The sequence below is a fragment of the Dermacentor albipictus genome, unplaced genomic scaffold (assembly GCF_038994185.2).
Source record: "Dermacentor albipictus isolate Rhodes 1998 colony unplaced genomic scaffold, USDA_Dalb.pri_finalv2 scaffold_13, whole genome shotgun sequence".
In the NCBI taxonomy this organism is placed as follows: domain Eukaryota; kingdom Metazoa; phylum Arthropoda; class Arachnida; order Ixodida; family Ixodidae; genus Dermacentor; species Dermacentor albipictus.
Genome location: NW_027225567.1, coordinates 8,969,302 through 9,107,951, shown reverse-complemented (window position 1 = coordinate 9,107,951; position 138,650 = coordinate 8,969,302). Strand labels below are relative to the sequence as shown.

The 138,650-nt window shown below is 47.8% G+C and overlaps 1 protein-coding gene across 1 annotated transcript; it reads left to right on the top strand.

Annotated features, from left to right (window-relative positions):
• Positions 1-40,502: 40,502 nt before the first annotated feature.
• On the top strand, positions 40,503-129,694 carry LOC135915885 (peroxiredoxin-6-like). Its single transcript, XM_065449079.1, has 6 exons — positions 40,503-40,690; positions 77,297-77,453; positions 89,140-89,283; positions 105,788-105,861; positions 128,699-128,771; positions 129,346-129,694. Exons 1-6 carry the CDS (start codon positions 40,599-40,601, stop codon positions 129,469-129,471), a joined length of 666 nt encoding a protein of 221 aa, XP_065305151.1. The 5' UTR covers positions 40,503-40,598; the 3' UTR covers positions 129,472-129,694.
• The last annotated feature ends 8,956 nt before the right edge of the window (positions 129,695-138,650 follow it).

Below are 138,650 nucleotides of genomic sequence, written 5' to 3'. Positions count from 1 at the left end.
GAACACTGCAATCACTTCTAATGGGCATTGAAGAAGCTTTATTATGAATTTCTGACAAGCAAACTCTTAATAATGTTTTTCTTTTTGTGGGCAGGTGGTTCGTGCGGTGAAAACAAGCGCCAGTGCTTGTAGGCGCGCCACGGGTGTCTTAATATACCGGACTAAATGAAATATGCGTGAAAGCTATATCGACACGCAAACATATATATACTGGCCCGAAAAAATGAGAGATAAGCCCAACAGAGACGCAACAAAGAGAACGAGTGTCCAGGTGTTTTTTTAACTTTATATTTATATAACTATAACTTTAACTATATATACATATATATATATATATATATATATATATATATATATATATATATATATATATATATGTGTGTGTGTGTGTGTGTGTGTGTGTGTGTGTGTGTGTGTGTGTGTGTGTGTGTGTGTGTGTGTGTGTGTGTGTGTGTCAAATCAATCATGCCCGAGCCCTCAGCATGCAGGAATTTCAACAGGGCTTGCCAAAATAGTTTAGTCGGTTGTTTTTAAGTGTTTCGTAGCACTTTAGGGCTGACTTTTTGGTCCTTATGCTACAGATTTGCCAGCTGACTAAGCAATTGGAATAACTGAAGCACAGCTTCGCGCAATAAAGAAAATGGTAACCATAGGATACATAGCAGCCATACTGCACAGTTGCACCCATCCCTGTTAATTTTTTTAAATGTGAGCTTCTAGTTATGATGTTGTTCGCCCTGCCCCCCAAAAAACAAAAAAAAACAAAAGAAGGAAAGAAAATTAGAGAGCGAGGCTGCCCTTACGGAGGACGGACCACAGCTCGGACAACAAGCAAGCAGCAAACATAGCCTCAACAAGAATACTCCAGCGAGATGCCCTGGGGTGTGCTTTCACACTCCAGTGAGCCAGCGATCACCAAGGCAGCCACACAGGAGCCGGTACGAGAACACGAACTGTTGTAGAACTGGCGGACGCCCGACGATGTACAGTATTCAATAAATGCCACGTGTAACGGACCAAACAGTCATTCGCTTCCCTTTGTGAGGTGCCTTCACAATCCGAGGCACTGAGCCCGGCCAACTGACGGGACGGTCGCGCATCTGATGCAGGTTGTGAGACCGGGCTAGCTGGTATTCCATACAGAAGTGACTAGCGCAAGAGTGGACACGGGACACTAAAGAGATGACAAGGACAAGCGCAAACTTCCAACTGGTGTTTATTACAAAAAGCATGTATATATACTCTCGCGCCCTTGATCACAATCACTTGCAATCATGCAAGACAACGTCGTCATCACAAATAAACAAGAGCGCACCATGGCCGGGCCAAGGCTTAAGGCGGCCTACAACATACAGACCCCAGGAATGCAAATTCTTTCGCAGCCAATGTTAGGGATTGTTTGCTAACACAGTTGCCTTCTGCGACGCTACCTCAATGATGCTGCCTGAGTGATGAGCCCGAGACTCCTCCGGAATATTGCGGAGGGGGTGAAGGCCCTACCCCCTCCCCGGCGATAATGAAGCCTACACTATTCCCTACCTAAAGTGTCATTGCCAGAGTTTTGTCGCCCACATCATCTCAGGTTTCTTTTGAGTTGCCTCGACCTTTTCACTTAAGATTTCATTGTGGCTATTACCTTACTGCTTCATTGATGACGCGGACGACACAGTTTTTCATTCATGCTTGCGCATTATTTCTACAGATTTGGACAATGAGAGGACAAGCGCATTAGAAGCATCAGCGGCGGCTGCCTCATCTGTATTTTCCCACTTCTTCATTGCTTTAAATTTCCGCTGTAAACATCATGCACAAATGTTTTAAATTTATATGTATGCACAGGATAAACGTTTTCATATTTTTGAAAGGGAAGAAGGTAGCCAATTAACAATTATACGTAAAGGGATGAATAGACTATACCTAGGGAATCAATATGTTGCTATATGTTCACCTCGTTTCAAATTGCTTTGCACGCGTTTTTGACCCTCAAGAAAGTCTGTAGATTTCAGTGACCACTTCTAATAACTTACAACATTTATTAGGGATGGAAACATCATTCCTTATATGCAAGCAGCGTGTCCCAATTATCTACTACGCACAATGATTTTTAAAAAAAGAGCAATAGGTTACTCGGAGAAAACCTAGTGCATATTGTTTCCAGTACAGTGGAGCAGCTGCCAGTAATTTTTTCCTTACTGATATTTAATTAGGTAACTAAATAATAGCCTAACGCGAGACGTACTATCCTAGTTATCAAAGTGTCACTGAGGCGTTTGTAGGCACAACCAAGGGACATCTAACCGCGGTGGTTTCACTGACGTACAAATTGCGTACCAATTTTCTCGACTGATGAATAAACCCCGCGAAATATTGAAAATACCACGTGACTGCGCTACTACCCGCATCATAAACCAGCACCCTCGCGCAGGCTCCCTCCGAGTTGGCTAGAATGAAATAAAGGAAATGAAGAAAAAACGTCGTGCTCGACCTCGTTCCTTATCTGCCGCGCCCCGGCTGAAGTAACACGTCGCCTTTGGTGTTAGTTGGAAACAAGCTGATAGCTGTTGTCTTAGCGTACATTCTTAAAGATAAAGGTCGACATTTTCACCATGTTACTAACATGTTACTAACATGTTACTTGTCCCAAAAAGCACTGCAGATTTGTAGTGCCTTTGTAAGGCAGGTGGTAAAATGATAATAATAATAATATTTGGGGTTTTACGTGCCAAGAAAATGATGGTTAATACTTTCACTACCTGCTGAAGCTAGCAAAATGCACTAACTTAGTACTAACTAAGCACTACCTTAGTAGTGAAGCTACTAACGCAATTGAAATATAATAACCAACAATACAGTGGGGCCTGTTCGATTTATAAGTGCCGCTTGCATTGGCATACGAAGTCGATGGTATTCTAAAAGCATAAAGGAAGCAAAGTAATAAATACATGTAAAAAAAACACCAGAACCGCATCCTTTCGCTAAATATTAAGGGATCAGTTAAGGCTATATATACGAAACGCTTACCAGGGGCATTAAGGGTAAGGTAAGGATGCACTACATACCTACAACAAGCAACGATACGCAAGAACCCAACTACAGAACGACAAAGGGGCGCATGCTGAAAGAGAAACTTCAAGAGTATTTATAGCCCTAGTTCGAGGGAGCACATGTGGTACCGGTGAGCACCTATGTATTTGGTTTAATAATCAGAGCTTTGTGCACAAATTTCTAAAGCCTGCTGTCTGCATATATGTGTTCTGCGACGTCACACATAACTGTGAGTCGAACATAATGAACAACACTACAGTTTATCTCAGTTTTGCATATGGCTGTCACAATGACAGCATAATAGGCCACGGGCAAATGAAGTAGTAGTGGCTTAGTAGTATGAAGGCAACCAAGCCTCCCTTCCGACGGTGATTCGTCGCGTTTGGGGTCATCGTCTGGGAAACAATATGATGTTTTGCACTACTAACGTCGCAGGAATGTCGCATGATTGTGTTGTGCTCCTTTCCTTGTATGAAGTTCACGATGCTAACACACAGCATGTTCACGTTTTTCCGTGCCATATATATGTCATTTGCATGACGACCGAGTTGAAAACGAGGCATATGTATGCGTTATTTGCGTTTGTGGGTTGTAAATTACTTTGTATTGTGGAAGTTCTGGCAGTCTTATTACGCAAGGAGTACGAACGGAAACATATAAACATATTTTTGCGTGTCTGAAATTTTTAATTACCCTTAATACTCTTTACGACTGGTAAGTGGGCCATATGGCCTGTGTGAGTCAGCAACCTTTTGTTGCGATGCTCTTCCATGTGACAGACTGATGCATGGTGCGCGTTTATTTCTGTACTGTTGTAAAACTCATTTGTTTATTGACTCAATACAAATGTACTGCTTCTTCGCCGCAATAAATTTTGGTTACGCGGTGAAGCATGCTAAAAGTGGGAGGGGGCCGCTATCACCCAGCATAGTATGTCCACTTAGGCGACCTGAGAGGTGGCGGGTGCGCTAGTGTATAATTAAAGAAATCTTATGTCCAGTGACAGTGGTCCCTTTCCACTTTTAGCATGCTTCAGCGCAGTACAATACTTAGGCTTCACCGCGACACATTGATATTGCGAGAAAGGTAAGCTTAAAGGGAAGCTGAAGAGCCTGTCGAATTCAATAAGATGCTCATATACGGATGCGGGAACCTTATAAACCATGTAGGTAAAATTTGGGTTTTTTTTTCAATTAGGAGCGACGTAATCATCGGTTGAAATTGCGCTGTAGCTCCGCCCCCCATCGAGTGAGCGAGCGGAGCGGAGACCGGAAACCGCTGTGTTGTGACGTCAACTCTAGTGTTTCGTTCCTTCGCAGCGTCCGCGACCATGCCTGACCGCGTTTGTTTCTGCGTGCGTGCCATCGTAATCTGCTTCGATCGACCCTGCATTCCTTTGTTGGTGCGTCTGCGTGTATGTAGAGTGGTAGTCAACGTGCGTGGTAGTCAACGTGAGTGGTAGTCAACAGATGAAGGTCACTACACGTACTGCATGAACCGGGAAGCTTTTCACGCGTTTAAGCCGTCTTTGTAGATCGCCGACAGCTTTGGACAGCGCACAAATGCCGACGATCGCATCCCCGCTTACGTTCCACGAGGAGGCATGCAGGAACACAACACTACAGTTGTTTGACCGGAAACGAGCTCACTAGATCGGCGAAAGATCGGCAAGATCACTAGATCGCTTTGCAAAAAACATACTCACCAAAGAGCATTTCCAACACGAGGAGATCGCAAGACTTTGCTTTCGTTCGCGTCGAAAGCACTGCTTGCACCAGCATCGCTTGCTTCTTCGAGAGGCCGGCTCTTCGCAATCGGCTCGTACATGTCGGGAGTAACGCCGAACTCCTCAGAAAAACGCAGTCTCTCTAAATTTTGCATTACCGTCTCAGAAAAACAGCACAAAACTACTTGGCACTGTGCTTCATGTGTAGCGGCAGCGGTCGGTTACTGGAGTTGACGTCACGAGGCGCACCGACCAATCACAGGCGGAAACGAGCCGCGCGAGCTGGGCGTGTCTGCTGCTGCACTTTTCGTCGAAATAAAATATATTTGCGCTTTCTTTCGCTCAATTTCGATACGATATTCGAATTCGGAGGGTTGAAAACCATTATGTACAGATGTTCACTCATTTTTTCTGGAAAACCTTTCAGCTTCCCTTTAAAAAGCCCAATTATGCAACGTTTCTGTTGTAGCTTGCTACACCGCAATGCAGGGGTGGAAATAAGCATCGTGCAGTAAAGCAAACCAAGAGCAGAAAGTGCACATTGGTTTACACTGTGCTCATTATTTTCACTTGTGACATAATTTGCAAGTGCATCTGTGCTCTTAATAAGCTTCATTGGCAATTATTTGTACATTACAAATTCATATTGCAGGAATGCTTGCTAAAGTACATTCGTCATTATGGAATGCGTTATTCACCTTCAATGCAGGAACACAATGCGGATTCATGCCCATGCTTTTGGCTGGACTACACATGCTCTTCGAGAATTGAGTCGTTGTTCATAGGTGAACTGGTACTTTACTCTAAACTAGAGGGCTGAAGTTGATATCAAAGTGCAGTTTTTATTAAGGGCGCAAGCTGTTGCCAAGATGGTTGCAGCACAGCTTTTCATTTTTTTCTTCCGGGCAGCTTTGCTACTAGAAGCTTCCATTGAAGTGTTTTGAGCCTCTTTGAGCCAGCACATAGTGTATATAAAAATTGAACACTGATTAGGAACTTGGGAATCGTGGGACACCACAAGGGTCTGTCCTATCTCCCATGTTATTTAATTTGACAATGTCAAAAGTGGCTCGAGGTCTCGCGCAGATTGAGGGTATCCACTTCGCAATATATGCAGATGATGTAACAATCTGGAGTGCCGAAGGTAATATGGGACAAACAGGAACCAAACTACAAGAAAGCATTTATGTGGTGGAAACAATACTTGAGGGTATGGGACTGAACTGCTCTGCTAAAAAATCGGAACTATTGGTACTAGAGAGCAGCAAGCATGGGCGCCAGCCGAACGGATATATCCCAGAGGAAGAACCCCGCATTGACATATACGCCAAGAATGGAGAACCAATCAGGCAGGTGGAGACTATTAGAGTGCTACGACTTCTCGTGCAAGCGAATGGATCTAATTGCAGGATGATACAACATATCTCTAACAAGTCAGAAGAAGTCATTATGCTTCTGCGTAGAATTACCAACAAGCATAAGGGGCTAGGAGAAGACAGTGTCATAAGATTGGTACATGCATTCGCATTTTGCCACTTCTCGTACGTGGCAGGCATGCTACAATGGACACAGGCTGATAAGAACAAGCTCAGACGACTTATAAAAACTGCACTAGGACTTCCCATCAGCACGGCCAATGATAGCTTATCGCGCCTAGGACTGCATAACACACTAGAAGAGATAACTGAGGCTCAACAGGTGGCCCACCAGGAGAGACTAATGGGGACACGACCTGGGAGGAAGCTACTGGAAGAAATTGGCGTAGAAATTAACAACCACACCAACGAAAAATTATTAACAGAATTGCAAGCGGGACTGCGAGAAACAATAGAGACGACCCCGTTCCCTAGGAACATGCACCCGACACATAACCTCGAGAGACGGAAGGCAAGGGCGAAGGCACTCCTTCAAGACATAGACCAACATACCTCCGTTGCTGCAGACACTCAAGGTAAAATGCGGGATGCCATCACCGTCTATACCAAGGACCCAACAGTAGCAGAACAAGTAGTAATCGCCTTAGCCATCCGGGCTAATCGGTGGCCACATATCTACAGCGACTCTAGAACAGCCATACGCAATTTTACTAACGGATATGTGACACCGATAGCAACAAGATTACTAGAGAAGGTTAACAGTGAGAGGATTGAAATCCGCTGGTTTCCTGCACATCTGGGGCTGGTGGACGGAGCTCGAAGAAACCTCAATGAGGTGGCAAATGAAGCAGCACGAGGAATTTCTAGCCATGCTCTTCAAGACCGAGCAACTCATACTTCACCCGGGGAACACAGGGATCGATTATGAACATATAACGAAATCACGAAGCACTATTATTTAAGCAGAAGGGAATATCCATTGCCACACGGTAAGCTTTGCAGAGCCCAAGCGGTCACATTACGTTCGCTACACACAAGAACATACCCAAGTCCAGATTTTATAAACAGGATCTATCCGGAGAGGGAAACTCAAACCAACTGTAATAAGTGCAATGACATCATTACTCTTGACCACATGCTTTGGCAGTGCCCCGCAGTCTTCACAGACTGTGACAAGGAACAAGAATGATGGCGGCAAATGCTACACAGTGAATCACTCTCGGCCCAATTACGGGCAGTCCAGAAGGCCCGCGATGTGGCTGAAGGGCTCGGCCTGACAGTCCCAACGTGGGAGCGGTTCGTGTCAACCTAGCGTTGACCTTCAGGACCCAATAAAGTTATTCGTACCATACCATACTGATTGGGAGCATCACCTATGTTCTCTGCAGTAAGCTGTGCACAGGAGAAGTTCATGCCTACCTATAGTAAAAAAAAAATGTAGCACGACCAGACAAAATAAAAGAAGGGGGTGGGCTGCAGCCCACCCCTTAAGTGTTAAATGGTGCTTTATCAGTGGATAGCCAGCTATCTTCAAGGGAGAACAATATTCATGACAACTCCAGACGGTGAAACAATGAACCACCCCGTCTATCGTGGAGTGCCTCAAGGAGGTGTATTGAGCCCAACTTTATTTAATATCGTTCTCATTGGACTGGTCAAAGAACACGCACACACAGTCTCGGTCTCTGTGTACGCAGACATCTGTATATGGACCACGAGCTTAACGCGCTTGCAAGTGCAAACGAAGCTGCAGCGCGCGGTGTCAATAACGTCGACATACCTAAACAGTCGCGGACTGCAGCTCTCACCGGAAAAAAGTGTAACCATGGCATTTACACGGAAGTCAATGGCCTGCTACCCCGTCATGATTAATGGGAAGATTATACCTTCAGTAACCCACATCAAGTTTCTCGGAGTCACCATCGACCGTGATTTATCTTGGTCGAAGCACCTCTCTGGATTAAGAAGAAAGCTGGACAGCTTTACTCAGATCATTCGACATATGTCTGGAAATTCATGGGGGCCATCCAAGTCATCTCTTCTGCAGCTCTACCAGGCACTTTTTGTTGGGTACTTCCGCTACAGTGCGCCTGTACTTTCTCGGCTTAGTACAACTGCTATACGCACGCTTGAAAGTGCTCAGGCTCGCGCACTGAGAATTTGCCTAGGTCTACCACGATGTGCGTCTACTTGGGGCACTATTGCAGAGGCACGTGCGTGCCCAGCTCGAGTTTATCTGCAACATGAGCCATTGCGAGTGCATCTAAGGCTACTGACTAGACACAGGCATCATCCACTCGCGAACATCACAAGGGTACGGCCTGTGTCCGCTTACTCAGAAGCCGTGTTGTCGCAGCAAGACTTATTGCCGTCGGACTTCGAACCGTATGACATACCCAAAGTTCCACCCTGGACGATGGCAAAGCCAACGGTGAGACTCTCAATCCCTGGAATAACGAAGAAGTCGAAAATGCCGCTTGCTGGTCTCAAGCATTTCGCGCTATCATACATTGCTTACATGTATGGACATTATGAACATGTTTTTACAGATGGTTCCGTGACACAGACCTCTTCCGCGGCTGCCTACACGGTGCCAGGAATGGGGATCGCACAACGGTTCAAGACAGGACACAGGACGTCATCTACAGCAGCTGAGTTGACCGGAATTCGAGAAGCAGTTCGCTGCATACTGCAACAGAGTCTCGAGAAGTGGACAGTGTTCTGTGATTCAAAACCAGCACTGCAACTCATCAGCAATTATATGAATGACACAACCGCATATAGTCCTCTCGTTTATGACATCATGTCTCTGCTTGCTGAGGCGTCTCATTCCGGGCACACCATCGTGCTGCAGTGGATTCCTGGCCATTGTGGAATAGCTGGAAATGAACAGGCTGACGCGGAAGCAAAAAAGGCGCACACTGACGGAACCATTGTAAAAATTCATTTTTCCCGGTATGACATTAACACCTTGCTCCATACCACCATTCAAACTTCTACAGCACGACATTGGGACAACCCCGAACATCGACAAGAGCGCCTATATAAACTTGACGCTGGATTACAATTCCGGCTTCCACTTCGGTTGCGGAGAAGCCAGGAAACACTCATTCATCGATTACGGCTGGGTGTGGCATACACCCACCGATACCTTCACAAGATTGGACAAGCACGGGACCCTGAATGTAGCGTCTGTCACACGCTCGAGACAATAGCTCACGTACTTTGCGTGTGCCCTCAATATGCGACCGAACGAAGAAAACTCAAATCTACTGTTGACAGCTTGGACACCCGCCCCTTTTCAGAAGAAAAGCTTTTGGGCGCGTGGAGGAGTGTTGACTGTGCCCAACGTGCCATAAAAGCACTTTTTAACTTTTTAAGTGAGACTGGTTTAGACGATCGCCTCTAGACGCTGTGCGAAAGCTGTGTGTGACGTGTAGTCAGTGCGAAATGTGTTTGCGCAAAAACTTTTTGTGGCAAGATTACTTTTTGCAAGGACAAGATTACTCATAGTGTAGTGCGTCTCCAGTGCGCATCCGCATATTGGACAACGTGTATATAGTATCTCATTGTACCATATCATAATCATCCGCCACCTACCTTTCCCTGTATTTCCCACTTCCCCATTCCCCAATGAGGAGTAGCAGGCTAGAGACACGCTCTCCAGGCCGACCTCTCCTCCTTTCTCTTCATTAAAATCGACTCCTCCTCCCTTTATCCTTTCCCTTGTGTTTTCTGTTTTTGTGCTTTTTATTGTGAATCCTCCACAGTAACCACGCGAGTGCTGAACTTGAGCTTGTTGGTTTCAGGTTCCGTGGTTGTTACTAACAGAATAGTGTGATAAACGAACAAGGGCTCGGAGGCATCTGGTCACCTTGCTTGTCTCATGGTGTCGCTTCATAAGCACCGTGAACCTCCAGATCAATTAGGAAGGGAGGTTTGTGGCAATCGCTTCTGAAATGTATTGCCACCAAACTAACAGTGCTCTCAATGACAACTTTTAGACAGTAGTATGCTTGCACCCAGCAAAGTCTAAGAAGGAAGCATTCAGGATGGTGCAAAGTGGGTCTTTTGAAGCTGGCAGCATTGCTGAAGGGGCTTTGCCAGTCTTCCCTCTTTATGGATACACAAAGATGATTTCCTCTTTGAGAGGTATTGTTTCAGAGGTCGTTACATGGCAACAGTGCTGGGTGTTTAGTAGCAGAGAAGCTTGTCGTTGCCCACTGTCAATAATCTGTTCCTTCTCCAGTGCCCCTGTGAAGTGCCTACTTTTTGGATGCAATGTGCTCTCTATGCAGGCATGTGTTTTTAGCTTGTAAACACGTCTATTACCCCTTGCCTCAAGCTGGTCCTTGTTGATGTCACCCAAGAAGACATTGAGGAGTATGGCGATGCACACTTGCAAAGCACTATTAATACCAGTGAAACCAGATTAATGGAGCTGCTGTTTTCGTCCACTCCATCATCGTTAGTTACAATGAGCAGTTCTTTGTCCGAACAGAAGGCATATGTAGTCGGTCGTGCATAGACTGCGCACTTAGACTTGTTGGCGTGTTATGACAGAGACGTGCCTGAGAACCTAAGCACAGTGTCTATATGTAAATAGCTTCTGATGTGTTGATGACTTCCTTCCCACTATCACACTTTGCCTGATGAAGCCAACAACTGGGTCAACCAGATGTTCAACAGGCTTCCCACTAGTTTTCCCAGCATCTCCTTTACCCAGGTGCTGCTCATAGATATCTGTTTTCTTGACCTTGCGCTGCACTTCAACCATGGCCACACCTGCTGAACCTATAGCATGCGACCAAAAAAGTGCTATACATCATGTTGCTCGAAACTCATTATATTTGCTACAAGGCCTTGAGGAACACCTTCATCTATTTACGCCCTCATCATACTGTATGAAGCTTCGCTTGATAAGTGCGACAAATAACATCCGCTGGTTTTTCAGTGTTATTCCTGTACAGCTTGTTGAAAGCTATTCTGAGTGTTTCAAACGCAAAATACTGCTGCCGGACAAGAAGTGCATAAAGCAAGGGTCGCTATAACCACATACGTCGCACAACATGAAGAAGGCCACTGAGTGTACAGGCGGTTTACTTCATATCCAACAAGCTTGGTTCTCCCTTTGCAAGTGAGTAAACTCAACTTGCCCCGAAGACACGGCCTGTGACAAACTGTATGCCAGATGCTGTGTCTCCTGCAAAGCTGAAGATGTGTACGAGATCCTGACACACCTGAGTGGCTCCTACACTGGGCAAACAGGCTACTACAATAACGACTGCCTTTACTAATATGCTAATAATATTGAAACGGGCAGAAATTTGGCTATTCATTGGGCCCAACTGCAGGTCCTAGCTACTCTTCTACCAGATGTGTGTTGTTCACAGGAACTGGAGTTATACAAGTGCAGAGAAAAAACTAGTAGAGTTGAACTATATTCTGCACAAGCAGTGCTACCTGCAGCGCTGGTACCGTATAGGCACAATTCATGGCTGTACCACCATGCAAAGGCACTTTTCTTGAATTAATAACTTCTATTTATTATATTTATGGTGGCCATATAATGCAAGTACATATCATCCACATTTCGTGCAATATCGTTAAATGATGTCAACCATGATAGCCATGCCTAATCTGAAATGGAACAAAAGAGCAAATATAGGCAACAAATTGTAATTCAAAAAGACAAAGACAACCAGTGCACAGGGTAAGTGACACACTTCCTTTTATTGAAAAAGAAATGTCACGTGTCATGCCACCAGCAGTGGGTAGCAATCTTTCAAGCTTGGATGACAGAGGCAAAACTTAGCAAACTGCTACAATCACCAACAAATGTAAAACGGCCTTGGACACAAAAAACAGACATCATATTGTACAGAATGAAAGGGCTAGACACCATCCAAGAACAATCTATGGCACCATATACTGTACATGGTGTAAAAAATGTGAACATGCCCTACCCACAACAAAGCAAAAAACACGGAAAACACGCCTTAAAATGCAATGTGAAGAGCCTGAACCCAAGAAAAAGCAACCCAAAAAAGGTTTCGCTAAGTCTTTCAATGATTAAAATTGTCAAACTGTCTAATCACTTCTTAATGAACCTGCACAGCTGAAAAGAAAGGAAAGAAAGCCCAGTTGGAGGGCCGCAGAAAATGTCCCCAAATAAATATACTTTGCATACCAAGGATACCTCTGGTTTAGTTGTGGTCTGACTTTGCACAATAATTGTGCATAAGCTTTTCTTGTTTAGAATGGTTTATCAGATACGGAAAAAATGACCGTAGGAGCAGCAGGTGTATGCATAGTCTACGCACAAAAAGCCACTGCTTTCTTTCATTTTTTTCTCTACTACTATTCACGAGTATTTCAGTGCCTTAATAGCACTGCCAACATCTTACTTAAAAACACAAAACTGGGCAGGTTGTGGCATAAAGAAAATTGCATTTCACTCATAATGCGAAACAATGATGCAGTAGCTGGTGAGATATGTGCAGGAAGCTTGCTTCATGCGGTGCTTGTCGAAGTGAACACTTACCAATGCAAGTCAGTAATCTCCTTTAAAGTAAAATAAGTACGAGTCGTATTTATTTGTAGGAGTTGTGCCTCCCAGTGTTGGAGTGGAAAGACTCGACTTTTCTTCCTCCTCTTTCATAACTGGACTTGGCCACTGATCTCGACCAAAACAACCCTTTAGCTTCTTACTGCTGAATTCGTTTTGGTTTTCTCAAATCTATATTTGGGCTACCCATTGCTAGGTCTCGCACTGTGCTTGAGGGAAACAAGACACCAACAGCCCCATCCAGTATATCTGAGAAGCCAAGTACAAGAAGAAGATGAATAAAACAAATGCACCCAGTCACTGTGATTATGTGCAAGAAGAAAATTTAACATAGGACTGCCTTCACAAGTCGGAAGGTGATGCGTCAGAACTTGGAGGCGTGAACGCCAGCTCTATATACAGTACGCAGACATTGAGCAGGTGTTATCCAATCATGGCAGCTGTTTGCTAGATTGCGCTTTCCAGGATCAGTAGTCACCATGACTGTACCTTCAGCAGAGTGGCTGAAATGTAGAATTGTGGACTGCCAATCTTTTGATCGTATGCTTGAATCCTCGCAGCACAATGAGAACTTTATTTTCAATATTCTAGCAAGAACTTTGGGACAAGAAATTCCAGTGACAACACCAGTGAACATCAGTACAACCACGGCAGTCAGCCCATAGCAGCTATTGCTGTAAAACAGAAGACTGGCATGAGCACAAGAATTGAGATGGGCACACTACATGCCTTTGTTCTGGTAGCGGTTCACTATTTTGGTACTACAGTTAATGATCCCGAATGAGTTTAACGAGCAAGAATTTAGCCAAGAAAAGATATTACGCTGAACAGCTGTATCTAGGTGTATCATTTTGCCTATGCAGCTTTATATAACCCTGTCCACACTTACCTACAGCACATAAGTGGCATCCTGAAAAAAAAAATGAGCTTTTGATATTGCTTTGGAGAAAATTCATCTGTTTCGGCCAAACAGTATATATACATACTGCACATACCCGCATTCGGTATACCTTATCAACTGTTAAGTCGCCTACTCATTTCATCAGTGAATCACTTCTGCAACTGGATGAAGGCACCAGTTGCCCATGCTAGGTAAGTGTACTGCCCTGCCCTTCTGGTTTGAATGGAGGGTATGGCAGTTGAGATAGTTGGTGTCATTTGTCAATTTGAGGTCTATGGTGTCTGCTTCATCAAGGTGGCAACCACTTGGCCCTACGTCTTTGCATCCCCAATGTGGGTGACGTGCATTGAGCTCATTTTGAGTATTCTGTGCTGGGGAAAGCGAATTTGCAGATATCAAGGCCTAGTGAAGTCGCCTCGGGTGTGGTGCCTGGTTTTGGGACAGAGGTAGACCAATGCCAAAAATGCTTCCTTTCACTGCCTTAGCCTACACCACACCCCCACAACTTTCTGATGAGACATATCTTTATTGAAGCTGTTCTTTCCTTGCCCTAATTAAATAATAGCCAATTTTAGGAGCTGTAAATCAAGCTGACTTCGGAAGACTGCTGATTTTTTAGCTACTTCTAGTAGCTTATTGCTTGGTTAGTTTTCTAGTTGGGCATGACATGCTTCGTGCTTAAAAACTCAACTGTTTAAAGAATTCTTGGAGTAATATTAGGGCAGGCAACTCTGAGTGATCATTGCTTTTGTCGCAAAATGTGGCAATGAGTTATGCAGATGCTGTCAGGACAGCGCAGTGTTTATTTGTATCAGTATAAAAGAAACAAAATTGGAGTTGTGAAGTTCAAAGCCCTATTTTTACAGCCTCTCTGACATTACAGAGCTTTAGATTAGTGGACGCAAGCAGCATGCGTAAACAGGAACCCTGTTTCGCTATTTCTGGGACCCATGTGGTTTGCATAACCAAGCAGCACACGAGTCGCTTGCATCCTCTTATCCAATACTATTATTTTCATTGTAAGGCAACAAATATCGCCGTAGGTCTGATCAACGTGCATCATTATGCTAGAAATGTTTAAGCACTTAAGGTGTGTTGGTTGAGTGTTTAAAGCACTTCAGCACACCCTTGGCCACTAGACTCGTGCTTTCCAGTATTACATACTGATCAACTCTTGAGGTGTTTACATTGTTTGTCTGTGCTGTAAGATTAGTTTGACACTCTTAATAAAATTGTTAAAGTGAAGGTCTGGACTGTTCTATTGACCATGTCATTCTAAAACTGCTAGGTCTGACACTGTCAAAGCATTTGGCAACTTTAATAAGCTTCATCTCACTATAAATGTATTGCGGTGGGACTATTCAGTATGTGACAATAACAATACCGGCAAATAGAGAGTTCGAGAGCACCTGAGATTATAGTAAAGCGGGCGGGGTAGTATCTTCAGGATAACGGTGACATCCAGTGGCGTAGCTAGGTCGTCTGGCAGCCGGGGCCCATAGGTCTTCTGTCACCCCCCTCCCCGGGTGTAGCCGGCGGAAAGAGGGGTGTTTTCAGGCGTATATGACACCCCCCCCCCCCTCACTGGCCCCTTGCACCCGGGGCCCACGGCCCCCTGGCCCCCCCTGTTGCTACGCCACTGGTGACATCAAAGCTGGAACTAGGGGACGAATCTTATAACGGTTCAGTTGGGGAACCGTTCCTTTGGCCGCACCTGATTGGCCAAAATTTCGATTACGTCACAGGTCATCAGAGCAGCGGGGCGGTATCGCAATTTTCGAATACGTCACGCATCTGTCAATCATCTTCAAAGCGAACCGGTCGTAGGAACCGGCGAGGGGGTAGTCCGCTTTGGGTTCCGTTGCTGTGGCTTGGCTGTTGGCTTGTGACCCTGGCCGCGCGCGCCGGTCGCGCGTCCCCGGAGACACGCGGGCCTCGCGCGCGCGTGCGTTCGTTGCTTCGGAGGCTATTACTTGCCTTCGTCGTCTGCTTGGCGTTGCTCTTTCGGTGTCGACCACGGCTGGAAATGCGATACGCTTTCAAAGAAGTGACGGATAATGAGTTGCATCGCCCTTGCTGGCTTTCTAAGTAGACCTTTAGCAGGCTACGCTATCAAATGGAGGAGACTCGGCTGCAAGCGTATGAGTGGCCATTCCACGCAGAGGAAGGAATATTGCGCGCTGCGGTTCATCGCCACCGGCCTGCAGCTCCCAGAGCTCAGTCGGACGCGAAGCATTCATCGGAATTGCCCAGATCTCTGCTGCCGGCATTGTCCACAAAGTTGCTCTCGCAATTACTGTGTTGGCCGGTTGAAGGGCTGGGTCAGCTTTGCCGTGACCGCAGTTTCAATGTCAATGCTAAGGAGATATTTGCATGGTGAGATCGAATTCCCAGTGCTATCGCCAGTGTGAATAGCTCACAGATTGCCGTTCAGCAATCAGAAGGGTTCAACCTAGGCTGGTTCAGCGCTTCCTTCGTTCGGCTGATAAAACTATACAGTCAGGACGGGAAGGTATTGATTGTGGAGCTCTCTTATTTGGCTTTCCTTTTTTCTCTAGTTCGGTAGTGCCATACTTTGTCTCTTCTCAATTTCACGGCACAGCGCGCACCGTCAGCACCACACTCTTCGATTTGACTTCGCGCAGACAATGCAGGGCCCGTATACCATAATGTTCGATTTAAGTTCCACTGCTTCTATCACGGCACGCGCCGTGGGGCAGATCGCAGGGATAGCGGCAGCGCGGCGGCGAGCGATTCATGTCCGAGCCGATGACGAAGGGCGAAAAAAGAAGGAAAATTGATATAGTCGGCTACTAAAGGTGTCCCTAAGAACCAGTTCACGGTTTTGTCGCGCTAGCTACTTGAGAAGTGCTGGCAGTGCGTTCCTGTTGCATGCATCGTGCGTGCTCCTGGTAGCAGACGACATAGCGCTGCGCTCTGCCAACTCCGTGGCCAACTCATCTGCGCTTACGATACCGCCTGTGGGCTGAGAATGAATAAGAATGACATTAATAAATTACTTCTGCATTGCGTAAACGCCCGGCACCACAAGTTTATACTTAAATACTTGGCGTATAATATTTAATTTATATTTTACATTTGTTTAGCAAGCAGAAACATTCTGCAATTCCTCGATTAGCTCGTCTTACAGTGACACCCTCTCATCTACTGGTCGCGTCCTCCCCTTCTTGCACCACCGGCTTGGGAGTGGCACATGAAGTGACGTAAGTGGCGAAGCGGACGGTTCGTATTCCGAACCGTTATAAGATTCGGCCCTGGGGCTACCATACATCCCGTCACCGTAATACACTGTTCGCTTCATCGCATTACACAATTGTGTTGCGGTGAAGTTATTGCAGACGCATAGACACATTCATTCGTCCCAACTTAGCACAGAACCCTGCGTCCCATTGCTAAAACTAAGAGCGCGAAAAACGGGCAGAGATGCAGCTGAACATTACAGGGTACGGTATCAAGCTCCACTGCACTGTCTTTATCGCGCCCTAAGTACAATAATATTAAACATCTGCTCTGCATTTTAGTTCGTGGAATTCTGGAAGACCATGTGATGTCACTAAAGCTCCGTTATGACACGATAATTGTCGTAAAGCCCACGTTAAAAATAAACCACATGAAGTCATGAATAGCGCACTAGTGCTGAACACGATTGAAAACATGCGCTGCCCCATTTCAAAAACGCGTGAACAGTTGTGAGCCAACATTACCTTAAGCATTATATTACTTACGTAAGGTAAGACGTGACGAAGAACACTGACAATACCTCCGCCTACGACGCCCGTCAAGTAAAGGTGCATGTGCGATGTGATGACGCCGCCGACAAGGACGAACATGGTGACGCTTGTGCAGAACGCCGGTTTGCAAATTACACTGCCGAGGCGCTACGCCACTTGAATATTTCGATCGTCAGCACCTCTGAATTCACCGAGAGTTCACCGAGACCAAAAGCCGACATGCCACACTACTACTACTGCACGACGTTTCGCAAACAAATACTGAAGCCACTGCGGAGACATCATACGACCAGCGGTCGGCGTGGGCCGGAGATTCAACGCGCCACATGGCGCCACGACATCACTTGGCGCCACCATCGCGCCTTCGCAAAAGTCCCTAAACGATCCTGTCCCTAGGCACCTAGTATCAGGTCACGTGAGGGATTTTTGCACGACATTTACACGCATGCTATTCCTACCCAAACGGCACAGTGCACAAGGCCTCGGCGAGCGGGAGTGGCGGCTTCAGAGGAGGTTGGCTTGCGAAGGCTAGCGGAATCACGTGACGCTCCCTCCTAGTTTTTTTCCTTCCTCCATGCTTGGATGGCCCTCGCTGCTGCTCGCTGGACGGTTCACCTTTCTCCAGTGCTGTGCTGTTCCGCGATGTTGTGCGCGCGCACGGTGGGGCAACTCCGAGTGAAAAAGTAGAGCGCTGGCTCCGCTTTCCTTTGAAATGTGGCTGCCTGTTCTCTTAGAAGAAAAACGATGTATTCTTTGCTCAGCGTGCGTGAGTGATACATCGCCATGTTCGGGGCCAGCCTCCTACAATTGAAGCAGAAGCTCACCCTACGTTTTGCTCTGTATTGCCGAAAGAGTAGAATGGGCATTCTACTCTCTCAGAAGGGCAAAGTGAAAAGCACATTTCACTCTCTCCTTGCTGGCGGAGGGAACAATGCATTTCACTGCGCTCAACATTTTGCGAGAGTAAAACAACGTGTTTGTTTTTTCGGCGCTAAAACCTTCTTCTGGAAACATGCACCAACTAGCCCCCCAACAAGTATTACGAAGTTATGTGGCAAGGGCGACACAAAGTGAGATGATAATTATCGCTGTCAGCAGCCCACTTAACTTAAACTGAAGAATTAACTTTTTGTTCACTGCAGTAAGTAGGTATGTTAGTAATGAAAAGTTAGAGGCAGTCGTGTTTCTACACAGTATCAGTTGGAAAAAGATTTTTGCGTGTCTGTGCACTGAGATACCGACCCCAAATTTTCATTGCCGTTCGCATGATTACGCATACAAGAGAGCGAGCATCGGCTCAAAGCTCCTCCCTGATGTGACGCGGCTCTTGTGTGCGGCGTTTAGTCTGACAACGGGGCGGATGCATGGGCAAAAATGATAACTGTTCCCCTTCCCCTCTCGGATGGCGAAGTCAAGATATGACAGCAAGGTGTGCCGTGCAGTTGTTGCTCTTGATTTCAATGAAACTTGCAATAGTTGGAAATCAGCAGTCACTTTATTTGCTTGCCCATGCAAGGACCATGCCCGCTTGTCCAGTCACCATTACGCACGCGCACTGCCCTGCGGCTTCTCCGCTCGGGCCATTATGCAGCTGCCGCCATCGTTACAGGCTGCGCGGTCGCGTTTCCGGATTCTTCGTTTTTTTTTTATTTCGCCAGCCTAAAGGGGAAGGGGGACAGTTATCATCTTTTCCAATGCCTCCGCCACGTTGTCAGACCAAACGCCGCATGCAACAGCCGCCTCACTTCAGGGAGGAGTTTGCGCCGATTAAAACTCTCTTGCATGCGTAATCATGCGAACGGCAATGAAAATCTGGCGTCGGTATCTCAGTGCACAGACACGCAAAAATTTTTTTCCAACTGATACTGTGTAGTAACACGACTGCCTGTAACTTTTCATTACTAACATGCTCATTTACTGCAGTCAAGAAAAAGTCAATCATTCAATTTTATTTAATTGGACTGCTGACCGCGATAATTACCATCTCCCTTTGTGTCCCCGTGGCCCCATAACTTTTTGCACAGGTGGTCTTCGTATGCCTTTCAGTGCCTAACTTTAAGAAAAACCATAAAGCTTAATTTTGAACACCCTGTACTTCAATACCATTTATTCAGGTTTTCGAGAAAAGCCACGTTACTAGTTGATGTTGGACCTCGCGTAAAGACCAAAACTGGGTGAAAAAATTGCGCCAATTTCGCAGACCCATAACGCGCCCCTCACTGTCGTATCTGTCAAGAGCAATGCTGCCAGCCCTTGAAGGCAGTTTTCCCCCAACTCGAATTTATAGAATTCCTTAAATTTCGCAAAGCTCTTGCACAATGTCGATCAATTTGTCAATGAGATTTCTTCTATGATAAAATTTTAATTGTTTTATGCCAATAGACTGCAAATTTTATAGTTTCAATTGACCTCTAAGGCCATTTGAATATATTAAAGAAATGAAGTCAATCCACTCAAGCTCAAATGATGTCACAGTGCAAATTGTTGTGTTGACAATGTAGCATACAATGCATGGTCACTGAAATCAGCTGAAACCCTTCTTCCAAAATAAAATAAGTTAAACGTGACTTGATGCGGCCTGACTTGGCTTCACCCATGCACGCTGCACACAGCAGCGAACACCAATATGTAGTTCGTATGCTAATGCGAAGTTCATTTTGCCATGACTGAAATCAAAACATGCAGTCACGTCAGCAGTTTCTCCACTTCAATGCCTTAGCACGAAATTTCCTTACATTTGGATTTTAATTGCATAAAGAATATGAATCCCTAGATCCAGGGAAATTTAGTCTGAGGCATATTACGATCCCACGACTCCAAGGTGTGTCAGGACTGCTCTGGTGTGTGAAAAAAGAAAAGCTAAAACATAAGTTGGAAAGTTTCAAGGTGTAGGCTTTCGAGAGACACCAAACACCAACACTACATTAATTTATATACTTATGAATTACTCTTTCAAAACCTCTATATCCATTGATTTAGTGCAGAGAAAGAGTACTAGAAACCGAGAAAATAAAGACGTGTACTTTTATTAAAAAGAATGCCTCTATAAGCGAAGCGTCCAAACGCTTGCGCACTTCCGAGTATGATTTTGTAAACCCCACTCGTTCAAATGCGCGATGACCCGCCGTGGTTGCTTAGAGGCGATGGTGTTGCGTTGCTAAGCACAAAGTCGCGGGAACGAATCCCGGCCACGACGGCTGCATTTCGATGGGGGCGAAATGCAAAAAGCATCCGCGTACCTCAATTTAGGTGCGTGTTAGGAACCCCAGGTGGTCAAAAACTTATCCGGAGTCCCCCACTACGGCGTGCCTCATAATCAATTCGTTGTTTGAGCACGTGAAACCCTGGGATTTATTTAAATTCACATTCGCGATTTTTTCATTTCGCATTTTTTGCCCTTTTTTTGCACAGTGATGCTATGAAGTGCGGTGGCGCGTGCGCTCACAATTATGTATATGGTTTGGTGGTCTGTTAATTACCCGTAGTTAGAAGCACTCGTCTTTTTCGATCTTTGTCTGCGCCTGTCCGCGCGATTGCGCTAAGTTACCGCGAAAACAATATACAGAAGTTCGTTTTGTATACGCCGAAACACGATATGTCAATGTGACGTCATTAATTTCAAAGTAATTTCTGAACGAGAAGAAAGGAAACCGAGGGCCGGATTTTTATTAGTCATATCATAAGAAGCCAACCAACAGACACCAAGGACCACATAGGGTAAAATACTTTTACTTATCAAATGAATTAAAGAAATGATAAACTAATGGAAACGACAGGTGGTTGGAAAAACAACTGACAGCAGGTGGGGCACGAACCCACGTCTTCACATTGCGCTTGTGATGCCCTTACCAAGTGAGAAATCACGGCGCTGTTTTCCCATCCATATCCTGGAGTATTCATGTTCATCTACTAGAACTAAACCTGTGAGTGTTAGCCAGCGCCGCTATTCAGTTGGTGCCCGAGTGGTGGCCGTTCGCTTGCTTCCTGTATTTGTTTTTGTTTTTTATGGCTGCTATTAATTACTGAAATATGTGTACGTTTGAAGTTATGCCACATTAACTGAATTCGGTTTATTTTTATTCTCAGTTTTACATAGTGTCCAAGATGGGGAACCAGAAAAGAGGAGCTGGCTCAGAGGTTACGGTTTGGCGCGATGCCAGAATGGTCCATAAAGTACACTTTACATGCAAGAAGAAAGCGTTAATGTGCCGCAATTCGACACTTGGAACGAATCCCTGACACAGGGTACGTGCCACAATTTCTGAGGTAGTCGTCGTCGTCGTCGTCGTCGTCGTCATCATCAAAAAACTATGGGGTCTTACGTGCCAAAACCACTTTCTGATTATGAGGCACGCCGTAGTGGAGGACTCCGGAAATTTCGACCACCTGGGGTTTAACGTGCACCTAAATCCAAGTACATGGGTGTTTTCGCAATTCGCCCCCATCGAAATGCAGCCGCCGTGGCCGGGATTCGATCCCGCGACTTCGTGCTCAGTAGCCCAACACCATAGCCACTGAGCAACCACGGCGGGTCATCATCATCATCATCAGCAGCAGCAGCAGCAGCATCGTCATCATCATATGGGCCTGTAAGCCGTGAGTGAAAGCGAGAACAAACCTGTCGTCAGAATCAGATGGGAAATATGTGCCATAGCTGCAAGAAAAAGAGGAATGGGTCGCCTTTTCGTTTCATGGTGAATTGCAGTATCGTCAATGCCTGGTGCTGCTAACCGCGTCGCACTGACCGTAGCGATCACTACGACAACGCCTGAGGTTGGTGGTATGGAGCAGGCACTGCAAAGAAACGCGGCGTTGACAGCGCCTATGCTGTTCTATAAACTATATCGTCCTGGTTTTCTTGTCTGTAGCCGAAGATTTGATATTTGATGAGAAAGAACGCCCTCAGAGGCACACAGAAAGCGGCAGTAAATGAGAATCATTTGTGCTAAAAGGCACTAGTCAGGTTGCGCCATGTTGCCTGGCATGGAGAGCTGCACTGCCGTGTTCATGATAGCAAGAGAAGAAACTGTCGATGTGAAGAACCATAACTTAGCGTGTGCTACATGACGCAACTCGTGAGACGACGCAAATAACCGGTTCCGGATCATTAGAATGAAAGTGTATCTCGCACTACTGATGGTTTACTTACTGGTGATACTGACATGTGAACGTCATTTTCTCACGCCAGCTTATTACGTACCACGACGTTAATCAAATGATAGCATTAAGTCCAGTCTGCAGCATACCAAAAAGAGACTAATATACAGTGTTGCCTAATGTATTTTTTTAAAAACCCACACGCTCTTACTGAAAGCACCCAACATTAGAGTACGCGGCCTTCGCCTTGATCCTGCGTTTGATCCCAGGCACCAACTTAATGTTAAAATGCTAACCTACTGGATTCAAAACAACATCAATGTTTATGATACATAACAGGCTGTCGTAACAAATCACCGCAGCCGCTAAATAATTAACAATGTGACCTTTTCTAATAAATGAAGCTCCTTGGAACCTACGTTGCATGAGCAATTATCGAGCCATCTTTCATGACTAAGCATCGCGCATTTCAGAACATGCGTTGAGCTTTGATGATGATGATGAAGCAACATTCACTGGGCCCGAAATAAATCGGTGGTGTACGCAGGTACCAGACGGGGTGGTTCCCTAGTTACAGGACCCACATGTTTCCAGCAGCTCCTGGCCCCTGTCCGTCAGTGCGAGCTGAATCGGTAGGCCAGGGCTGGATAACAAGGTCTCCCATCGCTCAAGGGGTTGGGGATTGGGGGTGTTGGTGGGAAGGGGAGGAGGGGGGGTCTTGAGTTCTGTGCACTCTGCCAAGACGTGCGGCAGGGTGCCCTTTTCTCTTCTGCAAAAAGGACAGAGCATATCGTATTTTGCAGGGTACATGCGGTTCATCAGTACGGGATGCGCAAGCGATCCCGCCTGCGCTCGACGCAGGATCGTCTGTTGTTGCCTGGTGAGTTTGGGGTGCGGTTCTGGCAGTCTGCACCTTTCCTCTCGGTACATCCGGGTAATGTCCCGAAAGCTGGTAACCGGGTGCGGTAGCTCTTCCGGCTCGTGCTCGGCCCGGATTGACATTTCTCGGGCATGGTAGTCGGCGATGGTGTTGCCTGCTACCTGCGAGTGAGCCGGGACCCACATGAGCTCTATGGCCCTTCCCGGAGGCTTGTGCTTGGCTAGAATGGCTCGGGTCGCGGAGGAGATTACCCCCCTGCGGAAGCTTCTGTAGGCTGTCTTTGAGTCGGTGACTACGGTGTCCACGCTCGGCTGTGCGAGTGCGAGGGCCACGGCCGCTTCTTCGGCAACTCGGGGTCTGTTGTCTTCAGTGACGCGCTGACGATCAGCCTCTCTTTTGAAGTAACCACCACGGCTGCACGGTCACTGTGTTTTCGGAGCGAGGCGTCTGCGTAGATGACCCTGGGGTTCTCTTCCAGCTTACGGGCTAGGGCTTTGGCTCGCGCGGTGCGCCTCTCGTCATCCTTGCCCCGCGTCATGTTCCGGGGAAGGGGTTTTGTCTGAATTATCGTTTTCCAGTCTTCCGGAAGGGCCGTCTTGATGGGTACTGGCTCAATCTGCCATCCTATCTTGCGTAGGACGGCTCGTCCGTGTTCCGTGTGACTGAGCCGGATTCTCTGATTAGAGAGGTGGGCTTCGATGAGCTCCTCCACCGTGTTGTGGGCGCCCATGTCTAACAGTTTTTGCGTGGACGAGTATATGGGCATGCCCAGTGCTTGTTTCGTTGCCTTACGAAGCATCGGGTTTAGGGTGTCCCTATTCGCCTTCGTCAGCTGGAGATACGGGGCGGAGTAGGTAACCCGCGACACGACGAACGCGCGTACCAGGCGCATGGCATCGTCCTCTTTAAGGCCTCGGTTTCTGTTTGATACCCTCCGAATCATACCAAGTATCTGTTCGGTTGTAGTCTTGTTCTTTGTGATGGCGTCCTGTGCCTTTCCGTCGCTCTGAAGTAGTAGGCCGAGAATCCTAATCTGCTGTGTTGGCTTGATGGTCGTTCCGGCGGTCGTGATAATCACGTTCGGCGGCAGCTCCTTTTTGGTTTTTCCCGGTTGGATCATGAGCAGCTCTGATTTCTGGGGAGCGCAGCTCAGTCCGCACGACTTTACGTACTCGTGCACGGTCGTTGCCGCCCGCTGCAATACTTCCTCCATCCAGGCATCGGATCCGGCTCGGGCCGTCCACACCGTAATATCGTCGGCGTAGAACGCGTGGTCCACGCCTTCGATTTGCTTGAGTAGGTCGGGCAGGGGCATCAGGGCCAGATTGAAGAGCAGGGGCGACAAGACCGATCCCTGAGGGGTGCCCCTATCGCCGAGCTCGACAGGGTCCGACTTCTCCTCCCCTATCCTGATGGTCGCCGTTCGGTTTGACAGAAAATCTTTTATGTAGCCGAATGTCTTTCTGCCACACCTGGTTTTGTTTAGATTCTGCAACACGCTCGCGTGGGACACGTTGTCAAACGCTCCCTTCAGGTCGAGGGCGAGTATCCCGCACGGCGCGTGCCTCGTTGCCGGCTTGACGACCAGTTCGTGGAGTTGGATCATCACGTCTTGGGTGCTGAGATGTTGCCTGAAGCCATACATCGTTTCTGGCATCTGATCCGTTTCTTCGAGGTGCTTCTGCAGCCGGCGAAGGACCATGCGCTCCATCACCTTCCCCACGCAGGATGTGAGGGAGATGGGCCGCATGTTGTCTATCGTGAGGGCTTTGCCGGGCTTTGGAATGAAGCGGACCTCGGCGTCCTTCCATTCCTTCGGCAACTGCGAGCTCTCCCAGGCTTCGTTAATGTGCTCTAGGAGGCTGCGGGCCGCTGTACCGCTCATGTTACTGAGTAATTTGTAAGTTATGGCGTCCCTTGTAACTATCATCTATCGCTGTCCACAGCTCCGTCATCGTAAACGGCCGGTCCAGTTCTTCGTTGTCGGGTCCTTCGTACCTCTCAGGCACCGGGTACTGGCACTTCTCTGTCTTTAGGTACTTGGCCTTCAGGTCTTCCAGGAGCCTGCGGCCGTCTGCCTTGTACGTGTTCAATACTTTGGTGAGGTTGCGATTGGTCGCAGTTTTGCTACTCAGCAGGTCGATCAGATGCCTCAAGAGACACCACGTCTTCCACGTCGAGAGCTTGCCCTGTAGGCCGTCGCAGCTCTTCAGCCAATTTTCCTTACATAGTTTGGCCGCGTACTCGGCGATCTGTTTGTTCAAGACTGCTATGCGCTTGGCCAGCCTTCTGTTGAGTCTGTGACGTTTCCACCACCGCGTCAACGAGTGTCGGGCCGCCCACATGTGGGTGAGTCTGGCGTGACCCACATGTGGGTCAAAATTTATCCAGAGCCTTCTGGTCCCTCGCCCAATCGGGGTAGGTCCTTTGTCTTTCAGCCTGTCCCGTTTCTTCCTCGGATGCCTCTTCTTGTTCTTGGGTAAACTTTCTCATCTTGTCCCAATCCGTGATACGCGCCGTCCCCAGTACAGCCCGATATCGGGAGCCTCGGATCGTGATACCGATCACGCTGTGGTCCGACCCCAGGTCCACTTCTTCGCTTCTCCAGGAGACGTCTAGCGTGCCCCATAGCCACGACAGGTCTGGTGTGGTGTCCCTAGCGCGCCACTGTTGCCTCTTCTGTTGGATACGTCCGGCTCGTTCAGGAGGGCCATCTCGTGATCCTCCATTGCTTTCGCCAATGCTTTTCCTCTCTTGGACTGAAACTTATAGCCCCACGTTGTGTGAGGGGCGTTAAAGTCGCCGAGGATCAGGAGCGGCCTGGTCCCCACCAACCCTTTCGCCTGGCTCACGATGCGGTCAAATTCGTACTGCCATTGTGACGGCCGGCAGTACGCGCTCATTACAAATAAATTGCCCGAGCTGCCAATTTCTCTAGCATGAATTTCGACCAGCGTGTGCTCGCACTCACCCTGCGACGTGACATGTTGAGTTGCCGCCACGTTGCTGCGGACGAGCACCGCCGTCCCGTTCTCCGTGGGGTCCGTGTAAGTGACGTACTCCGGGAGTCTTGGTTTCCCGTTTGTTTCTTGTAGAGCAATTACATCGGGCTTGTTTTCTTGCCCGTCAATGTGTAGTAATAGTTCCGCTTCTTTGTTGCGAATCCCTCGGCAGTTCCATAGGTAAATCACTGTGGTATCACCCCCGGTTTTCTTCTTGTGCTTCTTGCTTGGCTTCTGCATCATCCTTTCCGGACGTCTCGAGTCGATTGCGCCTTTTCGCGATCGCGCCTTTGATTTTTTCGGACCGCTCCTTTTTCAGGGACGCGAAGCGGTTCCTCCCCGGTGTCGAGACTACTTTTGGTGTTAGGCGCTTGTGCTTCACCGATCGCATCTGAGGCTGACTCTCGACAGCCTCGAGTCGGGCGTCCATTTTGCCTAGCCTTTCATTAATTTCGGAAATTGCGGCCAAAATGGCCGTCAGCTCTCCTTCTCGCGGGATCTGTGTCGTTTCCATGGTCGCGGTCTCTGCGGTCGCCGCTTCCTCTCCGCACGCGAGGCTCATTTCGGCGTCCATCGCCTCTTGATTACTTGATGCACTGTGCGTAACCCCAGCCTCTCCCGCCGCCCGCCCTAGGCGGGGCGAGGGGGGGTCCCTCCGCGACAATATGCGCAAGCCTGCTGCGTTGTTTACCGCCGTGTTGTTGTTTTGAGGGCTTGCATTTGCCGAGCGTCCGTTATTCGCCAGCGTTTCGATCTTATTCATAAGCGCCCGTATTTGGGCGTTCTGTTCCTGAATCTGAGCGTTTTGGCGCTCTATGATCCTCTTAAGTGCTATCACTTCGCTACTGTCCTTTTGCGGATTCGCTTGTTAGCTTTGATTTCACCAGCAGGGAAACTAGGATGGGAAAAACTGGAATATTTTTCTGTGTCAATGTTTAGAGAATCACAGTGGCAGAAATACACGCGGTCATTCCTTGCGTATGGTAATGGAGAGAATGGCCCAATAATTAAGTGATTATTAGCTGTTTATTTTGATCGGGCATAATATTTTTTTTTATTTCTTATTAAATCGAAGGTCACGTAGACAGTTCCAGCCAAACACAGCGAAAGACAATTTAAAATGGCAGTGTTCACGTTTTTAGCTCAAGTTTATCCTGCTTTCCTTGTTTTCAAATCACTGATGCTGGAGATGATTCTTTCAGTCGGAGCGCAAGAAGTGCGATAAATGTGCGATAAATGTGCGAAGTGCGATAAATAAATTAGGCAACAAGTGAGCAATATGCCTCGGAAATATAGACAGCTTCATTCTGGCCTCCATACTTGCAGCAACGATTACTGGTCCGTCCATAACAGAAAGCTGCTAGACGACAACAGTCCTTTCTGAGAACGACAGAAAGCTGAGCTAGTTGGTAAGGACTCATTATGCAAAATAAAAGTGAGGCGTGCAGACAGGACACAAGAGCAGAGAAGTGGACGTCTATTTTGCATAATGAGTCCTTTCTGAAGCTAGATGACGGTGGTGTCATAAATCAACTCGTAGCGAAGTCAAAATTCATGCACTCCAGCTTGCTTGCCAGCTTACCAGGAAGCTCGACCTCCAGACCTCCTACATAAATACATGGGAACGAAGAAGTCGTTTTGCTCACCATCCACTGCACAGAATTTGATGTAACTTGTGGCGCCTAAAGGAAGGTGTCAAAATCTACCGACTGCACAGAAGCTATTTTTTATTAAGGCCCACCATGGTTTGTGATGAAAGATGAAAATCGCAAAATGAACAAATATACTTCTGTAACTCGAAGTATCACTATTCTGCACGCTGCGCCTGCTAAAGAATATAAAAAGGACAAAATATGGGTGCTATACGCCACTCTGAAATATGCCACTGTTTTATGAGGGCGACTTTCGTAAAACCGTCGTAAACATTGTGACCTTTTCACGTAAGCCGAAAAATTCATACACCACACTTGTCGGCTTAATATGCTCTAGCAGATTCAGTTTACATAACAACGATGGATTGGGTAGTTATGGAGTGATGGATTCTACGCTTTGTGGTTCAATTTCTAACTTAGTCCGTGCTGCGTGGATTGCCTGGGCGGACAACCAAGTCGCAGTGACCGGTCGGATCAATGCACAAACACAAAGCCTTAGGTTGGTGGTGTGGAAAACCAACTGCCGAGAAACGCTGTGGTCCCAGCCCCTATGCGTTCTGTCAACTATATTACCCTGGTTTTCTTGCCCGTAGTTGAATATTTCATGTTTTACGATAAGCAACGACATCACAGACACACCGAAGGCAGCCGTAAATAAGAACCATTTGTGTTAAAAGGCGCTATACAGCTTCAGCAAAATGCCGGACATGGAGAACTGCACGGCGGTGATGAGGATAGGAAGAGAAGAAACTCTGTACTTGGGTAGAACCATAACTTAGCGAGTGATGTGTGATGCTGCTCGTGACACAACGCACAAGACCGGTTCCTGATCGTTAGAATGAAAGCGTATGCCGTACTACTGGATTTTTGACAATTTTTGCAAAAGCCATGAGGCCATAAATCAAGATTCTGCTTGCTACAGCCGTAGGAATTAAGATTTATCTCTTAGGTGCAACCGAGATTATTGGAATCGCTCGGTTGTTGATAGCGAATTTCTAAGTTTCACGTGTGCTTTAATAGAGAAATCGAAGTTGGCCTCGAGCTAAAGCTTCCTCTTATCGGACGACTCTCGGGTTATCACGATAAAGAATGAACATGATCTTGGTAAAATCGAGTAGCAACCACGGTTAACGCGCATCCAGCACATACAGTCCTCGAGCAAAAATGAACACATTCCAATAGCGACAAAGCTTGTCTGACGAGAGGACAAGTGTCACTTATGATTGTACAACGTTATACACAAGAATCATCTTCACCTATCGCATATTTTGAAGTACTTCAACCAAAATTACAGGTTCTCTTAAGATCTCTCATAACAGGTGAACTGCAAAAGCATACTCTTCCTCTTCGTATCATTCGCCTCTTTCCCTTTGCCTCTTCTCTTTCTCTTCTTTCTTTTAGTCATTACTGCTCACTACTAAGCATTTTTAGTCATTTGTAATAAATTGTGGTCATTACAAGCCGCCGTTAGACATGTTAATCATATATCCTAGTCATCAGTAGTCATTACAAGTCCTTTCAGTCATTATTAGTCATTACTGGTCATTACTAAGCAATTTTAGTCATTTCTGATCAACTGTAGTCGTTACAATCCATCGTTAGACATATTTGTCATTTCATAGTCATTACTAGGGATTACAAGTCATTTCAGCCATTATTAGTCATTACTGCTCACTAGTAAGCATATTCGTCATTTATAAAACTTGGTGCTGGGCTAGTTGGTGATGCATTCTTTAAAACTGATGGTAGCGCGATAGTAGCTATTGGCCGCAGGCTTCCCTTGTTCGGTCCTCGTAGCTGTCGCTGAAACCCTCCTCAAGAAATTTGGGCCCCGACGAATGAAGGCTGCACCTGAACGCGTGAAGACCAAACCTGAGGTGATGCCTTACATTCATAAGGTTCCACACAACTTCAAAAAGGTGGCCAGCAGGCACAACGTGCCGCTTGTTTTTTCTGCGCCAAACAAGTTGGCGAGGCTGTGCACCAGCATCTGCGGTGAAGGTCAGCGCGGTTGCAAAAAGCAGCATGAAGATGTCTTCGTCAGGTGTGCCCTAGGAGTGGTATACATTATTCCCCTGTCCTGCGGCAAGTGCTATATCGGGCAGATGGGGCGTTGCCTCAATGACCGCTTAAGGGAACACTCTCAAAACTTAACAAAACAAGACAAACTTGCGAATTTAGTTTCGCATGTGATGGTTTGCGAGTGCGTGCCACGGTTTAAAGAAGCAAAGGTTCTGGGCAGAAGTGCAAGTGCTAAAGCTAGAGTTTTGCTGGATGCTTTCCACATACAAAAAAAGGCGGGTCTGTGCATCAGCGATGCTTCAATAAATTTGTACTCGGCTGAGCACGCACTTCTGGGGAAATTTGAAAAACCGTAAGGGTATGGCTTTTCTTCAATTAGTCATGTGTTCACTTCTTGCTGCTCGGGTGTTTTATAATTTCACTTCGCGTGCATGTTTTCGATATTGCGATAAAGAAGGCTGGTGCAGTTCGGTTGTGCGCATGTGTTGTGATTCTTTTAAATATAGAACTTTTTCGAAAAATAAACCAGCTGTCAGTAGCGTTTCCTCGTCATCGTGTCGTCTTTTCATCGTGTGTCCGTCCTTTTTAGCACTACCATCAGTTTTACAGAATATTCGTCATTTGTAATCAGTTGTGGTCATTACAAGCCGTCGTTAGACACATTGGTCATTTCGTAGTCATTAGCAGTCATTACAAGTCATTAGCAGTAATTTTAGTCACTACTACTCATTACTAGACATTTCTAGTCATTTCTAATCAATTGTGGTCAGTACAAACCGTCGTTTGACATATTGGTCATTTCGCAATCATTAGTAGCCATTACAAGACATTAGTAGTCATTATTAGTCATTACTAGTCGTTATTAACCTCTACCAATCTCTATTATAACGTTATCATTCAATAACTTTCCCTGTGAATCATTTTTTCTTCTTTAATCTGTCTTATATGGCGTAATGACCCTTCGGCGGACGCTCCGGCGGTCAGGCCTGCTGACACAGGCTTCACCGGAAGCCTAGAAAGGCGTTCCCCTTAAAACAAGCCATCTACATACATACTGGCTGAACGTGGTATCCTTAGTTTCAGCTGGTATGATTCGCGAGATTGTGTGCGTTTCCTGGGTTTCCCAACAAAAATTACCAGAGCAGGGCAGAATACCTTACATTTCACTGAAAAATTGTCGGACCGCTCTAGGGCCCTACAAAGCTGAGAAAATACCGGAAATACTCTACTGTAAGGCAATTACACTACGGTTGGTAACAATGGTATTATCATCGTATACGCACACTGCAGAAGCAGAACGCGCGCTTTTAAAACTACCTTTTTGCTTACACAAGGCCGCAGTTCACAAGACATACTCTTCATGCGAGAAATGCAGTGGTTTATACTGTCAAATGTGGATTATGTATTTACCGATGCAATTCTGTCTCATCGCTTCCTGCAGAAGCCACGTATCCGTATGATTTCGGTATTTAGTAGGCTGTCCAAGTATGCTGCTGCGGTTGGTTTGCATCATGTTTTAGTTTTGTGTCACTGTAAGGTCGCTCTGATTGTTCGGGTTCTTAAGTCTCACGAATCGGCCTCGTGCTTTGTGTATAGAGAGGGGGTTCACTTCCCCCCATGTCAGCGGGGCGACAGTTGCTGTGTTATGTGGGGTCACAGGCAACGCGCAGGGTTGGGTGACGCGTCGCGGCAGGTGCCAGGCGGGCGAGTGCCGATTCCTGGAAGTCGGTATTGTGCGCACGATGTTGGCAGTCCGCCGACGGGTCACACAGACCAGCCTTGAAACGGACCGCTGTACAAGGTATTGTGGGTCTGGCGCCCGCGTGCCTGACTGATTGGAGGCGCCGCCGGGGTTGGGCATGACTTGGCGGCTCTGACCCCGTGCCGCATGCAGTGAGCATGGACCTAATCTGCTACGCGTCCGGAGCGTAATCGCCAGCCTTGTTGTTGGGTGCGACTGCCTGCGTGGTGTCGGGGGCCAGCTTACCGTGCGCGCTGTGGGGGTGCGGTGCACACGTGGAGAGTTCATTCGGACGACGGCGTCTTGGAGACACGCACTCGGAGAACTTTGTCTTGTGGACAATGGGTTTGGAGGACGGGGAGGGTCATCTATCTCCCACGCGGCCAGACTTTGAGTACGGCGGCACTTCGTGGTGCCGGTGCCCCTGCTTCCGAGACATTTGAGGCCTAGACGCCGTTGGGATTTGAGGCGGTCTAGCGATGACTTGTTGGGGCCTGGCGTGTTTTGCTGAGCCCGTCACTGGCTGCGGAGAGGTGAGAGGGCGGCGGAGTTTTGGCGAGGAAGGAAGAGAGCTTTGTTTTCCAATGTGTTTGTTTTTGAGAGTAAGCCCATCCCTGTGGGTTGTGGCTTAACAAACGGTTGACTCTGATTGGCAACTGAACCTGTGGGACGGGCCAACGGACCTACCGCCTTTTTTTTTCTTTGCATATTTGGGGCTATAAAAATCGGGACGACATGCTGTCCCTCAGACTTGGCTGAAATCAGGATTGCTGATAGCTCAGTGAGCCTCCGTACTATGTACGTTAAAACGAGTCTGGGCTCTAACAGTCATTGAGACAGTAGAAGAGTGAGACTTTGTTTCTCAATTGTTCAAGTTTGTAATGTATTTGTTTTACCTGCCATGTATATAGAAAAGTTCACGTATAAATATTTCTTGTACATCTGACCTCATCGTTTCCTGCCTGCGTTTGATCAACAACTGCCGATCATCATCCGAGAAGCTTCAAGTTCCAACGGTGAAGCGAGGACGGAGAACGAACGAAACTTTACTATCACTACGATAAATAATTTGCATTGGGGCTTTTGAATTTCAGCATTACTTATTGATGCACGAAGTTTCAACCTGTTTTCAATGCCACACGGCATGCTAACATTTCCAAGCATTATATATCAGAAGAGGGCTGAGTAATGACATCTTATAATGCGTACAAAAGCAACATAAGCTTTATTATTATTCAGGGCATGCTGCCGGAAAACGTGTAATGCCGGGACTTGCGAGAATTTGACTTCCCACACGACAAAATATGTGTTACGAGAACATCCATGGTTACAAGTTCTCGGTACATAGCTCCGGAGATTCACGCGAGTGCAAGTGCGCGCCGTTGTATTGAAATGGGATATCAATGGGGAGCACGGTGTCGTGTACACGGCTGCCCAACGCCGCCGGGCTCACGTAACGTCCGCAGCGCCGTCTTTCAGCAATTTCCACACGTCATATTTTTGATCCGTTGATCAAAACTGCGAACAAATCGACAAGCCCTCGCGTTCGGATGTGGGCCAAGCAGTCGCGAAAGTTCCCTTGAGAGAAGCCAACTTGTACTGCCTGCTGTGAGGGCAATCGCCTTCACCATAGGAACTTGCTATAGTGGAACATATTGATAGCAGCCGTAGCAGACAAGGAGAAATTTAGGTGCCGTTTAAGAAACACCACGTCTTCTGTGTACGCATAGATTGCGAGGCCTCTGTCTTCAATCCCTTGCCTTACTACTACTACAAGTACAGGGTCAAGCTAGCGTTCGTGGAACTGTTCACTGCGAACAACTCTGCAGGATACCTGTAGAGCCAATGCCGGCAATGTCGCACTTTAGGTTGCCACACGCAGGAGCCTAGTGCGCGTGCTGCCGATCACTTCGCGTTTTCGTACTCGTGCGTGCTGGCAGCATTGGAGCGGACATTTATAGCTACGCCCACGGATCTCCTTTCCTTATTGAAGGCATAAAGTACTCACCCTCTCAAGCAACGTCTGGGCTCGGCACGCTTTTATGCCAAGCCTTCACTCCGAAAGCGTGCCTGTAGCGGCAGCTGGCGATTCAGGGGGGAACAAAACGTTCGTAGAGCCACCGAAAAAAGTGAATTCATGAAAACTCCTACATTTCAGTGCTGATTATGCGAATGGGTGCCTCTCGAAAGTAATGTCGAACTTGTATTCGCAATTTGCTGACAAATATTTGATAGTTGTACACAGGAACACATAGATATACATCATCATCATCATATATTTATGTCCACTGTTAGGACGTAGATGTCACTCCCAGCGATCTCCAAATACCCGTGTCTTTAACTAGGTGATTTTAAATTGCGCCGGCTAATTTCTTAATTTCAAAACTCCACCTAATTTTCTGCCTTCCTCGACTGCGCTTCCATCCCTATAGGTACCCATTGTGTAACTCGACTGGTCCTCCTGTTATCTGCCTTACCCATTACATGACCTGCCCAGCTCCATTTTTTTCTATTAATGTCAACTAGAATATTCGCTATTCCTGTTTGCTCTCTGATCCACACCACCCTCTGCCTATATCTTAACTTTGTATAACGTCTACCATTTTTCGTTCCATCGCTCTCTGTGCGGTCCTTAACTTGTTTTCGAGCTTCTTTATTAACCTTCAAGTTTCTGCCCTATATGTTAGCATCGGTAAAATGCAATGATTGTACAATTTTCTTTTCAACGACACCGGTAAGCTCCTAGCGAGGACTTGGTGATGCCCGCTGTATGCTATCCAAGCCGTTTTTATTTTTCTGTAAACTTTCCTCTCATGATCGGGGTCCCCTGTGAGTAATTAACCTAAATAACGGTACTTCTACAAAGGTTCTAGAGGCTGACTGGCCTTCATGAATTCTTGTTCCCTGGTCAGGCTATTTAAGGTTACCTTTGTCTTTTTCATATTATTGTCATATACATATGTACTTGAGCCCGATTTCTGTCGCCTTAAACGAGACAGCGAATACGATGTTTTTCCCTAAGGAGGAGCGGTTGTAGTAAACTCTCTGCACAAGAGCTAGATTGACAAAAAACGAAAGTACCAGCTAAATTCTGTGGATCTTTCTTCGAAGGGATGCCAGAACGACATGATTGGAGAGCAGAGCTGTCAGACTTCTAGAAGCTAGAATGGAGTAGCCAACCCGATAATATCTGGGTCACCGTTTATAAAGCTTTATTAGTTTCGAAACAGCTCCTCCCAAAGCGGGCGCGTTTTGCGCCTAGGCACCGAGATGGCGCTGCGGTCGAAGATTGCGCTACGCTAGCCACGCTGCCGTGCAGCACGCTGCTGACGCTGCAGTAGCCGTAAGCATTCGCATCGCGTTTTCTTGTCGAGTGGTCCTGATTTTTTCCCCGGTAAGTGTGTGTGCATTATCGTGAGTAGTGCGCAAGTTGCGCTTCAGCAGCTTTCGGTGTATGGTATGGTGTGGTCGGTGTGGGCGCTAATGTTGCCTTTGGATCTGCAAGTACGCAAGTAGCGCGGGCTGCCGCTCTTGAACGCCGGATTTTTTTTTCATTTTTCGCTGTCAGAAGGTAGGTGGTGCGTGTGATTTATCTTCGTTACAATGTGTTAGGACTGGGCAACCAAATGCCAACATGTTTCGGGCCGGGATGTACCAGCGGGTACCGGCGCAACACAGAGAAGAGGCACTTCTCTCCGCCGAGCGATCCGCTTCTCCTTGTAAAGGGGGAGAGGGTGATACTCCACCCAGGCAAAGTGTTGAAGAAAACATCCGAAGTGTGCGACACCCACTTCCAAGAAGGGGACACCCCCCCCCTTGTGAAGTCGTATAAACATACAATCAACGGAAAAGTGATTGAAATCGAGCGCGGAGTATGGTCTCGCAGGAGTGATGCAGTTCTTACCATATTTTCCAATCTGCCGCAGTACTTATCCTCCAATCGTAAACGGAGAAAATCTCCGAAAAAGAGAGCAAGTGTCGCAACAAACGCAGGGGCAACTCAGAGCGACGCTGCAGAGGACATCGTACAAGAGCAAACGGAGTCCGTGCAAATCAGCTGTTTGAATGTTAATGAGTTGGTGGAGAAGAGCGCGTCTTTGCGGTTGCCTGGGAAGTGGAGATCGGCAGCTCTTGAAGACTAAATAGACAGCGATCACAGATTGTTTTTTACGTGGCAGGAATGGAGGGAGAGATATACACAATATTGTAGAGTGTCGTAGTTCGCAAAGGCATGAGCTACGTAGTATCTGCCCACGGAAAACTGGTGCCGACGTTGCCCATGGATATGGCAATCACTTAAAATCTCATAAAATGTTGAACGTGACATCCTGCATGAAGTGCAAAAGGGATACAATGGGTTCACAAGGCTTTCTACCTCCTGAAGCAATGCTTGTGATTGAACGCGAGTTTGTGACTGGCAGCCTTGCTTGTCCTTCAAGGAAACTGTTTAGCTGCGTAAAAAGCATAGAAGAGACCATTGTGCAAGCATCAAAAAAAGAAGCCTTTGGGGACTTTTCCTGGGGGGGGGGGGGGGGGGGGGGTTTAGAAGCCCTTGCCAAGACAGGGACAAACTGTATCGGTTGTCCAGAGCATAGCTTTGATTTTAAAGCACAGATTGTATACTTCTATTTGGTCAGACGAATGAGTTTTTTTCTCAAAAGAAGAGCCAGTAGAACGACAGTGCCAATGGAGCTCGAAGGGAATGTAAAGAAGCAAAGCTCGTGTGAATGGTAAATGAAGTGAAAAGAAAGGTCTCTGAAAGCGTGTGAAGAGTTTTAATAAACTATAATATAACTAATACAGTTCCACTAAAACCGACTGTTTAATGCTTTTATTTTATAACTATTTAGCAGAGGCAGTAGCATAGCGATGTCAGCATGATATCCATTTATCAGGTAGCCCTCTATATGTGCGTTGAAAACTAAGGAGTCGCTTTATGAAACCTCTCTAGACGACAGTTGATGTTCGCCTCGATGTCAGTGAGGGAAACTTGAAGATGTTGTGGATGTCACGAAGTCACATTACAGTAGGCAAGCCAGTGACGCTGATTGCAAAGGCGTGAATTGTTTATTAAGATAGAATAGGCAAGCGATAGAATGGAAAGTATTTACACGGACATCAACCTACGAGTCAAATGTTAGAATTTTGGTCTTCTTTCTTAGCCGAATCTCCACTGAATCCCCCTCCAACAGCCCTGCACGTACCTAGAAGCATCCCCAGTAACCCTCTCGCCCGATCGTTCGTCCAATCACACTGCGGTGCGCGCAGTGTGCACACAACGAGGCTCCAGGGTGACACTATCCGGAGTTCCTCTACGTCAAGGCCGTCGCCACACATCTTTCGCAGCGCAACGAGTCTCTTATCTCACAAACAAGCAGGGCACACTCCCCCCGTAGAAAAGACTTCCACGCCCCGTTGGGGCATCTGGTCCGTTGGCGGAGTGTCTCGGCATGGTGTGGTTCAGCGGCGAGGGGTTGCCTTCAAAGCCACGGCACTGATTCTGCGAACCGACCGGCGGAAGTCCCGACTCACAGTCTACTCGCTTAAGCGCTCTTCGTAAGCCGCGCCTCACCCACCCCCGATGGCTATAACTCTCCGCCGCCGTCTTGGTGTCGAACCATGCGTCTCTTCTGGTCACTCTGCGTGACCCTTAAGTGCAGCCGCCCGCACAAACAACGCTGAACTCCACTACGACCCTGGAGGGTGTATCTCGTCCTTAATAAAATATGGGGAAATGTTCAGGCTTCGTTGTTTCAATTTTTGTAAATACTGACTGGCGCGATTTCGCGTTCGGAAAGCCGGAATAAAAATTATTCGCGATCAGTCTGATTGATAAGGAGAGGTAGCGTCACCGTTCAAGCGGAAGTGTGAAGTAAGCTCCTCATTTCGCCATACAGATGCGTAAGGTATCAAACGCCAGCGCCGAGATGCACAGACGATTAGATTCACACGATTTATAACATTGTTTATAGATGTTTTGATCAATAAACGTTGATTCATACGTCATATGTGCGACAGTGTAGTTTTCTACAGCGGGTTTAAAGCGTTTAAACGCATTAAAAACCAAAAGCGTGAAATGCACACGCACGAAAGCGACTATTCCGAAAACGAAATGTAATCGCCAATGTCCACCTTTTTCTAAATCACTGATCATTCCTACGCATACGTGATCTAACTCCTAAAACTTGTACAGCGTAGATAATGGCGCCGTGAAGCGGGAGCAATACCTTCAAATAAGCGTCGTGCGAAGCCACAACGGAACGCTAGGCGCCTGTAGCAGACGACGCGCGCTTCCTTGGCGCAAACTTCGACAGCAGCGCCGCGGTGGCGGGTACGGAGGCGGGCCGCATACTCGCTGCGGTCGCGGCGAGGAGATGCGGAACTGAAAATGATCTATAAACGGTCATCTGTGTTGAGTCGGTCTGTCGGGTCGAAATTCGGTCAACCTGCGGTGTGGTTCAGTGGTTATCGCGTTGCGCTGCAGTCCACGAGGCCGTGGGATCAAATCCCGCTACACCGGCCGGATTTCGATGGGGGATAAGTGCAAAAACGCCGGTGTACCGTGCATCGGGTGCACAGTAAGGAACCCCAAAATGGTCAAAATTAATCCCGAGTGTATCCCACTACGGCGTGCCTCATAGTCAAATCGTGGTTTTGGCATGTAAAGCTGCACAATTCAATAAACTTTAAATCAAGTCATCCGGTTCCTGTAATCGCTAGCGGGTCCGGTAAAGCGAGCGCCGATGATAGTTCTGTCAATACATCGACCCATCGATCCTCGACCCATTCCAGGCAAGGGATGGGTCGACTCGCCCAATCCACTTGGCAAGATGCATCTATATGCTGTCGGATTGGGCTGATTGGGCTGGGTCAGATCTACTTCTGAATCAGCCCCCCCCCCCCCCACATCCAGTTCATGTAAACGAAGCTTAAGTAGGTGCTTCCAGAGAAAGGGATATGAAACGAAAAACACTATGCTTTCATTGCTGTGAAAGGAACTTTCAGTAATTTCATTTTTTTCGGTAATATGGCAGCAATGAGTCTGAACAAAGCACATTCTGTATTGAAAATTTGGCATGCGGTACGAGAGTCATACTTTCTCGATACAGATGAGTTGGTAATGGTGAGTAGGTGGCACCGGAATTTTAAAGAGCGCGCCTAATTAGACTTTATACCCATGTCACACGGGCAACTCGGATCTCCTTCAAACTTTTTTCCCTTAAAGGACCACAAGGGAGTTTCACCTCAAAGGAGTTAGCTCCGTGTCACACGGCCTATAAGCGAGCTTTTGAAAGCTGCCACTGGGGGCCCATTAGGCGCTGCTCACCTCGTACGCAGCCATGAAAGAAACACGTCATATATTGCTAAAAAGTCTTGGGAAAGACGTGACTCACTCATTCCGCATGCGCGAAACGTGCGATCGCGTTGACCAAAACAACAAAAAATGGCGCAATCAGGGCAAACGCAGCAGCCATTCCGAGAACGCCCGGTTCGAGAGTCAAATGTAGCTGCTCAATTCAAATATCTTTGTGAGTGCTCAAATACTCTATTATATGCAATAAAAACAGTTGTAATTGCTGGTAAAAGTGAAATTAATAAAAATGAGGGTGATTTCATGACTCGAAATTCAAGCACGCTGGGAGCAAGAGTACTCCCTTCAGTCTGCAAGGGAGATCTTCCATCTCCTTTAGCTAGGGCTGCCGTGTGACACGGCGCGCATCTCCCTCGAGATAAAGACGTCCTTGGTTGAAGGGAGTTAAAAGGACTTTAGCCGCGTCCGTGTGACAGGAGTATAACCCTTCCTTAACTTGCATCTTAAATGCAGAGAAGTGACCTTTCACTTAAAGCTCTTCCTGCTTTTGTCTTCTTGTGGTTTCATGACATTTACCACTGCAGTGTTGCTTCCTTTGTTAGCCTCACTTGGGCCTTTACACTTCGTTTTTCAAGGCTTACAATCTGCTTCCGACACGATAATATACGAGTCACGAGACGTTATGCAGATAATTAAAGGCAGAAGAAAAAAAAAGTAGTCAGCGAGAAACACCAATTATGACGCATCACGTGTGGTAGGAAGTGAAATAATGAGCCTCGGAGCTTCTCGGACCCCCAGTGAGAGGTGAGGTAGTTCTTCTAGCGGGCGATCGTAACTGCAGCAGCCCATGAAGTATGAGGTTTCGCCAACCAATTAAGCGACCTTTCAACGCCCCAGACAATGGCTACGCTGTTTACTACCTATCAACCAACTAACCGAAAAAGCCGCCACGTTCCATAACAAACCGTACGCTATAATAAACAAGCAAAGCTAATAAGACATTGAGACTGTAGCCAAAGCCTGGAGCCAGGTCTAAAAGGAGCAGAGAGCGGGATACACGGCCACCGTGAATTTCAATGCCACAGCGCGCAGACGAGCCTCCAGACGCTCGGCACATTGCCAATTCAAACCACGCGCTCTCTCTTTAATGGAGCACTGTCCCATTAAAGTTTACAATACACGACAGGACAAGCTGGTGCACAAGGGTAAGCGGCACTCCGCAGCTACGTTAACACCCGCATCTGTCACACAAGCCGAAGCTACCTCCTTTCACTTCTCTTGCTACGCATTTTTCTCCTCCCTCTCAAATTCCTCTGGAGAGGAGCCCGCTACTACAAGCGTTCTCCTCGACTGCGCAAGCGCGCGGCGAGGCGAGGGCCAAACGGGAATGCAAACTGCGCGTGCGCGGCGCGGGGAGTGCAAGAAAAGGGCGTCTGCACCGGCGCCCGAAGCTAGTTGAGCAGCCTCATTCGCCGCGCCTCCCCTCGTCTCTCTGCATTCCCTGAACAAATATCACCAGTGAAGATGCCGCCGCTGAACCTTGGCGATCCATTTCCCAACTTCACCTGCGAGACGACCATCGGCACCATCAACTTCCACGAGTGGCTGGGCGACTCGTAAGTGAATTGCCGCTTCTGCGCGTACTCCCGGTAACAATTGGCAGGGTCGCCGGCGGCGAGGAAAGCCGGCTGTGTCCCAAGCGGCCGGCGCGGCTCGGAAAGCGAGGGAAACAGGAAGCGCCGGCTCCGGCAAGACTCGTGTCAACTGGCTGCCGGCTGTAGCGTTTCTTCTGTACCGATCTCTTGCATGGGCACGTGTGATAGAAATGTCGTGACACTGCACGAATAGGAATCGCCTATTCATCAGGCACGAGCAGTGTTAAGGGATAGGCGTACATGTTTTGTAAGCGTGAATATGGTGTGGTGGCGCCGTATTTACGCTTCATTATGTTTTATATATATATCTTTATTCTTATATACTCACACACACACTTAGAGAACGGACGCTTCTATGTGAAGTGCACCTGGAGGTATGCTTTTTTCCCAGAATGTCACTCTAAAACGTCCACTTAGTGCTTGCATTTGCCTCAAAGCAAGCCCACCCCACCCGCCGTCGTTGCTTAGTGGCTTTGGTATTGCGGTGCCAAACACGAGGTCGCGGAATCCAATCCCGGTGACAGCGGCCGCACGATGTGGGCGAAATGTGAAAACACCGGCGTACAGTACTTGGATTTTGGTGCGTGTTAAAGAAGCCCAGGTGATCAGAATTCATCCGGAGCCTCCCACCACGGCGTGCCTCATTTTACATCGTCGTTTCGGCACGCAAAACCCCATAATTTAAGTTTCAATTTTAGCAAGACCAGCCAGATAACGAGTAATCTATGATCTTGTTTAATAAGACACGTATCTAAAGAAAATGGCGAGGGGGGGCTTAGCCCGATGTGCCTTACTTTGTTATAGCGCAAGCTTGACACGGACGACAGAAGGCATATCTGACACACACAGCGCTACTTTCAACAAATTTATTTCTCGTTCTCGTCGCTATATATACACCCTCGACCCGTCATGCAGCAAGTGGAAAATTTTTGGAAGAATAAACAAAATATAAACGGAACCACGCGTAGGCAGTTTCTTGACTCGCATATTCAGACATGTACACGTTCAACGGGAACAAAGATAGTTCAGCTCTTTTGAAGATAATGAAATGGAAGGTTTACTGACGCATGCGTCGCCGAATGTTGATATGTGTCTGGCTTTTATTATCAAGCGCGTCATTTCACACCTGCTTCTATTCATGATGACTGTTTCTTTAAATCTTGGTTTGCACTTGCATCTGTGGCAATGGATGGCAAGAAAGCCGTCAGCGGCCAAGGTGTTAACTTGGTTACTGTGTTCTCGTAGCCTGTCATTCATGCGGACGATCCTACATCGGTCAAACAGGCAGATGCATAAATGACAGGCTACGAGGACACAGTAACAAAGTTAAGAACTTGGCCGCTGACGGCTTTCTTGCCATCCATTGCCACAGATGCAAGTGCAAACCAATATTTAAAGAAACAGTCATCATGACTAGAAGCAGGTGTGAAATGACGCGCTTGATAATAAAAGCCAGACACATATACACATTCGGCGACGCATGCGTCAGTAAACCTTCCATTTCATTATCTTCAAAAGAGCTGAACTATCTTCGTTCCCGTTGAACGTGTACATGGCTGTGAATATGTGAGTCAAGAAACTGCCTACGTGTGGTTCCCAGTTTATATTTCGGTTATTCTTCCAAAAATTTCACACTTGCTGTATGACGAGTCGAGGGTGTGTACATATAGCGACGAGAACAAGAAATAAATGTGTTGTTGAAAGTAGCGCTGTGTGTGACAGATGTGCCTTCTGTTGTCCGTGTCAAGCTTGCGCTATAACAACGTAAGATATGTCATACCAACAAGCCGCTATTACTATCCTCATTAGCCCGGTAATTAGTCTGTAGCTAGTTTTTTTTTTCGTATAATCTGGAAAGCTTGTTTAAAGGGAGGGTTCAATACAGCTAGTTGGATAGGAGCAAGAACGTGTCTTGACAACAGTGCAAACACGTAACAAAAGAGACAAATGCACATTTACAATCTTGTTTTTACGGCTGTTTTCATAATAGCATTCCCGCCCCATCTGCCCCTTCTAGAAATTATTCAAGTGTAAAAGGGCCTTCGCCCTTTCGACGCTTGCGTGTCGACTGCATAAGTGAATAATATAAGTAAATGGAAATCGTGTAGTTTAAGTATTCCACGAGTGGCTGCTGTTGCAACCGTCCGCGGCTGTCAAATTTCACCTGATCATTCTTGCACTGTGGAAATCGCCGCTCTAAGGGCAGTGTCGCGGTTTCATCAGGATTGCGTGTGGGGAAATTGTGTAGTCAGTGGTGCAACGCTCTTGGCAGCGATCATTTCGCGCAGAACGTAAAGGACAGTCGAACGTGACTCCGGTGTGAAACTGCAGGTTCCAGGAAAGTTGTCTAGCAAGGCTAGCGTCACGTGTGGGTAACCAGAAGCTTCGTGCACAATAACAATTATTATTAGGAGTGCATACGTGAAAATGATCACAGATATAAGAACTAGCTGGTAGCATCCACCAGGAGTCGCACGACGTCTGCCTGTTACAAAACACCTTCCAGAAGCGCTTGGATTTAAAGTGGACGGAAGCGTCAACTATTGTGCGTGCAGGCGAGATAAGCAAGAGATATTTAGAGTTATGGGGAAAAAAAAACAACGCGAGAGAGGGTACAACTGAATCCGTTACAGCTATAGGTAGCGGTACAAGGTAGATGCAGAAGTTTTGAGTAAGAGAACAAAGATTAAGGAGATGCATACAACAATGCTACAATGACAAGCATGTAGACCATCCCTGATTAACTCGAGCGGGCTAGGTGACTATTTGTCGCCGCGCGTTTCGAAGTAGATGCCAGTTAATCATCATAACTGAAAAAAGGTACGTAGAAAGATGATGGTGAAATAAGGAATAAGAAAGACGAAGGTAGGATTGGAAAGTTTTGTCTTCACAAGCAGCCCTAAGTAGAGAAGGCCAGTCATTCCCACCATCCTCGTTAGTCTCGCGTTATGTGGGCTCCAATATACGCTGGGAAGGTGGTTGGCCAGCGAAGCTGTGGTAGCAGCTGATTCGATAGCCCAATGTGACGGAGCCTTAAACTGAGACCTGCCGTGCCAGAGCAAGACGCCGTTGTGCATTTGACATTGCTCTTCCTGTTGCCGCTCATCGTCTTCACGCTGCTGCTCGGGAGTGCTAACTATGCGTGCCAACAGAAATGAAATCAACTGCTAGGCAGGTTCTTCTCTTGCATATAAGAGTGTAGTTAGGTAGCTCCCTGCTTCGTGTGATACAGTTGCCGCTTCCCGGCAACTTCAGTATATGTGGCCGTAATCTTTCCCGGGAAACGCTTGCGGCGAGCGCTATGCGCGAAGGCGAGCGTTCTGGGTTATTTCTTTTTTTCTTTTTCCCCGCACGGCCTGCGCCGTGGGTGCGCGGAGGCGAGCGCCATGTTGTGGTACGGCAAGGTACCCAGCAGCGTAGGCGGTATGCACCCGCTCAGTTTTTCAGCACGGACACGACAAATATATTAGGTGGTATAGGTGTACAGCGTCCGCTGTATTAAGAGCAAACAGCAGAGGGGAAGGTCCCGTCCTTAGCTGTGTTTGCACTGACAGTGTGGATTTCGTCCTGTATCAACGTATAAAATAAACGTTGTGAGCAGCGCTGAAGTTTGCCTGGCTTGGTTCAGTCCGTTCCCGTTGGGAACAAATGATCTGCAGCGGCACTTCGTGAAGGGCTTCGAGTGACCGTTTTTAAAATGTGCTTTCCCGCTGTGGGGCCCGCGGAGAAGCCCCCCTCCCCCCCCCCCCTTACCCGGAGCCCCTGCTGCTCGGTCCAGCATTGCTTGGCTCTTCAAACGGCTCCCGTTCAAGGACGATCTGTTTCTTGGAAAGTGGGTGGAGAGCTCAGCCCGCCTGGACGCATTCTCCAAACCGAGGCCATTTTTCTCGCCCGAATGGCACGCTGGCATCGCAGCACGTGGTCTGCTGTGGAAGCCGGCTGTCACGCCTGAGTCCGTGCTGAAGTAATCCTGTTACAACCGCTGTCTCTGGTACACTTCAGGTGTGCTCCAGAGGGCACACTGCATTACATTAAATAAGTCGTGCCCGAACTATTCCGAAGCGGTGATGGAACGATCTGAGTGTGAAAAAAATGCAAAAATAAATCAAAGCTGAAGGGATTCGACTGGAAACGTTGGACGGAAACAAAACAAATTATGTGTTTCTTGATTGATGAAGAAACTCTGCAAAAGCCGGTTTGAGCTCACCATATTTCGCCGTAGGATATTAGCATTAGGTTAAAACCGAAACGCCCGCAAAAGGGAAAGAACTTTCGCAGCAGAGCAGGAAAGTAAGGTCTCCTTATTGTCTATATTTACGTACGAAAGATAGCAGATTACGACATATCACGAAACTGTTCGTGCAAAGAAAACGACATTGCTTGACCATGACGAAGTGATAGATTAGTTGAGGTTGATAAATAATTCTTTAAAAACTCTTTATTCACTCATCTGCCAGAAAGAACGTGGTTCTTCGTAAGCAATATGAACAAAGGCGCGCTTCCATTTGTTAAATTTCGCTCCGGAGGCTCGTTGCCGGTATACGTCAGTGGGACGTCATGTATTCCTATGTACTTAATCATATTTGGGCTATTTTCGGGGCTTGTCCTTGAAACTTGCTAGTTTGAGTTTTAGTTTCTTGGAATGCAATGGTGATCTTCGCGAATGAGTAAATAACTGAACTCGGATCGATGACGTCACGGTGAGCTGTGGCGGGAACTTCTGGGCGGAGTCGCTAGCTGTCTTATTTTTCATCTTTTCTGGCACGCTTTTACTGAAAGAGTGGCAGTTTTGGTATTGCAGAAGCTTAATTTACTAATAGCCCTCTTTAGTTTCTGCTGAAATACCTGGGCGCCGTCGTAAGCAGCTGTTGACTAGGCTCAACTGCAAGCGGTTATGTATCAGGGTAGGTTGTGTCTATAATGAATTCCAAAACAAGTAATTCAAGTGCTCTGAAGGCGATACAGGCTTAGTACTTACCGTCCAGTCCTAAAACCTAGTGTCACTTCACGTTATGCCAGAGAATAACGCCGATATTGTAGGCCGGGCGATTTCGGTCACGCTCACTCAAATCGCTTTTAACACAAGCACTTGTATGCAGAAACGTGGCTTTTCTTCTTCTTTGCCTTTTTTTTTTATAACAGAGAAGCCAGCTCAAAGTGTGGCTGTTAGGTTGCTGTTGGTCTTTGTACAAAATATTGTGCAGAATGAAAGAAATGAATGAATTCTTGGGTTTACCTGCCAAAACAACGATTTGATTATGAGGCACGCCGTAGCGGGGGACTCCAGTATAATTTCGACCACCGGGGGATCATTAACGTGCCCTCAATGCACGGGATAGGAGTGTTTTCGCATTATTTCGCATACCGCCTACTCCTCTCTGCAATGCCTCGGCCCTGAGAGAAAATAACTGAAATCAAATGTGTCTACACTAACAATGGCCTTTCAAAATTTTCTTCGGTAATCTTCGTTTTCATGGGAAGACATCCGCCGTGACAATAAAAACTCGCGCGATGTGCTCACTGGAGAGAAGGGCTGTGTTGCAGCGTACCACAACCTTGCGCACGATGTTGTGGTTTTTTAGTGCCGTGATGCTCGGGTCTCGGTGCTCTATGAAGCGTCGCGCTTCATTATTGCTGGGGCTATGTGGAAACGACAGAGCCAGTGAAAAATTGAAACTTCGTTCATAGGTGATTTTTCTCCAGCACCGAAGTCCGAAGTGGCCATTGCTGTCGAGTCGTTTATATTTGTTGGCCAACATCTGCTGGACCTCTTTCTGGCACCCGTTACTCGTTGGCCCCAGCTAATGTTCACTTTCCTTGAGAAGGTGGCCAAATGTGCGATGCAATTTCATATAAAGCTGCGTATTATTCAGCCCTGAGAACGCTGCTCGTGCGTTACAGAAAATAGGTGTATAGTATATAAGTCACGCATATATCAGACAGATAGAAACAGACATGTTCGATATATACGGCCAAGAAATTGTCTATGGGGAACCAGCGCTGCCCAGGAGGCGCTACGACATTTTTCATGCGTTACTAAAATATGCTGAAACCGTCCGATAGGGAGGCTACGAAGATGGCACGACATATTGAACGATAAGAAACGTGCGCCTGTATCAATGTTTGTCTAGCCCGATACGGCCAGCCAAGTTCTGTCCATGGCCATGCGCGCTGCGCAGAGCGCATGCGCTGCTACGTCCTAGCACGTCGGTTCCCTGCCGTTTGAGGAGCCGTGGAAAGTGTGACTCAAGACAGTCGGCGAATTTGCTGACACGAAATCACTGCGTGTGCTACTGGAAACTGTGTCTACCGCTCGCTAGGCTGTGTGTTACGGCGCTGCTGTCGGCACGCGAAGCTTCAGCGCTGGTTCCCCATACCAGAGACGGATCTGCAAGGAAAATCTGACACAGCTCGGTTGGCTTTGGAAGCTTTTTTTTGTTAGCGAGGTGTCTACTGTTCTGCTCAAGGCCGAGGTTGATTTTCTCCAAGATTCGAGGATCCGACACGCGCGATACTTCCTGCTGATGTACCTTCGCACTTTCTTTCGATAAGGTGGCCTGACGCATGTGCTCTGAAGAGCTTATAAATGGATAGTGTGTTGACAGGTTGATAGAAGTAAACAGCTGATAGTAGCGCTTGCCCTCGTCTGTTCCCCGTGTCCTTGTCTAAACTATTCGGGCTTAGTTTTCCAGTCAACAATATATCGGACAACTCGTAGAATGCACTAAGCGAAGAAGCATCTATCAGCGGTAAATGGTAGCGGCTTCTCAAGGTCGCTTAAAAGCGCTATTGTGATATATATGTATATATATAATATATATAATGTGTGTGTGTGTATATGTATATATATTAACAGAAAAACTGATAGTTGGACTTTCGAGAGAGGTATGTCAGTCTGCAGTCTTGCAATGTTCAGGTGATTGAAGCGTAGCTGTGGGACGCTGACTGTGGGAAGTAGGTAACCGAGGTGAATGTTTTCGTCCCTTTAGACAAAGTAGTTCCCGACACATTAAGTGCTCAAAGCGTCGCCTATTACAGCTTGTCTCGTCAAAAATTTAATTTTTCATTGAAAAGGTAATTAAATTACAGTGAATATTACCGAGTAAACAAAGTAATCGTTCCATTGCAAAATTACCAAAACGCGTAATTCACAAGTAATTACAGGTAGTCCCTTGTGTACAAGTCAGGCGATGCAAAAGCTAAGGAATACATTGTTGCGCCAGAAAAAGGAAAATAAAGACTTGGGAGGGAGAGTACGAAACGAGAGATTGAACGCGTACTCTCCCTCCAAAATGTTTCTTTTCCTTTTTTTTTTGGCGCAACAATGTATTCCTTAGATCTCGCCCAGCAACAAGATGCAAAAGCTTGCGTGGTCGAGAACCGCAACCAAGCATTCTTTCATACAATCTGCCTCATCGCTGCTTGTACTAGCCCCTTCCCGCATATAAGGACGTGAGCAGTCTCGCAGACTGATCTACTATAAGCAGCAGAAAATATAGCAAGTGCCGCGGGCACTCGGTGGCCGCGGTATTCTTCTGCAGAGGACAAGGTTACTGGTTCGATTCCCGGCCACGGCGGCAGCATTTTGACGGGGGCCGAAATGCAACGACGCAAGCGTTTAGATTTAGGTGCACGTTAAAGAAGCACAGACAGACAACCTTAATATGGTACTTCCATTACGGTGTTTCCAAGAGCCTTTCTGTCCTTTTGGGACGTTTATCAATCAACTAATTGAACAAGATTGTCGCGGGAGTGGCAAACGGTGGGTAACGGCTTCACTGTCAGTGTCTAGGTATTCCCATCGTATGCGATCGGGGCATGGAGTCCGTAGTCACTACTGTTCTTGCAGGCTCTCGATCCCTAAAAGTCGCGGCACGTCCTTGTCGCGACTTGTGCCTTGTGTTTGCGGCTGTCGTATATAGACCTGTTCATCGGGCGAGGATAGGGCGCGCGGCGAGCCCTACCTCATCTCTGGATTGGGCGAACCGGCGTGGCGCTGCTGGAAAGTATTTAGAAATTGGTTGTGGGAGTTCATAGTGTTTTTTTTCTTCTTTTATTGTTTAACCTGGGTAGGACATTAGGCAGTATAGTAATAAGAGCTTGGTGGCGCAACCCACCGCCCCGTTCCAAAGGGGAGGCTCATAACATCCTTCCCAGCTGTCGTGTACTGCGGAACGATTTCTGAATGTTTTAGATCGTACTTTGTGAAACTTACGCCATGTCCGTTCATATAAAGTCGTTAGGGAAGCCTCTCGGTGCATTGGGAACTAAAGTAAGCAGAAATGTGTCTTGGGGGTGCAATAATGTGACGCGCATAATCAGCCGCGGTGTACGCGCATAATCAGTCGTGGTGTGTGTATGTGCTCTAAACTATTTTGCTTATATCGGCTTTAATTCAATGAAAACCGGTGTCTCTGTATTACCAGTATAAAATGGTAAATCAGCTCACTGCCTGATTGCTTGGCGTAGGGAATAAAACAAAACATAAGAGCGCATGCTCGTGCACGGCCAACCTAAGGCAACCACGAAACATCTGAGCGGCAGGTGCTATCAAATATTTGTGATAGACCAGCATCGTTCTGGCGCTTTTCAAGTCTAATATGCTTGAAATACGCTAGCCTTCCTGCATGAGGCAGATGGCGCTGCTCAACAACACATCGATCACTGCGGTTGGTGAACCAGCATGATACATATGTAAGCTGTGTGCTTCGGCATTGCCTTTTTGGCCTGTGTACAGCCATAATATGAGGATTGCATAAAAAGAATGCCATGGCCATTTCTAAGCTCAAAATTTCCGTAATACCTGTGAGTGTGTCGTAGACAACGGAACGAACACAAGCGGAAAAAAAAAATTCGATTATCATCCTCTTTCTTGAAAAAGCAGAAAAAAAACGGGCTAACGCCTCAATACGACCTCGCATAGTGACGCCGCACAACGTTTATTATTATAACCGCTGATATATATAACGATATATAATCGCTGATGCCGTATGTTTGGACCATGTGCTATATAGAACAAATATATTTGTAATCCAGCACCTACCAATACTGCTTAGGACGCTCGCGCAGTTCGTAAATGGTCGCTTTGCTGGACAAGCTTAATTCAGACGGTAAGGTATGCTGCTCTTACTATCGGGAACTATTTTATTCATGGGCGGAAACCTCATCCATCCAATCAAATAGTCACGCAATGTAATATGCAGCGAACAGCTGGAACGCTTGTCAAAGTATAACAGCACAGCTCCTATGGTAGCAGAACGGTACCCATGCTGTTACCATTGTCGCGTATGTTTTATTTCTCCTAAACCGCAGCTTAGAACTAGATAATTCTGCAATGAGGTCACATTAGTGGATGAAACATTCAGAAATACACAATTGATCTCCGAGGCTGATTGTGGGCTCAAATATATGCGCGCACACATCGCGCTGCGTGCTCCGTCTGCCTCAGAGGCAGCAGAAAGTCCGGCCATACCGACTTAAACCACTTCAGTAGGTATCAAAGAACCGTTTAGCGCGTAGAAGACGCACGTCATGCTAGATAGACCGCGCGAGCGCGGAAACAATCACCAGAAACTATCGCCGAGCGTATACACCTGTCATGCAAAACGGAGCGCTTGCCCAAGCCAGCGTGCCTGCCATGCAGTGTGGCTGCCCATAGATGGCGCCACTGCGTTGCAATATGGTGGCGCCTTTGAAAAAAAAAAAAAAAACGGTGTATACCTTCTTGGCATGGCGGGGTAACGCGCTGTCGCGGGATCAGATCCTGGCCGCGTCGGCCGCATTTCTATGGGGCGAAATAAAAAAAAAGCAAAAAACGCCCGCGTGCCGTGCATTGGGTGCATGTTAAAGAACCCCAGGTGATCAAACGTAATCCGAAGTCCCTCACTACAACGTGCCTCATAATCATATCGTGGTTTTGGCACGAAAAAACCCCAGATTAACCTTTAATGGCTGGGAAATGGTCTGTGCACCCAGCCGACGGGGTTCTGGTCCTGCATCACTGAGGTAGCAAGCACGGCATCTTGCCATGCTGATGCCTGCAGTGGCCTTTCTTTGGATCGGCTAACCCCTGTATTCTAGAATGTTCCTTGAGTGCACTTCGATTTGAGTGAGTGAATGGCAGCGTCGCCCCTCGAGGAAAGTGGTGCCTGCGCGTCATTGACTTTCCGCGGCAGTTCTTGTGAAGCGTAACATCTTGTTCAGCCGAGGAGCTCAACTCGGTGGAATGGCGCAAGAGCTTCGAGTCGTTTGTGAGTACGGGGGTACGCCACAGGGGAGAATTTCCAGTGGCAGCGTCGCGCAGCGCGGACACCACGTCTCAGTAAAGTGAAAATATTCCCGAAAGGATGACTCCTCTCACCTCCGACAACACCTGGTTTTCATTCAATTTCGCATCAATCGCGCCTTTTCCTTTGTGTTCCTATGAACACAACAGTCTATGTTCAGTCTAGACAGTGTTCCTATGTTCCTTCGCTGCACTCAACGTCTACTTTTATCCCTCGCTCTGTTACTGCATGACCCAGACAGCCTTATCTGAGTTGCCTCAGTATCGTATGCTGGTGTCGCAACCTGCCAGCTGTATTGAGTGGCTTTACTTAAGCCTCAAGCGACCGTTGGCCCGCAAGGCTGCCTTTCTTTCGTTTTTTTCACTGTTCTCTGTGGCTTCGGCGAGCGTCGTCTTCCGCTGCCTTTTTGATAGAGGCGATCTTTCCTGCTATCGGAGTTTCTGTTTCCCGCGTGTCATTCTTTATCGTTTACCTTTCGCGTTGGCTTTACGGGTATCTGTTCACTGCACCTCGCTCTTCGAGTGCTGGCGGACTCCAGTGAATGATCCCTGTCGTATCTGCCACTTCAAAGCCTCGGCGAGAGTTACGAAAGCATTGGCATCCCGCAATTTTTTATTCCAAACTTCGTGGCTGTTTCTTGGCAACATTATACGCTTTCTAATGTTGGCACGAGAATACGTAATTTCTCAGAAGAGAGAAAACGTCCAAGCTTTCACTCCTATTTAGTAGGCCCTGTTTCTTGCTCTCCAGAACACCAGGTAGTCTACATTAAAGCGTAGTCCCACATACCGCATCTATTATAGCCCTGCAGTTTTTATGGGGGGGGGGGGGGGAGTTAAGCCTATTAGATAAAAAATAATAATCAACCTTAAAGAACGAACAGGTTGGCTCAGCACTAAAGCATTCCGACAGCATTCTCCAAATTTCTTCTCCGGCACTTTTTACTTGAACGCCGCAACAACGTGTGACAGTTTGCATGCCTTCTCGTGCATAGTCTCATACAATAACTACTGGAGGGAACTGTGGCGCTGCAATCGTTTAGCCACCATCCGAATAATAGAAAGTACATGCATTTGTCTGGTCTTCGTGCGTGTGGATTCAAACGTTCTTCTGGCTTTGTTTATTACGCTTTATATTGTCACGTGGAGTGACGTATGAAGAACACAGTAGCAATACTGTGAAACACGAAACTATCTTTTATTGGGTGAACCTGTGCCACAAAAACCGGCTACACTTAAAAAACGGCGACAACGGCGAACACAATCGGCGATCGTCAAAATCTGCTCAGTGGTTCAAGCGCTACGGCTTTTATAGGTCAGTCGTCGAAGGTTCCAGAGTAACCGCTGGGACCCGCGTGCCTTCCACAAAGTTCAACACCATTCGCGTTGCGCATACATGCAATCAGATTACACATTCTAGAAACGTCCGATACATGTAGACGCGTCCTGCGCTGAGGATATTTCTTAGACGTTAAAAGCGCTCACCCGTAAAAGATAAACGAGTTCACGTGTCAATATGCCTTCAGTGTCGTAAAAGTATGAATTGCTCTGAAATTTACAAGTGAAGAAAACTCTGCAAACATGCACAATAATTACAAGGTTCATCTTCTAGAGGTGGCCAAGTCTAAACGCGCCAAGCGTCTGAAAGCACTGACTTGCGCGCGATAGTCATAAGGGTGTTGTATGTCGCTTGTCAATGCATGCGTCCATGGCTGAATGGCTTCAATATCGGGCTTCTGTGCTAAATGTTCTATGTATGAATCGAACCGTCGAACTGTTTTAATGTTTCTTTAATTATTCATTACACACTACTTTGTTGAAGATGACTGGCTTACGAAGTCATGAAGTCGTCTGAAGCCAAAAGGACGAAGTTTAGGCAGATCCACGCCCTTCCCATAATTTCCATGCTGGGTCAACCCCTCCGATTGCAGCCCCCATAGTCACTAACGCCGCACTTCCCACTAGTAATTATTCTACGAAGCTCTATCCACCAGAAGGCATGCAAACTGTCACACGTTGTTGCGGCGTTCACGTGAAAAGTGCCCGAGAAGAAATTTGGAGAATGCTTTCGGCAATGCTTTAGTGTTGAGCCAACGTGTTTGTTTTTTCAGGTTTATTATTTCTTTAAATTTATTGGGTTTAACGTACCAAAGCAGCTACTGAGTTATAACAGGTGCTGCAGTGCGAGAATAAGCATTAATTTAGTCTACCTGGGATTATTTAACTTGCGTCGTAAGCACAGTGCACGATCGTATTTGCATTCAACCTTCATCGGAATGTACCCTCAGCGGCCCGAAATCGAATTCGCGACCTAGTCGTGCTCTGAAGCAGAATGCCATAAAGAAATCGGGACACAACCCATGTTTAATATATACGATAGAAAAGAAAGAGATGTACATTACGCCCCCTCCTCTTTCCCTGTTACACACACACTGTGTGTGTGTGTGGGGGGGGGTCAGAATCATGGTCACGCGATCTACTGTCTGATACTAAATCGGCCACCCGCATTATCACAACATATGCCCCGACTGAGCGCATGGACAGCAGACTCGCCCACCCTATCAAGGCCAAGTCATCCATCCTCTCTAGATGGAAGGGACAACGGCTCAATAGACGACTCAGACAGAAGGTCGCACTTCTCAACAAGGAAATTGAAGCACACTGTCGCGTTCTAAGTCAACAGCAATGGACAGAGCTCTGTCACTCTCTAGACGGGCAACTCCACCACCCCCGCTCGTGGAAAATCCTCAAACATTTGACTGATAGCACCACCACCCGCTCATATCAACAAGATCGCCTCACCAAGCTTTTACTCACAGAAAGCAAGACGCATGGCCAGGACCACGTTAAGAATAGCTTATGTCAAAAGTACATCCCATCTGGGCCCACTGAACCTCACGGGCCATACACAGGGACCTCCAACCCTGCCCTTGATGAAGATTTCAGCGTGGCAGAGATTCATGCTGCCCTGCATAAGCTGAACAGCCGTTCGGCGGCAGGCCCAGATGGTGTTACGAATACAACACTAAGAAATCTAGATCACCCCTCGGTGCAACAACTCACCGAATACATCAACTGCTGGCGCCAGGGATCCATTCCCCCGACATGGAAAACGACCAAAGTAATTCTCATCCCCAAACCCGGTAAGCCATCTAGCCTCGCCAATCTCCGGCCCATATCGCTAACTTCATGCGTAGGCAAGGTCATGGAGCACGCACTCCTAACCCATGTAAACTCACTCGAAGACACATGTGCTTACCCCCACTCGATAATTGGCTTTAGACAGCATCTTTCCACCCAAGACGCTATGCTCCAACTTCAGCATCAAATCCTAGATGGCAAATCCCGTCACACGAAGGCGATCTTGGGCCTCGACCTCGAGCGCGCCTTCGATAACATAAGGCACTCCACCATCCTCGAACGCATCTGCTTGCTCAACCTTGGAGAACGCACTTACAACTACGTAAGAGACTCCTTCCAATCGGAAGGCCTTCCTGTCGGTCAGAGACATTCGATCGGAGGAACTCTTCCTCGGCAGCACAGGCACACCGCAAGGCTCTGTCATTTCCCCAATACTGTTTAATCTGGATATGCTCGGATTAGCACAAGAACTACAAAAACTCGACGGCATTGAACGCACCATATACGCCGACGACATTACAATCTGGGCGGCAAAGGGCAGTGACGGCCAAATCGAAACAGCCCTACAAGACGCCATTGTCGTCGTAGAAAATTATCTTGAAGGCACGGGACTTCGCTGTTCCCCTGAAAAGTCGGAGCTTCTCCTATACCGCCCCACACTCCGTAAACTCCGTATGACCATAGAAGCCAACGGAGCTATTTCTACGGCTATCTCCAAGATCCTTCGACAGACCGCTAATACATCCAGATGGCTGAAACGAGTGACCAACCGGTGAGGGGGTATGAAGGAAGAAAGCCTCATCCGCCTTGTCCAATCTTTTATCGTCTGTCACATTACTTACGTTGTGCCCTTTCTCAACTGGTACAAAGCTGAAAAGACTGAACTGGACATAATCATCACAGGAGCCTATAAGCAGACCTTAGGACTACCAAACCACACCAGCACGGAACTTCTACTACAATTAGGTATCCACAACACGCTAGACGAGTTAATCGAAGCCCAACGTTGATCCCAACTAGAGCGGCTTACCCTAACGGAAACGGGCCGCAGCATTCTAAACAAGCTTAATATCACCTACCACCGTCGACCTGGAGACACATCCAATACCACGCGACATTCAGCAATGGATACACACCGACCCTATTCCGAAAAACATGCACCCAGACTACAACAAAGAACGCAGGAAGGCACGAGCTACTTCCCTGATCAAAGCTTATGCCAACACCGCGGGCGTCACCTTCGTCGACGCAGCTGAGTACCAAAATGGACGGTGCTTTGCTGCGGTTACCACGGCAGACGGCTTGCTCCGACATGCTGCCAGCATCGTTACCAAAAATGCCGAGACGGCCGAGGAAGTGGCCATCGCCCTGGTCACTCTTGACCCAGCCTGTCGCACCATACTGAGCGATTCTCGCTCCGCAATCAACAACTACATCAAAGGTCGTGTTTCTCAGCAATCACTCCGTATCTTACGACAAGCCCCGCATTCGCCTGCAAATCAAATCACCCCCGTCTGGATCCCAGCACACGCCGGCGTTGTCAACCCGCACCTCACCAACCTCAACGAGGTTACACACTCCGTAGCACGAGGACTAGTCAACCGTGCCGGAGACGGTGCAGGTGCACCCGCGGGACGCGACCGCCTTACAAGAGACAACGACCTTGTGAAGTCATTTTACCTAGCAAGCAGAACCTTCCCCACCCCTCACCCAAAGTTAAACAGGGCACAGGCAACCACCCTTCGCCTGTTACAGACGAATACGTACCCCTCCCTCACACGCTATCACACTAAATACCCCGACATCTACCCGAGCCAGACGTGCAAGGTCTAAAACTGAATCAGTAACACTCCCCCACATGCTATGGGAGTGCAAACGTCAATACCCAGACCTTAATCCCGTGACCCTCTCGTCGAGATGGCACGCCGCCCTGCGCAGCTCCCATCTCGACGACCAACTCTGGGCGACCCAGCAGTCCTACGAAGCGGTGAAGAGACGAGACCTCGACGTCCCATCGTGGGAGGCCTAGGCCCAGCCGATTGAACTGCTGGTGCTAATTAAATTTCACTCTCTCTTGCCTGTGGAAGTACTCAATTCTAGTTTATGAGCCGGTCCACTCGAAGCGGCGGACACTGCTTGCACAAAAAATTGATATGCAAGATCGACGAATTAACAAGAATGAACTTTTAAACTAATTATCTTATGACCCATATTGCAATTTACAAATTCCAGCAGTAGACTTCGCAAGGCGGATCCACTTAGAACGAATTCTCAGGACGACAGCAGTTTCGAGATATAAACTCCAGAACTTTGCGGAGAAATGCATTGGCGTTCCAGTTACTAGAGTAGTTCAGTGCATGAAACGTCTCATTAAGAAGTTAACTGGAACGTCAATGCAATGAACGCGTTGCTTTCTCCACGTATAATTATAGCGGAAGCTGTGTGCAACGCATCTTTATCTCCTGATTTTCGATCGCCTTATCGCGCGTCGCCTTTAGGAGGCAACGGCGAGCTCCAGCTGGAGTCCGAAACTTGATCCTGATCAGGTTTTGTTGTTGTACTCTGTTTTAACTCTTCACAGCAAGCCTTCGCGAGATTGTGTAGGACAGTGCTCTTCCTTGCCCATATATGCCTGTGTCCCCGAGTTAGAGAAGCGCGTCGTGATCGCGTGCAGTCTTGTAGAGTGCCCAAAGTTGCGTAGATTTTCCAAGGTTGCGGGTAGAAAATCTGGCGTTGGAAGGTAACCACCGTGTGAAATTAAGGAGTGCACGGATTTTGTCAAGATTTGGCGTGGCTTCGACGTCGTGCAGAAAGCACACTAGTGCTTCTCTCGCAACCTCTACGGAGCCCTGTTACGATAGCGTATCGTTCTCCATCTTTCGACAGCTGTGGAGGGCAGTCGAGGATGAGGCCCTGAAGCGTGTGTTCACGTCTACGTGCCTCCGCGGTTCTAACAAAAAAAAGAAAAAGAGGAGCACAACCGTTGAGGTTGTTTGTAAAAGGAATTGGCTGAAAATGTCTGCGCTTTTTGTCCCGTTCTACACTTTTCCGACAGCGGCAGACTGGGCACGGCAGCGGGGAGCACAGGGCGACTCGAATCTCGGTGAAGCAGGTATTCGCCCCGATCACTGTGTATGTGCTTATATGCGAAGTGGCCAGCTAGTAACGCTGTTGAGCCGCAGGGACGGCCTGGACGACCGCTCTCCGCGCAAGCAGAAAGGTATTTCCTTTTTTTCCCTCTTTTGCCTGCAGTCACCTGGATTATGTCCCTGGTTCGGTTACTGGCACTGGGGAACCTCGGCTTCAAGCGTAAATATGAGTCGCATCTTAATACAAAGCATTATTTGCCCCACTTTGCTGGCGCTGGCTGCTGCGCTTTTAGCTGCTGCCTGGCCCAGTATGCAACTTGGGCCACTGGGTGTGTGCACGGCTATGTAAACATTCTTAGCCAGTACCCCAGAATAGGTGCATGCCTCTGGTTTGGTGTCCAGCAAGGTGTTCAATTGTATAAATCATAAACTACTGCTGGGGAAATTATCACAGAATGGCGTTAGGCACTCCATTAACTTTACTTGAATCTTGCCTTACTGATCGGAAACAATCAGTATGCATAGAACCCGAGAAGTCATGTTTTCTTCCTTTACTAAATGCGTGCCACAAGGGAGCGTATTACATGCAAAATTCTTAATCTCATCCGCCCACCTAACTTTCTGCTGCCCCCTGCTGCGCTTCCCTTCCCTTGGAATCCAGTCCGTAACCCTTAATGACCATCGCTTATCTTCCCTCCTCATTACATGTCCTGCCCATGTCCATTTCTTTTTCTTGATTTCAACTAAGATGTCATTAACCCGCGTTTGTTCCCTCACCCAATCTGCTCTTTTCTTATCCCTTAACGTTACACCCATCGTTCTTCTTTCCATAGCTCGTTGCGTCGTCCTCAATTTAAGCAGAACCCATTTCGTAAGCCTCCAGGTTTCTGCCCCGTACCTGAGTACTGGTAAGACAGAGCTGTTATACACTTCTTTTGAGGGATAATGGCAACCTGCTGTTTGTGATCTGATAATGGCTGCCAAACGCACCCCAGCCCATTCTTATTCTTCTGGTTATTTCAGTCTCACGATCCCGATCCGTGGTCACTACCTCCCCTAAGTAGATGTATTACCTTACCACTACCAGTGCCTCGTCACCTATCGTAAACTGCTGTTCTCTTCCGGGACTGTTATACATTACTTTAGTTTTCTACAGATTAATTTCCAGACCCAGCCTTCTCCTTTGCCTCTCCAGGTCAGTGAGCATGCATTGCAATTGGTCTCCTGAGCTACTAAGCAAGGCAATATCATCAGCGAATCGCAAGTTGCTAAGGTATTCTTCATCAACTTTTATCCCCAATTCTTCCCACTCCAGGTCTCTGAATACCTCCTGTAAACACGCTGTGAACAGCATTGGAGAGATCGTATCTCTCTGTCTGACGCCTATCTTTATTGGGATTTTGTTCCTTTCTTTATGGAGGACTACGGTGGCTGTGGAGCCGCTATAGATATCTTTCAGTATTTTTACATATGGCTCACGTACACCCTGATTCCGTAATGCCTCCATCACTGCTGAGGTTTCGACTGAATCAAACGCTTTTCCGTAATCAATGGAAGCTATATTTAAGTGTTGGTTATATTTCGCACATTTCTCTATTACCTGATTGATAGTGTGAATATGGTCTCTTGTTGAGTAGCCTTTACGGAATCCTGCCTGGTCCTTTGGTTGACAGGAGTGTGTGTTCCTGATTCTATTTGCGATTACCTGAGTAAATACTTTGTAGGCAACGGACAGTAAGCTGATCGGTCTATAATTTTTCAAGTCTTTGACGTCCCCTTTCATAAGAAAGGGGACGCCAAATTAGGATTGGGATTGTTAGCGTCCTTCCAAGATTCCGGTACGCTCGAGGTCATGAGGCGCTGTGTGTATAGGGTGGCCAGTTTCTATAGAACAATTTGCCCACTATCCTTCAACAAATCTGCTGTTACCTGATTCTATCCAGCTGCCTTTCGCCTTTGCATAGCTCCCACGGTGTTCTTTACGTCTTCCGGCGTTACTTGTGGCATTTCAAATCTTATTTCTGGTCCCACTCTCCAAGAATTAATGGAAAAATCTAATCTTCTCGCTAAACTATCTGAATGGTCGATCCCTGATTGCCTAAAAATAAGCCCTACGAAAACTAAAGTAATGTTATTTCGCGCGAGAAATAAAACTGTTACTACGAAATAACCTAAACTAATAAACTAGCTGGTAAAGAACTACAAATTGTTGATGAACATACAATATTAGGTGTCACTTTTTCTTCGCACCTTACTGGGGATAACTATATTGAAATGTCTGCTGAAAAATTTTTATCACAGGTGTTTTGTCTCGATGTCGGTGTCTTCTTCCACCCAAAGCAAACGTTAGTTTGTTATGCTCTATTTTCTTCCCATTTATATTCCTGTAGCTTAGTGTGGACGACTACAGGAAAGAGGAACGTAATGAAAGTCCTTCTTTTGCAAAAGATGATTGGGCACATTGACAACATGGGTTTTCTGGAGACAATGCGGGTAGCTTTCTTACAGCATAAATTTATCAAAATAGAATATTTGTGCACTTTTCGCTTTAAATTCTCTTACTTCTGAATTATTACGAACGCCTGTGCCAGGCGGATCGTAACCAGCCATATAAAGTACATTGCCTTCTACCTCAAGTGGCAGGTGACTGAACGAACGGAGCAAGACCGCCTCATCCGCATGGCGTACAAAGGTGCCATCGGATTGCCGATCAATAACAGCACGGATAAGTTCCTCGAATTGGGTTTAGTCGAGATAATCGAATCGACGAGATAATCGCGATAACCCTAGACGAGATAATCGAAGTGCACAACGTCGTGCAGTACGAGCATTGGTCCCAAAACATAACCGGATGACACATCCTCGAGACGCTGCACATCAGCTACCACACGCGGCAAGGCGAAAAGGTCGCGATTCCCACTCCAATTCGCGAGCGCATCGTCGTTTAGCCGTTGCCCAAGAATATGCATCCGACGCATCACGTCGGCCGGTGCAATAGGCGTGCGCGAGACTTGCAAAAGAAATACGGCAGCAGCAAAGGAACCTTTTACGTAGATGAGGCCCGTAAAGGCCGATCCAGACGACGGACCAAGTCCGCGGGCCGCTCGGTGACGGGATGCGACGTCGTGGCCCGCCGCGGTCTGGTCCGGAGCACAGAACCAACCGCAGAGAACCAACCGCAGAAACGCAGAGAACCAACCAGCTACACTGTCGGCCAGAGTGTTATCATTCCGGCTTGAGTATCACAAAGCCGGGAACTGCTCAACGAGGCATACAAAATGGAAAAAACCTCCTCGTCACTACAAGAGGACACCGTGTTTAAAAAATGTATTCGCTGCACGCACGTGTAGGCGGAACGGTGGACATGAAACCATTGGCTTTTGCTGAGCCGAAAACTAGATTGGATTTGGCTGAAGACACTTTGTTGCCGGACAACATTCGTTGACTACGTCAAAATCGCTGCGGTTTGCATGCGGTCCGCCGCCAAAACGGAAGCGGGAAAAGCCTCGGCGATTTGTTGGACTGCGAGGGCCGCGGTCTTGCGCGGGCCAACGGCGGTACGCACGAACTGGTGACGTCCTATCACGTGATGCGCGGACCGCGGTCCAAAAGAGCAATTTGGTCCGTCGTGTGGATCGGCCTTTACCGGCGGCGATGCGGTTTCGCAGACTGCTCCACAGGCAGGTGTGGACGCGGTAGCAGCTCACGCCCGGGCCATCGGGTTGAGCTGCTCCCCGACCAAATCGGAGCTTTTGCTCCTTCGGCCTGGGCGGATGGCCCCCCTGTCGCCTTCTCCACTCACCGTCTACCTTGACGGCACACCCATTCCTCTCGTCTCTACCCTCCGCATCCTCGGACTCTTTCTTCAGTCCAATGGCAAGCACACTAACCTCATCACTCGACTCACACACTGTACACCACACTGTCCGCCTCATACGCCGCATTGCAAACCGCCACCACGGCATGCGCGAACACGACCTCCGCCGCCTGGTCCAGGCCTTTGTTCTCAGCCGCTTCATTTATTCTCTTGCGTATCTACCTTTCTCGTACCGAGGAACACAAAGTCAACAGCCTCGTTCGCCACGCATATAAGTCAGCCCTATCCCTTCCCACATCTACGTCGACGGCTCGGTTACTGTCGATGGGCGTCCAGAACTCCCTGACGGAGCTGACGGAGGCCCATTGCACGGCCCAGCTCCTCAGTCTCTCCCGCACACGCCCGGGTCGCGCACTTCTCTCCACCCTTAATCTCTCCCCTCTTATTCCTCTTCCCACATCACTGCCCATCCCTTCCCCTTCCTAACCGTTAATCCCCTCCCTAAAAATATGCATCCCGAACACCACCCCTCCCGTAGAGCAGCGCGAGCCTCCGCGCTCTGGCGTCAGTACGAACGGCAGGCCGCCGTGGCTTACGTAGATGCTGCCCCGTACCGCCGCCACCCAGCACATGCCCTTGCCGTCATTGCCAATTCTCTCCGGCCAACTCTTATTGCCTCAGTCTACACTTCTACCTCTGTCGAGGCCGAGGAGGCAGCTGTTGCCCTTGCCATCACGCAAACCTCCGCGAAGTACACCTTCAGCGACTCCAAACCTGCGGTCTACAACTATACGCGGTTGGACGTGTGGCACACCCGGCCATCGGAATCTTGCGTTCCGATGCCGTTCCCTCTCGCCCCATCCAAATCATCTGGGTGCCCGCTTACGCGGCCCATCCTGATAACGAGGCGGCCAATTCCATCGCTCGAGATTCGACTGACCGAGCAAGCCCGCCCCCGCCGGGAATGGATACGCGCGACGCTCTCCTCATATACCGCGATATCACGCAGCACTATCGCCTCTCTCGTCTCACCTTCCCCCCTCCGCACCAATCCCTTTCCCAGCCCCACCAACACTTATGGCGCCACCTTCAGGCCCATACCTATCTTACTCCCGCACGTCTTGCCCTCTTCCACCCCGGGACGCACTCGCCGGCTTGCCGCTTATGTGACGGCTCCCGCGCCGATTACGCTCACGTCCTATTCTCCTGCCCGGCACACTTGCCCCCTGCCTGTTGGCGCCTAAGCAATCTGCAGCAGTGCGAGGCTGATTTGTCCAGCACCGAGCCGGATATCCAACTCCGGCTGGTGAACTGGGCGGAGGACGTCGCGACTAGGCATGGCCTGGTCGCCACAATCGGCAGCCTGAAGGCCGCCCACAACGCTGCTTTTTAACTTGTTTTTACTTTTGGCCTTCTCATCAATAAAAGTTTTTCACCACCACCATGCGGTTTCGCGGTCGCAATCACGGACCACAGCGAAACTTGCGTCGCGAGCGCGACGATACGCACGGAAGAGACGGAGGCGGCCGAGGAAGCAGCGATAGCCCTCGCGGTAGCCACCACGGAGGCCGAGGTGATAAGAGACTCGCAGGCAGCGATGCGCAACTACGCTAGCGGCCGGCTCTCCCAGGAAGCGGCCCGCGTTCTCCAAATTCAACATCGCAATATTTGCTGCAAAAACGAGTTTCCTCGTATGCATCCCCGTCCACACGGACCCTCCGCTCCCGGGAAACGAGGCGGCCCACGCCGTGGCTAGAGGACTTACATGCCGAGCCGCGGCGCCCGCCGGCAATCCCGACGTCTCGCCCACCGCGAGAGCGATGTAGGAGTAGACGACGAAGGGGGGGGGGGGGGGGTGGAGGTTATTCGCATGACCACTTTCAGAGAAATCTCGCAACACTACAGATTGAACAGATGTAAATACCCACCACCGCACGCCAAACTAAACAAGAAACAAGCGGTTGCCTGGTGGCAATTGCAGACACACATATCCGAACCCGGCGATCCTTCACCTCTGCTACCCCGACATTTATTCGTCCGACGATTGTAAAGCGTGCGGAGCCAGAGCGAAGCTGCAGCACATGCTGTGGGCATGCACCGGCAGCGAGCAGCAGGAGTTCCCGATGAACGGGTTAGACATGGCAGCCTCGAACCGAGGGGCTCGTTGGGAGGCGGCCCTGCTCAGCCACGACCTTGCTGATCAACTGTGGGCCATCCGGCATGCCGAGAGGAAGCCGCCCGTGTCCAAGGACTCGAGGGCGTCACCTAAGCTGTGGTGCTCATGGCCCCACCCCGCCCAAATATCCGGACATTTAGAATAAAGTTTTCAGTCACTCTCAAGTATTGCCTTGAAAATCTTCCTATAGTGTTTACTGCATCTTTGACACCAAAATTAATTTCTGGCAATACGAGAAATAGTGATACGTGGTGTGTTCCGTGGTTTCGTAATAAATATAGCGTGTAGTCATTACAATATAATCTGATATACATTTTAAATAAATAATAAGGTAGATATACTTACTCATCCACGGAACTTCGAATGCGTATTGTAAACATGTCATCACTGATTGTTCATCGTTTATCAGAGCCAGTTGTGTTACCAGTTTGTAACCCTTACACACATTTCTTTCTTCTGGTGCATCAAATATGCCTTCTCTTAGTCTCTGCATTATTTTCAATCTTTTTTTTGTGCATTCGTGTAAGTAATTAACTTATTCTGAGTGTCTAACAGTGTTACTATTTTTGATGCAACCACCATATATGCTTTGTAAGGGACCATCGGCCCAGTCAAGCTGTTTTTCGAACAGCGTTTAGCCTATTGTATTCAGCAAAACTCTTGCATTTCTGGAAATAAATGTCTTGTATGGACCAGCAGGACGAGAGGCAAGAAGTGCAGAAGTGTGCAACAGAAGCCGCTGTTTGTGGATAAAGTGGACAACAAGGGCTTGTATTAAGCGAGAAAGCGTTGAGGTACATATTAGTGAGAGAGTAGCAGTGAAGGCATTTGTAACAAAAATACTTGCTTATCACTGGTTGACACATATGCGTGAGATATGCGATCTTAGAGCGCACGCTATACTCATCGAAGTACAACTCCCAAGGTCAATCTCGGCGCGCGTTTGGACTTCATTTTCGGCACGCAAGTGTGCAGGTGTGACATAACGCCACGTGATCCGCTGCTGAGAGGCATCGCAGCTGCGCGCGCTCGAGCTGCTCGAGCCTCGTCGATGTGTACCATGTGACTAGGCGAGGGCTTAACAGCTGCTTCGCCGGTGCTTGGTCGCTCACTCTCGCCATGGATGAAGCACGCGCCTGTGCCATCGCGTCAACTCTTCGCCGCAGGCGCTAGGCTGAGTCTGAGCACCCTGCTGACATTGGGGGCGAGGAGTTAGAGTCGCCATCTGTCGGTAGCACCTCTCTTGCGCAGTATGAGGGATCCCGTGGCGCACTCGTCATAGGTTTCGCTTACGGCGCTCAATAAAAACACCACGCGGCAGTCCTCCTGGACATTTATGTAGGTGCTCTAAAAACGACTGACTGAATAAACTTTATTGATACCAGCAAGAGATGGTGGCTGGGCCTAGGCCTCCCACGTGGGGACGTCGAGGTGTTGCCTCTTCGCCGCCTCTCAGGCCTGCTGGGTCGCCCATAGTTGGTAGTCAAGGTTGGGGCTACGCAGGGCAGCGTGCCATCTCGACGAGAGGGTCGTGGGGTTAGTGTCGGGGTATTGGTGTGTACAGTCTCAAAGCATGTGTGGAAGTGTGGCTGGCTGTGTCTTGCAGACATGGCACGTGGGATTGGGGTAAATGTCTGGGTAGATCTTGTTATAAAGTTGTAACGAGGGGTAAGTATTGGTTTGTAGCAGGCGGAAAGTTGTAGCCTGCGCTCGGGATAGTTTGTTGTGTGGGCCGGGGAAGGTTCTACGCTCTAAGTAGGACTTCACAAGATCATTGTAGCGTGTCAGGCGATCCCTACCGGTGGGGGCAGCCTTCCCTTCTCCCGCGCGGTTAACTAGGCCTCGCGCTAGGGAGTGGGTAACCTCGTTGAGGTTGGGGAGGTGCGTGTGAACGGTGCCTACAGGAGCCGGGAACCAGACAAGTGTAACCTGATGGTCGGTTGAGCGGGGCGCTTGTTGCAAGATGCGCAAGGCTTGGTGTGAAATACGGCCGTTGATATAGTTGATAACGGCGGAGCGGGAGTCAGAGACGATGGTATGGCATGTTGGGACTAGTGTGGCTAGCGCGATGGCCACTTCAGCTTCCTCAGCGTGTGAGGTTACTAGGCTGATAGCATGGTGGAGGGAGCCTTCACGCGTGGTGACGGCTGCAAAGCGGGTACCGTGGGGATATTCGGCGGCGTCAACGAAACTCACACCGTCGTGGCGAGTAAGGAATTTGGTGAGAACCGTGGCACGTGCTGTGCGACGTGCGTGGTTGTATTCGGGGTGCATGTTTCTGGGGATAGGATCGGCGTGAATACAAGCTCGTATGGTGGAGGGGATCTGGTGCTCATGGCCGTGTTGATGGTGGTAGGTGATACTGTGCGAGGTGAGGATATGGCGACCCGTCGCTGTGATAGTTTCTCCAGCTGAGAGCGACGTTGGGCCTCGATGAGCTCGTCCAGTGTGTTATGGACGCCTAGCTGAAGGAGGAGGTCAGTGCTGGTGCAATCGGGGAGGCCGAGGGCTTGTTTAGACACCGCGTAGGAGGATGTTGAGATTGGTTTGTTCAGCCTTGTACCAGTTTAGATACGCAGCAACGTAGGTGATGTGGCAAATTACGAATGACTGGATTAATCGGAGCAGATTCTCCTTTTTCATACCCCGACGGCGGTTGGAGACCCGCTTCAAAAGTCTCATGTTGTTGGCTGTATTCATCTGGATTTTGGCGCGGGCCATGCCATTCGCTCCGTTCGCCTCTATGAGCAAGCCGAGCTCACGGATATTGGTGACGAGGGGTATGGGGCTGCCATCCGTGAGATGAAGCGCAATAAATTCGTAATGGCGTTTAGCGGTGGAGTATTTTGGACGGCGGCCACGGAGAGTAGGCCTGTAGAGGAGTTCGGACTTCGCAGGGGAGCAGCGAAGCACCGCACCTTGGATATAGGTCTCGACTGTTTAAATGGCGCATTGTAGTGCCGTTTTTATTTCGCCGTCACTTTCTTTGTGGGCCCAGATAGTTATATCGTCAGCGTATATGGTGTGGATGACACCGTCCACTTGCTGCAACTCCTTGGCAAGATCGATCATAACAAGATTAAAAAGCATTGGGGAGATAACGGAGCCCTGGGGGGTTCCCGCGCTGCCCAAAGTCTGGGCGTCGGAGCGGACATCCCCCACCGAAAAGAAGGCCGTGCGATTAGAGAGAACGTCTCTGACGGAATTATAAGCGCGCGCACCGATATTAAGGCGTGAGATGCGGTCAAGAATGGTGGAATGGGCTATGCTGTCAAAAGCTTTTTCGAAGTCGAGGCCGAGTATAGCTTTAGTAGTACGTGTTCTATCTTTTAGTATATGGTGCTTAAGTTGTAGCATGACGTCTTGGGTCGACAGGTAGGCTTGGAAGCCAATGACAGAGTGAGGATACGCTGCAGTGTCTTCCAGATGGGTGTTAATTCGCGTGAGGAAGGCATGCTCCATAACCTTTCCCACACATGAGGTTAGTCAGATGGGGCGAAGATGATCGAGGCTAGAAGGTTTGCCAGGGTTGGGACTAAGGGTGACCTTTGCTGTTTTCCAGGCTGGGGGAATGGCACCATTACGCCAGCAGTCATTGATATAATCTGTCAGGTGGGTGATGGAGGCATCATCCAGATTACGGAGGGCTTTGTTAGTGACCCCATCAGGCCCAGGGGCAGAACGGCTGTTTACTTTATGCAGGGCGGCTTGGATCTCAGCAACACTGAAGTCTTCGTCCAGTGGGGGGTTGGAGGCCCCGGTGTAGGAGCCGTGAGATTGCACTGGGCCCACGGGGAGATACTTGTTGGTGAGGTAGTCTGACTTTGGCGCGGCCCTGTTTCTTCCTTTCTGTATAGAGAAGTTTAGTGAGGCGATCTTGTTGGGAAGAGCCGGTGGCTTGACTATCGAGGAGGTGTTTGAGAAGCTTCCAAGAAGAGGGACAATGGATCTGTCCGTCAGGAGTATTGCACAGTTCAGTGCACTGCTGACGGCTCAGAGTGAGGCAATGGGCTTCGATTTCCTTATTGAGGAGAGCTATTTTAGCGCGGAGGCGCCTGTTGAGACGTTGCCCTTTCCAGCGGGATAGGATGGATGTTTTAGCCGCGAGGAGATGGGCCAGTCTACTGTCCATGCGCTCGACGGGTGCATCGGTGGTAACGGTGTGCGTGGCTGCATTGGTATCGGAGTGGAGATTTCGGGTCCATGCATCAATGTCCGCTATGCGTTCCGCGTGGTGGTCAGCGGATCGATGCTTGCGAAATGCATCCCAGTCAACCCAAGTGAACTCACGGGGTTTGGCAGTAACTGCAGCTATCGGAGGGATAAGTATGGCAATGATGGAATGGTCACTACCGAGATCATGTTGTGTGTTGCTCCATTGAGCGTTGGTGACGTTCTTGGTAAATGTAAGGTCGGGGGTCGTGTCGCGGGAAGTGGAGCTACCGAGGCGTGTGGGGAACGTGGGGTCTGTAATGAAAGTGAGGCCGAGGTCTTGGGAGTCATTCCAGAGGTTTTGAGCGGCCGTCGTCGAGTAGCCATATCCCCATACCGTGTGGGGGAGATTGAAGTCTCCACCGATAACGAGGGGGTTGGTGCCAGCTACGTTAAGGGCCTTCTTGAAGAGGGCGAGAAAACTGCTTCGAACTTTGGCAGAGGGATGGCTGTACACGTTAAGGAGAAAAATACTTTCCTTACGTCTCCTGGTGGGGATAAGTTCAACGAGAAGGTGTTCGATGTTTCGGTCGTGGAGATTGTGTTCGATGGCGGTGATTCTCTTGTGGACGAAAGGGCAGAGGCGGCGAGAACCATGTGGCGGGATGAAAGGTTGGTAACCTGGGAGGGTGACCGAATCGATATGGGTTTCCTGAATCATGATGACGTCCGGTTGCCGGGTGAGGGTACGAAGGTGTTGACGGATGACTGGCTGTTTGCGGAGATAGCCTCGGCAGTTCCACTGCCAGATAAGTGTATCTCTGTTGGTGTGGGCCATGATGGGGATTGGGGGATGCCGTCAGGGGCAGTGCTGGGGTTTGGAAGGTAGGAGAAGCGGGCATGAGGAGAGTTTGTAGGTGGGTTTGAATGTTTGTGACGCGCTGTGCCAGTACGAGAACGGCCTGTTGCATGGATGCGACTGCGTTCTGGAGTGTGGTCATCGTGCTTTGAAGTGAGACTAGCATGTCCTTAACCTCTGAGCGCACTTGGCCCGTGGCTCCCTCTTGGAGGGCCCGCTTTTTGGGGGCTGGTGTCAGTGGAGCATCGTGGCTAGAGGAGTGAGACGCTTCGGCGGGTGGTGTAGGAGCGGCTGTCTTGGATTGGTTAAGATCGCGAACCTCTTGCGAGAGCTTGTGAATTAGGTCGCGCATAATGGCATTTTCTTTTTTGAGGTGAGCTATTTCTGCGTTATCATTAGTGTTCGTGGACTGTGGAGAAGGTGTGTTGCGAGCCTCTCGCGAGGCGCCCTTAAGGGCTTCTGCGAAGCTCACCTTGTTAGTAGGAGACTTGGCGGGTGGGGTAGAGGTAGATCTGGATCGGGAACGGCGCTGTCTCGAACGTGAAGGGGTCCGGGAACAATGTTGCCTCGAGCGTGATGGAGTCCGGCATCTGTAGCGGGGCTTGGAGTTCAAGGGCGGGAAGTCGCTTTCTTGAAGGATGGCTTGCATTGCAGCTCGGCGTTCCCCAATGCGCTTGCGAATAACGTATGGTGTCTTGTAGCGAGCCGTACACGATTTGTCCGCTGTAAGATGAGGGCCGCCGCACAGTGAGCATTTGGGGTTACACGTGTGATAGGGAGGTGGGTTGCGGACTTCACAACCTCTGCAGATCTTGTTATTGGGAAAAGGGCAGACATCCATGCGATGTCCGAGGCGGCCGCATTGGTCGCAAATTTCTATTTGCTTGCGGAATAATGAGCATGGGATTAAGGTAGCTCCGTAACAGACCAGATATGGCACGTCGGGGCCACTGAAGGCGATAACAACGGTGGTTGTCGTTCCAATGTGTTTTGCGGCTAGTGCGATGGGGTTGCGGGTATTGACGATATTGGCGTTGACTTGCTGTGGGGTATCGGAGAGGGGGATTCCGCGGATGACTCCCTTCGTGGTGTCTTCGGCGGCCGTCTCATACGCGTTAACATCGTGCGTGACCCCATTGACTTGAATGGATTTTATGCAGACATACCGGTCGGCGTTCTGCAGACTTGGCGTACTGACAACGACAATGTTTTGTTCGGTGTTGGGGCACACCGTGTCTTGTTGAATATCTGCTGGGCTGAGCTGTGCGGCTTGGAGAACGGCTGTAGTCACGGTAGGACTACCAATTTTGGCGATGTTGAGGGCTCCCATGGGGGCGAATGATAATTTTGATTTGGTTGGAAGGTAGCGGAGGCATGCGTCCAGCCTTGAGAACTTGTACTTTGACGGGTGGCCTGGTCTTGGAACGAGAACGAGTGCTTGAGGTTTGGGTAGAGTCAGTTTGGGGTGAAGAGTCGTCCCTCAGCTTCGCCGGTTGGCGAAGGCGAGTTGTTCGCCAGCCCGTCTCGGCGGCCACTTCGAGCTCCATGCTCGTTGCTGGGGCAGAGAAACTTGATCGGCGATACGGAGCTCGCTCGAGTGCGCGCCGCGCATCTGGTGCGCCCGGCGTGCACGCGCGGCGGCGGCGTGGGCGATTCACAAAAACGTTCGCAGCACAGGAAAATGTCCGTAGCACAGGGAAATGGAGTGTCCCACCTGAAAATGAGGCGTCTACGGAGTCCTGGTATCTTCACGGATTGACGGGTGTAAAAATTAGGCCACAATTCGCAAGAAAATGCTGCAAAATCATTTCACGAACACGGAGCCGGCGCGAGCACGTCTACACTCCTCGGCGATCGCGGCGCCTCTCCTCTCAAAACGAGGGAAGTTTTTTTACTGTCGATATAATCTTGCGCAAACTTAAAGCACAGAATTGTTTACAGACGCTCTTTACCAAATACGTACAGCGAAATCCACTACGCGCCGTCCCTGCGATGGAGTCTCCCGAACCGGCTTAGTTTTCTTGCGTGAAAGGTAGGCAAACGCTGTAAGTAAACTATGTGAAATACGTTTATATAGTAGGCTGTCTGTGCAACCAAATGGGGCATAACAGAATGAAGCCTCAATGCAGCGATCGCACCTGTTCGCAGCGACCGACTGCGCGTCTGCATGCATGTCCGCGCACAATGTTTTGCTTTCGCTGTGAGCGGGTGTTCGCACCGTGCCGTGAGCTCTATACCACAGCATATGAGCATTTGACAGTACACTAGCAACCATTGTTGCGCGTACGCTATCAGAACTGTTCAAAAATAATTTCGTTATAGAGAGTTCGACGCCTACGGCGACTGTGATGTGCCGTCGCGACGATTCACTTTATTTTTTTGTCTAGTAAATTCTTGGACATTTCAATATTATTTCTCAAGTTGCGTCGCACTGTATGTTTATCGGTCTTCTCAGCGTGCGATTTCCCTCTGCTTCTTTTTTGTAATGCAGTGTATCAATTCTTAACACAAACAGGACCATATATATATGCCATGCCTTTCTTTAGTGTGCGTCTTACCGCTCCCTTTCCGTTCCAGTGAGCTTAGCAGTATCTCGCATCAACAAGTTCACAGACCAAACCGTCCGGGCGCGGGCGAGCGTCGCAGTGCGAGTTTTCTGCTACTCGCCGAACATCGCGTGGTCCCGGCGCCGTGGCAGAAATCTTCCTCGCGTGTGTGCTTGCTGCATACCGGAGTTGTTGGCTGTCTGCCGGTTCTAAGTTTCACCAGCCAAGCTTCACGCAGCTCCTTGCCCTGCGGCTACGTGTGAATACGGCTGACTCCGGGCTCCATTGCTTAAGTCTGGCACTGCGGCAACAAGCAGTAGCCTACCATGCTGCACGCCATTAAAAACTCACTACCTATTATAGTCGTTTCAGATGTTGTCAAGTTGACACCCAAGGTGGTAAAGCCTCACTACTTAATCAGAACCGCGGCGCAGCTAGGTGCAACTTTAAACTTTCGTTTTCAGCTCGCTTCGGCGCTTCCGAAGCAGCCGACACGGCCGCTTTGTCCACGTCATCCCTCATACCACGTCACGCCGACGGTGGCGCCAGCTTTTCCAGTGGGGGAGCTCGCCGCGAACAGCAAGCCGGGAAGAAGCACTGAAGAACCGTGTCTAACCATGATTAACAGCGCTTTCGCTCGTATAACTAGGTTCAAGGTACGTTGAACCCCAGCCACATTTTTTTTTTCTTGGGGGCGGGGGGGGGATGGAGGCAATATGTACAGTTGTGCAATGCGACCGACCGACGTCTGTCTGTGCGTGCCCAGTTCTCTGAAGCTGATCGAATACCCTGCGTTTCTATTTACTGTTTCGCTACAGTCGGCAGACGAGGCACATGGAAGCCTTGCATGGAAGCCTTGCCAGCGACTGCGCGTCGACGCATTCACCAGTGGCAGCGCCCGCCTTGCGCACTTCGTGCTTCGTCTCCCTTAGCGGCTATTAACGTGTTTACCCATTTCAACGACAGGCTCTGTACAGAGCTGGCAGCGAATCTGGCTTCCGGCAGCGTCTGTATGCAACTCGTCGTGGGTGAGCGAGCGACGCCAATTCGTCGGCGACTGCGCGACAGACAAGGCTACGTCAATTAGGGGGTACGCGGGTCGTGTCAGGCGCTTTTATGCGCCTTTTTATGTCGCTGGCTGCTGTGCTGGCGCTTATTGACGGCCGAGCGAAATCCTCTCCCTATCTAGCATTGGACACAAGCCCCCACAAGCATCACGTGGCCACCCCCCCCCCCACTTCGTTTCTTTTTTGCTTTTCTATTTTTTTGCGGCATCTTACCTCTTTGCCGCGGAATACAAGCAGCAGCGCACTTGTATGTGCTGTCGCGCTTTGTGGCATCTGTCTCTCAATAGTCTTGAAGCGGTATGAGCCTTCGAATAGAAGATGAAGAAGCGCGGAAACCGGGGGGGGGGCACAGAGGGAGAGAAGAGAGAAGTGAGAAATAAATGTAGACGAGATGGACGCCAGTTCCACAGCAATGCTTTAAGTCTACTGTGTCCTTTAACTAGGAACGCTACAAGTCTATTCAAAGTGCACGGAGCAGACCCCCAACGTAGGTTCCTAACACATTACGCCTACTACTGACCACTCGTCCTTGTGTTTAGGGGCAAATAGCCGCAAACTCGCGCGCTCATGACGTCGATCTTAGATGGCAGGAGCTTAAATGAAGGCAGTTGAACCGGCGACCTCGTGCTCAGCAGCACAGCGCCGTAGCCACAGAGCCACCGTGCATGGTTTCAATGGAGGTGCCCTCTAACCCTTGACGAAAACGCGCTTGTACTTTTGTTGCGTCGTGGCGAGTAAGTCGGCCTATGCCACTGCCTTATTCTCGAATTTCGTTGTTTTGTACCAAAGTTATTTCCTAAACAGAGAGAGCCGCTTAAACTGATTCTAGAAATCTACGCTGACCCAAACTCGCTAAAAAAAATAAGAACAAAAGTGGCAAGGGAAGCATAGCGTCCATACGGATGAGGCATTTTAGCTCGCCACTAGAAAACAGATGCCGGAACACACGGACCCGTTTCTGCTGTTTCGTTGCGAGTGCGAGGAGTGCCAGCGTTGGGCATGCCTGTTCTGCCTTGCATTTCCTCATAGATTGGCCTATCAATATATATTACAGCAGACAAGAAATGCGTTAGGTCGTTCGAGACATCTCGTGTTCATGGTGCACTGCACAAGGTCGAGCATTTCTCGCACTCTTCAAACTAGGGCGTATTGACTCGTCCGCACACATTGTAGATCGAAAGAATGCCTGTGCACGGCTCAAACGCTGTGCTCAGCCAACAATAACGAGGCCGCGACTGCGGTATCGCCTACGCTAGTCGCCTTTTGTCGCATACAGAGCTCAACTTTTCGAAAACAGCGGAAGAGCCTTAATCTGTATACATTTGGCAGTCCCGAAATTTTGGCCGTTCTATTATTTGGCGGCATACTTTTCAGTCGGCGTGAACCACCGTGCCATTGTGCCAGCTCTGGTCTTGTAAAAATATCTTTCGTCGCATGGCCACCGTATTTTCTGTAATAACGTTTTCGCAGAATAACCATCCTTGACGCGTCATCTACTATCCACCCTAAGGCGTAGTGTAGTCGTCTTGTGTCGCTGTGGAGGAGCCTCGGAGCTATGGTTGATAACGAAGTCGATGAACTGTGTTGGCCCGCGCGTAATCACTGAGCCAAGTAAACAGCAATCCAGCCGCCTCAGCGGAAGCAGAAGATATTCTGACGCAGTTGAAATTCTCGTTTTGCATGTCCCCCGCGACTCAAATCTTGTAACGCCAGACCATCTTTTTTACTCGCCCGGCAGGCTTCGGCTGTTCTGGGGGGATATGTCACTTGCCCTCCTTATAACCAAGGACGACGACGCGCTAACCGTCATCCAGATGGAGTAGCAAAAGGACGATGACCGGCCTAACTATCTCTGGTTTGGCAGACGCCCAAGCGACAGACCTCAGCCGTCATACCCTTCGCATCTTGTTAAACGGCTTCGCGCGTTACAATGTCTGTAGATGCAACGCGAGAGCTGTCAGAGCGCCGTGCCCCATGGAAAAACGACTTTTTCATTGCTTTTTCTTTTTGAGCTAATGCAGCCTGCTTCCAAGTGAAGAATTCAGCGGACATTTATTCGTAATACCCGTACGTTGCTCTCAAAGTCCTAAGCTGAGTTGCGAAGTCACAGAAATATTTAACGGTTAAGGAAGTTCCGTGCTACGAGAACTATTGTGCACCCTGTGGGCAGAAGTTTGCGAAGCACGAAGTGCGCAAAGAAAGTATATATTGTCTCGACCAGTGCTATCACCAAGTGAGTTGAAGGTGCACCGTGTAATACGTATACACTCTTAAACAAAATGACACCCTTTGGTTCGTATCTTGCCACAAAACAATTATCGTCATCTGTTTTGTCCGCATTTCCTTTCTTTAACGCTGCGAGCCCAGTACTTCCAAGTCACGAATGCCATGCGCGTTGTGAGCAGGACAGGGCATTCTCGACAGGAAAGTTGCGAGCGCGGCGTTTTCAAAAAAGAAAGCGCAAGCAAGACAGATGACAATTATCGTTGTGGTGCATATACACACTCCGAAGGGTGTAGTTTTGCTTAAGAGTGTACGCTGTGCCGTCAACGCAGTGAGTCTGCGAGAAAATTAATGTCCCTCGTGACTTTAATGTGCAAATATTTTGCGTGAGTATACATATAAACTGTCAATTCCGATTGTACAGGGGCTTGCAAAGCACCGAAACTTGGCGTCTGTAGCCTGCTGTTCAGTCAGCATTCTCCGTACCAACTCGCTGCTCCCCGATTCACTCTATGGGCAGAAAATGTATTTATCTCGAACAAAATGCTAATACCTTCAGAAATTAATGATTACTCGAGATTATTATTATTATTATTATTATTATTTATGTATTATTCTGAAACGCTAAGTGTGGAGGAATGTTAAATATGTGGCGTTTTCATTTGCCCCTTGCCCGCGTTCGCGGCGTCTTCACAGCTACCTGCTGACCAATAAAGAGCGTTCTGCTAAGCATTCTCTCTTCTCATCTATATAGTGTGGTCATCTTTAAGTTTTACGGAATTTTTTTAATTGCTTTTGACATATAGGATATTTCTTGGATTGTTCAGAGCTGGTTTATTCAGAGAGGAGGAGATTACTAGCACGAGAGATCGAAGCATATTTTCAACTAATTAACGAGAAATCACCACTTAGTTACCTTACGGCTCATAATGCAATTTGCGAGTTGTATGTGGCGAGCTTCCAAGACGTATCCACTTCAAGTGAATTTCCAGGATGACACCGGCTTTGGCATATTTGCCACAGTGTGGCACGAAATACATGGGCTCTCCAGTTACTTTTTTATTTTGATACATAAGAGTGTATCGTTATAAAAGTAAGTGCAACAACCGTGCATTTTTACAGCGAGTTTATTTGGCGTATATCTCCCGAATGGTGTCATGCTGGAAATTAATTCCAAGTGGATTTGCCTTGCAAACTCACCGGCTAAATCGTAAATTGCCAAATGTGCCATAAAGTAAGGAATTAATTATTTGTTTTTAATTAGTTCAATATGTGCTTCGATTTCTCGTCCAATTACTGCCTGTCTCTCTGTATAATCCAGCCCAAGGACTAGAAATACGTTATTTACAACAGGCCATGTTTAAAAATTCCGTAAAACTTAAAAATTATCACCTTGTATTGTTTCCGGTATGTGCCCTCGTCTGCGCACTCGTGTGTCGCAATTATGTCGTGTAAACAGAGTATGTGCATGTCTGTCAGGGAGAAAGAAGGCTGAGGCGGCAACAATGAAGCGTTCGAAGTACACATTGAGTGAAGCCGTGAGAACTTGGGCGTTCACGCTTTCGCACTCTCTCGCTAGCAGTGTGCAGGCTTTCCTTTCTCGCGAAGTCATGTAATGCCTCTTTGTTCTTTTCCCCCGGAAACGGTCTTTGATATAGTGGACTGCGGGGGAAGGAAATGTGCCGCGGGAACAATGCAGATACTAACAGCGTGCGACTGCGGGTAATTGGCTCTCCGGCCTTGCCTGTTCAGATCTCGCCGTACGTACTTTCATGCAATCAAGGACGCGTGTGTGGCGCGGCGTCGCATAGAACGGCATGGTGATGTCGGGACTAAACATTGTAACAGATGCTGTCAAAGGGATTATGTAACCACGCCACCGCCAAGGCCGCAGCAGGACAGCTCTGCACCTTCCCACGCCACGCCCTAGTGCATACCAGGATGTCCCACGCTGAGAAAGGAAGAAACAATATATTTAAGTGGTGCCTCTAGGCCTCTTTGGGAAGTGCGTAAGAGAAGGGAAATCTAAAGCCCCTTAAACTTCGTAAAGTAGCGATATTCTCCTCCTCCGCCTTCACTCCTCGTTTCTCTTTCACGCTCCCTCCTCGACGGTGGCGCCGCCTACACTGCTCGAGCGTAGCAACGGCGCCAAATGCGCTCCTCGCCACTCTGTACACGCTTCTCGAGCAAAAATGGCGCTGATGCACGGCGCGAGGGCCCACGTGATGCTATTGGGCCAATAGGACGCGGCGTCGGCCTAGGCCACAGCGCGCAAGGAGGAAACGGCATTCTTCAAAGCGTGGCAGTACTTTACGAAGTTTAAGGGGCTTTAGGGAAACCAGGTTAAGCGTGGCTCACTATGGAAGTTTAACATGCGAAGCCGCATGGTGAAATAAGCCTCTGATGCTAGCCTTAGCCTGACCGGCTGGACCCAGTCGTCGAACAACGTCAGTCTTCGGCTATTACTTGTCCCGTAATGTACATGTCCCGGAATCCGTTCGCATTCTCGCTTGTGGTGATGCACATTTCGAGTTACCTGAATGCCTGCTTATGCATTCCATTTCATTTGCGGAAGTGATTGCAGGTGGTTGGAGTTGCCGTAGCAACTGTCGTATAAGGCGATGTTGCCTGTCATTGCGTATCTTACTCTGGGCTTGTTAAAAGGACTTTTGCCTTTTTGGCATAGCCCTTTTTGTAGGTGGTCGTCGGGATCAGTTATTACAGCCAGGAGGTCTTGTCTGTGGCGTGTCTACTGCATGGCCATGACGGGGAATGAAGCTGCCTTGAAAAATTCTGGGGCACATTGGCAGGTCGCTTTTTATCCTTTTAAAGACTAAACGCGCTCACTCACGCAGGCGCGTACAAGGGTCATTGTTTAAAGAAGGAAAAGTAAGACATGCTTTATAATTTTTTGATGGCTGTGGTCACGCAGTATCGATGTATCACAAATCTGGCTTACGCATATGATTGAGTATTGGTCTCCTGTTAAATGGGCACTAATGTACAACATAAAATTTAGTGTGTGTGTGTGTGTGTGTGTGTGTGTGTGAACTTTGCCTATATAATTTGAGTAATTCCAGCTGGTCATCATGATTTTTCGATTCTGCAGTTTGTTTTGAAGTTCTACCAACGGCGTGTTTTTTATTGTTCGCACTGTAGATTTCATTCTTATCACGGTTTCTTGCGCGCACTCTCTGCACTGGCCTGCGCAGGTGGGGCATCCTGTTCTCGCACCCGGCCGACTACACGCCGGTGTGCACCACGGAGCTGGCCAGGGCCGCCCAGCTGGCGCACGTCTTCGAGCAGAAGGGCGTCAAGATCATCGCCCTGTCCTGCGACAGCGTCGACAGCCATCACGGATGGATCAAGGTATACGCGCCACTGGTCGGATGAGCTTATAGACGGCTGTTGCTACCTGAGCACTGAAGGTTACAGTGCACGCAGAGCAGGAAGTGCCGAATTGATGGATTTGTGCGCACGGCCCCTCAATCCACAGAACGATAAATTTCCTCGCCGCTAGAGGGCTTGGTGCGCGTTTTGACACATCACAAAATGCAGTGTGCCTTTCGGTCCCTGGTTGCAATCGATCCGTAGTGCGAGGAAGTCCGCTTGTTTTTCGTGTTATTCGCCTTTCGTAATCGTGAGCGTGCTGCTGTACACGGCACCAAGTTATTTACCGTAAGCGTATTTGAATTTCTGTTTGAAGACGATGCCCAGCTGGAATTATTGCCGTATACCCATCAAGTCCTTTTCGGTCAGCCATGCTGACTATGAGATGGCGTTACGGGATTAAGGAAACTTTGTACATCTACTCTTTAAGAAGTATATGAAAGCTATTGGCTGCGCCGAGATGTGTGTTCTGAAGGGCAACAGAAAAAGGCCACTGGACGCTCTTAAATCTGCTGGCGTGGCCATGTTGGCTTAATTTTTGAACAGGTGACAGTGCCACCGTCTTTCTGACGATTCCAGTATATCATTTTAGATGGCCTTTCACTTAAACTAAACAGTGGCACGTTGTAGCCAGCCTATGTGATGTCTATAGAGTTCTTCAGTCATCTCTCCGTGCCCCTCACTTGCCTGGGCCAGAATCGCTCCCTCACAAAGGCTGTAAACTTGCGAACGTGTACGTCATCTGAACCTAACCCGCTGTGACGCACTGGTCGCTCATAGAGCGCAATGCTAGTAGTGCTCGAATAGTCGTGCTGCGATAAAATAAGCAAAGGTGCGTTTGGGATGAAACCAATCCACTTGACACGCGTTGTTGACTGATACTGCTTACTGTCCTAATGTAGCAGCTGGAAGCTATACGAGCCATCATGTAGCTTCATTAGGGCTTCGGAATAATTCCAATCATCCCGGGGTTTCTTCAGTTTGCTCCTGATCCAGAGTTACGGTGCTGTTGCATACCTTTTTGGCTGCAGCGGTCCGGAATCGAACCCGCTACCTCGTACTTATCAGCGCAATGCCACAGCCGCTGAGCCACCGTGACGCATGAGCTGTGGAGTTAGTATTGGAATGATTCTGTGCGCAACCACATTAAGGCACTAGAATATACATCCTTCCTTTGGTGCTATTTTTTTCTAAAATTGTGTGTAAAAGCGTTATTAGAACCGCGCTTATCTTTCGTAATCAGACCTATTAACTTGCCACTCTGCAAATTCAACTTCCATTTCTGCTGTCATGAAACACTATCGGTATACCGACCGATATTTACACAATCTTTCCATTGCTAGCTCGTGTAAATCATTCGTCTTTGTGTACAGAGTACATCGCATGACTGTGTCCAAATACTTTCATTATGTGTAAACGAAGCTCTGGCTCACTGCACGTCACGAGCAGCTATTTATTTGTTTTATTAGATGCCCTTGGCGCTCCTATTAAGAACTTTTTGCGAACTGTAGCCTCGTTGGCTGCGGCATCTTAGACCCAGCTATTGCTACAGAAGAATAGAATAGCAGTCCAGCGAAAAAAGAAAAAGAGGGGGAATTGAGGAATCATTGTTCAACGTGATAAATTTGCCTCGATATCCAGTATCGTTAAGGCTTGAGTGGTCACGATTGCACTGCATTTTACAATTCTGGGATCCTCGCCGCTTCTCCCTATAATTTAGCAGAAACAGGAATACAGTGCTGTTCTTTCTACCTCCGGTTCATTTCTGTGAAAATCTAAGTGCGCCCCGTGGTCCTCGCTTTCTACTCAGTCGTGTTGGAAGTGGACCACTCTGCACGTCTGCCGGCGACGGCGGCGTCAGCGGCGGCCGCCTCCAGGACGCGGACCGGTCAGCAGAGCGACAGCGAGGACACTGATGTTTACTCTCTCAGCAGTGAGGACCCTTTCGATGACGACTTACGGCTTGTGTAGAGCCGTAGAGCGAAGAGAAGAAACACCGGGATGTCTTCATGGTCAAGCACGCAAGCAGTAAGACACGCAGAGGCTGGACGCCAATATCATCACATCTGTGCCCGTGCGTCCCACCGTCAACGTGGAGCTACTTAACAGGCTATGTGTGTTGATGTCACTGGAAGCCCTGGTGCCAAACAAAATATTGGACATTCGAGTGAACACCCGAAAAAATCTGCTGGCGGTTGGTGTCCAGCATGCGGCTGCTATGACCACTCTACGCAGCGTAACGGACCTCGATGGCATTCAGGTGCGCTGTTGCATCCCCTGGGATTTGGCGTAGTAACCGGCGTTATCTACGACGTAGACGTCGCCATCCTTAATAACGACCTGTTGATTCTTATGAAGCCAGTAAATGATGAGGTCATTGTTGATGTTAAGCGGCTAGGCAGTTCACGCTGCGTGAGGATTGCATTCAAGGGTAAATATATACCCTGGCATGTTGAAGTGGGACACTTCAGACATGCAGTGCGGCCTTTCATTGCGAAACCTCTTCAGTGCCGCAAATGCATTAAAATGGGATGCGTGAGCAATGTCTGCGAAAATCATGCAACATGCCCCCGCTTCGCCGAGCCCCACGCTGCAGATAAATCTGGCGTGATTGTAATGAAGTTTTCAACCGTCGGCTGGTCACATGAAGCTTCGTCGAAGAATTGCCCACATATTAAGAACGAAATGGCTATCTTGAAAGTGATGGTGAGAGATCATTCAGCTCATCGCGAAGACGCTGATAAGATCAGGAAGCGACGTTCCCGTCGCCGACGCTCCTCGAGGAAGGCTGTTGCGTCTGCGACGCGCATGCCACTTCCTACAACACCACCTCCTCCTCTGCCGCCCACGCCAGGCACTGTGGAAAGGACCTCGAAGAACAAGGCCTCTGAAAACACCACGTGTGCCGAATCTTGGCAGGCCCTACCACAACGACAGCTAGCATTCACCAACAGAATCGCAGCAAATTTTCGCTGGACAACCAGCGACGTCTACTGTCGGTGATTTGGGCGACCAAGACAGGCAGGTGGCTGTAATGCTGCAGTTGCTAATTAATACAATGCGCATCATACTGAACACCCTGCCAACACGAGCAGCTCGAAGTGCTCTGCACATACTGGATGCACTAAATCCTATGCTTGCTAGCATTTTAAACATGACTCAACCAATAGTCCCCATCCGCACCTAAGTTAAAATTACGTCGATCTTTCAATGTAATGCCAGAGGTCTAAGAAACCGTATAGCAGACTTTCGCCTATTCATTTTTACAAATCGCTTCCCCATACTGGTCATTTGCGAACCAAATGCATCAACTCCACTCACACTGTCGGGTTACAAATCTTTCGTCTCGTCCACATGAGGAGCGAGCACGAAAGTAATCATCTACATCCGCACGGACTTTACCTATGTCGCTAACGCGATAGAGCCTCCTGACGACAAGCAATATGTCTGCCTGCATGTGAAAATGGAGGCTGTGTCATTTACACTAATTGGAGCCTACATGTCCCCAGCGGGTCAGTTTGACGACAAACGACTTAAGAAAATATTACTTACTACCAATGGCCCCTGGGTTTTCACAGGTAACATTAACGCGCATCACCAGATATCGGGAAGCACTAAAACTAACTCCAGAGGCAGGAGTCTTGCCTCCTTTGCTGCCGACCATGATGTGTGCTGTGTGAATGACGGCAGCCCTACGTTTCTGCGAGGCATGACCTAAAGTAGCTGCTTGGACTTATCTTTGGTATCACGGAGCATCGCCTCGAGCGTCCTATGGTTTACGAACTTAGAAACATAAGGAAGCGACTATATTCCAACTTACATAAAGATAAGAGGAGTTGAGCAACGCTCCTGGACTGTCTTGCGTATAGTCGATTGGTCAAGGTTTAAGAAGCATATGGATGAAGCATGTCGGGAAGGCCTTTCACGCACTATCGAAGATGCAATCGCTGAAGCATTGAAAACACTCATCTGCTCGCTTACAAGGTTATCAAGGCGAACAGACTTGGACATAGAACTGGAGAGGTTGCGTGCGACATGCCGAATGGCGGAGAGAAGGTATCGGCATGCGAAGTCCGTCTTAGATCTGAGGGATTCACGACGCATACAAAAGAAAGTCCAGCGTCGTATGGATAAACTGGAAAACAAGCGACGGAAAGCTTTCTGTCAGTCGCTTGATCCCCTAAAATTGCCCTCGCACATATAAAGAACGGTTAGGTGTCTTCGCTCATCTACGCATCAAAGAAAGCCCTTTGCTGCTCTGGCCTTCGACCAACTCCGCTCGGAACTTGAAATGGCTGAAGAGTTCTGTGCATGGGTTGCTGGGTCGTGGTCATCATTACTGACGCAGCACTGAATGACATCCCTGAGGCACGTGTACCAGAAATGACCGTGCTATTTTCACTCGAAGAACTCGACGCTGCGTTGACGACCTGCAGGCGTTCTTCGTCACCAGGACCAGATGGTATCACGTACGCTGCCATATGCCACCTTGGACATGATGCACGTGGTGAGCTGCTCAGCTACTACAATGAGCCTTGGTACATCCGCGCACTTCCTAAACAATGGAAATCGAGCCGCTTGATCCCCATTCTGAAACCTGGAAAGTCTCCGCTTGATCTGTCATCATATCGTCTGATTGCGCTTTCGAGCTGTGTCGCAAAGTGATGATAAGAATGATTCTTGCTCGCTTTGAATGGTACCTAAAGCGATTCCACATCTATACGGATGCCATGACGGGCTTTCTCGTCGAGGTCGCTCGTCCATCGACAACGTCATTGACATTGTAACCTTGGTCCAACATCAGAAATGCCTCAAGCGCCTATCAGTGGCACTTTTTCTAGATATCAAAGGAGCATAGAACGTCACCCATGAGGCCATACTGAACGCACTTGAGGCTATAGGCATTGGTGGCCAGATGTATCAATGGATTCGGGACTACTTGACTGTGAGGTGCCTTTTCTTAGAGAACGAAGACAGCCCAACTTCACAAAATCACCTTGCGGTGCACCGCGGCAGATGTTAAGTTTTCAGTCCCATATTATTCAGCCTTGTCCTGGTAGGACTAGCGGACTTCTTACCGCGGACAGTTCATGTCTCAATATACGCCGACGACATTTACATCTGGGCCTCTACGGTGACTCGCCTTCAGGTACGAGCCAGGCTTCAGCGGGCGGCAACCATGATGGCGTCTGATCTCCGAGAACAAGGCCTCAGTATGTCTACTGAAAAGTGCGCATTAGTTGGCTTTACGCGCAAACAAATGTCATTATATCCTATTTCAATCATTGGTAAAGCTGTGTCCTATGTTAAGACTCATCTCTTTCTAGGTATCATCACTGCTCGCAATCTCTCGCGGTGCCCTCACTGCATCTATCTGAATAAGTTAGTTGCCGTTGCTCAGATCTTCAGATCAAATCTTTATTTCCACCATGTACATTGCAGATGGAGGACAACGGGAAAAAAGCTGCCATAGGCGGCTTGACGAGTCCGCAACCCCACGTAACGAGCGGCGTTTGGGCATCAGCAATGAAAAACAGTCAATAAACAAATGTAAACACTTGATCAGTGCAGAACAAAAGTAAAACACGATGGTTCGAAAACATTGAAACAAACAAATAAATAAATAAATAAATAAATGCCAGGATAAGTAAATCAGTTGTCTTCTTCTGCGAACATAGATCTAAGTTTAGCAGTGGAACAAATAAATAAGTCAAAATTAGTAGATTGTTTATAGTTTAACAGTGATGGCAAAGAAACATAGACGTTGCATGCCACAGGTCAAGCGGGGTGCAATAACGTTCCAATATTCTCCATGTCTGGTAGCATAATAGTGCTCATTTTTTCTAATTGTGCCAGTTTACCTATAGGTTGTGTATGTTACATCTCACTTCATATTTAAATCTACTACTTAAACGATAGAGGTATAATTTATAAGCCGTGATAATATGCGCTTTATGGAAAAAACCTGCAGTTGGTGCATTAAAATCAGCATTGTACACGTGGCGTAGGTATCGTTTCTGCATAACGCAAATTTTTTGTAGGTTCGAAAATGTAGTTGTACCCCAAACAATTTGGCAGTAGTTCACATGTGAGTAGAAAAGGGAATTATAAATGAGTATTTTAAGTTTTGCAGAAAGAATGTATATGAGACGACCAGTTATTCGAGCAAGGTTTGTTACTAGTGAGTTCACATTGGATTCCCAGGACGTGTGTGCAGTAAATGTCACAGCGAGGCATTTAAAATTGGCAACAATATCCACAGGATGAGTCTAAAATAATATCAGCATGAGGAGGGACTGGCTTATTCTTGGCCTGAAAGATCACTGCTTTTGTTTTATTTTCGTTAATCTTCATAAAGTTAAAGGAGGACCAATGTTGTAGCTGAACCATACTATCATTACAATTAGAGATAAGGTGATCGACGTTACCATCGGAAATAAATATGGTAGTGTCATCTGCATATATAATAAATTTTGCATTCTGATTAATATTAACAATATCATTTATATATAGGTTAAATAGCAAGGGCCCCAATATGCTGCCTTGTGGGACATCACAATGCAGTGGAAGAACTTGTGATCGTGAGTTATTGATTCGGACAACTTGTCGCCGATGGGATAAATATGACCGCAGTAAATGTAACCCACACCCACGTATACCATAAATATACAACTTATCCAGCAAAACTTCATGATTCACCAAGTCAAAAGCCTTGGAGAAGTCGACAAATAAGCCAATCACTATTTTCTTGCTTTCAAATTGTGTTAAAATATATTCCTTTTGGTAAAGCAAGGCTAGTTCTGTTGACATGTTCTTCCGGAACCCAAATTGGTGAGGTGTTAATGCTTTAGAGCTTTCAACGAAGTTCAAGACCCTACAGTAAATTATTTTCTCGAGAGCCCTTGAAAAAATTGGCAAGATACCGGTTGGTAATTACCCAAGTCATTTCGATTCGCCTTTTTAAAGAGCACTATTACTTTGGCAATTTGCATTTTTATTGGAAATCTTGATGTAGTCAGACAGGTATTAAATATATTCGCAAGAACTGGGGCAATTACGTCGACGACATATTTGACAGGTTTTATTTGAATTTCGTCGATATCTCTAATCTTGAGATTTCTATGCGGGAAAAACTGGGGTACATCAGTTTATTCTATGATGCAGCTTTACAGGGTGCTGTTTCTTGGACTCCTACGTTTGTCTACCAGAGTTATCCATTACATGCAAGACGAAACATTCGCGCTTTGGAGAGCATACAAGGTCAAACCTTACGCACGTGTTTAGGGCTGCTTTGGTGCACCTCAATGGCAGCAACAATTGCCATCGCGGGAGATCATATGATCCAGATACACATAGCTGTCTACTCTCTCAGTGCACATTTACCATCTGTCAAAGATCCCCCACCATCATTTAGCCTCCCTACTAGCCCAGATACCTCGAGCGGCCTTTTCGAGAGTGATTAGCCCCTGCTCATCGCTGTGCATACCGCCATCTTACACACCGGCGGCGAAGTCTTCATCACCCCTGTGGTGCCCACGACAGCCTCAAGTGAATTTTGCTATTCCCGGAAATACAAAGGCCAATCATCTATTGCCGGCTCTGAAGCAACTATCGCTCCTATTACTGCACCAGACGTATCACGGCCGCATACATATATATACCGAATGTTTGACCGCACCAACCAGCTCAACTGACGCATTCGTCGTTCCAGCTAAGCAGGTTAGTTAGATTTAAATTGTCACACATGACTACATCTACGTCGGCAGAACTTGCAGCTCTCCATGCCGCTATGACGTACGTCACCGAAGAGCCGACAGATAAATGGGTCGTATTTTGTGATTTTAACGCAGCTCTTCACAGCATCAAGGTTGCATTACACCACAAAACTTACGAGCAGATGATGACATCAGGGAAGTTCAACACCATGCTCTGGAAAGAGGGCGCAACATTATCTTTTAATGGATTCCAGCTCACTGTGGCATCGTAGGCAACAACCTTGCTGACAAGGCTGCCCGTTTTGCCCTCGAAGACAGCCAGGCGCCTCCAACACATTTGGCGAGGTCGGACGCTGCCAGGGAACCCCGCCTACTTGCAAAAAGTTGCCAGATCTCTGAAGTTCGAGTGCCTTCAATTGCCGATTGCATAAACTGGACCCCATCCCAGTTGAAAAAGACAACAGGAATTCCTGTCGCAACTACAGAAATTTCTGTTGTACAACAGGATTTTTCTGTAGTAACTACAGATTCCTGATGGAGCGACAGACTTTTCTGATGTACAACAGACATTTGTTGTTGCTACTACAGAAGTACAGTCTGTCGTATGTCTGTTGTTACAACAGAAAGCTGAAGCTCTACAACAGATTTTTGTAGTACTACAGAAAAATTTGTCATCACTACAGGCACCCTGTTGTCCCAACAGAAATACTCCTGAAGTAACCCGAAAAACTTCTGTAGTGCTACAGAGAGCTGTTGAAATACTACAGAAACCTACTGTGGCAACAGGCCCCCAATTGTCACAACAGAAGTGTTCCTGATGTAATGCGACCAACTTCTGTTGTACTACAGAAAAATGTTGTTGTACGACAGAAACCTATCATTGCAACAGGCCCCCAGTTGTCATAACAGAAGTGTTCCTGAAGTAATGGACAAACTTCTGTTGTACTACAGAGAACTGTTCCACAACGGAAACCTATCGCCGCAACATATACCCAATGATGACAACAGAAGTGCACTGAAATTGTGTGATGCGACAAGCTTCTGTAGTGCCCGGTTGAAAAAGACAAAAGGAATTCCTGTCGCAACTACAGAAATTCTGTTGTACGACAGAAGTTGTTGACATTTCTTAATTGGGAGACATTTCTGACGTTACGACAGAAATTCTGATTTCGCAACAGAAGCATTCTGTCGCGACAACAAGAGTTATGAAGTCGGAACAACCGCTTTATATCCCGACAGCGACTCCGACGTTATGACACCAATTCTGACGTCGCAGCAGAAACATTCGGTCGCGACGGCCAAGAGTTCCGTAGTCACAACAGAAGCGCTTCCCGTCGCGGTCCTTTAAAATTGTATGTTTTTGCATCGGTTGTGTACACTGTACCTTTCTCCTGCGCGGTATTCAATCGCGCTTCTCTGAAGCCGGCAATGCTGACACCGATGGCACCGACACCGGTATTAAAGTCGACGTGGCGAATAGTTATAATTGTGCCGTGACGACGCGGCACCAGCAACGCCCTACCGGCCTTCTCAAAATCGGCCGCTGATCAAAATCATACCATCTGCGGGAATGGCTGCGTATCCGTTTTTTTTTTTTGGTAAGATGTGGCACACAGGCCTGTGGACTTACATGTGCTGTTACAGTGACACATTAGTTAATTTCCCAGGAATATTTCACAAGCTTATGCGAAGCGGAAAAGAAGATTTCGGTTGTTCCACAAAGTTGCGTGAAAAGCTGTCTCGCTCGGGTCTCATTAATCTGATACAGTGCTGCCGTGAGAAGCCAGTATGCTGTCAGAAAGAACTCTCGTCCACGAATGTTTATGTAGCTATTTTGCATTGAACACACGAATTATATGCGCGCTCAAAAGTGTAAAGAACGAGAGACAACTGTCGAAACTAGCAGTAATAACCCTAAAAGTCAACGTTGTCTATTTCCGAATTTCTTATTTAATATGGATATCGTACATCAAAATCGATGTTCTAGCACTGCACGATGTACTTGTCGATGGTACGAACACTCTTGCTCTTCTAGAGATGCGGCACTTGATGCGGTGGAGTGATAGCGGATCTTGGCTCTCAAAATGCAAATGTAAACATCAGCACACCAGCACGTCGTACTATTCATATGGCCAAAACGTACACTGGAAGAGCATGTCAGGGATGGCGCAGTGGTAAGATGCCGGGCTAGGAATCGAGAGGTCGCATGTTCGAATCCTAGGCAAGGACGTTTTTTTTTTAAATTTTTTTTTTACTTTTATGTTTTTTTTTTGCTAACAAATTTACATAATCTTACGGACGTCTCTGTCAATTTTTAATTAAATATTGATCAAGAACTACAGAACTTTCTACTACAGGACGTCACACTACAGACAACAGAACTACAGGCAACAGAACTACAGGCAACAGAACTACAGACAACAGAACTACAGAAACAACGTCCCAAAATACAACAGACTGGTAAAATTTCCTGTTGTGTTTTTCAACTGGGATGCCACGGCTACAACTGCCACCTAGCCTTTCCCGCGGCGAAACAACCTTGCTGTGCCGCTTGTGTTGGGAGTGGCGTTCACGAACGCCTACTCCTATTGTATGGGAATGGCCGAGAGCCCTGTGTGCGACTCCTGTGGGTGCGAGGAATCCATCGAGCACCTATTGTCTATCTGCCCTCGCTACGATGTCCAGCGCCTCTCTGCGGGCAACTTTAAACCGACTGGACTCAAGACCGTTCTCCGAGTTAAAGGTACTGGGACCGTGGCCACACCCGTCACTGGCACGAAAAGAGATTCGTGCACTAGTGCAATACTAGCGCTCGTACAATACTTGAAGTGCGCCGGCTTAAGAGCCCGTTTATAGTGTCCCTGTGCATCCTCTTACACGCACTCAGTGCTTACTCTCTCCCTTTTTTCCTGTTTCTGTTCCCCTTTCCCCCACCCCCAGTGTAGAGTAGCAAACCGGATGCTCGTCTGGTTGACCTCCCTGCCTTTCCTATCCTTGCTCTCCCTCTCTCTCTCTCTCTTAGCAGAAACGTGTGGCACTGGCCTTTATGTGCCAGTTATCGCGAAAGTTTGGTAGAAAGCAGAAAGTTCTTTAAAGTAAATAACATTGTTTCCTTCCGAGCACCTGTAAAAACAATGACAGCTCTTCTGCCTAATAAGTGATGCATATAGTACACCTAATAAAACGTTTTATTCTCGTCTTCTTCATTAGAGACAAACCGCAGCTTGTTGACAGATACAGTTTGTCGGACCGCCTTCAGCGAATAACGCCTACACTTTTTGGTTTCATATTTTACAAATGCGTTACCGACTTCAATTTCACGATTTATCTGTGAAAAACCAGCATTTTGAGACTTTCAGATAGCTCGCAACGCTGCTGTGTATACCGCCAAATCTTCGGCCACAGCGTACGCACTGCTCGAGGGCCTCGTCGGTTCACTGGTAGCCGTTACTCCACTGCCTGTCGCGTGGCTGCACTCGTTCTGCGCTGTAGCTTCACCGATGCGCCATTTGCCACTTAATTTTGCACGGAATGTGTCCGTCATCATTTCAGACATCGACGGACGCTAAATCACCCAAACGCGAACGCTGAGCTAAAAAATGTCCCCAAAAGGCAACTGTCACATACGTGTTTGTGGGAGTTATTGTTCGTCGATGTCTGAACAAGTGCGCTGCCTTTGAAATGGTGAGTGCCGACTAACTAGCACACCACTGCCTGCTGCGTCCGTCATCGTGCGCGCGTATGATCACCTGCCGTTCGCTTTCTTCGCACTCATCGTCGCTCTTCGTGAGAGCTATAGGCTATACATCGCTCGTGCGGGAATGATGAAAATTCACTTTGCCTACTTTTAAGCCTTCTTTAGTTAGTTTTTAGTCCCCGAGTTATTTGAAGAAACTTGTATGGCCTTTGGAACTGTGGAACGCTCCCCGTTGTCACATTCGTGTTTGCAGGACATCGAGGCCTATGGCGAGCTACCCGACGGGCCTTTCCCGTACCCTATCATCGCTGATGAGAAGCGCGAGATCGCCGTCAAGCTGGGCATGCTGGATCCCGTCGAGAAGGACAAGGAAGGACTGCCTCTCACCTGCCGTGCTGTGAGTGATAGCTTGACACTTTTTCATCTGATCGTTGCCACAGGCTGTGTTGCGACGAAGGAGCCTGCTGCTTTTGTCGGGTGACTTCAGAGACATTTAGCTGAGAGCTGAGCTTTAGCTGAGCGCACATAGCTTATGCTGGTAGTGGTAGGCAAAGCGATTGCTTCGTTACACGACAGAGCCGAGTGAGCGGAGTCTGCCGGCGCGCCCACCCAGTTTTTGAAGCGAAAAGCTTCACAACGCTAGTCAACACCGCGCTTCGCGCGAGCCGGCGTATGTCGGAGCATATGGTCGGAGCACGAGTGATGTCACGTACGGCGCAGGTGGCCGCCGCCGACTCCGTCGCCTGACCTTCCGCCGCTGCCGCGCGTGTTGTCACATGCTGCGCAGGTGGCCACTGCTGCGCGCTATGCGTCATCTTTTGACTTTCGCCGCAAGCGCGTGTTTATCGTGGAGGCCGACTATATAACCGCTTGCCAAAGAATAGGCGTGCGCATTCAACATCGAAGGAGAAGAATGATATTACCGACACAGAGGGGCTACCACGGGAGTTGGCTCAAAAGAAGCGAAGAAATGAAAGGCTCAAAGCTTAACGAGCGTCCGAGACTCCCGAACAACGAGAAGAACGTCTCGCTAAACGACGCAGCAAAGCCGAGTCTGAAATGCCAGAAGTACGACAGGCACGTCTCGCTAAACGGCGTGAAAAGGAAGCTGAACAGCGACGTTCGGCCATGTCAGCTGAGAGTAGCCAAGATGGTGAAAGTTCGGGAATTGCTGAGCAGTTGCGAAGGAAGGATGAAAAGGCCAGAGCCAAACGAGCTAGTGAAACACCCGAGCAATATCCACAGGCTAAATCATAAAGCATAACCATAAGCTAAACCATAAGCATCACCGAACCTTTTCGCTTCGACATATCCAGGCTTACCCTTAGCTAAGCCCCAGCCAACTTTTTAGTCGTTCTTCAACAGAGCTGACAGCGCGTCGCAGAGAGGCGCATTATTCCGCTTTTATGAAGAAAAAGTGAAATCCACGTCGCCCTCTGCAGTGCCTTAGTGCTTGAAATATGAGCGAAGTAGACAATGAGGACTGCTAAACTAAACCGTTTATTATAGGGTAATACGGCATATAATAGACGTAAGCTGTCTATTATTAAATTTCGGTGCAGTCTAGAGCACATACGTTGGAGCACATACGGTGCTCGTTCTGGTCGAGCACCGCGGCAGGCATATAATATATCCGTATTTTGCATAGGACCATGATTACGGAAAGCTAGAGATGTTTCCCTGACGACGTCTTGGCGTGCTACTCCACGTCTTTAGCGAAAAATATTCATTTCATTTCATTTAATGATACTGTGAATCCCATCAGGGATTGTAACAGGAAGGGCTGTATGTGATACATAGGAACATGGTATAAGGTGTACATATTAAATCTTAAACAATAAAGAATTTGAGCATATAACAATTTGATTACGTGATTATACAAGAGAATAACTAGAACGAAGAGGATATGCCAATAATTACTTGCAGAAACCAGTTACAGGACAAGTATTGAGGTAATAACAGTCACGCAACAATCAAGGTTACAATAATGCCAACAAGAAAAGAAATATATTGCATCATTGCCGTAATTATATTCCAGCACAAACACCGTTAAAATAACAAGGCAACAAGGAACTACGTAAATAATGAGAATTATTGCTGCAATACGTTTAGTCGATCCGCAATCAGGGTACCAAACGTATCTAAGGATGAGCTGTCAGTGATACCTGTGTTAAGATTATTCCATTCCCGTGTCGCCCTTGGAAAAAAATGAGTATTTGAAAATATCAGTGCGGAATGAAAATTCGCTTAATGTGTGTGCGAGTTTATGACGAGTTAATCTATTCGAGGACAGTGATATGTATTTCTAATAGGCAGTTTAAGTTGATTGTGTATTAACTGATACATGATTTTTAGTTTAGCAAGCTTGGCTCTCTTATCCATGGTTAGAGGTTCTGCCCGTTGCAGCAATGCTGTTGGTGAGTCTGTGATTGAATGTTTATTATATATGTATCTCAGCGCTTTTCGCTGTACCCCTTCAAGTTTTTTTAATCAGCTTGTTAGTAAACGGGAACCAAACGGTGTTGGCGTACTCTAGAACCGGTTTTATAAGTGTTTTGTATGCGAGTAACTTTGTTTCAGATGGTGCTAGTTTAAGGGGTCTGTTAATGAAGAATAGCTGTCTCGTTGCGGTTGATGTGATATTGTTAACGTGAGAATCCCACCTGAAGTCAGTGTCACACCGAGGTACTTGTGCTCATGTACAGATGCAAGAGGAATGTTAAGGGTGTACTGGAAGGCTGATGTATGTTTTTTTCTGGTTATAAATAATAGAACGGACTTTTCTTTAGATTGATATCCATCTGCCAGTCCTTGTACCACTGCGAAACTGCTGCTATGGCGTTATTTAAAGTTACATGGTCATCAAGGCAGTTAGTTTCCTAGAAAAGAACGCAGACATCTGCAAAAAAGTTCGATATTCTGTGAAGCATATGCTGGTAAGTCATTAATAAAGATTCAGAATAACACTGGGGCTAAAACACTTCCTTGGGGTACTCCTGATGTAACGTTAGTTGTCGCGGACCGCTCGTTGTTAATTTCAACAAATTGTGTGCGATTACTAAGATAGTTTTTAATCCAATCAAGGATAGGGCCGCTTCCCAAGGCTAGTTCTAGCTTTGCAAGAAGTTTAGTGTGTGACACGCGGTCAAATGCCTTCGAAAGGTCTAAAAATATGAGGTCTATTTGTTTCTGGTTATCAATGCTCTTGGATATGTCATGTGTTAATTCAATTAATTGCGTAATAGAAAGGCCTTTACGAAAGCCGTGCTGACAAGGGGTTTAGATGTCATTTACTTCTAGATAAGCATTTACGTGTTTTAAAATATGTTCTAATAACCTGCATACTGTGCTGGTTAATGATATGGGTCTGTAGTTTGAAGGATCAGATTTATTTCCTGATTTGTGTATTGGTGTTATTTTGGCAGTTTTCCATTTCGTAGGAAGGGTGCAGGTGGATAATGATTTGTTAAAGAGGAGGATTAGGAATCTTGCCATCCACTCGGCATATCGATGAAGGAATGTTATCTGGCCCTGGTCCTTTTTTTGTGTCGAGATTTAGTAAGATTTAGCACTCCTGCTTCTGTTATAATTAATGGTTCCATCTTCACACGAGGTGCCGGAGGCTATTCGTGGTAGTTCTCCGTTATGAGATATAAAAATAGTGCAGAGATAATTATTCAAAAGTCGCAGCGTTTTTGTTATCCGCAGGAGATGTCCGTCTTTCATCTAGTTTTTTAGGGTTTAAATAACGCCAGAATTTTTCGGGAGCATTCTTTATAAAATTAGGAAGTGTTTTTGTGAAATAGTGCGATTTGGCCTTCTTAATTTTTGTTTTCAAATCGTCCACGGCGGAAGGTAATTGTTGAGCAGTTCGTTGTGAGGGATAGGATTTTTTGTTTCTTCTGATTCGGTGAACTTACCTTTTAGCATGAATAATGGTCCGAGTTATCCAGGGGTTATGTTTATGAGTTTGCTTAGTTTTCAAGGGGACGTAGTTACTGATGCAATATGACACAACGGACTTAAATTTGTGCCATACAATTTCTATGTCTGTGTTCCCATCATGTGTGAGTTGCTTGAATGACGATAGTTCACATGACAGTGTATCGATGATGCTTGTATCATCAGCTCTGCTGTAGTCACGATACGTTTTTGTTGGTTGTGAAAAGGGTAGCGAATCTTGATATGGCACCTCACACAATACTAGTTTGTGATCTGACAAGCCGGTTGACATTTCGAATTTAGCGTTATGGGTGGGGAAATGATTGCTTAAAAATATTAGGTCTAAAATGTTAGAACTTGATCCTTGTACACGGGTGGGTTCAGTTATTATCTGGGCTAGGTTAAAAGACAGCATAATGTTGAAAAGAATGTCTGCGCAAGGTAAACGGTGATGCAGTGTGTGGCAGTTGATATCAGGGAGATTAGAGTCGCCTAGTAATATGAGCTTGGTTCCCTTCACATGCTGCTGCATATACACGTGCAATGATTGCAGTGCATTCAGATCAGCAGAAGGACTACGGTAAATGCATCCAACAATGAAGATGGTATTGGAAAAGCAAAGTTTGCAAAATACAGCTTCAACCCCCTCAACGTCAGGCAACTTAACGTACGGAATTTCCCTTTTTATCAGAGGAGGAACGCCACCGTCTCCTGTTGGCCGATCTTTGCGAATAATGACGTAGTTTGGGGGAGTAATTTCGAAGTCTTTGACGTCTTTGGTTAGCCAAGTCTCTGTTATGCCTATAAATTCTGGTTCGAAAGCTATTAACATTGATTCGAGGGGTCCGAGCTTACTACTAACACTTCGAGCGTTAATATTGCCGAACGTTATTTTGGATGTTGGTGACGGCGGGGACGTAAGGTTCGCGTATCGATGTCCTGGGTTTTTGTATCGCTTGAAGTGGGTATAATGGGGATCACCTCATTATTTTCCTCGTCCCAACAATAAAGGCAACTATTAATCTTTAGTTTGTCGTAGACCAGGGCCACTTCATCACCCGATTCCTTTCTTGCTTTTCCATATTGCCGTAGCTTCTTTTTAATATCTCGAACTCGCTTTGACAAGTCTTCGCTAATGGTGTAGTTAGTATCCTTGCGTTTTTTCCAGTTACGCAAAATTTTTGTTTTGTCTCGGAAGTCTAGGAGCTTAAAGATTATTGGTCTTGTTTTTTTTTGTATTGGTCTTGTTTTTTTTTATTATTGGTCTTGTTTTGCGCACAAAAAGTATCAATATGAGTTTTTTTTTGCCATTGGTTCGCCTAGTCATGGATGCGTTCTATTGCCACTGCTTCTAACTTCAAAGCATGCCTAATGGCCTTTTCATTCACTGCACACTCCAGAGATTCGGTATGTTTTTCTGTATTTTCCTGCATACCATACACAATAAGGTTCGACCTTCTGGATCTATTCTCTAGATCGTCTAGCCTTAATTCTGACGACGATACAATTTTTTGTAGGCTAGCGACTTGTTTAGTGCAAGCTGAAATATTATCTTCAAGGCATGATAGACGTTCTAGCTTTATCTATCGATGTCAGTCGTTCTTCCTTTATTGTCTTTATGTCTGCGGCGGTTTGAGTTAACTGTTCGGCAAGGTCCGAAAGATCAGGCCCGGGATTCGCCTCGACGTCTCCAGCAAACAATAACAACTTTGCAAGGTACGCTGTGTCATACAGAGAATCGAGAAGCACCGTAGGGCACGGCAGCATGACGAGACAGCGTTCACTGGAGCGAAAACACTTTCCAAAACGTCTTCTTACCTGCACAAAGAAGACAAGCGGGGGAGCCATCTGCGTGCAAGCCCTGCTGCCGTGCCCCTTGGGATGTGCTGGGTCGTAGCTGGCTTTTATGCTCCGGGTGAGGTGAAGGGCCGTGCTGGACGGCTTCAAGAATGTACTTCCGCTGGAGGTAGACGATGACGGGTTCCCTTCCGCAAATGGTAAAAAAGGAAACGATGAAAAGGTGCCGTTCTGAAGCACATGCGCGTCGAGAATCACGAAAGGCTGATTTGGTTCTTGGTGTCGCGCTGGTATGAGCAGCACGCTGGCGATAATCTGCACAAAGAAGACAAGCGGGTGAGATATCTGCGTGCAAACCCTGCTGCCGTGTTCTTTTCATTTAATATGGTTTACACAATGAAGACACTAACAGACACACATACACACAATGACACTGGAGCCACGCGCAGCCGTGCCTTTAGAGGTTGCATCTTTTTTAGCAATAGTTCTAGTTGTACAAATTGTTGTTTCAAGTCCTAATGAACATTGTCCAATGAGCATATAGCGCTAAACCGTATAAGAGAAGGGTCAGCCACCTAGAAAGTGACGCAGTGAAGGCATGCTTGGTTCTGCTTACCGAGGCCTCGTCGAGCGTTATACTCACAAGATGGATGTATTTCATGAACGCATTTGTGGGTACAACGATGCAATTTAGGCTACCCCGAGGGCTTATTATCAAATCCCGGCTTTCAGTCCCCAGCAGCTGCGAAGCAGCTGACCACAGCGGCGGTTAGACCTGCAACGCAACAGAGGATGCTAAGAATCCCTGGTTCCGGACAGGCGGCCATTGGAATCTGAACCTGGCAACGTTTAACGCTAGAACGTTATCTAGTGAGGCGAGTCTAGCAGTGCTATTGGAGGAATTAGAGGGCAGTAAATCGGATATAATTGTGCGAAGTGAAGTTAGGACAGAAGAGGCATATACAGTGCTGAAATGCGGGCACGTCCTGTGCTACCGGGGCTTAGCGGAGAGAAGAGAACTAGGAGTCGGATTCCTGATTAATAAGGATATAGCTGGTAACATACAGGAATTTTATAGCATTAACGAGAGGGTGGCAGGTCTTGTTGTGAAACTTAATAAGAGGTACAAATTGAAGGTCGTACAGTTTTACGCCCCTACATTCACTCATGATGACCAGGAAGCCGACAGCTTCAATGAAGACGTGGAATCGGTGATGGGTAAAGTCAAAACAAAATACACTATACTGATGGGCGACTTCAATGCCAGGGTAAGCAAGAAGCAGGCTGGAGACAAGTCAGTGGGGGAATATGGTATAGGTTATAGGAATAGCAGGGGAGAGTTATTAGTAGTTTGCAGATTGCAGAATAATTTGCGGATAATGAATACCTTCTTCCGCAAGCGGGATAACCGAAAGTGGACGTGGAGGAGCCCGAATGGCGAGACTAGAGATGAAATAGGCCTTATACTCTGCGCTAACCCTGGCATCATACAAGATGTGGACGTGCTCGGCAAGGTGCGCTGCAGTGACCATATGATCGTAAGAACTGGAATTAGCCTAGACTTGAGGAAGGAACAGAAGAAACCGGTACATAAGAAGCCGATCAGTGAGTTAGCGGTAAGAGGGAAAATGGAGGCATTCCGGATCAAGCTACAACACAGGTATTCGGCTTGAACTCGGGAAGAGGACCGTAGTGTTGAAGATATAAACGAGTCTTATGGACATCATTAAGGAGTGTGCAATAGAAGTCGGTGGTGACTCCGTTAGACAGGATGCCAGTAAGCTATCGCAGGAGACTAAATATCTGATCAAGAAACGCCAGTTTATGAAAGCCTCTAACCCTGCAGCTAGAATAGAACTGGCATAACTTTCGATGTTAATCAAAAGCAAGCGAAAGACAGCTGACATAAGGAAGTATAATATCTATAGAATTGAACATGCTCTCAGGAACGCAGGAAGCCTAAAAGCAGTGAAGAAGAAAGTAGGAATAGGCAAGAATCAGATGTATGCGGTAAGAGACAAAGCCGGCAATATTATTACTTATATGGATGAGATAGTTCAAGTGGCTGAGGAGTTCTCTAGAAATTTTGACAGTACCACTGGCACCCACGACGATAATGGAAGAAAGACTAGTCTAGACGAACTTGAAATCCAACAAGTAACGCCGGAAGAAATAAACAAAAAGCCTTGGGAGCTATGCAAAGGGGGAAGGCAGCTGGGGAGGATCAGGTAACAGCAGATTTGTTGAAGGATGGTGGGCAGACTGTTCTCCCCACCATCCACCAAAACTGGCCACTCTGTATACGCAGTGCCTCATGACTTCGAGTGTACCGGAATCTTGGAAGAACGCTAACATAATCCTAATCCATAAGAAAGGGGACGCCAAAGACGTGAAAAATTATAAACCTTTCAGCTTACTGCCCGTTGCCTACAAGGTATTTACTAAGGTAACCGCAAATAGAATCAGGAACACAGACTGCTGTCAACCAAAAGACCAGGCAGGATTCCGTAAAGGCGACTCAACAATAGACCATATTCACACTATCAATCAGGTGATAGAGAATTGTGCGGAATATAACGAACCCTTATAAATAGGTTTGATTGAATTCGAGGAAGCGTTTGATTCAGTCGAAACCTCAGCAGTCATGGAGGCATTACGGAATCAGGGTGTAGATGAGCCATATGTAAAAATACTGAAAGATATCTGTAGCGGCTCCACAGCCACCGTAGTCCTCCATAAAGAAAGGAACCAAATCCCAATAAAGAAAGGCGTCAGACAGAGAGATACGATCTCTCCAATGCTGTTCACAGCGTGTTTACAGGAGGTATTCAGGGACCTGGAGTGGCAAGAATTGGGGATAAAAGTTGATGGAGAATACCTTAGCAACTTGCGATTCGCTGATGATATTGCCTTGCTTAGTAACTCAGGCGACCAATTGCAATGCATGCTCACTGACCTGGAGAAGCAAAGGAGAAGGCTGGGTCTGACATTTAATCTGCAGAAACCTAAAGCAATGTTTGACAGTCTCGGAAGAGAACAGCAGTTTACGATAGGTGGCGAGGCACTGGAAGTGGTAAGGGAATACATCTACTTAGGGGAGGTAGTGACCACGGATCCGGATCATGAGACTGAAATAACCAGAATAAGAATGGGCTGGGGTGCGTTTGGCAGCCATTATCAGCTCACGAACAGCAGGTTGCCATTATCCCTCAAAAGAAGTGTTTAACAGCTGTGTCTTACCAGTACTCGCGTATGGGGCAGAAACCTGGAGGCTTACGAAAAGGGTTCTGCCTAAATTGAGGACGACGCAACGGGCTATGGAAAGAAGAATGATGGGTGTAACGTTAAGGGATAAAAAAAGAGCAGATTGGGTGAGGGAACAAACGCGGGTTAATGACCTCTCAGTTGAAATCAAGAAAAAGAAATGGGCATGGGCAGGACATGTAATGAGGAGGGAAGATAACCGATGGTCATTAAGGGTTACGGAGTGGATTCCAAGGGAAGGGAAGCGTAGCAGGGGGCGGCAGAAAGTTTGGTGGGCGGATGAGATTAAGAATTTTGCAGGGACAACATGGACACAATTAGTACATGACCAGGGCAGTTGGAGAAGTATGGGAGAGGCCTTTGCCCTGCAGTGGGCGTAACCAGGCTTATGATGATGATGATGAGGGCTTATTTGTTTCTCTACAGCTAACGGATGTAGCGACGCAGCGGCCCGCCGCTGCCACCAGTGCACTGCGGTAAGTGCTAGCGAAGCACTTCATGATCGGCCCGATGGCTGTAAGAGTTCCAGTCCAGCAGCGCACCTCCAGTAATCGCACTCATTGTACCCCGCTTCTTGCAACTCGGCGTCGGGTGTGACTGTTAGTGAATACGTCGCGGTTGACGACAAAGTGATGAACTGCGCGGAACTTACGACCGATGACGTTGTGAGAAGTCATTGAGGACTGGGAAGAGGTGAAGGCTGATAAAGGCAGCAGTAAGGAAGCGCCTGCGGATGTAGGAAGGATTTGAACCCGGGAGGCAATAGTCGGTAGCTGTACCTTGCATCGCTTCTATGTTCCACCGCAGATCGTGCCGTGAACCTGGTTGTCATAACGGCGGCTGCACTCGCCGATTCTGGCGGACGAAGTGCGCAGAAGAAAATTAGTGACTTCTTGCACTAAGTGTATGTTGTAGTCGTGTTAAGTGTTTCTTTTTCTTCTGCCGAACATGCTTTGCTTGTTCTATTGCGGGTGGTGCGGTGTGCCATCTTCGTGAAGAAGTAACTTGTATTACAAAGATATTTGGAGGTCTCATGGACTTCGTTATAAAGGCGTTCGACTGTTTATTACTGGAGCACTCTTGTAGTGAAGCTCAATCGCTTCTTTGCGTGTTTGCCAAGCAGTGCATATGTCCTGCGTGACCCTGCATAAATGTTTATTTTATTTATTTATTTATTTATTTATTGCTTAAATCACATCACGAAAATCAACTAATTACTACGATGGGTAAGATGTTATAGATTGATGTCTCGTATGAAAAACCCTATTTCGTGATTGTACTGCTGCATCTGAATAACTCTCTCAAAATTATTAGAATATCAATATTTGTTTCTTCTAGTGTTCAGAGGCTAGCTTGCACTTAAATAACGTACATAAAAGAAAGAATGAAACTTGAAAATCGGTTTTGACAGGTTGAACACACTTTTCACAACGGCGTCGATAGGCTGCATTACGGAGATACTGGTAGGTTTGTAACGTATGCTACAAATACGGGTAGAGGTTCGTCTGTCTGGTCGGAAAGTGAGAAGGCTGTGTACGCGAAGTTTTCACCTTGAACAACGTCCCAGACGAGTGGGTTGGTCTCCCACAGGTTGGTGACAATGCGCTGACGGGTGCGATCGAGTGGCTCGACTGGCCATTGTCTTCTGCAAGTAACGCAGGAAATTGGTTCAGTGCTCGCTGCTGTATAGGTGCCGTTGAGATGAGTGCTCAGGGCGACAGCTTCGGTTCGGTGTCGCATTAAAGGCGTCTGTCGGAGGTCCAGGTGCTGGCGTATATGCAAAACGATCACATTCGCTACGGACCCCTCTATCTGCGTGCTCCACCGTCTGCAGTGGCAGCATCGGTGCATCGTCTTTCCAAGGTGCGCAGGCTGTTGCGAGTACGTGCTGAGCTAGGGAACACGTACCTTTTGATGGCAAGGCTAGCCAGAACGGACTCTTGGCGTAGGTGCTGTCGGTTATTGATACAACAGATTTGATCGGCAGGTGGAGGATAAAAGCTGTTGTAGACGACGCACTGCGAAAGCATGCCGACAACAGCTCCGCCCTGGCACCTTGGTTTGCTTAAGTCGCTTTTCTTTTCTTTTTTTCATTTCTTCAGTATTCGCTCGCCCACGATGTCTCGGGCGTTCATCGTGTGCCGTCTGCTGCTATACGGTCCGACAGTGCAGAGCTAAATTTTACTGTTCGTTGCAAATGGAAAGTAGAACTTTCAGAACTTTCTGATACAACGTGACGATCTCGAACAAAGGTTGAACTTGACTGCCTACAAATGTGAGGCGGAGAGCGTTGTTCTTACTGTTTCATTTGTGGAAGCAAACTTCTGTATATGTAATACTTTTGCTTATTTTGAACATAATTCTAACACGCTAATGGCTTTGTTTCTCTACTTCACAACTTTAGAAATTTTCTTAGACCGCGGCTGTGCTTTGTCTGATAAATATTGAGCGCCATATTTTTGAATATGGCACTCTTTGTTTTCAAGAAAGTACGAATGTTCCTTCACGTTAAGACGCCTGGTCTTGGTACATTTTCTTACGCTAAGCCTCAATGAAACGGCGAGTTTCTATCTCATATGCGTTCCTTCCTGCATGTGTTCCACAGGGCTGATTCTGTACACCGTTCCTGTTCGGCACTATTTATTGACCCACTGGCACTGAGCTGATCACAGTAAATTATAAAGCTTAGAATATTGTCAGTACTTTCTTCAGCTCAAAGTATTTCTCTTTGAAATAATTAGAAAGCAAAAAGCGGCAAAGGCTGTGCGTCGCACAACCTATAGCATGTTTCTTTAGATACATTATTGTATTGCCTTCTTGCATCGCATGTTTCCGTATGCTTATAATGGTCGTGCTAGCGCTGAACTGCTTTCGAGTGCGCCGTTTCTTTCCACATTTTGTCTCATAGCCACGAGCTGGTGCTGTCGTTACACGGGTGCGTCGTATATCTACATGGCTTCAGTGCATGTCGCGAAAACGCTTCGGGGGCATAAAAAAATGAAATAAAAAAACAGTAAGAATGCGGCGGCGATAATCATTATATAGTATTCGCGTTTAACCTTCGTACGTTACATCAGTTTTCTTTGAAGCAAGGATAACTATTTAGCTTCATAGTTAAGTAGCACACGTGACACTCGAAGCAATTGAGAATCGTACCGAGAACAGATACAAAATCAGTTAACTTATTTGTTCGTTCGTACGAAGTTTCCGTGCCCAAGAGTCTCTAACGGATGCAGCTGCATTCGCGGTTGGAGCGCAGGTCGCTGCCATTGTGGCTTTTTCCTTGATTCTCTCGCACAGCGCCCTGTTTGCCTTCGATAAGCACATGAAGAACATTTGCGCAAGCAGTGTGCACCGTCTTGATATAGGAGGTCTGCTTGTGGCGATAGGGGTCGAGGGGAAGGTGGAGGCGGGTACTTGGCGACTGAAGGTGATTAAAAGACGTAGCCGAGAGACCGTCCGGATGTGTACTTACAAGGCCTGTTGAAACGGGTGTTGCATCACTGTATAACATGCAATGTCAGACAGTGTAGCAGTTGGGTCAAGCCAGGCGAGCAGTATGCTATAGCGTGTAGTGCCGATTTTCAAGTGTTTTAGCTCGACGTCATAGGAATTGTTGTATATAGAAAGACGGGTTTGTTGTAAATATGTGTTCGGATTTTTAATATGTTGGTCGTTTTAATTTGCATAGGCCCGAAACTTTAGAAACGAAGCATTTATCTATTGAAAGGAGCACCCGTTATGTGTTGGACTTTGTCCTGAGGGCAAATGCACCCCTTCACAAAACGCGCTAAACCGGCTGTACTCGAACGTTTTCTGAAACGAAAAGTTTTGGACCCTGAGCCCATCCACAGCTGACTCAATAAGCTCTTCTTCAAAAGCTGCAGTAGCTCATAAACACCGACCTCGGTCACTCATTGTAGTCCTGCTGTGCGTCCTACTGTGTGGGGGCACTGCCCACTCTCTACCTCTTTCCTCTGTCTGTTTTCCCTTTACCTCACTCACAGCGTAGGTACCAGACAATGATGATAGCTATAGGGGCTTGTCGATACGGCATATCTTATTTTGTTGTAGCGCAAGCTGAACAAGGACGACAGAAAGGCACGTCTGACACGTGCGCACATGAGCAGGTGCATGGTACAAGCACTGCCATAAACAAAAGAAAGGTTGCTGTCGTCCCCTACATACACGGTTTCTCCGATAGATCAAAGAAGATTGCTGGAAGAAGCAGCGTCAACGTTGTATTTTTGGCGCCTAATAAATTGGTCAGCCCGTGTAGAAACACGTACAAGGCCAGAAAGAATCGCACGTACGTACCGCATGTGAAAAGGAACGTAAAAACAAATTCATTGATTGCATCGCGGGTGTGGTATACCGCATTCCTCTAGGGTGTGGACGCTCCTACATAGGTCAAACAGGTAGATGCATAAATGAAGGCTACGAGAACACAATAACAAAGTAAACAACTTCGCCGCTGACGGCTTTCTGGCCATTCATTGCCGGAGATGCAAATGCAAACCTAGATTTAAAGAAACAGTCAGCATGAGTAGAAGCAGGTGCAAGATGACGCGCTTGATTATAGAAGCTACACACATCAACATTCGGCGACGCATGCGTCAGTGAACCTTCCATTTCATTATCCTGAAAAGAGCTCAGTTATCTTTGTTCGCGCTGAACGTGTATATGCCCGTGATTATGAGTAAAGAAACTGCCTACGTGTGGCTCCCAGTTTATTTCTTTGTTCATTTTTACTGGAATCTTGCACCTGCTGTATGACGTTTCGAGGGTGTGTATATAGCGACGACAACGGGAAATAAATCTATTGTTGAAAGTCAGCGCTGTGTGTCAATTTCTGATGTCCTTGTTCAGCTTGCGCTACAACAAAATAAGAGGTGTCAGACAGAACGTTCGTGTGGTTGACTTTCCTATCTTTGCTGTTCTTGCTTTCCCACTCTTTTACCAAAACTGCTGCGCATTTTGCTTGCAAATAGGAGTGGACGTGTTGGGGGGCTGAATGCCCAGGCACACGGCTTGCGGGCGTTACCTTCATTGGTGAAGGTGCCGCCCACACAATGACGACCGCGTTACTCAACTTCCACTGTCAGCACGAACCCGCAATTCAGTCGGTCAATGAGCAGGGCAGAAGAGTCCTGTACTGAACTGTGGCGGTTAACCCCCAAAGTACTACCACGTCGAGCGCAAGATCTCATTCATTAGGCGACAACTGATGCAGTCCTTACGGAAGATGTACTCGCCAGAGCAGAAGCAAGTCGCCGCGGTACTCAACAGGACTCGGCATCGTTAGCGTAGAACATGTTGGCGTGCAGCAGGTGCTCTACTGTGAAGCTTCTCGTGCGAGATTGCGCCGGTCTGGAGGCTACTCGGGCACCCAACCATTGTTAATGTGCCTCCCATCGTACGAATACTTGAATAACACCGGACTTCATCCCAGCTGCGACACAACGCCAATCGAGTCCTGCAATTTGGTGGGATTTCGTCCGCGAAGCGTAACTTCTGGCAAAATTGATGTTTATACCTTTTTTTATTCTGCGACCTATTTTTGCTAAAACTGGTCAGCGTGCCATCAACTTCAATAATAGTTTTCTGTCCGTCCATTTATCTTGTACACAACCTCAACCTTCTCTACTACAGTATGCAACATAGGCGGTGGCCGAAACGCTTCCGCTCAACTCGCGCGTGCTACCCGCTTGTAAAGTTACGAAGTTGGGCCAACTGTAAGGTTTTGCGAGTGTAACGTCAAGCTTTATGAGGTTACCCCTTTTCTTTTTTTATTTGCTAGCGCTATTGGCGTCACTCCGCTTCCCGGCACCCAGGGTGGTTGCTTGGCGTATCATCCCGCCCCCTTCTCTCTTTTCCTTATCCTGCCAGTCCCTCCTATTTCTTAACCCACATTTGTAGAGTGAATGTGAAATAATTTAGAAGGGCAACGCTCCTTTGTCGCTTATGATTTGGCATGTATGTTTACTTATGCACTGCAAACAATTCAATTTGCTGTTTGATTTGCGACTTTATTGCTGAATCTAGCGCTTCCTGCACATTAAATGCAGCACTGATTAGCACGGCTGCATAAACACCTTGCTTCGTATATTTCTGCAGGCGTTAACTAATTAGGAGTCTGATTGAATGCTTGTTCCATCATTTCCAGGATTTATTGCACTCCTTGTATGAGAGGACTGATAAATTATGTTCAATCGTCGATTACGCAGACGTCGCTAATTAGGGGGAAATTTTTCCTTTATACATTAACATGTTTTAAATGGCCTCCTGTTCATACGGGTGGCAATGGAGTAGTTATTTTCTGGAGTTTTAGTAACAAGCAGTCTTCGACGAGCTTTCTGCCCTTCAAGCTATCTCAGCACATGGAAAAATAATGTTGAGGATGTCTGTGCAGTATTTTAGCGACAGAGTGAGGGAATAGGAAGATGCGATACATTTGACGGTCAGCCTCGCTTGTCTCGCACTTTCGAAAACAAGCAAATGTTGGGTTTGAATTTAGTAATCTCTTCCCCCCCCCCCTCCCTGATGTTTTTGTTTATCGTAAGCAGTCCAGTGGACTGTTTTTAAAACTATCACATACCGTATTTAGCCAGAATAGGAGGCGGCTTACATCCAAGTAGACAACCTAAAATCGAAAAGCTAGAAAGAAAATAAAAAAAATATCCTCCAATGTAAGCCAACGAAAAGAAAAGAAAGGGCACTAACTTTTTCAAGTCTCAAGCTGTGTTTATTTCGAACACCACGCGACCCTAGCAGTGAATCTTTTGCAGCTTACTGCGTGCAACCGGTCACTCCTCATTGTCCTCCGCGTTGAGACCACTGCATTTCTTGTCCGGCTCCTCCCACAATGCGTTGTCTTCTGTACCGTCCAGCGCGTTGGAAATGCAAACTTCCGTAACGAGCGCATGATGACGGCAGCCGGGGTGTACTCGCATGCAGTCGCAATCCAGCTTGCCACTTGCCCCAGTGACGCCCGCTTGATGCGACCAGACGGCCACACGGGGCAAATCCTTGAATGAAAGCCGACGGATGACTTTTCTATCCCGCTTTTTTATAAAAACGCATCTGCTTAGAATCGACTAAATGCAGTTAAAAACACAAACTTCAAGCCACGCATGCGCGCCGCGTCTCGTAATGACGCCACCAGCGTCACACACGTCTCGCGCCACGAATGAAAGTGCATCAAAGCTTGCGACAAGCATGAGTTTCCGTTACCACTTCTCCTTCAGCCCATTTCCTTCGTCGACCCGTGCAGCGGCCCCGGGCCTAAGCGTTTACCGTATTCGGCTACGAGCCCCGGAGAAAACAAAGGATCGAGTGGCGACCGTTGCACAACCGCTGCTGGCTAAGCCGGCTGCTACCGCGGCGGTACCCCTTCACGCTTCCCCCTAATGACGCCACTGGCGCAACGTCTAGGCATCAAAGCCGTTCTCTACTTTACGAGTGAAGTGCAATTAATTCGTTGGCTTCACATTTCTTGCCTAATTATTTACCTGCCGCTCACCACAACCGACATCGTGCTGTTACAAGTTAGTGCCAGCGATTGCAGTATATTGTGGTTGGAAAGACTTGGCTGTCTGCATAAAAGCAGTGCTGGATCCTTTCGAGAAAATGTCCTATCTCTTGGTTAGTACGGAGATTTTGTGTGACCAGTAACTGCTTTGTTTAGTGTCGAATCAGGATCTAGTGGAGTGAGACTAGGGGGCCCTCTAACTTATTTCTTTCATCGTACGCATTCTGAAATTTGTACCTCTTGGCACGCACAGCGTACTGGGATTAGTGTTCGTATTGTAGCATAGTATAGCTACACCAGAACTCCTCAGGTCATTGCTTATAACACGGGAACTGCTTCGTTTGTTCTTTGTTTTTCGCATGTGCAGGTGTTCGTCATTGGCCCTGACAAGAAGATGAAGCTCTCAATGCTGTACCCAGCTACAACGGGAAGAAACTTTGAGTAAGCTGGGAAATTTCTTATTTTGCTAAAGTAAAATAACATAACTGTGACTGAAATGGTTCCTTTGCGCGCGCTATCTCAGGGCTGCTAATACTGTTTACATGCGTGTATGGTGAGTAAACCGTATTGCACATACGTGCAATAAGAACAGACGCAGTATGTGCTACATACATGGAACAGTATTTTTATATATATTCGTTCATTTAGCATCCTACACAAAGCGTAAGCATGTCGTGCTTAATTTTGTTTCACTTCTGAGGCAACGTCATCCCTACCGTTCATTCATCATCAACATAAGAGGCAATATGTCTAACCTTGTTTGAAGCAACAACTACGCGTGACGTGGGGGGTTTCAGTCTGACATGTGAGTATTGCTCACAGACTCGCCTGTAGGTGGCGAGACGTGGGTTCAGAATATTGACTATATAAGAAACAGGCAGTCATATACGCTGTCTGTAGGATAGTTGTCGTAGTCTGCTTCGACGACTAGCTCGATGACAGGGCCTTGTCTACGCAGGAGTCATGAAGTCCCAGGGACGCTGACGCCCTTACTGGTCGCACTCATAACCCGAAATAATGACGTTGACCTCTATGACTGTGGTACATACTCACAAGGACGATTAGCTAAGAAACGCGCGAAAGAGGTGAAAGTAGGTTAAACGTTTGTGAGGCTATGTTTGTGTAGATGTAAGGGGAAACGCTGTTTCGATTTTTTTTTTTGCTCTTTCAATGTTGTAGCGGAAAAGAATTCTTCCGGCCCAAGCTCTTTCTGCTAAAGCTCAACATTCAGTCGCGCCTTCACGGTGGGTACATGAACCATGTGACAGCTCGCGGCGTAGAGTTGTATAGCCCTACTTCGCGAATAGTTTCGCTTCATTACATTCAGTAATAGTTCGGTTTCAACGTGGGAGTGAAAGTTTTTATATACTAATCGGTATGTTGGGGAACCGGTGGCTCATGCCGGCTGCTATTGGACTTTTCTGACTCAAATTGGGTTCTAGTTTGAGGATGTAAAACCGCGTCCAACTGGGTGAGAAAGCGCTTTATCTTTCAAACATAAGAATGCAAACATGCGAAACGAGTGGAACTGATGGATGGTAGTGGAGTGCCGTAATTAAGAGTATGCTTGTTATGTACAATTGGCTATCGCGAAAACCAAATTATCAAAATATGCCAAAAGATCAGAATTAAAGGCATTCGAGGGCCCGAATTTCATGTGTAGCGGGCCTTTGGACGTTATCTGAAGTATGGGGTTGTTTGAAGCAAGTTACTTCTGCGCGTTTTATAAAAGCACAATCCCTACGCCGTCCTGCCGATTGATTGGATTCAACTCCCCAATGTAACTCACAACTCCCCAATGTAACAGGGGCTCTGAGAGTAACAGTAGTGGAGTGCTTCATTTTGATCGCCTGGGATTATATGCTCGTGCACCCTTGCTCGGCACACGAGCGCTTTTTGCCTTGCACCGTCTTCGAAATGCGATCTCCCGTGGTGGGAACAGAACCAAAGACTTCGCGCTTAACTGCGGAGGTCATAGCCACTGAACCACTGACAATTGTCGGTTGCACGACTCTCCTCAGCAGCTTCGCTAAGCATAATTGAGGTCGGAGTCTGGGCTTCGTTATTTGTAAGCGCACTTGGCAGCGCGTTATTCCAGGCATGTGAGTCTCAGTGACTTTATCATTTTAACGCGAGAGCGTTAAGGAGCCCTTGTCGGAGAAAATCCGGTGTCGGCGTCCCGCGTCGGCGCCCAACTGCGGACGTCGCCTCGGCAAAACGGATACCGAACCAAATTCCGAACTATGCATGCCCAACCACTTCTCTACCACCAAAGTTGCTCATACCATGTCTCATTCTTTACAAAGTTATTCCTCGGAATTTTGAGAATGGCAGCAAACAAACAAATGTAATGAAAAAAAAGACTCCGACAGGGCATGTCCTTTATGATATCTTTTCTCAAACTGAAATATTAAAAGTGCGAAACAATAACAGGAGATGGACCCACGCAAAAGGCGGCGTTTCCACCTGAAAGCTCGCCTTCGTGCATAGCGTTCGCAGCCAGCGTTTCCCGGTGAAGGTGGATTTACACGACGGACTGAATGTCTTTTTCGTGACGTATGGCGCATCACGTGACTACGCGTTGTTAGATACGGGGCCGTTTCCTGAGCCTACTTTGAGTTCCCCAGACCTCGTCGAATCGCACCACAGCTAATTAGGGAGCGCAGAAACACGGGTACCACATTCCTGAGGCACGACACGTGCAGACAAGTTGGCGGTCCCCACTTCGTGTGCAGCCGGTGGAGCTATTCACTGCTTGACTCTTCCCGAAAGTGAAGCGAGAGCCTGGCACTGTGGCGGGTAAAGCGGGTCCCGAAGCAAGACGGCTGTAATGCGCCGTGACAACCTGGCGGCGTCGCCCCCTTCCCTCTATGGTGACGGCACATTGCAAGTCAGCAAGGCAAGACCGCAGGGAGAAGAAAGCCCTCGGACAAACACGAGCAGCGACTTTCTTCGCCGGATGCGACTTCATCGCACGGGCGCCTACCATTGGCCGAAAATGGCGTCACCTGAGGGGGCTCTCCCATTGGCCGAACGTGACGTGTCTTATCGACACCGAAGGGCTTAAAAGACGCAGACCGGGAGCAGGAAGAGGGCATTCCTAGAGCATTCCCTGATTCATCTCTTTCGAGCTTCTTGCCACGGGCCGCAGCGTCCGAGTTGCTGCCGGCCAGTAATGACTTTAAGACTGTTAATTGACTCTCACTGTACATAATGTAAATAAACCTCCCAAGTTTTTCATCCCGAAGTCCCCCTCAACTCCTACAGCGTCACATATTCATGCCGCCCGCATGTGGTCCGCGATCCCCACGGACGGAAAATGCAGAGTTATTATTCGCATCCGGATTCTGGCGGTCGAATGCTGCGGATTTAGCCCACGATGTTCTACAAGTCTGCCAACGATGCACAAACGTGTGGCCCTTCCCTAAAGCGAGGTATCATACCATCACCTGCGGCCTTGTTTCCGCTGGTATTGCTCGCCGCATCATGGTGTCCTGCCTTCTTATACGATGTCCCACACGCGACAGCAACTAAAGAAGCTGCTCTCTGCCACTCAAAGTAACCTCCTGTATTTCTCAACGTCAATCACTGATCAACATCCCTCGCTGCAAGTTTTGCATACCCAGATGCTTGTCGGTGATATAGGCCAGATGCCAACAATACCTCTTTCGATTAAACAAGTACTTGTCATCATCCAACTCAGACAAAACAGCCAGTGCGGCCAACCGTCGCTTCCTTTCGCGATCTCCATCGCCATTCAGAGCGAAAAACGCATACGACCGAGTCTTCATTACACCTATGGCGCTCTCTAGAGAGAGTAGCAACAAGCAAACATATGTAATTTACGGCCGCTGAGATGTACCCGGGCCGCCGCAACATCTTCGAGGCCATGCTCAGCCAATACAGCCACTCTAAGCTTACACGCCCAGAATGTGAATATGGCGTTCGGAAACGGTGCTCAAGCGTTACGAATATTTTGCTGTCGAAGCTTCTGGACAGCAATTTAAAGCAAATACAAGTATCAGTTTGAAACTTACGCGCCACACCGTGAACGACGACGAGTTGATACGTTCGAGGCGGACGGCAGCAGCTTCGGCCGGTGCCGCTATGTTTATTTTTCCGGCGCGGTCGTCTGCTCACCCCATCCGTCGTCTGGATGCGCTTTGCAGCCGGACGGGCGGCGGGATAACCGTCCGCGGAAATGATTTTCGTAGAGCCGTCCGTCGTGTGGATATACCATAAACGTTACGGTTATATAAGCTGCAGTTGCCGGGAAGCACGGAAAGCAGTAAGGGCGTTTTGAGCGCTATCGCGTTTCACTCTTAAACGCGAAGCTTAAGCGTCCTCTAAATTTTATGTCACTGTTTGTTAAAACCTTAAAAAAAAAGACAACCCAATTCACTCTGTGAAGGTGGATGAGCAGCGAAGCAGCTTAGCACACGACACAGACGTGACGCAGAATTTTGAACGAAGGTACGAACAGTTATTTATATACATTTGCGTGGACGAATATCTCCATATAAAGCATTATATATACAGGGTCCCGAATATCTGTTTACGCGTGTTCGACGAGATTTTGCGCTCACCGCTGTACTGTTGCTCAAATTTTGCAGAACGATCGCATTTTGGCTTCGACTCTGTTTAGTGTAACACTTGCCATACTTAATTGCCTGATTTCTAAGAAAGCACTGGAAATTTGTCTGCGCTTATGGGGCTGCGACCTGCTGCCGCGACGGCGCAAGCATAAACTTGTGTCGCCACCTGCCGTCATCTGCAGAAAGCAGCGTTTGAAGGACTATCCTCCTTGAAACGCTGCTTTCTGCAGATGACGGCAGGTGGCGGCACAAGTTTATGCTTGCTAAAGCCCCTTGATAACTTGAAAGTAGCGACACTCTCCTCCTCACGGAGCTTTCCTCCTCGATTCTCTTCACCCGCCGGCTGCGCACGGCGCGCTTTTCCTCCTGGGCTCCCGCGGACTTGCCGCAGGATGCTATGGAGGCGTGTTATTTTGGGTCAGTTGCGCGGCCCACTAGGGTTGAAAATATTTAGAAATGCTAATAACAGCATCGATAATGCTGGAGGCAATGGTTATGAGGAGGTTGGTCTTTTCTTAAAGTCGTATGAACGGGGTATACCGATGTAAAGGGAGCTTTGAGGCGAGTTCTATGCTCCAGACAATCGTTCTGCCACATGATCAGATGCCTTACTTCGTGCGACTGATCTGGTATTGTTTGTGACACATTCCTTTGTGTGTGGCTTATTAAGCGAAAGCCTTCGACCTGTTTCAAGGTCCCGCTGTGAGCTACAGAAAATATCACGTGACCGAAGGAAGGCGGGAAGCGAACCAAAGCATATGCAGCCGCGTATAGGAGATGATTAATGATTAGCAAAGTAATGATTGATTAGTGATTGGATTAAGATGAATTCGGGTGTATTAAGGAGGATTAAGGTGGATTAAAGTCGATGAAGGTGCGTTAGGGTGAATGAAGGTGAATTAAGGTGCATAAAGGAGGACAAGGTTGGATTAGGGTCGATGAAGGTGGATTAGGGTGGATGCAGGTACTTTGAGGTGTATTAAAGACGACTATAATGAATTAGGGTGGATTAATGTGCATGAAGGATAAATGTGGATTAAGAAGGATTAAGGGGCGAGAAGGAGGATTATGGCGGGCTAAGGTGAATTGAAGTGAATGAAGGAGCATTAGGGCGGAATAAGGAGGATTGGGATGGACTAAGGTAGATGAATGTGGATTCGGGTGGATTAAGGTGAACTAAGGTTGACTATAGTGGATTAAAGTGAATGAGGAATCGTTAGGGTTGATTAAGGAGGGTTAAAGTGCTTTGAGGAGGTTTAGAGTAGGTTAAGGTCGATGAAGGTGGGTTAGGGTGCATTAACGACTTTCGTGGATTAATGTGCATTAGGGGGATTATGGTACACTAATCGGTCTTAATACTCAATGAACCCTAATTCACCTTAGTCCACCCTAATCCACCTTAATGCTCTTCATCAACCTTAATCCAGCTTAATACTCCCAATCCACTTTACTACAATCTAACCAGCCTACATCGCCCCTAATGCACCTTAGCCTACCCTATGCGGTCTTAATACTCCTTTATGAACCCTAACCCATCATAATCAGCCTTAATCCCTACTCATGCACCTTAATCCATTTTAATCCTGCTTAATAGCTTCACTCTACCTTAATACACCATAATCCACCTCTATCAAACCTAATTCAGCTCCATGGTCCCTAATACATCTTTATCAACCTTAATCTTTCTTTATCCACCTTCATCTTCCCTAATACGCCTTAATCCTCCTACACCCACCTTAATCTTTATTCATGCATCTTATACATTCTTAATGCACTCTATAAATCATATTGACCGCAAAAAAGACGGGGACAGAGGAAGGAAACACGTAAACAGCACGGGCGATATGATTTACAGTAAATACCAACTAGGCCAAACTGAAGTTTTTCTAATGCACTCTTATTCACCTTAACCTTCTTTAATACACTCTAATCAGCCTTAATCCTCCCTAATCCATCTTATGTCAATCACTAATGATTCATTAACTTGGGTACTCATTCTCTTATACATGGATGGACATGCTTTGGGTCACCTCTGGCCTTCCTTGGGTCACGTGATTTTTCCAGTTGATAACGCGACCTTGAAACAGATTTAGGGTCGAACAATGAAATCTTCCTTACCTCAGTAAGGAAGCCTTCATTGCGGTGAGACTACCTTATGTCACTCTGAAAGCTTCTTTACTGAGGACCCGCCGTGGTTGCTCAGTGGCTATGGTGTTGGGCTGCTGAGCACGAGGTCGCGGGATCGAATCCCGGCCACGGCGGCCGCATTTCGATGGGGGCGAAATGCGAAAACACCCGTGTACTTAGATTTAGGTGCACGTTAAAGAACCCCAGGTGGTCAAAATTTCCGGAGTCCTCCACTACGGCGTGCCTCATAATCAGAAAGTGGTTTTGGCACGTAAAACCCCAAATATTATTATTATCTTTACTGAGGGGCCCTCGGTGACGGCTTCCTTAGTGCTTCCTCAGCATAAGGTAGCTCCAAAGCTACCTTCATGTGTCTTTACGCCGCTCCTGGCCCTGAACGAGCGCTTCACCTCACTGCTTAACCAGATGACCTTTGCTTGCGCATGCGCGCTGTCGCCCACCTGCGGAGAAGTGCTAGCACTGTACGTCTTGCCGGGCATGTTCGTTTCAGTCACGCGTGTGGCATGAAAGCGTTGCTAGGCGTTGCACGACGCCGGCGTGCCAGCGTTGATGGAACACATCAAGTTTTGCACTGTAATGCGCAACTTTTATTAAGTTTAGTAAAAAAGATAGAACAAAGTGTCCGCGCTTCTCTATATTAGCTCCTCAATTTAAAGATTGTGCGACGGTACAACATTTTTATTGAATAATGGTGTTCGCGTAAAGCTTTTAGGAGATAATCTCGAACCCAGGCATGCGGCAACCGCTCCTTACGTGAGGACGGGCGAAGGGAGTTTTCAGAGTACGCTTGCTTCCTCCATCGTTCCTTCGCTGTAAGGAGGCCTCACGTAAGGTTAGGAAGCGCTCGAAGGAAAGGAACGTTTCATTGCTTGGGCCTTAAAGGCTTTCGCCTTAAAACTTAAAAAAAAAACGCAATGTTCACTAGCTAAGGCTCATCACCTGCAATACCACGGGTATACTTGCCACTAATTTTTTCAGGGCGCAAAGCAGAATCTGTAATGCTGCACTTCCGACTGAATAACAACAGTTAGCGACGTGCGAGGTGATGGAGCCGCCCCAGAATATTAAGCATACTGAGGACAACCGCAACAAAAACGCTGGGGAGCAGGCCGGAAGAATGAAAAAAAAATGCAGCATTACGGGATGTTTTGCTACGAGCTATAAGAAAGACGTCTCAGCTCGCAAACAACACTGTTCTTTGTCGGAACAAAGTTCTTTTGGCCAATGTTATGCAGCCACAGCTTCATGCGCAAGCCGTTAATTTAAAGGGATACAGAATAAAAATCGAAGAATATAGAGAAAGCCCCACAATTGCATTCCTAAGACACGATTGCTATAGTATATAGTGATTATTCGGGTTACTTTTGAGCGGATGGCTTTATTTTTGACTCTCTATGAGCGGCCACTGCGTCCCTCGCAAAGCGCTCCCGACAACAAGCCGGCGGATCTGACGTCACACCTACCCTTAGCAGCCGCGGAGCGAGCTGGCCGGCTGCAAAGTTTTGTTTTCCTCGCGCTGCGCAGTGCAAAATGCAAAGTTCTAGTGAGAGCGATAGCATGAGCAGAACTTATGACTCGACTTGGATGAGTGGCCTACTGAACGACCGCGAACGATAACGGCGAAGGCCTACGATCCGTCCGCGTCGTCAAGCGAAATTGACGACGACCCGCTGCAGCAGTCCCCCTCCGCGGTGCCGAGAGTGTCTGGACCAGCAAAGTGGTGTTTACACTGTGCATTCCATGTACACGCGTTCGCCTCGAGAGATCAGGGGCGGCATCATCGGTGGAAACCAGATAGAAACGCGGTTCCTGCGGCTCGGATCGCAAGCTCGCACCTGTCACGAATGAGTTCGCGAGACGAGAGGCGCACGCCTCATTGACAGTGTTGCATCCGTGGCGGTGCGCCCAGCGTGATTCGCTCACGCAAACGCTTTGCCATGTTTGGCTTCAACAGAGTGAGGACGCTTATGCCTCAGGCTATGCAATGTCAGGCGACGTAAGGAATTTACTGCTGCGTTCTGCGCAAAGCGGCTTAATTGCTTCGCCCGCTTGGATGGGTAGCTGCTAGCGCGTAAAACATGAAAGCCACCAATGCACAATACAGGTGCCGTGAGTACACACTGTACAAAAAAGAAAGAAGAAAACGTAAAAATCGTTGAAGATATTGACGCGTGTAGACCTCCCTGTACCTACGCCATCGGAGCAGGTGTGGCCGGCGGCGTCTCGCGCGGCAGGTGCTTGATGCGCGCAAGTAGCTGTTTTGAAAATTGATGCGATTAAGCAACGGGTGAAGATTGAAGTCAGGCATGTGCAGTGACTGAAATGCGCCTCTGTAAGCAGGGAGCGGTCTTCACAGAGTGAACGAGTACATGCGCAGCGGTTTCAGCGTCCCGTTGTTTCATCGTAGCCGAGCACGCCTTCGCTTGGTGCACATGAGATGGCGCCACCAGTCTCATGTCGGCGATTTTTTAAAATTTTTTTTTGTCAGCCGTCGTTTCAGACGATGCGGATTTCGATTCATTCTGACAGAATTGGCCAAACATCTGGCTATGAACGTCGTACAAACGACAAATTACGGTCAAACGGCACCTGTGCGCAAAACCCCAGCGTGAACATGTACGCGAGAAAAAGAGTACCGCTGCCTGCCGTTTTCACATGCGCACAGCAGACCCTCGGCATTTTGCGGCGTTGACACGGCTGCTCCACGAGATGAAAGATGAGGTTTTCGAACAGGTCACACGAGGAAGCGGTACGAATAGGACGGTAGCACAAAAAAGCGCGTTGCTGCAAACGTCAACTCGCCCCTTCGCGCGCTCAGTGTGGACGATCGCTCGCAATGGGCCTCGAGGTGGGTAAGCGTGACGTGATATCCGGTTTTGCCAGAGCTTTCGGAGGAGGCCGGTAGGTGCTGTGATTTGAGAAATATTCACTAAAATAATTACTTTTCGCTCGCTTCTCCTCAGAAAGAGTGTTGTTTTGGTCGCTCTCGGTGCGACAGCTATCACTGGAGACAGAAATCTCGGCAACAAATTTTTTATTCACTATCCCTTTAAAGGAATTAAATTATGGGGTTTTACGTGCCAAAACCACTTTCTGATTATGAGGCACGCCGTAGTGGGGGACTCCGGAAATTTCGACCACCTGGGGTTCTTTAATGTGCACCTAAATCTAAGCACACGGGTGTTTTCGCCCCCATCGAAATGCGGCCTCCATGGCCGGGATTCGATCCCGCGACCTCGTGCTCAGCAGCCTAACACCATAGCCACTGAGCAACCCCGGCGGGTAATGCGCAAGCCGTGACGCTTTCCTTGTGGTATCATAAAAACGGCATAACCATCTTCAGGCTTCTTGCTGCAGTTATATGCGCAACAGCCCGGCATAGCGCTAGCACATAGAGCAAGAAACACAGCGTACAACGTTCGCTACGCCGAGCTAAAGCGCCGAGCCAGCTGTGCACAGCAGGAAAATGGCGCGAGCGAAAAAGAAAAACACAAGCAAAACTTAAGATCCGCGTGTTTCCAAGGGCAACGACAGGGAGACCAATCGTCGTGCAGAAAAACGGGGGCAAAACTGATTGCCGCGGGGGAACGCACAAAGGTGCGAGGAGGAGGCGAGGAGGTCGCGCTGCGGCGGCAGAGTTCAGAGTGTCGCTACTTTAAAGTTATCAAGGGACTTTAATGCTTGCGCCGTCGCGGCAGCAGCTCGCATCCCCATAAGCGCAGGCAAATTTCCACTGCTTTCTTAAAATCAGGCAATTAGGTACGGCTAGTGTTACACTAAACTATGTCGACGCCAAAATGCGATCGTTCTGCAAAATTTGAGCAACAGCAGTGCAGCGGTGAGCGCAAAATATCCCCTCTATTACGAGAGGGACAAGCCAGTACATTTTTTCCTTGCTTAGGGGGTATGAGTCATTGGTGATGATGATAGTTTTTATTGACCCAGAACAAAAATGGATGGAATCCTAGCCATGCTAGTATGTCTTGAAGGTTATTCTAACTCTAACCTTCAAGACCTACTAGCTTCGTGTGCGCGCAGGGATGTGTAGCTTAACATTGATAAAACAGTATTTATGAGGATCACTAGAAAAATTAATAAATTGTCGTTTACCTATAGCCTAGCATCCAAACCTCTTACGGAGGTGAATGAATATAAGTGCCTCGGTGTCACAATAGCCAGTAACCTTAGTTCGAACTCGCACATCTCCCATCTTTGCGACTCAGCTTTTAAGAAGCTTTGCTACCTCAGGCATAAATTAAAACAGGCTCCTTCTGAAACCCGTCTTATCGCCTACACATCTCTTGTACATCCTGAACTCGAGTGTGCAGCTATTGTATGGCATCCCTATACTATAACTAACATCGTTGCGCTAGAAACGATACAACGTAAAGCAGTAAGGTTCATCTTCTCTAAATATCGCTCAAGTGATTCCTCAAGTCAGTTAACGGATGAACACAATATTCAGTCTTTGCAACTAAGAAGAAAGATTCACAGGCTTCAATTTTTCTTCTTACTGAGTAACACTAAACTATCTCTTTCTCCCGAACCATACATAACACCCCTTACTGCCCGCCGAACAAGACATCGCCAAGCTGCCTCATTAACCAATGTCTTTGTGTTCCCCTTTCCCTCGAACAGTAACGGAATGGAACAGCCTACCTTATAACAAACTTCTCAGCACTGACTCAATAGCGCCTATTACTATCTAATATTAGTGCTTGTTCTTACGAAATCTCGTTTCAATTTGTATCGTTGTGCAATATTTATTGATTTACGTGTTGTAGTAATGTTGAATTATGCACTCCTCTTTTTTTTCTATTACATTTCCAGTGCTTTGAAATTGTGCTTGTGAAACAGTGTTTCAATTTGTATCTGCCACTCTCTATGCATTATTTGGGTGCTTTACTCATTGTGCAATTGTACTTGCAATAGCAGTTGAACAGCAATTTACAATAGGCAGCGAGGCACTGGAAGTCGTAAGGGAATGCATCTACTTAGGGCAGGTAGTGACTGCGGATCCGGATCATGAGACGGAAATAATCGGAAGAATAAGAATGGGCTGGGGTGCGTTTGGCAGGCATTCTCAGATGAACAGCAGGGTGCCATTATCCCTCAAGAGAAAAGTATATAATAGCTGTGTCTTACCAGTACTCAACTACAGGGCAGAAACCTGGAGGCTTACGAAAAGGGTTCTACTCAAATTGAGGACGACGCAACGAGCAATGGAAAGAAGAATGATAAGTGTAACGTTAAGGGATAAGAAAAGATCAGATTGGGTGAGGGAACAAACGCGAGTTAATGACATCTTAGTTGAAATCAAGAAAAAGAAATGGGCATGGGCAGGACATGTAATGAGGAGGGATGATAACCGATGGTCATTAAGGGTTACGGACTGGATTCCAAGGGAAGGGAAGCGTAGCAGGGGGCGGCAAAAAGTTAGGTGGGCGGATGAGATTAAGAAGTTTGCAAGGACGGCATGGCCACAATTAGTACATGACCGGGGTTGTTGGAGAAATATGGGAGAGGCCTTTGCCCTGCAGTAGGCGTTACCAGGCTGATGATGATGATGATGATGACTTTCTATTACATTTTTTCCGGAGCTTTTTTTTTTTACTCCTTCGTCAATCTATTGTGTTTTCTTTTTTTGTATGTACCTTTCCCCTCCTGCCTGGGCCTTCTAAGGCCCGCAGTATTCCTAAATAAAAAAAAATAAACAGGTTCGCTGTAAAACAAATAAGAGCCCGTCCAATGCAATAGCTCGTTACATACTGTTGTATATTTAACATGGGTATTACAGTTGCAGGTGAGGAAGAACATAGACGAAATGAAAAAAAAAATATCCGAGGACACCTAAGCACTTTTGAGTTGCGAATGCGAAAGCATTAATGCAAGGTCGATCCAAATAGGTCGCGAAGCTTCGGGCGAAAAGCGGTTCAGTACAGATTGTCACCGACATCAGCATGGGGGGTTATGGGAGCAGCGATTGAAGCGCGACTATGTTTGGAGGGAACAAACATTGGGAAAGAAAAACGCGTTTTTTAATTCAAACAAGGCACAGTTAGATTCATTCAACGAAAATAAAATTCCTAGGCAATTTTATACATTCTTGACGAGTTGAGAAAATACAAGTTTAATTTTATTATTATTAATAAATGCATTTCTTTTAAGCGCCCCTCGCTACAGGGGGCGTTGACGCCACTATCACTCGCAATGCAACGCACGTCTTGAAATGGGCAGAAAGGCGCACTCGTATCACCTGTTGAAATACGCCCCCCTCACAGTTTGTGCTTTCTTGCTTGTCAAAGTTTGTCTGAATTTGTTGACGTGGGTAGCTTCATTGCTTCTTAATCTGTTCAGTCAAATGTAGTGAGTTACGACCGCCAGATAATTGTGTAGTTGTTTTCGTGCGACCGCGCTGGCCGACGGGCTTGGCATCCAACAATAAGATCAGCACTCTACACCTAAAGCTTTCGTCCGCCTCCAAAGAAAGTATGTTCTGTGCAGGGATGCGATTTCGACAACCGTACGGCTGGCCTTTTCCTGCATCGCTTTCCACGCTGAAAGCTCGAAACGCCCGTCCAGTCGAATGACAGGGCATTTGAATATATAGCTCCAAAGGAAGAACAACAAAACAAATTTCGTGCCTTCGAAACCAAAATAACGTCACTTCTGCTTTTAACGGACATGGCGTCAAATTTTTTCTTCCGCCGGAAGTGTTCCCACCACATACAGATGGCGCTAAGCCCCATGGACCGCCGATGGACCGCCATATATTGAACGTATGGGCTCCTATTGAAGCTTCGCTACCAGGTACATTTACCTTGATTAATGTTCAATTGAACGCCGCTGAGCGGTCCTTCGAGTGATGAACTCCTCGCGGGCAAGCGAGTGCGTTGACACGCTTGGTGCGTTTTGATTTGACTTTACCGAGCCGCATTAGAACGCAAGCGAGAGCTTGCGCGGCCAAGAAACGCGCGGATAACGCAGGCTTTCTGAGAGCGAGGGTGACGGGGCGTCATAGAATAAAGTACCAACTTAGAGAAGGGAAACTATACCTTTCGCAGTGGTTCGAAAATAAGCAGCGGCAGCGCATGGAACTTACTTAGGTAGACGCCAGATGACGTTGCTCAATCCGGAAGCGGAAATGCACTTCTTTTTTTAAGAGCAAAATTTATTATGGCCGCTTTTGGCCGGTCGCGTACGCTGGTACGCGCCGTGCTTGCTATGCCGGCTATGCGGCATGACTCAATGCCTTCGCTGCCGCGTAGCTGGTGCGTTCCAATTGCCAAGAGCCTCTACTGACGCCCATACAAACACGCCACAAGTGAGTGAACAGAACGTGCGACTTTATTGGCAGAAGTCAAGCAGTGTATACATTCTCGTGCAATAGCAGAAATAAAATTTGCATGTCGAGATATTCTGGAATCATTGACGCGAGCTCGTAAACGGCTCACCGTCGTCGTCACACGTGGTGGTCAGGTTAACGAGCGACATCCAGCAGCGGAAACAGATCGGACAGAGTGTGCCACCTGTTTGCAGCCTGCACAGCGACATGGATACCCTGGATTTTAGCCGTTCACTCCTTTCCAACCTGCACGTTTCTTTCCTTTCGGGGGCCGCTAATGTGTGGCCACATTGTCTCAATATGGACAAGTCGCTTTCGTGGGCATCGCCTTCATCAGCTACTTTTGCGGGCATTTCCAACCATGTGGCTATCAACTTCATACGGATCGGAATATGCAAGCACGTGTGCTGGTCTCCGTTCATGCCTAATCGCGTCCGAGAAAGGCCAGAGGCGCAATTTGCCTATGGCTGCAGCAGGAAAGGGTGAACGGGGAGCACGAATCACGGTGGATGAAAATTGGGAATCTGTGTCGCTGTGCAGGCTGCAGGAGCGAATACTTACTTCGAGAGACTGCTTCCCAGTGCAACCGACCAGGCCGCAATATTCGAAAAACGCAACACTGCGATCGTAACCAAGTGACATAACAGCAAAATTAAACAGCAATCAGTCACCGCATGAGGTTCAGACAATACATTATACATTGGCTACGAACCATATGGCAACAGTGAACATTCACATACACAGGTGTCTTAGGGTACATTCAGCCGCCTACCTGCAGGCGTAGTGCCTGCCTTCGTTGCACGTGGTGGTCTAGTAACGAGCGACAACCAGCAGCAGAAACAGATTGGACAGAGTGTCCCACCTGTTTGCAGTGACAGTCATTGTTAAAGATGAGCAACTCGCAGTGCGAAGCAATTGGGTGACGCAGGCATCTGCTGCCGCAGCCTACACAGCGACATGGACTACCCATCATTTTGGGTTTGACTCCTTTCCAATCTGCACGTTTCTTTTCTTTCGGAGGCCGCTAATGTGTGGCTCACACTTGGTGTCTCACATTGTCTCAACCTGGACAAACATTGTCTCAATATGGACAAGTCGCTTTCGTGGGCTTCACCTTCATGAGCCACTTTTGCGGGCCTTTCCACCCAACTGTTTACACGCCCGACCATGTAAGCACGTATGCTGGTCTCCGTTCACGCCTAATCGTGGCCGAGAGAGGCCAGAGGCACAATTTGTCCATGGCTGCAGCAGGAAAGGGTGAACGAGGAGCACGAATCACGGTGTGCTTAAATTGGGAGTCTATGTCGCTGTGCAGACTGCAGGAGCAAATGCTTACTTCGAGAGACTGCTTCCCAGTGCAACCGACCAGGCTGCAATATTCGAAAAACATAACACTGCGACCGTAACCAAGTGACATAACAGCGAAATTAAACAGCAATCAGTCACCGCATGAGGTTCAGACAATACATTAGACATTGGCTACAAACCATCTTACAGGCATAATGCTTGCCTTTGTCGCATGTGGTGGTCTGGTAACGAGCGACAACCAGCGGTAGAAACGGATTGGACAGAGCCTTGCACCTGTTTGAACCAACAGTTGCCGTTGAAGATGAGCAACTTCCATTGTGAAGCAATCAGGTGACGCAGGCATCTGCTGCCGCAACCAACACAGCGACATGGACTACCCGGCATTTTAGCGTTAACTCCTTTCCCACCTGCACATTTATTTTCTTTCGAGAGCCGCTAATGTGTGGCTCGCACTTTTTGTCCCACTTTGTCTCAATGTGGAGAAGTCGCTTTTGTGGGCATCACCTTCGGCAGCCATTTTTGCAGGCCTTTCCACCCATACGGCTATTAGCTTCATACACTTGGAACCGTGTAAGCACATATGCTGGTCTCCGTTTTGAGCAAATCATGGCCGAGGTAGGCCACAAGCACAATTTGCCCATGGCTGCAGCAGGCAACAACGAATGGGGAGCCCCAGTTTCGGTGTGTGTATACTGGGAGTCTATGTCGCTGTGCGGACTGCAGGAGCAAATGCTTACCTCGAGGGACTGCTTACCAATGCAACTCACCAGGCCCCCCACATCTGAGAAACGTAACACAGTTACCACAACCAAGTGGGGCAGCAAAACCAGATTCTGCAATCAATCACTTCAGTGTAGCTTGCGCAAACATCCAGGCTATCGAGGAAGAAGAGCAATCATCAACAAGACTAGGAATATGGAAAATGAGAAAGCTTGCACTCAAGAGAGAAGCCACTCTGCTCTGCAAGCACTGAAGGCTAAAAACATCAAGAAAAGTAAAATGGTGCATAGCATATGGTGCATAGGTTAATGCAAGACACATGCCAATGCTGCATCACCTATTTCAGGAGAGGAATTGTGCATGACAACATACACTAGAAGATACTGCTACAGATATGTTAGGCTACTAGACAGTGACTGGTATTAAGTTTCAGCGAAGAATCGGTTGACCTTTATGTTTTGATGAGGATGAATGATCTCTAACAAAAATGGGCAATCAAAAAGCTTGCATTTATAGAAGAAAAATTACACTTGGCACAAACGAAATTGACATGGCTAGGAAGCTGATTAAGGGCAAAATGACGGATGTCGATCTTTTGTCCAGCGTCGTCCGTGCTTGGTCAGATGTCGCAGGTGCATCTGAAGACGAATAATTTCTAGAAAGTCCTTTTTGAGTTACCTGGATGACTCAGCCAAATATCCGTGCTGGTGGAATGGTGGCTGAAGCTCTTTTCAGTCTTGACACAGTCCCCTGCAGACTTGATATCTCATCCATATTCTTCTGCATGCGCTTCTTTGTTCTTGGTGTAAAAGCCCTGCAAATTCGGCTCCAGCCCCTTCCTGTTGTTGGTGCAGATAGGAGCTCCTGTGATGACCAGGATATGCTTGGCATAGACTGTTGGGGCAGAACAGTGACACATGAGATGCAGCACAGATTAGCCAAACTCTTGTGTGCTTTCTTTTATGTTCGAACCAATTATACTGAACCATAAATATGAACAAACATTCATATCTGCTGCAAACAGCAAGCCAATACAGCATATATCAAACATGTTTATTTCTGAACCATGTGTTGTTTACCTTGTAGTAGTAGCCAACGTCCACACAATGACATTGTTGTAGCAGGCAGCAGCCTCTGTTTAGTGCTGGAGTGGAGTGTGTTGCTTTATACTGGTGCCGTCCTCATTACTGCATGTCTGGAACGGAAATTTTGACTGAATCAGAAATTGAAAAAGCAAAATTTTGCAATATGAAATGCAAAAAGGTGTGACATATATATTATAATGGTTTGCGACTACAGAACACATGCAAACGTACTGTCTGTTCTAGGGTGCTTAGGCAGCATGTTAAATACATATTGCTATTGTCCATAAAATTGATGTCTGCCTACCTACAATGCATGTCAACAGCTTAAGTATTATTAAGATCACAAATGAGAACATTTGTACGTTCATTTATACACTAGAAAAGATCACACTGCTGGTTCCACGAGCAAATGCATGAAAGTCATGAAGCTGTTAGAACTGATGCATTATTTTTCTGCACGAACGTGATGCACCGCTTCACTACTGCAAGAAATAAATGTCCTACGGTAAACCAAACTGAACAGCAAGAACATTTGGAACCAACAAGTACGAAATATGGGTGAATTATGATGCTTGCAACTGTTTAATACATTAAATCCTGTACTTCCACTTCATTTTACCATAGGATTATTCGGTTTTGTGGACGAAAGAAGTTGACGGCGGACTCGAAAAGAAAGTTTAATATGTACATTCATAAGGCTACTGTCACCTACGACCACGGCTACAATAAGATGAAAAATGAGACGCGCGTTCCGATATCGCTCTTTCTTTCCTGGTTGTGTGTGTATAACGACAGCCTCGCAAGTAAAGGTTTATTTAGGAAAGTGCAACTGAGATCCTGACTGCCCATATGTAATGCATGATCTAGTTCGTTAACTTGTGCCCGCCTGGAAGGTAATGAGACGGATATTATATAATGATTCAAGCAGCGGTGTTACACGACTCACCGTTATTGCCGTTGTCAGTCGCAGCAAAATCCAGCTCCCGTTTCGATGCAGACCTGTTCCGAATGGCTCACGATCGAAACCCAACTTCCTGGCTTACATGTCCGCTTGAAAACACGTAACTTCACCCCAAGTTAAATAACAGGAGACATCGAAGCGCAAGAAACTAGTTTTAGAAACAAAGAAGCAACCAGTCTGAGTGTTGTTGCGACTTTGCACCGCTGCACCACTATTACGACTTTGAGGTGGTCCCGTAGCGCTCGTCGCCCGTTTCGTGACAGGGCGTTGGTAGCGAAGACTCCGAGTCAGGCGTCGGTGAGAATAACGAATGCGACTTTATACACTATATACAGGTCATTATACAGGACAAGATAGGATCGGCACAGGGGCCGAGAGCTAACAGCAAACGCGACTGTTCCCGCACGGCGACGTCCGGCGAGACTCCAACTCGTGACACATCTCACTCCACTCGAGAGCGGCACTCGGCCCACGGTGGTTTGGTGGATCCAGTTCTCCAGGCGGCGGCGTCGGGGTTTATAAAGCCCCGAGAAACGATTGTTACTCAAACGGCCCAATACAAAGCCAGCACTCGATGGTCGTCCGAGAGGTCCAACCAGCGACCGCGCTGGCCACCCGCTTCAATGTTGCCGTGCGCGGTGACCTCCAGGGAAAAGGAAATACGCCGCCGGGCTGTCTAGCACTTTGTCGCGCGTTCGGCATTGTCTTTTGCCGATGCTTCTCCTCAGGACGCCGCTGCCTGACGGCTCAGCATCTTGACTTGTCAAGGAAGAGTTTAGGGCGCTGTGCCTTTCGGCGCAGCCCTGGGTTTGTCCAAAGAACGTTCGCAGGATAAATTCTGCATCTTGTAGATTCGTATTCCGGGCTGGTGGTACGGGCACAACAGCATCTCCGCCATCAGATAAGGCGCTGGGAAGACGAGCTGCCTCCACGTGGCTCGGATGCCAGGTGCGCACGTTCGTCAGGCTCGTCCAAGTTCACGTCCAGTGTCCGGACGCCAGATAACTTCACGTGCCGAGGCCCCACTCACCAGGACATGAGCTCTGCTCACCGCGTTGTCGCCAAGGCACCTCGACCAGCTCCGCTCGGGTCGTTCCTAAGACCTTGCTTCTCGCCACTGGTCCCGGTTCACGTGAAAGATCGATAATGCTGAACGCTATGTGCGTTTATAATGACGAAGAAACAATAAGCTTACTAACAAAGAGTACAATATCTAATTAGCAATGATAATTTTGCCCTGTTTTTTATGTAACAAAAATGCTTCGGTAATTGTAAGAGAAAGTTTGTAAGATAAATTGCGCTTATTACGACGCCTCTACCGGAAAATGTTGGAACTAACGTAAGCATCCCGAATTGATTCTACTACGCTGGTTTTGTTAGGAGCGGCGCGCGGTCGATTTTTTCGCCCTCTGTGGCCATTTGTTGAACTTGAGAGTGTGCTACCCCTGGTGGCGTCGCCCTCTCCGCTCACGCAGTATCGCGGCAGCAGCATGTGCTCCCTTTCGCCCGCTTTGTCGGCGCTTCTGTGCCGGCGTTGACAGCGCCGCATGCGACGCAAAATTCAACTAGCGGGTGGTACGCGTCTTTGATCTGTTGTTCGCACCGCCTTGATTGCCTCTTGCACTGCGCGTGTTTGGGCACGTTTCGTGTCGCGCGCGTTGTGTGCCTACGTGTGTGCCCGTGGACATTTCATTCGAAGGGCGATGTACAGTCTGTTTCGCACTTAGGGGAAAACTCGGAGCGCCTTGCATCGCGATGCGGCGAGTGCTTGAGTCAGGCGGCGGCGGCAGCAGCGCGCGCAGGCGTAGGTGCTCGAGGGGCGGGGTCTTGAACGGCGTCGTCTGCTACGGCGACGCGCGCTGGCCGCATTGTCAGGAAGCGTGCTACTGTCAGGGGCAGTGCGCCGATGTCATCGTTACTGCGTGAAATGAGCCGGTATTCTTTACTAAGCGTTGTGCGACGCCCCCTGATACGCCTCGATGGTAAGTTCATCGCTGAAAGGTGCAGGACAGTCATAGACGACGTACTGATTCCATACGTTCTTCACGGCCTATTCCTGGAACGCGACTATATATTCTAACACGATGGCCGCCGATCCACACTGCTCTTGTTGGGCAAGAACTGCTGGGAGAGCGCGCCGTCACTCTCTTGCGAGTGGCCGGCTCAATCCCCGGGCGCCAACACCATTTAAAATGTCAGGGGCTCGTTGAACGTATCGCTGCCGCACCATCCCCTCTATCAGTCGTCCGAGGATAGGCTTCGATCCACCATCGTCAGCGACTGAGACGTGCTGCGAATGAACACATCCCTGATCAAGTCATTCTACACTTCACTGCCTTCCAGGATGAGTGCTGTCATCGATGCCGCAGGGGACATGACGAGATACTAACTGAAATTCGGAGCGTGACGTGTCCGATTCCCCGCCGGTGGGCAGGGTCTGTCTGGTGTAGTGAATGATTGTCGAGAAAAATCACTTCCAGCTCATTGTCTTAACCTAAAACATTCCTTTAATCGTATCCGTTTGTTTCATCGTGTTCGACCCCCATAGTTATCATTGTTGAGTGCTTTGTTTTCCTTTCGAGTTAAACAAAGACTGAGCACGTTGCGCGCACATCTTGATGCGTCTTGTCGCTGCTTATTACGGTAGCACGCACAGTGAAGAAATACACGTGCAGGCGCTCAGTACCCCGGCCTTTCGAAAGAACAAACGAAGCATGCTGCGAAAAGAAGTTTGTGGAACTCCATTATCGCCAGTGAAGGCTCAGAGTTTGGCGACGCACAACGTTTAGTAAAGAATATTAGCTCAGTTACCGCAGTACCGATGTAATCGGTGTACTGCCCCTTATATGCAGTAGCACGCTTCCCGACAATGCGGCCAGCGCGCGCTGCCGTAGCAGACGACGCAGATCACGACTCCGCCGCTCAGCTCACAGCTCTCTTGTAAATAGAAGAAATAAAGTTTGTAACCAACGAACCTCGAGCATCTGCGCCTGCTCGAGCTGCTGCCGCCGCACGACTCCATTGCTTGCTGCATCGCGATGCATTATGTTCTGAGTTTTCCCCTAAGTGTGAAACAGACTGTACACGCTTCTAGTTGCCTTTAAGAAGATCGGTACGCTTGACGATTATTTTTATAGCTGCAATGCGGCGAAAGGGCAGCGACTGCTTAACCATTTTAGTGACGCTGAGCAGGTAATTGGAAACGACATCGTATGTGCCGCCGAAATAATCGTCAGCACATACGATGCGGCACATGCATACGGCACATACGAGCTAACGTCATTTTTGCAGTTTCTCACAATATGTTTGCTACAAATCCGTGTTGTCTCTGATGGCGACAACGGACTTCCATCGACACTGTGCGAAAATAAACAAAATATATCGCTGCATAGCACAAGTACGACATGCGCACACAATTTTAACTAGTACGTCCCCTACAATATGGAATAGAGGCAGCAATGTAGACAGCTTGGCCATTTTTAAACAATGCTCAAGACACGGAAGTTGAAAATATTAGTAGTAATTCCTGCTTCAGCAATGCCGGCGCGACCAAGGCGCAGGCGTGTATCGTCCAGTAACTCGATCAATCGGTGCACTGGTGAAGCGGGAATGAACTCCGATCATGTTCAATGCATCCTGCACATATTCAATTTCTCCGCACGCGTGAAGATCGGCCACTGCTAGCGCATGCAGCAGAAGTGGTTTCCATTCTTGGGCAGCGCGCACACAAACGGAACACGAGAAAGAAGACAGGACAAGCGCTCGTCGAACAACTTAGTTTTTATATGAATAAAAGGACTATGTACCGAGTAATTATTAAATTCATGTGGGTTACATATAAAAACCGTCATACACTCTGGAGTGATCAATGAACGATTTCGCTTCGTTTGCCTGTTGTTTACTTCGCTCGGCGCACCGCAGTAATCCATGTCTGTCGTCTGCTTTTTTCGTACCATTTTCTTGTGAATCTGCAGAATTTCACTGGTGGCATCAACCCTTTCGTGTTTACATTGCTGTCGTGGCAGTTAACAACACAATAATAATTTCCGGTCATCCGAAGAGGCGCCGTCGCAAACGAGATGTTTCGCGCGCAGCGCGAACCTAACGCGGGCCCGAATTGTGGCGGAAACCTACACCCGTTGGAGATGAGATCGTTCCGCCAGGGGAGAAATGAGCGCTGGCGTCTAGGATGACACTTGGCGTGCGGTCGTCCATGCTCCGTCGAGGCCCCAGTATGGTGGCTACCATAGCCCCAGCCACCAAGGGCGAGCCAGCATCGCAGCTAACAGGAAGTTAGGTGTCGTTTCGCTCCTACAGACCTCGCCGGCTTTCTCGCTCAATGGGCCATTTCACAATTTCACATCAAAATTAAAAGCAGATACAATCTCTTACGTATGAGGACTCTCAGTTGAGCAAACCGTTAAAAAAAGACGTTTTCAGCGAATGTGTCAAATTTTGCACTAACCATGTGAACTCTACCAAGTTCTTTTTTTTTGCTGTTTTACATTTCTGAAGGCGTTTATACTTCAAAGGGTTATTTAGCTGCACAAGGCTGAAGATTTAATAACAAGTGCACGTAAAGCGTAGAGCCTCCTTCTGAGTTCGTTCTCACTTGCCTATGGCTTTTTGCCGGCGCCTTTGACCGGCGGATACGCTGCATTGAGGGTCACCTTTTTCATGTGAAAGTAATTCTTTAATTGACGAACGAAGAAATTACCACCAAGGCTTACATTCGCAGTTTTCAAATCTACAAATTTTGCGCTGAACAGGTTTTCTTACTGTAAGATAGTTGACCGTACTCTTGTTAAAGTTGACATGAACGTTAACGCTACTTAAGTCATTTTAAATCTGCCGCTTCAAGCGTTTAGCGCCTGTGATAACATTCTTGAGAATCCTTCAGCGAGCGGCAATATGATAAAATTTGAGAGAAAATGTAAAGCTGAAAAAGAAAACTGTCGACACAAGCGCAGCGAACTGAAGGCACGCCTTCTACAGTTTGGGTGAAGTATCTACGGAGTAATCGATAAAGAACAATTATAATTAAAGCATTCATTGACTGATCTCGAGAATAAAACATAACGGCTGCGCAAGTGATTAATCATTTTCCCCATTCCAGCGAGGTTCTGCGTGCTACTGATTCTCTTTTGGTGACTGAAACCAGGAAGGTAGCAACTCCAGCTGGTTGGAAGGTGAGTGACCGAAGCCTTGTTCATGTCAATGCAGGATGAGACTTTGGTCGGGTCTCCGCTTATACTATATCGGTTACGTTGTTTCAGTTAAATTGTACCGTCAATTTAACGTCTTTTGGGATCGCATCGCTGATCGGTATTGGTAAACGAACACTCTGAAGAAGCAAAGTTGCAGGACACAGACCATGCATTCCGCACACTTTCCCAGCATTATTACTACTCGTTATTACTACTCATCATTACTCGTCATCATTACTTGAAGTTTAGCTAGAAGTTGCCAAGTGTTTCGCGCTTGAGTTTGCTTCCGTCTCATTAGCATCTACACAACAGCCAAGATATATTTGATACACATGGCAACCATATTAATAGTGGGAACGATGGAATGAACTATACCAAAGCGCCGTGAACGCGTTTCAGCTCATATTTTCTAAATAACACGATTCCATGCATTCTTGTTTGCCTGATTGTCTTCAAATGTCAAATGACTGCTAGCTTGTCTTTTCCTATTTCGTCATTCGTGCTAATCGCCGGCCATAGTACATTGTGCCATGACTTTGCATTACTGACAATGCAGAAAGGGACCCCCTGCATGGTGCTCCCCAGCGTCACTGAGGAGGAGATTCCCATGCTCTTCCCGACTGGCATCAAGCAGTACAACGTGCCTTCCGGAAAGAACTACCTCCGCACCACTATGGACTGAAATCGCAAGAAGCGGCTGCGCATGCGAAAATCGCCTGACTCTGCTCTCTCTCTCTCTCACTCGCTCTCTCTCTCTGTCTGTCTCTCTTTAATATACACCCCTTCGCTTCCGTACGCCGAGTTCTCAGGCCAGTAACAGTTTGTAACGTGTCTTTTTCCGTCACTTTCGACGAAGGCACATTTTAAATACGCAGTGTTCAATAAATAACGTTTTTGAACAATTACGACCAAGTCTTGCGGAACACCAGCGTCCGCTGCTCTTAGCCAGCGGAAACCGTATTGCGTGGTCCTGCCTTACCTTTGGGTAAGGCGATGCGGTCGGGAACAAATAAGCTGGTCGGTAAGCTTTTGCCCTTCTACAAGACTGAACGTGATGTATGTGCGTTCTCTAACGCACGCACGGCAGAACGAACCGCACCGTGCATCGTAATGAAATGTGCCATTTTAGCAGACCGTTTGAAGGATGCGCTGGAAAGAGCGATCTTGCTATAGCATCAGATTCCTGCCGCTACCTTGACACGTGCTGAATTACTTGTATTTACAATTCTGGGACGTTTATTGTCAATTCAACTGCCAGTTCTTCTGAGCCATCTGTCCGACGAGTCTATGGCTCAAGAAGTCTGTGATAGACCCACTGTAAAGAAGTTAAAAACTGGCTTAGCTGTGGCTTTTATGATTGAATGATTGGGTTTAACGTACTAAGCAACGCACAGGCTATATGTTACCTTAGAATGCACCCAGAGCACCGGTGCATTCTTGCATTTCGCCCGTATTAGAATGAAGCCACTGCAATCCGGAATTTAACCCGCCGCCGAATTTTCGGCACACCAATGAGATTGCCAGGGGCGCACAGCGATGTCTGCGTGCGCAATAACGAAATTATTTTAAAAAACCCTTTGTTTTACAGCTTAAAGAACTGTTTTACAGGCTCTGCTGTTATTCTGTATTTTCTCGCCTTTCAACTTCTAGCGCATAAAATCGTGCAAGGGCGAGTGCAGTGCATCATGTCGAAACATGCGATACTCGCCCTAGTCATGTGCAGCAATAAAACCCATTCGCAAAAAGGAAAAAAAAAACAAGCTGTGCCTCGTGGGTCCAGTTTATATGCACTGTCTGCTTTTCCGTGCTCCCGGCACTGCACAGGTGATGCGCCCCAAAGAAAGTGGGCCCTCTTTTCCACACTATAATAGGTTTGAGAAAAACTCTCAGCGGGCGTGGGACTAGGCTGGAGTAAAGTGTAAGATAGGTCCTCCTATCGAAACGTTGGCCAGCCTGTCTGAGGCACTTTATCCCTGTTTACAAACTTTATACTACAGTGTGCTATTCCATCTGTCAGCCCCTTTCTTGTTTTTGGATTTTCAAGACTTGAAATTCTGCGATCGAGGCTCGTCGCATTATTGAACGAGGGGCTCGTAAAACGACACGCCTCACTTGTTTGACAGGAGCGAGGCCATTCTTAGCCACAGTGCAAACCGCACTTAAGCGAATGTCTAATACCCGTGTCACACGGGCGTTTGGAAGGCCTTCCAACCGATAGTCAGTTGACTCAAAGGTCAAATTCGAGCTGCCACACGGGCCGTTTCGAAGGCCGTCGAGTCAATAGTCTATCGAGTCAACGGAGCACCTTACAACTCTATCGAAATCTCGACGGCCTTTGAGCAACGGAAGCGGAAACAGCGCATACATGCCCTCTCGTTCACAGTGTGCTCGTACTCACGGTTAGAAAAAAACATCAAACCAAAATGCTCTAAAAATACTATATATGACTGTTATTAATTATTCAATAAAGTATTTTTGCCACTTGACATGTGCGAACACGCACCAAAACGGCGGCCGCATCGAGCGGCGAAAGCGTTGCCGCAGTTTCGCTACTCAACAACTTGAAAACTTAACATATATGTATGGCGATGTATAAACAAATGTTTGTGTATAAACAAACAAAAGAAATTATAGGGCTTTTAAGAGGTTTTAATGTTGTTTAACTTTTCGTGACATGAAAACGAAAATAAAGATCCGCAGCGCCACACAATTTTGCGAGAAACGCCTGAACCGCTCAACGGCCTTTCAAAAGTGCCGTGTAGCAGCGCGACAACTCCTTTGAGTCGATGGAGTTGTGGCGTTTCGAAGGCCGTCGACTGGAAGGCCTTCCAAATGTGCCCGTGTGACACAGGTATAATACGATTCTGGCACAGTTTTACCTGATGCGTGCAGATTTATGCCTCCAATGTTTACTGTATATTTATTGATGTCTGTGTAGTTCATGTGCTTATATAATTTGGCTTGTTCTTGCGATACCAGATTATTGTACTGACCCCTCACCCAATTCCGGAAACATAGAGGGTAACTTGAAGGAATAACCAAATAAATTAATAAAATATTAAATCAATCTGTCATCTTCGAATCACGCTTACCACAACATTTCATAGCACCAGGGAAACTTCGTTTACCTTGTCACCGAACAAAGCAACCTAAATCTGTTGTGTGAAATTATTTTGCAACATTTTTTTCCATTTGGCATAGTCGAGGCATATTGTGGGCGAATCTTGAAGTCGGAAGCTTTTCTAAAGCGGAAAATGTAGTATGACTCTCCACCTTCTGCTGCTGGTTTACTAAGCAATGTTAACTCTTGTTTACTGGACAAGTTCAACAACTTCGTAGGGAGCACTGGTGTCAATAGTTTCTGAGCATTTGCCACATAAATTGGCGCATATTTTTCACATGAATTCTGTGGACCGGCGTTTGAGAATTACAGCTGCAAACGCAGCCTGTCAGCACCACTTGCAGGAGGCGCCAATACCAGGTAGTAACTGCGTGAATCCGCTTCAAGACGTCGCTATATAATCAATACTTCAGGCGTGGGAGCTGAGCATTCAAGAGGAAAATGAAATATAGATTTAGAGTACCGTTTACAACCAAAGGCAAGCATTACGTAAGTAAAGCAATAGCTTTGTCCTGACTGCGTATGCTCCGTATGTTAGAGTTTCTGTTTACGTGCGCTCTGATAACGTACATTCTTTAGCTAGCTAATTGTTTGTAAGTTTACACACTAAGAAATAGCGTTGTTGAACATAGCGGCACCTATTGCTCCCGCTTCAGCGTGAATTCTCATGATGGCTACGCTCTCGTTGGTCGCCTGTAACTATTGAAATAAAAGCTTTCGCCTTCTTTGAACTCGCCTGAACCGCTAGTTACGAACGTATACTTGAGAATAACTCGAGTTTGGCCTAGTTGGTGTTTAGTGCCTGTCATATTGACCGCTAGTAAAGACGAAGACGGGGGAAGAGGACACAAATCGACGATACCGACAGTCGTCGTTGTGTTCTCTTCCCATGTCTTCGTCTTTACTAGCGGTCAATATGATATACTAGCGTATTAGCCCCGAGAACGAACTACAGGGGGCGCTGCGAGCGCCACTCGCGTGACGTCAGGGCAAGGACTCGCGCCTGTCGTCTGCTACAGTTCGGGTGGTGTCCGGGCGCTTTCTGCGGTGTTGTCGTTTGCTCGCCCTCGTTCTCTCTGCTTGTGTACTTATGGCAATCGTCTCAAATATATTTTTACGACGCCTTCATTTGCGAAAATTTATTCAAAGAGCTTATTTCTTAGACGACAATGCACCTCTCGAAGGCAACGCCACAGTGCCAGCGGAAGGAGCGCAGACCAGCCCATGGCGGTTTTTTCAATCGACAACTGCAAAAATATAGAAAAGAAGAATCCATTTATGATACCATACTTGCCGCGGTGCAACAAGTATGTCACAGACGCTGGCTATATATGACTTCCACAACAGTTACAATCCGCTAAAACTGGTTTGTTCACGACGAGTAGTTCATGGTGCGATAGCGAATGTTTGCGTTTCTTCACAGAAACGCTCGGCAGTAACACGAGGACTTAATACTGCATGCAGTTAGGTTCTACAAGCACAACTTGCTCCTTTGACTGCTTCTTAAAATTGGGCGGTTCTTGACGTGTTTATATTAAGCGGCGGTAACTTGAAGTAAAGCTAATGAAGGCTTACGTCTATTTACAGAATACAATATGGAATGTACAAATATATATTCCCTTTTCTGTGTTACACGTTCAACTCACTTGAGAAATTTGCTGGTGCTTGTTGCTTGAGGAACATACATGACGAATTTTTTGGCGGACTGACACAGGCTACTCGGCCTAACTTTTTTAGTGAAGTATGCCTGTTGGACCGCCTGCTGCAGCCAGAAAGGATTCGAAGCGTCAGTCATTAGTAGTATGGGACGTATTGAAGATATAATTCCCCTGTGGAGGGTCAAAAATCAAGTGAATATATATGTAAGTCTTGTGGTGTTTTCCTTATGAATGTTTGCGATTGGTTTGGAGCAAACTTTATTTTGCCTGCAGTTGGGCGAGGTTCTCTTTTATGTACCGACGAAGCGAATAGTTCTCAGTTTGCATAATTAAACAACGCCGAATCGAGACATGGTGAGACAGAAAGTGCTTGAATTTTCCATTTCTAGGCAATCTAAGCTGCACTGTAGTAGCTCGAGAATATTTTAGCCATTCCAATTGGAGCTGTAAAAAAAAATGCTTCATGGTTTCAATTCGAAATTGTAGTGAACTGATGATGGGTTTCACGAACAAAGCGTGCCTCGCCATACCGACAGTCAGTTGCTACCGTTGCGTGATGGATGTGCCATATTGACACGTGTACTTATCTTTATCGGGCAACCACGTTTCGCCGCTTAACAACTGTAATCGCACAGCGAGGGACGCGCCTGCATGTATCCGACGTTTCTGGAAAGTTATCGACGCTTCTATCCGCGTGTCTGTTGTCGCCGAACCTTGTGTTATCAGATTTCATCGCGTGACACGAATGGTGTAGAACTTTGTGGAAGACACGCGGGTTCCATCAGTTAATCTGGAACATTCGACGACTGATCTATAAAAGGCGACGCGCCTGAGCCGCTGATCAGATTTTCGACGATCGCCGACTGTGTTCGCCGCTATCGTTGTGCTTTAAGTGTATCCTGTTTTGTGGGCACAGGTTCGCCCAATAAAAGCGAGTTTTGTCTTTCACAGTACTGCTACGGTGTTCTTTCTTCACCGTCACTACCACGTGACATCTGGTGAAGGTGCTAGTGCGTTCATGTACCGAACGCCCCCGCAAAGCCGCGATCCAAGCCCGAAGCCCGAGGACAAAACCGACACCGCCCAAGACCAGCGTGCTAGCCGCAGACTGCAAGGACTGCCCCCAGAGCACGGACTTCTACCTGAGGCGACAAAGAAGATCGTGGTCAAGACCTCAATGGCTGCCCCAGCGTCCCCCGTTATCTTACAACAACCCCGGGACCCACCGAACTTCCATGGAGCAGCGACTGAAGACCCGGAGTCCTGGCTGGAGACCTACGAGCGAATCGCGACATTCAACAACTGGGACTCCGACGACAAGCTGCGGCATGCCTACTTCGCCTTAGAAGACGCCGCCGAAACGTGGTTTGAGAACCGGGAGTCGACCTTAACGACATGGGACCTCTTCCGTAGCGGCTTCCTGCGCACCTTTACGAGCGTCGTGCGCAAGGAAAGGGCCGAAGCCATGCTGGACGCCCGAGTGCAGCTACCGAACGAGAACGTTGCTATCTTCACGGAAGAAATGAAACGTCTCTTCCGCCTTGCCGACCCGGATATGCCCGAAGAGAAGAAAGTCCGCCTTCTCATGCGTGGTGTGAAGGAAGAACTTTTCGGCGCAATGGTACGAAGCCCACCGAAGACCGTAGAAGAGTTCCTTCGCGAGGCAACCAGCATTGAGAAGACACTCGAAATGCGGAACCGGCAATTCAACCGCCGTACGAGCTCTACCCACTACGCAGGAATTCAATCACTGGCCACAGACGATCTGCGCGAGACCATCAGGGCCATTGTGCGCGAAGAACTGCGCAAGGTCTTGCCTTCGTCGCAGCCTCAAGTGGCCTCGATCGCCGACATCGTGAAAGAAGAGGTGCACCGATCCCTTGGAGTTCCTGAGGTGGAACCAGAATCACCGCAGCCGGAGGCAATGACCTACGCCGCCGCCGTCGCCCGCCGTCAAGGCCCCCCTGCGCGACCGCGCCAGGGTCCTGCAACGCCGCAATTCCGTCGTCCGCCGCCGCAGCCAGCACGCCAATACGTCGCCCAGCGCACCTACGCGAGGAAGACGGACATTTGGCGAGCCCCCGACCACCGCCCGCTCTGCTATCACTGCGGAGAAGCCGGCCATGTGTACCGCCGATGCCCATACCGCGACCTGGGACTGAGAGGGTTCGCCGTCAACGCGCCGCGTCCACAGCTTGGTGAGCGCCCACGTGAAATCGCCGATTACCTAGTCGCCACTCAGCGGAACTCTCGACGACCATCCCGTTCACCGTCACCAGGCCGCTACCTGTCACCGCAGCGCCGACCGTACACTGGTCCAGCTCGGGGCCGCTCTGCGAGCCCATATCCGGAAAACTAAAAGCAGCAACCGATGGAGGTGCGGTTGCTGTTCGTCGAACTGACGAAGATCCTCCGCCGCCGACGAAGTCGATGAAGAAACCATCTCGACGACCTAATGACGACACGCCGCCGTCCCGACGAAGTCCGCAAGCCAAGACTACACCGACGAAAGACGACTTGACGACGCGACGTTCCAGTTTCAGTTCAACACGACGCAGCCGTGATCCGACGCCAAGACCTAACTGCAACGCCAGACAAAGAACCACCGACCTCGACGTGCTTCTCGACGGCCACGCAGTTACCGCCTTAGTGGACACCGGTGCTGATTACTCCGTCATGAGTGGACACATCGCCGCCCAGTTGAAGAAGGTTAAGACTGCATGGGAAGGCCCTCAAATTCGCACCGCTGGAGGACATCTGATTACGCCGACTGGAATCTGCACGGCAAGGATAACCATTCATGACCGGACTTACCCTGCCACCTTCGTTATCCTCCAACAGTGTTCTCGAGACGTCATTCTCGGTATGGACTTCCTGAACCAACACGGCGCAGTCATCGACCTGAAGTCGAAGTCAATAACGCTGTCGGAAGATAAAGCGATACCGCCGGAGAGCCCTCGTAGTCACCACGCCTTGAGTGTGCTCGAAGACCAAGTGAGCATCCCGCCCCGCTCCAGCATTGTTACTTCGGTGGGCACCGAAATACCCGCTGACGTAGAAGGTGTCATCGAAGGCGACCAACGCCTCCTGCTAGACCGTGAAATTTGCGTCGCAAGAGGGATCGCTCGACTGCATGGAGGGAAAACTGAAGTGTTGCTGACAAACTTCAGCCCGGAGTTCAAGAACATCAACAAGGGCACGACGATCGCGTACATAGAGGAAATTGTGGAAACCAGTAATGCGTTTGTCCTCTCGGATTCCGCCACATCTACCCCGACGACCACGGTTCCCGAACCAGACTACGACATTAATCCAAGTCTCCCAGTGATTAAGCAACAGCAGCTCAGAAGTCTGCTCCGACAATACAAAGACTGCTTTTCGACGACATCGAGGATTCGACAAACACCAGTCGCCAAGCATCGCATAATCACCGAGGAGTACGCTCGACCACTCCGCCAAAGCCCTTACCGAATTTCGCCGCGAGAACGCGAAACTATAAGAGAACAAGTCGACGAAATGCTGCGCGACGACATCATCCAGCCGTCGAAAAGCCCGTGGGCATCCCCTGTTGTCCTGGTGAAGAAAAAGGACGGAACCCTACGTTTCTGCGTCGATTATCGTCTGAACAAGATCACAAAGAAGGACGTATACCCCCTTCCACGGATAGACGACGCATTGGATCGGCTTTGCAACGCTAAGTACTTCTCCTCGATGGACCTCAAGTCTGGCTACTGGCAAATAGAAGTCGACGAGAGAGATCGCGAAAAGACCGCCTTCATCACCCCAGACGGCCTCTACGAGTTCAAGGCTATGCCATTTGGACTGTGCTCGGCGCCTGCAACGTTCCAGCGCGTGATGGACACGGTTTTAGCGGGATTGAAATGGCAGACCTGTCTCGTTTACTTGGATGACGTCGTTCTATTCGCCGGAAATTTCGACGATCACCTTAGGCGGCTTGCCACAGTACTAGAGGCCATCAAGTCATCAGGGCTCACTCTGAAGCCAGAAAAATGCCGCTTCGCTTACGACGAGCTTCTGTTCCTAGGCCACGTCATCAGTAAATCCGGAGTACGCCCCGACCCGCAGAAAACAGCTGCCATCGCAAAGTTCCCGCAGCCCACCGACAAGAAGGCAGTGCGTAGATTCCTGGGCATGTGTGCCTACTACAGGCGCTTTGTCAAGGACTTTTCACGCATCGCCGAGCCGTTGACACGTCTAACTAAATGTGATGTTGAGTTCAAGTGGGAAACGCCGCAGGCCGACGCATTTGAAGAACTCAAACGACGCATGCAGTCGCCGCCGGTACTTGCGCACTTCGACGAATACGCCGATACAGAAATCCATACTGACGCCAGTAGCCTAGGCCTCGGTGCCGTTCTAGTCCAGAGGAAAAACGGAGTCGAACAGGTGATATCTTACGCTAGCCGGTCGCTGTCAAAAGCGGAAGGCAACTATTCTACAACCGAAAAGGAATGCCTCGCCATCGTTTGGGCTACAGCTAAATTTCGCCCTTATCTTTATGGCAGGCCATTCAAAGTCGTCAGTGACCATCACGCTTTGTGTTGGCTAGCGAGTATAAAGGATCCTTCAGGACGACTGGCGCGGTGGAGCCTCAGACTACAAGAATACGACATCACTGTAACCTACAAGTCCGGACGAAAACACTCCGATGCCGATTGCCTATCACGTGCCCCCATTGACCCGCCGCCGCAAGATGACGAAGATGACGACGCCTTCCTTGGCATGATAAGCACAGAAGACTTCGCTGAGCAGCAACGGGCAGACCCGGAGCTAAAAGGCCTGGTGGAATATTTGGAAGGGCACACCGACGTTGTCCCCAGGGCATTTAAGCGCGGACTATCTTCCTTCACGCTTCAAAACAATCTCCTCGTGAAGAACTTTTCACCAGTCCGCGCCAACTACCTTCTTGTTGTCCCGTCAGGACTTTGTCCAGAAGTATTGCACGCCCTACATGACGATCCGACCGCTGGACACCTCGGTTTTTCCCGGACACTCTCAAGGATACAACAAAAGTATTATTGGCCGCGCCTGACCGCCGACGTCGCCCATTATGTCAGAACA

Coding starts and splice junctions, on each gene's coding strand:
- LOC135915885 (XM_065449079.1), top strand. CDS start 40,599: ATGCCGCCGCTGAACCTTGGCGATCCATTTCCCAACTTCACCTGCGAG. Junction 89,284..105,787: donor TGCCTCTCACCTGCCGTGCT/GTGAGTGATAGC, acceptor TCGCATGTGCAG/GTGTTCGTCATTGGCCCTGA. Junction 105,862..128,698: donor ACAACGGGAAGAAACTTTGA/GTAAGCTGGGAA, acceptor TCCCCATTCCAG/CGAGGTTCTGCGTGCTACTG.